Below are 107,983 nucleotides of genomic sequence, written 5' to 3'. Positions count from 1 at the left end.
GGATGACACCAACATGTCATTTTACACTCGGTGCGTTCATTTATATGCTGATTTCATTTTAAATCATGTTTTTAGGCTGTTGAATAAAATCAAAATGTTGTATTAAAAAAAAAAAACAACTTGTGCTCTTGTTTGTTTGCCTCAATGTCATCTGTGTGTCCAAAAGCATTAAAGTGGAAAAATTCTAATGAAAGGAATATAAGCCTTCAACAAAATGATAAACTAAATCATTACAATATGGTAAAAGACACATAAGAAACCCATATTTAGTAAATACTAAAGGTAGCCTATATAATACATGTTATTTGCAAATGTATAGAACTGCATTAAAAACAAACAGTAAAGGAGTAAATTATACCAAATATGTTGATTAAATTGATAAATTGTAGGATACTTGAATAAAAAAAAACATGCAGGTATAAAAAATATTTTAGACTGCAAAATATTTTTTACATTTTTGTGTATTGGTATGGTTGTTTGATTTCAGATTTTCCTAATCTTTGTCATTCTAAAATCTGCAATTCATGAAGAATCCAACGAGGTACGTCTTGGTGCTGTTCTTTTTTGTGGATTTGTTTGGTTTTTCTCTGTGGAAAACACAGAGAAATGACTGTTGTATTTGGTGCTATATAAATAAAGTTGAATTGAATTGAATTGTAAATTTCCACCCATCTATGGCCAGTTGAAGACTTGTTATGTTACCTCATGATTCTTCGTCCAGGAGAAAGATTGAGATCTTTCACCCAGTTGCAGTTGGGGGGGTTATAAGGTCACTGTCTGGTCCACCAGTAGAAACACTGGAGAAGCTGCTTTATTACCCAACTGCACCACCAGATGGCGATGTGCTCCTGTGCAAAAGCTGGAGGACGTTTTCTCTCCCGTCTCTTGCCTGCAGGACACAGTCGGACTCTTTCTAGAAACTTCTGCCCACGAAGCTTCGGGGTCTTCAGATGGCGCTGTGGTGATGGTGGCCTGTTTTCCTCCAGCGTTATTACAAACTTACCAGCATGACGAAATGCGTCACATCCTGCTTCAGATCATGACTGTGCTGCTGCTGAGGGAGCTTTTCCAGGTTTTCCACCACTCTCTCTCTCGCTCTCTCTCGGTCTCTCAATCTGCAAACACAGTCAACAGAGGGTCCCAGGAGGGCTGCGGTGCACCGGGCCTGGAAAAAGCCCCTATTGACGGTGGAGTTTCACAGGGAGCCCAGTCAGCCTTATTCTGAGCCCCGTTTCTCTCCCGTCAAACCCAGGATGACCCCGACATATCCTTATATCTTAAATACAGAACACCTCATTCCTTATTTCAGTCTATTTGGGTAGGTACGGAATGTTTGGACCCACAAAGCCTCTTCGATTGACCGTGTCGATAATGCAAGCCTTAGGCCCCGTTTGCACGGCATTGTCTCTGCACTTTGCATTCAGAAAAGTTTCCGCGGCAATGTTTGGAAAACACACACGCAGAGAACAATGCGCGATAAACATTAAGAATGGCGAGTATTCGGACGTTGGTATGGACTGACGACCAAGCTGGACTGTTAATCCGGGTGACTCAATTATAAAACTACCAAGTCCCAGGATCATACGGACTGGGAGTCACGACGCCCTGGAAGCCGCCATTGTTATTGATCAATTCGCCATTACTATTCACTATGGATGCTTGCGCGAATGTGCAACAGCAGCGTTTCAGAGAAGTTGCGTTTTCTCCCGTTTCCAAAGAGACGTAATCAGTTTGGCCATTTTGAATGTAACAAAGCCAACAATGTTACGTTTTTGGTTTTTGAATTGCTCAAATATCCCAATACACTTATGGCAGGTTAATTCATTTAGTGGCATTATTATGTCTAAAATGGGCAAAATGATGACATTATTGGCAGGAATTATTCATTGGCCATTGTCGGTTGTTACAGGTTCTGTTCTTTATACTGGTTTACTGGTTTACTGGTTAAGGTCTTCACACTCTTTCTGTTTGAGGTAAAACATTACTTAGCATTATAATTGCTTTAGAACAGGGGTGTCAAACACATTTTAGTTCAGGGGCCACATACAGCCGAAATTTCATCTTGAGTGGACCAGACTGGTGAAATAGTGCCGCCAGTACCTTTCAATTTAAACGTTAAAATTTTTCTTTGTTGTGGCGCAGGGTATATGTGAGGAAAAGGTCTATATTTTTACAAAAAAAACAAACAATGACCACACGAAATGACTCCAATCTCAACATTGAGCTCATTTTAATGAAACAGGGAAATGTCCAAAAAGCCTCTGCGGACCTGTTTTGGCCCGCGGGCCTTATGTTTTTGTTTTTCTGTTGTTGCATATTTTACACACAATCAAGATCAAGTTTCTTATTTTCAGACGGCAGTAGATTTATTTTGACCTCATGACTGGCAAAAGGAGGTTTAAATCCGTTGTGGATGATCTGCTCTTTGTGTTTTCACAAACTATTAAGGAAAGCCAGCGTTATTTCTCAACACAGATCCCTTTCAGCTGAATGTGGACTGGATGTTGGTGAACCTAAGATAATCTGCTGTGCTGATTTACAGGAACTGGAGGTCATTCGTGAGTCATGGGGATGTTTATAAGAGGAGTGTGTGTGTGTGTGTGTGTGTGTGGGGGGGGGGGGGGGGGGGGGGGGGTAAATACAGCAGATTGTTATGCAAAGCAGAATTTTTTTTTTTCCAGAACAAGGATAGAGGAAGTCAAATCCTCTCTGTGCAGAGCTTGTGTGTTGCTGTGTGTGTTTGGCTGGTTATAGTGGCTCTGGAGCTAATCCCAAGACTCCCGCTCTCGCCCGACTCTCATCCACTTACCTAACGCCCACTGGGCTCGCACCTTAACTCGGCCTAATACCGCCGGAGACGTGTGAGTCACCTGTGAACCTGGTCACCCCATGGCCTGATGGACCACGTGACGCCTCCCAGTCGGAGCAGAGCCAATGGAAGGTGTCATAACACCAGGCAGGTTTTCCAGGGATTAGCCATGGCGGGAAGCATGGAGGGCTTACCGAGGGAGGCCTACCTGGCACAGGCACGGGGGTCTGGTGGGTCAGTGGACCGGTGAACCTTCAGTATGCAAAGACAATGAAACAAGTGGACCGAGGTCCACCGCGTTTTGAGGAAGAGCTAATTCAACAAAGTAGCGAAGCTTGCAGCTTTGGGTTCCACGACACGCTCAGGTACAGGAACACAGGCACATCGACGGCTGCACGTCCAGGATGATTCCCACCGAGACAACAGACCTCATTAACCGCGCTTCGTGTCTCAGACGCTGGATTGATTAAGACACGCTGAAGCATGATTTGATTTGATGGTGAAAATTGGGAGCAAGAGAAAGAGAGAGCACTGCCACCTGTAGGAACAGATCCTAAAACACGGAGCAGCATCGTCTGCGTAGGCGTATACATGCGTCGCATGATCGCAGGTTCACTTGGAATCCCGCAGCTCTGACCCCACTTTGAATGCGAGTGATCCTGGGTCCCTCCCGCATCCCAGAAGACGGAGAATGTGTCGCTGTAAAATGAAGACCTGTGTTGAAATGCACATGCGCTTGTCAGATACTCGAGTCCTTCTATTCCAGGAAGCCTCTCATTTCTTTGTGGTTTGAAGTACATCGCAGCGAGAGCAGGAACGTGCTGGAGAGAAGCAATCCATCACATTAAACACGGTGTGTGCTTCCCTTTTCGAATACGTTAAGCTTTGATTGAACGATCGCACAGACGAAAGCAGGCATTTTTTGGGGTGTTTTTAATTTTTTTGGTTGTTTTTTTTTTTAGAGCAAATGGAAATGTACTTTGCGCGACACGGTGCTGCAGGGATTAGAACTGATGCATGTTCCCCATGTGATCGTCAGTTTAAGCGGTCATCTTTGCCACTTTCTACCAAATAAAATTCATCTGGAGCCACGAGATACATTTGACTTATAAAATGAAGATGTCACAGCTCATAAAAATAAATATATAGCATAGCCAAATAAGACCTTTCAGAAAATAAGGGATTTGAGAGTGCACACGAAAGTAAAATAAGATCAATTCCTTATTGTCACATCAATTTCCGAAAGCTTCGTGGAGCCACTACAGAAGAGCTGAGAAGCCACATGTGGGTCCAGAGCTTCTCTATATATATATATTTTAATATTTTACTATTAAAGCAGAATTGATTGAACTAAAATAAATGACAAACAAGTGATGCCAATTAAATAGTTTTATGTCAGAACAGGTGGACACACGGCACTGATCTGAAGAATTCATTCAGATATGTATAGTTCATTATTATTCAATTTTTCTTCTTTAATTTACCACCCAGTGGGTGCGTAACCTTATCACTGGGTGCTCAAGCACCGGAGCACCCAGGGGATCGGCGCCTATGTGTCCGAACAAACTGAAGTATTGAACAATTAAATCTGTGCATTTTAACAGACTATGGAAAATACAAGTCCAACATACAGTATATATATATATATATATATTTTAAGTTTGGACAACTGAAATGACTATGAAATATGAATCTATGACATGTTGACAGAAACAAGCTGGTTTTATCGCAGTACGATCGTTTCAATGATCTGTAAATAAACTCGATATGAAGAGCTGGAGCTGGAACCGCGACAACCCACAACTCAAACCTTCATTTATGTCTACTTTTTCTTTTTTTCTTTTTTCTCCTGAGCTTGTACATTGTCTGTGCGGCTGCGCCCTTTTATCATCAAACTGAAGAGCTTTGAAATTTTGTTGCGTAAGTAAAGTTTACTACTGCGGCATAGAGAAGTAATCCCCGAGCTCACTCTGTCAGTCACTGCAGTAAATTTCTTCAAAACAAACCATTAAAAAAAAAAAAAAAAGACTCTTGACGGGAAGACAGAGAAACACTCTCTTGATATAGAATAATCACGTCTGGCCTCCATGCTGCTCCTTCCAGACCACATGACACCGACATCATGTCTTCAGATTATGTCCTATCATGTTGCACCGCTTCTCTCTCCTTCTGAGGTTGGTGATGAAGTCAGACTGTCACTGCATTGAAGCTCCTGAGTGTCAAGCTCTCCATCGGAAAATTGGCTGTTTTGTAATTCATGATACTCAAGACGGCTGAATTTGTTCTACATGACAAATACTACTTACTTATTCCTCTTCGTTCCTGATGGAGCATACGCCTTCCACTAGCACTTGCTATCTGACCCTAGTTTGTGCAGTGATAATGAGTTTTACCCGCGGCTTGTGTTGCTTTTATCACCAACTCCTATTTCCAGGGGGACTTTCCCTTTGTTTCCTTTCCCTCCTGGGAAACGGGGACGTTGTCATTCCCAACTGGCAGCTTTTGGCTTTGTCAGTCTCCTCAATTAAACACTGAGGGGGCAGAAATTATGAAAAGCTGACCAAATAAACGCCACACTGAAAACACTGAACCGGTGGGAAAACCCCGCTCTGTTTCCAAAACTCACAAGCTTTTCTGGGTGATGGCTCCCATGTGAACAGACAGATTCACAAAACTGTGAAGAGCAGGTCAGCACATCCTTGTAGGCTGACGCTCACGTTTCTATTATAATTCATTGCTTCACTTTTTTTTAGTTGTCAATAGCTTGATCAGGTCACATGTGTAAATAGTAATATCTATTATATTAGGGGTTTTGCTGCTTCAGCGGTCTTCGTTATGATCAGGCACTTTTTGAAAAGTTCAATTTTGCTGAACTGAAGTCCTCCTCTCAGGTTACAGCGGCCTTCTCTTGTGCATAACTTGTGGCTACATCCACATTTCAAGGTGTTGGGTTAATAATTCATGTCATATAAGTGGTTGTGAGCCCATTTGGCGGTCTGCGATCACTCCAAGAATCTCCTCCTATGTGCTGATCATCGTTTGTGTTTTCCAAACAGTATTTATACGCACGTTCACTCTCACCTACACAAAAATGTGCAACGGCGCCGTTTGCACCTCCATCTTGAAGCGTCGCTACAGTCACATCGGCTAGGCTTGACCGTTTCACCTTCACTTCTGGGGAAAAGCTGCTGTATTTCTAACTTTGTAGGACAGTCTGACAGTGTGCGACCACAGATACAGCCGCCTCTCCATATAATCACATTCTTTCCCTGCCACAACACAATAATAGATGGTTGCAACCAAAACACATTTGTCCAAACAGAGCGGAGGCTCTTCATCGCGTCTACGTTGGATTAGAGCAGTAACATGGCGGATTAGATTTCATAAGGCAAGGAGATCTCCCCCATTTACTCTCGATGACAAATAAAGTGGCCCGATGATAGAATGTGGGGGTTGATACAAGCCAGACTGCAAATATGCTGAAAAAAAAAAAAAAGAATAAAAATGAGGGAAAGTAGAAGTTTGCATGGATGCATTGATGGCATGGTACTTAGTCGACGTCTGGAAACTACAAAAAAAAGTATGGTGCTGAGCCCTGGTTGAGGTAAACATGATCTAACTCTTGACCACTGCATGCCCTCTCCGTCTATAATTATGTCTCCAGTGCAGTTCCTCCCAATTATGTAAAAGTCTGAAAGTCCCACAGACTGTATGACAACGGTTACGGTGCAAATCGGGGTCACCAAAAAGGTTGAGGCGTCCATGTCTTTATTTAGTTGTTGCTTATCAAGAAGCAGTCTTATTCATAGTGGGAGGCGGGCTTTCTGCTGATTTGTCTGTTATTCCCAAATCAATTATTCAATTTGCATGATAATTGAAATATGCTTTGGTAAATTCACCAATTCTATTTCTATTGAAGCCTGCCAGTTTGTCCACGTGGTCTCAGACGCTCATAAGTAAACAACGATTTTTGGGTTCCCATGCTCCTTAGCGGCTCCTGAACCCCCCTGCGTCTCTGTTCAACTCCGGACCACCCTCATCTCTCCTGATCACTCACAGCCAGCTCCACGTGCCTTTGCCTGTGTGCAGGAGGATCGAGCTGTGATCTGTGTTTATCCTTCTTGTGCCGCCGGCCTTCCAATCTGGGGTTTACATGGTGACACAAGCGTCGGTCGGGTTTATTACAGACCCGTTCGGTCAGAGTAAACTCGCAAAGAGAGCAAATCTGGTGGTGTCTGCCGCCGTTGTGTCACAATCCGGGTAATGAGAGAGTCCAGGTGGACGGTCACGAAACTGCTTTGAAAACACGAGACGGACTCTGTGAGCAGGAGAGGAAGGAGTGAAGATGGAGGGGAGTCTGTGCCACACAAGTTGCCCCCCTGGGGGGCTTGAGTGTTGGCTGGCTTGGCAGGAAGGAGGAGACAGCACAGAAGGGGATGTGTGTGTGTGTGTGTGTGTGTGTGTGTGTGTGTGTGTGTCAGGGTGGAGGAGGGGGCTGCTGGTGCCACGTTTACATCACAGAACTGTACTTCCTTTCACCTCGGAGCAAAGCGGAGCTGGCGCTGCACCTCCTTTCCATACTTTGGAGGTTGTGATCGGTCTCCGCCCCGGCCGACTCCCACCGAGCGACACGACGAACAGCAGCGTGTCGTCTTCTCTTATCTCTGCTTTCTGTCTCCACTGCAGTTACATGTCTTTCTTGGCAAAAACTCGGCATCCGATGTGTTGCTGTGGGAATCAAACCCTCTTGTTTTGAGCGACAAAGTTCACTTCTTCCATTTGTTTTCAGACTGCTAGACTTCTCATGGATGTCGACTCCAGTTGGTTTCCCACCGTTTGCTAATCCAATAGTGGGTTGAAACCTCTTGTTGCCTTTCTTTTTTGGAAATGAGCCATTCCACTTGTCATGGTATTTCCGCACCAATATTTGTCCTCAGCCTCTGATTTTTTTCGGGCTAAATCTATAAAGACGCTCGCTGTTTTCGACCCCTGTGCATTTTTAAAAACAAATTTTAACCCCTGTTTTTATTCCTTGGCTTTTAACCCAGCTTATGACCTCCTGTTTTATTTGTTGAGATTTTCTTGTATTTTCTTGTTTCTGTTTAATCCTCTTGCACATGATCGCAGATAATAGAAACATTAACAATACTAAGTACAGACACTCATATAGACAGACAAAGTTGTATCGCTAAACATTCGATCCCCACTAGATTTCAACTGAGTTTGTGAGACTGACAGCAACTTCCGACCTGCTGACCTCAGGAAGAAGTACGTGCTTTCAGCAGGTCAGAGGTCAAACTGTAGCATCATGTTGTAATTATGGTTCCCTGGAAACACGCCAACCCCCTTCTTCCTGTTTAATGGCAGTTACACTAGTAATGTAAAACACCCATACCAGCACGGAACCACATTTAACTGCACACACGCTGACAAGTTGGACTACAGCCTTTTAATTGTTGCCCTCGTTGTTTATTTGCTCTCGTGTAATCACACGGAAAATGAATTTCTGTGGCGATTGGATGCATATGTTAACCAGAAATTAGCCTCAGAAGCTGAGTGGATTCGGCCTCAGCCGTCCCTCGACAGGCTGCTTTCATGTGCCTAACATCCAAGTCCTGTCCGCAGATTATTCCCCTCACCAACTCAGATTGAGCTGGATGTTTATGTGGACTAACCCGAGAAGCAAACGAGATGAAAGGTCGACGGAACGGGTAAAGAGCTGCTGGGTCAGCTCGCAGTGATGTCAGTCAGCAGCAGATTTCAGAAGAAAGAAGCCTCCATCGCACTCAGTTTTTTCTTTTTTGTGTGTGTGTGTGTGTATGTGTTTTTTTCCCCCAAAATCTGGGGTTGAGGTGTTTTGGTTCAGAGTTGATAGCCAAGTGGAATTTTCTCCAGCCTGTTTTTAATATGCGATGTTGTAACCTGATGTCAAAAATCATACCGACATTGTGAAATCGCAAAGACGGACCTTTGATTACAGTGACTTGCCGACGTTTCTCAAAAACAAGGCACTCTGACCCTTTTGTGACTTTTCTTTTCACTCTTAAGCATTTTGACCAGCTAACTCGTGTTTATCAGCTGAAAACAATCCTGATGACACTCCTGAGAGGATATGATCTCTTCTTTCTTTCTTTCTTTCTTTCTTTCTTTCTTTCTTTCTTTCTTTCTTTCTTTCTTTCTTTCTTTCTTTCTTTCTTTCATTCTCTTTTTTTTTTTTTTTTAGCAGAGACAATGCTGAAACCAGCAGATGGCAGTAATGCAACTTTATGGATGGTTTATCTGAGACGCCAAATACCAGCGCGGGAAAAGCGCAAAGTAAAGTTAATCCAGTGAAAAGGATGAGAGTGAATATAAGAGGTTTCAAAGTATTCCATCCTCTTAATTGCTTGCTTTAATGTATTTCCTTTATTTCTTTGTAAAGTACTGTGGATTTCCCTGCGTCTGAGTGGTGCTCTATAAAGGAATACGTTTGCCTTCCCTGACATCTTTCTTCTATGGCTAATTTGGATACGTGCACAAGACTGGCTGGCTCCGCTTGGCAAAAACATACACCGAATAAATGTTTTGAATTCAGAATACTGGACAAGGTGAGCTTAAAAACATTTCAGTGACCATTAGAGAAGATGGTTTTTTATTGTTGTTGGTGAGGGGTTACGGCCTCATTTTAGTGCCAAAAACCCAAGCGCATAAAAACTGTAATCGCACACAGTTAGACCACTTTCTGCAGGCGAGGTGCCTTTCTACCCGTGACTGCTCCTGCTGCAGTGGGAACTGTTCAGGCCGTTCAGGCTGCTGTTGCTCCTCAGTCCGCTGTACCTGTTCCTGCTGCGGAGGCTGAAGCTGCCGCACTGGGGCCTGAGCCTGGCTGCCGCCCTGCTGCAATTTGAAGTAGAAAATGTGAGGATAATGAGGGTACAGCCGTTAAAACGAGCGACACAGAAAACCAGAAAGAGGGTCACAGAGATGTAAGCAGGCACACACACAAACAAATGAACAAGCCCACAATGCATGATTAGGCTGGAAGAAGGAGTCTAATGAGGTGACAGTCACATAAAGAGGATAGCAATGGAGGAGAAGACAGGGGGAAACAGGCAGACAACAGAGGATCAATGTGAAAGGAAATGAAGGAGGAATGGAAAGGCTCAGGACTGGTAGATGAATAAAGAAAAGAACACAAGATGGGGAAAAGAAAAAAAAACAGAAAGAGAGGAAAGACACTGAACGTCCACAGAACCACACGGGGAGGAAGAAGGCAGCCATCTTGTTCAGAATCCAGGAAAGATTCTAATTAACACAGCAGATTTTGGCTTCAATTTCTTCCAAAAAAACACGGTACTTCACTTTATTGACACAATTTCAGTATTAGTATTCTTGGAGTAAAGTCTCAGGCCACAGTTCCATACTTATTGTCAGGAGTGCACCAAATAAATTCAATTTATTTTGATCAGCCAAATCAGAGGATCTCAGTGGATTCTGGAGAAGGAGTCGAGGTATACAGACAGTACATATACAACTAACTGATAGTACTATATTATATAGTACTACTATATATGAAATACCCCATTATTTATTTAAGGGGGTATTACTGTACTTACGGCATTCATAATTCTGGTCTGGATTCTGCATAGACCTAATATTGGATTTATAAGTTGTATTTCCAGGTAATTATTCAAATCTAATAATTCAAATCCTAAGAATCGAAGGCACTTACCTGTGGGCCATAGTACTGAGGACCCTGTTGGATGTAGTATTGAGGCACCTGTGGGATATGGTACTGGGCAGGCTGTGTGTAAGGGAAAGACATAGTTGGGTTATGAGTTGTGCAGAAAGTGGCGGTGGGAGTCTAAATCAGGCTGACTTTAGGTTGTGTGTCTGTCCGAATCGCGGGCCTCGCAGTCTTTATTTGACTTCTCCAAAAAAACTGAAAGGAAAAAGGAAAAAAGGAAAGGACAGAAGACACATGAAAAGATTAGAAAATACAAAAAATTCACGCGAAATTTAGCAAACTGCTTTTTTCCCCTGCAGTTCTCTGCCAAGAATCAAAGAAATAATCCAGCAAATGACTTTTGCGTGTCTTCGGGAATCGACATGAGCCCCCTGTAGCAGTCAAACGTGGGCTCAGTAGCGGTGACTGCGGTCGTCGGAAACCACCGCCGTGCTTACGGGACGGCTTTCTATCTTTCCAGTCCGCTGTTTTGCACTCGCACCGGTTACTGTGGATACCGGGGGCATCAAAACACAGGCACAATGACAAATAGCAACATCTGCAGTTGTGTGTGTGCGCGTCTGCTCTGTGTGTGTGTGTGTGTGTGTGTGTGTGTGTGTGTGTGTGTGTGTGTGTGTGTGTGTGTGTGTGTGTGTGTGTGTGTGTGTGTGTGTGTGTGTGTGTGTGTGTGTGTGTGTGTGTGTGTGTGTGTGTGTGTGTGTGTGTTGGGTCAGTGAGGTTCAGTCTGGGCGGTAATGTGAGACCGAGATGAAACACTCAACCATCAGCACATTCCTATGGGCCTCGGTTTTCTTGTGCCTGGAAGGAGAGACTTGGAGTCAGAGAGTGAGAGAAAGAAAAAGGATTATCACACATATGCAGTGAAAAACAAACGATCTGTAAACACGAAGCCTCCGGGGCCAAAATCATAATCGTCATGGCAGTAACTCCTCGGCCCCATTCCGGAACAATATGAAAGATATGGAGTTTCGATTGATCTGGCAGGAGAAGTGAGGATAACTCTTCAGCTGATTGGCTAATCTGGTGTATCGAGTTACATTTTCAGTGACTCCGAGCACTGCTGTCATGCAGACGGACAACCACACAATGAAGGTTTTTCGTTTTAACTTGAAATCATGTAAACACAGCCTCACATTCTGGATTTCAAGTTACTCTACCAGTATCCACACGGGAACGTTTCCCTACTAAGAAAGGAGAGGTCTGTCTTCTTTATCATAGGTACATTTCAACTGTTAGAGACGTCATTAAAAAAAAAAAAAAATTCTACAAATGACATAGTGTGATTTTTAAATAATTAATGTGCTTTATATTGGATGAAAAAAGTATTTTATACAATAGAAAAACAGAACTTTAGAGATCTGATGTTTCCTGCAGCTCTTGTCCAGGTTCATTCGCATTGCAGCAGGGATTGTGGCCTGTTCCTCCATATAGACCTTCTCCAGCTCCAGGACCTTGAAATGTTTCTGACAGAATTGCTCCTTAGTGGCCCTGGTTGTTTCGGCTCATTATCATGTTGAAAAACACAACCACGACCCATTTTCATTGTTCTTGTTGAGGTGAGGAGGTCATTGCCCAAAATCTTGCTGTACATGACTCCATCCATCCTCCCCTCGATAATGTGCAGTCGTCCTGTCGTTTTTGCAGAAAGGCACCCCAAAGTATGATGTTTCCACCCCGTTTGCTGGTTCGAATTGTTGATACCCTACAAGGTGAGATCTTACATGGACCCCAGAAAGAGGGAGATTGACAGTCTTGAGTTTCTTCCATTTTCCAATAATTTCACCTACAGTTGTTGCCTTCAAGTTGCAGTTAATACACTTAATGAGTGGAGGCGGACATCTTAAAGGGGTCATATTATGGAAAATATTCCAACATTAAGACGCATCCACCATACCTGGAATGACGCACCAGAAGTGGAGAATGTCTGTCATCTCTCTCCCTGGCTTGTTTCAATTTTTAAAAATTGGTTTCGCCAATGAGCGAATCAGAAATCAAGTGTCATCAGGGGTTTAGCCGATCACAATCAAGGCAGGCCCTCCGTTTGACTGTCCCATAATTAGGCAGCTCTTCTCTAGCGCATGACATCACGAGAGGAAGTACTTCCTCCTCTTCCCAAGATGGGCACGTGTGGGCGGAGCTAATCCAGCTCACACAGACACAGCAGATTCTGAATGCAGCTCATATGATTCAATATTTAAATGACTGAAAATCAAATAAAAGCTGGATTTGCGTCAATAAACTTTGAATACAACATTTCTGGACCAATTTTCGACCCACGTGGACATGTTGAAAAGCTGTCGGATATGACCCTCTAAAGAAAAAAACAACAAATCTGTGAGAGCCAGAAGTCTTGCTGGTTACCAGCGAAAGTGATTAAATATCTATTTCATGCAATTAAATGTCAATTGATTGCTTAGAAATCATTCAATATGTCCTTCCTTTCTGTCTCCCTCGGATCTCTTTTTCTGTCACGTCTTGTAACTCCAGCTGCCTCATTTTCTCCATTCTTTTCTCCATTTTTCTGATTCAGCCCACCCCGTCCAGCAGCCCACATCCTTCTCAGCTCTGCATGCGGAGGGGGAAAAACGCCGACTCCACAGTAATTATCCAGCTGGAACTGCTCATGAAGGCTATTCTGGCTGTATTAAATTCATTACCGACCAAAGAAAGACTTTAAAAACTCCCCTGAGCACGGTGTGTGTGTGTGTGTGTGTGTGTGTGTGTGTGTGTGTGTGTGTGTGTGTGTGTGTGTGTGTGTGTGTGTGTGTGTGTGTGTGTGTGTGTGTGTGTGTGTGTGTGTGTGTGTGTGTGTGTGTGTGTGTGTGTGTGTGTGCGTGTGTGTGCGTGTGTGTGCGTGTGTGTGTGTTTTTTCATCCACACTGAGATATAATGTGACCTCCATGATCGTCGATACAGAAAAGCCTCGTTTGGGGTTAGCTCGCTGCTAAAGCTGAATTATTTCCCCATGCGTGGAAGCAGAGAAAAGTATGAGCGGAAACGTAGAGGTAATCTTTGTTTTTTTAAAAAGAAGAAGCCTCGGGAGAATTAAGAGATGTGGAAAATCCTGAGGTGTGTTTATGTCTGCAATAACAAGCTTTCGGAATGGAAGTCATTAGCCGCATGGTAACGGTTCCTCTGGTGAAGTCACATGCTGAAGATCTCTTGGTTAAACAACTCAGCAAGTCACTTTTCAGTTTTTCATTTGTAAAAAGGAAAATTGAAAACTCTGTATCATTTTCCTTCTATTTCACGTGGTTCATGTTGGTGTATTGCATTACGTGACAAAATGTGGTTGTTTTGTTTCGCACTCCTCATCCTTACGAGCAGCTGTCTTTGAGTCACCATTGTGGAAAATAGATCGCAATAGCCTGCCTCTTTTTAAACAAACAAATCCTTAGTCAATTGTTCATTTGAAATCAAATGAGTTTTTTAGTCTTCCGAGGACCTGATATAATATTGAAATGCTACAAGTAACTGTCTTTTAGATTATTTATGTAACTCACTATTAAGGTTTTTTCTTTTTGTTTTTTGGTGCTACTGAGAACAGCAGCTGTTTAAGTACATGTCCTGATTAACCTGAAAATAGAAGATAAACACAATTCTGACCAAGCACTCGTGAAATAGCATATATATTTTTCATATGATGTGTTTTTCTGTCATATTCTAAAATTGTCCCTTTGTTTTAGTCAGACTACATCATTAAAAAAATATCTGTTGCTATGTAAATATTGTTTTCTGGCAAGACGTCCTGTCACCAAATAGAATGAATTCTCACGCAGTTTGTCATTTCAGGCTCCTTTGCTTCACGTCATCATGTCTGATTGCAGCTCCCTGCCTTGACGTGTTTCACCTGAGTGTGTGATTGTCTTCACCTGGTCACTGCACTATATATTGTGCTTCAGTTGCGCCTTGTTGGTGGTTTGTCTGCATGGTGGATGTCCCAGTCGCTCCGGCATCCTCCATGTTCCTTTGTGTGTCTTAAGTCCTAGATTTTTGATTTTTAGATCTCTCCACCTGTTTCTTTGCTTTTAGTTCAATTCTTCTTCCCCGACTCATCGATCCATCACACGATCCCCAGTTAGATAGTTAATTAGAAATTTAAGTTTATGATTTCTTTCAGTATTACGTGAAGCACAACATCCTTTGGGTCAAAACGGACCGTAGGAAAGCCAATTTGGTTTTAAGCCCCCGTTTTATTATCATAACTTGTATAGTTTGTTTTGTTGCTTGGTTCAGACATGTTCAGGATATTCTGAACACAGAACATGACCATGCAACTGTTTGTAGAATTCAAGTTGTTGGAACCTGGCCTTGGCCCTGCTGGTTCCTCCTGGTCCTTCGATCCTGAACTTGGTTGTCTAAAAAAGTCTCAAGACGGCAAGATAAGTTTTACCATTTTTTTGAGTAAATGTAGCCAAATGCAATGAGCAGCGCTGAACACCAAGTGAACTCACGCAGGAGCACACCCAAAGTGTCCCGAACTTCCCGGGACTCAGTTTTCTTCTGGGCTTGGGCCTCGCCCCGACATTGGGTTGGTCTTTTTGCAATTGGTCAATTTTGGATTTTGACGTCTGTTTTCAAGCGAAATCAGACGTCGCATGTTTGATGAAACTGTGTGTGTGTGTGTGTGTGTTGTTTCGCCCGGAGAAAGCTAGTGAGGCAAACTAATGAGTCTAAAAGTCTTTAGTCATTCTTATCTCAAGGACACCGTGACTCCCTAGCAAGAGCTTCCTGCAGGTGTTTCACGTAACTGAAACGGATGTCTCGACGACTGCCTGTTTCAGGCGTTTGCAGTATCATTGCAGTTCAGTTAAGCATAATACTTGCCATCCCTTCAAAGAACACTTTCCTTTTTATTTAGATTTTTCATATCGCATGGCTTATGTTTGCATTCAGCTTTAAAAAAGAAAAACAAAAATCGTCCAGTTTTTTCTTCAATCACTATTATTACAAATGATTACTCTTATGTTGGAAAGTTGGGAAGCCCCCCCCCCCAAAGATGCCTTTTGCCTCTAAAAGCCCCAGCTTGTCTTTTAGGCCCCGTTCATGCAACAATTTTTCAAGTGAAAACGAATAGTTTTTTCGTTTCCATTACAGAAAGGTTTTGAATTCACATGGCAAAGTTTTGAAAACGATGTAGTTTTCATGTTAAGTCATGTTAGGGACTGAGTGGTCAACCCAACACAAGCTGTGGTAATCCTGGACGTAGTGTGGAGGTTTGGGAACATTTTGATTTTTACAGTTAATTTATTGGTAGTTTAACATAACTGAGCACCAGAAATGAGTAAATACTGTATATTGTACAGAATAGTACTTTGTCAATTAAATAGACATTTCCACAAGACAAAGCAAAAATCACGCAAACACAATGTTCTAAGAAGCTTAGGAGTCAACCTTTATTGATACTGTTGAAAAAAAGTCATGTCAATTAACAATAGAAAATCATATACGTCTTTCATATTTGCTTCAGTACTGCCGTTTATACATGTTAAGAAGAAAAAAAAAACGCTGAATAACATAAAATGTCTTTTCCCATTTGTTTGATCAACCACTTGCATCCATGCTGAGGAAGTTACCTTCTTAGCTCTGATCTATGGTGCTTCTCTTGAGTAACATATATAATGTCTTTGAATAATGTCAAGAACTCAACTAGTAAGTTGTAGGAAATCTGCAGTTTGTTGGTGAGCCTGTTGTTTATGAAATCCAATGCATGGCTCTGGCAATGTGTAAACAGTGAACCGTCCAAAGGAAAATCTTGTTGGTGTCATATTAAAGGTAACACACAACATAGACATGTACCACCAGTTGGGAAGAATCATCACAAAGGCACAACATGTTTATATTATTATGAGAGAAACAAAAACCCAGGCAGAAAATCTTCATCAATCCCATCAAAGACAACAAAATAAGAATCCTGCAGGGGTATAGGACGCTGGCCTTGATCAGAAACTGTGAGGGCGACGGGAACTATAACAAAATGTGATAATTGAGATTACTATCCAAATTTCATGAATTAGGGCTGCTTGACTGCTCTAAAATAATTTAGCACACGTTTTAAACATTGTCCCTCAAAATAAACTGAGTATTAAGAGCTGTGTGAAGGAAACAATTACAATCATCAACAACTATATAAAATGTTAAGTGCTGCTGGAGTACAAGGCACCATGTAGTACTCTGGAGTTTAGCATTTAGCATGCCAGCACGGTGTATTCAGCCACATTATATCCCATTAACCTCCTGCGGCATTCAAACTTGCCTTTAAGATTATGACAAAACTTATTTTGTGCAATCTCTATCGTGATAAGTTACACTATCGTCTCAAATTCGGTGGGATAAGAGCTTAAATGATGTCGAGCTAGCCTGAGTGTCGCTAGCTAGTACCGGTAGCTGGTACTTTATGGAGGCTGGAGTTTTAACTATTTAGCAGATCATTTTTTTGTTCGCGTCCTTGATCCAAACATGTGTTTCATGAAATTTAAAGCTGTTTGGCTACAAGGAATCCGCTGGAGGTTTTCAGTGGGTGAAAATGATTGCATGTAATAAGACAACGGTACAGGACATAACTGAATGACGTACATTGAAGTGAAATGAATTTAAAAAAAAAATAAAAGAAGACAATTTCAAAAGGCACTAGATCTAAAAGGAATACCAGCAGTTTCAGCCTCTTCTCTATATCTTGAGAATATATTTTTGCTAATTTTTTGGGTGGGAAATGTCTAGCATTTTCCACTTTTTTTTTTTTTTTTGTCAATGTTAATGTCCACATTTTCTCAATAATAACACACAGCGTAAAATATTCCTGATTGTCTTTTTAAAGAATCTCGCAATGTAGCTGAAGTGCCTGGAAACACTAGTAAGCCTGACAAAACTTTGAGCTGGCGAGCTGTTGTGTTGTTAAATTCTGCACACAGTGTCCATCTTGGCAGTTGGACACCTTGTCGATATTCAAGTACTCTCCTCTGTTTCACTCTGGGAGTAAAATAAATTAGATGCTCTTTGAACTGCCCTGCAGTTGCAATGTGACCGGTAATGACATAACTGAAGACTTAAAATATACGTAATAGCATCAAAGTACAGTATCAGTATTGTGTATTTATAAAAAAAAAAAAGAAAAGTGAGGAGAGACCTGAACCTGATTTCTGGTTGCTCAATTTCATAAGTTCTGACGTCCAAATGCGAAAAAAAACAACTAAACAAAAACAAGTACATACTGTTTCCCAGCAGTCTATGTGCGCAGATATCAGGTATAAAAAAAAACAACAACTAAAAAAACAAACAAACAAACAAACATATTGCTGTAGTCTAAATTCAGCTACTTGAAAAGGTGGTTAAGGAAAAAACCCAAAGCCTCAATGATATCAACGTACATTTAAAAACACATCTCGAACAAACACATTTCCCATAAAACATCTGTACACTTCTCTGTTTTTGAATGATACAAAAACTGGCACCACAAATCACAAAACTGTTATTTCTCTTTTACGTTGTTGGAATTTTGTTGCACATCTTCAAAGGTTAGACTGTTTAGTGTCAACCAAACTGGTTCATCTTCCATGTGACCAATCAACACGGCTTTGACATCCAGTTTGTAAAATACAAGCAACGGAGAGACCAACCAATGCCTCCTACCGAACGTTCCGATTTTCCCGTCCTACTTGCTTCTCTCCCTAATTCTCACTAACCATGGCCTTACTCAGTAGTTGATGAAGACAACAATGTCATTTCATCCATTGCAGTTCTTTTCTGTGCACTTCCTGTTACTACGTGCTTTGCTGTCCAGCAACAATTCCTCACAAACGTCGAGAAAAATATTTTCCCCAAATCGCCTCGTTCAGGCTGTAAGAGACAGAGTGTCAAGTCAAACCGCAATCGGAGTCCTCACAGCGTTGGCTCATGAGCAACCGCTTACCCCGCCGAAAAGAACTAATCCCGATATTTTCACCCTTTTGTTTGGCACAAAATTGACATTGATAAAATTTGAGTGGCTTTCTAATGCTTTCTCTCTGCATCCCCAGTAATAACAAAGGACCAGCTTACAGTTTCAGTCAACACTCTGTCACATGGAGAACACAGAACGACTTTGATTAAACATAATGCTCATCTTTGGCTTATAGCAGGAGTACCTTTAGCAGTGAGGAGACCGCGGCCTTCCAACGGGTCAACATGGCGGCAATATCAATGTGATATCAAAGCGGGTGCAGTGAGAGGGTGGGGCTTTCTTTTTCTTTTTCTTTTTTTTTTTTCTCTCTCGCTCTTGTCTGTGGGTGTTCAGGGGCGAAGGGTGGGTGGAGGACGTGATGGCGGCGGACAGGGAAGCCCCGGGGGCGTGCGGGCGGGCGGGGGCCCCGGGAGGACCTGGCCAGACGGGGGGGATCTGGCAGGAGGGCTGCTGGAGGTTGGAGACGGCGATGGGGTACGAGTGGCGGGGCAGTAGTCCGGTGGAGGAGGCGATGGCGTGTGGATGGGGGTACGAGGCGGAGCCTTGGCTGCTGCTGACTCTTCTTTCACTCGGGTGAAGTTGATGCATCGACCCTGATAAAACAGGAAGAGACATGAGACAAATTCAGCAGGAATGTCATGTATGACGCGACCTCCGTCCAATCGGCTCCACTGTACATCTGTGCTCAGAAGATCACCGAGAACATGTCACGGTACCAAATCATTATATCTGTGCGTGGTCAGCTGGTGTTCCAGATTACCCTGCCTCTACGTCCTCAAAGTTTCCCTGGTCGCTGAGACCATGTGGAGGAAAAGGAAAAAATGGGGTTAGGGTCTGAGTGTGTGAGAGCCGAGCTGGAACAATTTAACGGGTCGTGCTGTAAAATAAATGGATTTATTCCGGCTGAAATTTCAGCTTGTTAAATTTCACACTGACCACAAGTTCACAGAGGTTCCCGTTTCCACGGGTCCCCCAACCCGCCGCATAGCTCAATGTGATCGGCCGCCTGAGAGCAGTGAAGTAATGCAAATCGGCTAATAAGCAGTGTCGGTGATTTGAGCCACAGGTTTTACATAGTGGAAAGTGATGCTATGCACGAAGCTGTGAGGAATCGAAGGCCTTCAGCACAAAGTCTTGTCATGTAACTTTCACATCTTGAAAAATAGCGTTGATTCAGTTAGAATGAGTGAAAGCAAAAAAAAAAAAAAAATTGCAAAAGAAGAGAAAAAAGATCGAAAGGAGACGACAACTGTTGCTGAGCTTTTGCTTTCTGTGTTGTGTCATTCAACATCTTCTCCAACACCCATGCTGAGCTTTGGCTCGCCTCTGCTCAGGTCAGACTAAATATGCCTGTGGAATGAGAAATTAGGTGGCAGGAAAGTAATGTAAATAGACAAACTGACCCATACAGACTGAGCAGCGTCACACTGAGGCAACATTTGGCAGGAAATCAACAAAAACAAGATTCCAGTAACAACCACCAGTTTCTGGTCTGTTGCCACTTATCCAGTCTGACATTCCTTGACGACGGTCAAAAATGGAAAATCGCAAAATTCGTCAGAACACTTTTCCTGCCTGGAAGTATGTTGAACCAGCGATGCTCCTCGAAAATCGGCTTCTTCTTTCTTTTCTTTCTTTTTTTTTTTTTTTTTTTTAACTTTCTCGGCTCTTAAAGATTACCCACTAACTCATATGTCAGAATAAATACAAAACAAACCCTTCCATTCACTCTCAATGAGTTTTTCCTTCTTATTATTCAAAACATTTTCACTTTTGGTTTCTTTAATAGTAACACTGCAGACTGAAAGGGAAACCGAAGTGGGCGGGATTCACCCGAATGTTTCGTATGCAAAAAATTGAAATTGTATCTGTACGGTAAAGCTATGCTTGTGGTCATTGCTGCAGTAAAACCTCATTAAGGCTTCTCTTTGCTCTTATCCTCTCTGGCAAGGGCCCCGTGCACACGACATGCAGAACTATAACTTCATAATGAATGAAGAAAAGTGAGCGTCCACAAGGATGAATTTCCAATTTATGGTGCGCTGAAGCTGTATATGATAGGTTTCAGTTAGCAGTGAGATAGCTTAGCATTAGTTAAAACAAGAAGTGAACTAGCTTTTACTGTTACAAAGAGCCACAATGCTAATCTGAACCTCGGAGAGTTTTCTCAAAAATTGCGAAATGCTGACTTGTGTGTGGATTGTGATTTCTTTATTCTTTTTCCCCTTTTCTTCACGTACGTCCTTCTGTTAGCAGCCACCTGTGGGTTGAACTTCTGGACATTTTCCCAGATCAAGAACAGCCACTCCTGCTTGTTCGTTCTCCCTGACCTCCTCCACTGTCTACAGTCTTACCGAGGTCATAAAACTGTCTCAGCCATGTGCTAAATTTGTTTGAGGGAGAGGGAGAGGGAGAGGGAGAGGGAGAGAGATGGTGGGACGGCTGGTGGAGACGGGCCTGGCAGTCTTCTGCCATGAGCTATTACCTCGTGTTCTTCAGCCGGCTAACTGCCTCCCTGGAGAGCTTCGGTGTTTATGTGAATGAGAGAGACGGAGGCAGGACGGGCGAGCTGCGCCTCGCGCTGTGCGCGCTGACGTCAGCGTGATGGATGTGGTTGGGTGACGCACCATCTCATAACGGCTCAGTCCTTACTCAGTTTAAGACAACTGGGGTCTAAACTCTGCATGAGCACTCACAGGCGAGTTTATAGCTTGTTTTTGTGTGTTTCTCTGTGTGTGTCATCGGTAATCTGTAAAATCTCAAAATCAAGTCTCGAGTCTTGATTGAGCCAAATCTCTTCAAAATCACGAGTTGTGACTCATAACTAAATCACCCACATCCACACTTTTGCCTTTTGTAGAGAAATTGGCAAAGAAAAAAAAAACAAAAAACAGGCAGTAAACAAACATGCCTGAATGTTAGAGGGCAGCTGGCCTGTTCCGACAGACGGCGTTGCAACAGTTTATGACTTGGACAGAGACTGAAGCCGAACTTTATTAGTTGAAAGGTTTTCTTCAAAAGTATTACAGTTGGCAAAACCTGAAAGCACTCTGGACCGGGTACACCCTTACCCCGTGAGTGCACCGCAGGGCTTTCCTCAGGGGTGACATTGCGCTGTTGCAATCGATGTTGAGAAAATCTACACCGAACCAATTTGGAAAGTCAGATTTTCGTTCACCAGCGCTGGAGTGCGAGACTTTGCTCTAAAAGCTGCGTTTAGGCTGGAAAGGTGGATCCACTGCCAGGATTTTTAACTTTGTATAGTTTTTCAGGTTCGCCCCTAAATACAAAATGAGGTCCTTCCCTCAGGTTTCCACTTGATTTGTTTTATTTTCGATTAACAGATACCTGGAAATGGGATGGCTTTCTGGCCTGCGACATTTCTGCAGCTTTGTTTCAAACCGCAAATGACTCAAGGAGGCGACATCATTTAACTGAGACAGCCTTTTTTTTTTAGAGAGAGAGCGAGAGAGAGGGAATAAGCATTGCGTCATGTGGAGCTTACGCAGGCAGCCATTATGAAAAGCTTTTTTGTGGGAAAGAGAAATTAGTTGGTGGAGGAGATCAAATCTCCCAATTTCATTAAAAAAAAGAAAAGAAATCTTCATGTCAGTTTCACTTTGGTTAAGATGTAATCGAAAGTTAAGGGCAGCTTTGTCTCGTGTCTGAAAGGAAAGCTGAAGGATACATCTGGCAACAAACTCTCTCTCTGTACCTGCATATGATGCCAAGAAAACCCTCTTATATGTGGAATTCCTGTTAAAAAAAACAAAAAACGTAGGAAAGTTCCTGCTAATAAGGCGGGATTTTACATAGTGTTTGGAACGAGTCCTGATCAGCAGGAGTCAGAACTTAGAGAAACGGATGAAAGGGAAGAGGAAGATGGCCAAGAATACAGAATTATGGTTTAAAATGCCACTAAAATGCTTGCCAACCCGTTTATATTTGTTGTACATTATGTATGTTTGACTTACAAAGTGCCAATCAGGACAGGGTACACTGCAGCACAGATTGAAGCATTCAGACTGTCTGTGTGCAACGTGTTGGATAGATTTAAAACATCCCCCGAGAGCTTTTTGTACTCGATGACCTTCCATCGTCTTCACCCTAAACTCTCATCTTTCCCTTTGATAGAAAGAGTCCAGTCGGTATAAAACGAAACCATGTGGCTGATCTGAAGAAACGAGAACTTTTCATCACGTCGGACACGCGAACGCATCAAATACACCCCCGTTGTGCTACGAGGACGTGAGCTGTGGTTCTGCCTTCTTGTACCATTTGGAAGCATCTAATGTGAAGCAGGTGTCTGAACCAGGCTGGGTCAACAGGCTGGAAAGGCTCATTTATGCTCTACTTATGCACTAAAGCAGATACGTGGGCTTCACACGCAGAGAACGCGTCTGCCTTTCTCCTTAGAATGTGTTAGGTTGGGTCATTGGCAACCGATCCACCAGAGGGCGCTGTGTTAAGTCGACGTGCTGGACGGGAAGAAGAAGAGGATATTTTGCAGAAGTCAATGGAAACTGCAGAGGTTTTCGACCTCTGGCTCTCCGGCCCGTCTGTAGCGGCTCCCTGAAGGTTTCACAATATGTAGTGTAAATAAACGGTTTTCTTTTCATTTGTTTGCACCCCACACTGATTTTCAAAAATTGGCCCAATCAACCAGCCGAATAAGGTAAAACTCCTGAAACAGCCAGGATAGTCACAATTGCTGAAAACGAATAAAATAGCTCAAAAAATAAAAAATAATTCAGGAAAAATGGTCACATAAAAATGACCAAAATTTCAAGTATTGCCTTTTTCCAGCAAAATAAAAAAAAAGGGGGGAAAAAGAAAAAATTAAGAAAAGAAGAAAAAATAACTAGTACAGTTAAAACTGCTCAAATCATTAGGAAACACAATGACTATAACTAGCTGAAGCAGCTAAAGTAGATGAAATGCAAAAAATTGAAATTGTACGAAAAAACAATGGCTACAAAAGTTAGACATTTAATAGCGTATATGCAAAATGCAGCATGACTTTATGAATGCAACCTGCAAAGGTTTGCTGCTTCCAGACACATTTTAATGGGAGGAAACTAAATGAGCTACAACATTTATTGAACAAAATTGAGAAGGTGTGTACTCTATGAGACAGAACGGCCATTTGTCCCACCTGAACCCAAAGGTTTAAGGTAACAATAAATAATTTATCTTATAATTCAGGTCATTTCATGAAGATCCAGCCTTTGAATCTCATGAATCTCAAGAAACACGACATGAGAACTGAAGGAAAAAAAAAAAAAAAAGAAGAAGCAGTGGAAAGTGAAGCAGTTGTAGGTCAAACCGAGTATAAAACACTGCAGGAGAACTGGAAGTGGAGAGGGCGGGTGCGGGAGAAAGTATTTGATGAAATCAAACACTGCTGAGAGAGACTTACATGATCCCCAGGCTGGGGTCTCATCAGGGAAACCTGGTCGTACCCACGGCGAAACAGAGCCCAGATAGCATCCAGCTTCCCCTGGACAGGACAGAGAGGGAGAGGTTCAACAGCTGGCCACGTCTGGAACACCACGTTTTTCTGTCCTGCAGTCCATGATTTAATAAATGTCGATTCTCATTTTTCTATATCAGCCAACATCGGGCCTTTCTGTGGTTCTCAATCCGAGCCAAGAGTCTGCAGGTTTTAATACCTGATAAGCACTGCAGCAGCTGATTCTCTTGATTAGTTCCTTCCTCTCTGGTTGAGTCACTGATTCGTCATGAAGACCGACGCCTACAGTCTAGTCATTTTCACTGGAAACATAAAGATGTGAACTTTTCCCTCGACCATCTCGGCTGCAGCTTTCATATGAATTCAGTTTGTTCTTTCGTAATAATACAGTTTGTGATTAAGAGAGACCTGTTTCGTACATAGCTTACATAAGAGCCTCACGTTTAACAGGTCAAAAAGAAGCGGAAGATTTTATCTTAGTTTATCCTAGTTATCCTAATATTTGAAGAGAAAACGCAACGTTTTAGCTTTTTTGTTTTTAGCTACATTTTGTCGGCCGCCATTGTTGATATATTGTTGATACTCGCACGTGTGCAGAAGAACTATTTACTACGGCTGTGGTGTGCATGTGGCAGTAGCAGCGTTTCAGAAAAGTGGTTTTCCCCACGTTTACCCGGAGACAGAGTCGGAGCATTTTTGAAAAGTTCCACCTTTGGAGCAATTTTCAAAACGTTGCTTTTTCAGTGTTGTGTCAATAGACCCCCAAATGCAATGAGAGTTTCCTGTTTTCACTTAAACACTCGGCCTTCGATGAGCTTGATATTTCATAGTATACTGTAGTTTGTCTCATCCTATCTTCCGATAGCTTAGCTTAGCTCATCTTTGCTGGTATTATTTCTACTATCTCCATTCTATTTTTAATGTTTCAGAATAGATGTATAATCTAACATATGTAGTCATTGAAAAACGTTAAAGCTCTCGTTCTTGATAGCAGCAACCTTAAGAAAGGATAGTACAAGCGTTAAAAGGTCTTAGTATCAGTTTTTTTTTTGTTTTTTTTGCCACATAACGCCACAATAATTTAAATCCTAGTTGAGTCACATATGGAGAATTGTTCAAGTGCAGAAAAATGCGTAAAATTCAGGCCCCCACACCCACTTCTACCAGTCGATGTATTTACAGTATTTACCACAGTCATTCACTTTTTCTTCCACCGACTGTGATGTATGAGCAGTGTAATATTTCCTCAAAGTAGCCGTGTGTACAGGTAACAGTACCGCCACTGTATTAAAGGCCGGCACAGGAGCGGCATTGTTGCTCATGATGGAAGCAAAAGCCGTACAGGCACCAGGTCTGACAACGTCTCGCTGTCCGCAGCAAGATCAATGGCCGAGATCTGTGTTTGGACAACTAATTCCAGATAAACATGGGCAGAAAAGGCTTTATTTCTCACTGCTTATGTGAAACTCCTATGTTCAGGATTATGTTTCAGAAAGAGAGTAGAAACTTCTGCTACATGTGCTTATACATCAAGTCAGGCAGCAAACTCTAATGAAGGGTCTTTTTTTAATCTCAATGAAAATATTTTAGGAATCTGTTCGGAAAATGACACGTGGTTATGGTAATTATCATAGTGTTTTTTAACATTACAGTGTTTCATTGTGTGCTGGTTCTGAGTGGAAACTACGGCTGAGTTTACCCGGATGGGCGTGTACCACTTCCGGTTCTGAGGCGGCTTCTTGCTGTGAGGTTTCTTGGGTTTGGGCTCGAACGGTTCGTACTCCTGCTCAGGCATTTTCACCACCGCGTTCTTGGGCTTCTCCAGCTTGGCCCCCTCCTCGGTCGAGCCCTTTCCTCCCCAGCGCACCTGCGGACAGGCGCGACACGAGAATTACCAACAAGGACTGTAATCTCAGGGTTTAATCCAGATTTAGAGCTGGCGTTACGCATGAGCCATCTTGTCACCTCCATCCGCTTGATTCCTCCGATTCCTCGTCCTCCGTAATATGAGGCGTCCACTGTGGGCCACTTCTTCTTGGGCAGGCCGTCTTCGTCATCTGATTCCTGAAATATGAATAATTTACAGATGATTATATGATCTGCATGTAAGTTACAATTTATCATAATCTGGGCTTGAACTATAGAGGATGAAGGTGTTTGATTAGTGAGGCACACTAATAATACTGTTGGAGAGAAACAAACAAAAAAAAACCCTATCCATTTCATACACCTACCTTCATTGAAATGGAATATCGGATGTGTGTTTCAGACCACAATACGAGGGGTTTGTACTAATTGTGTTAACACAATTGTGTTGATTTACACAGTCTGAAATGTAACCGTTCCACATTTACAAAAAAAAATCTTCATTGACACGGACCCGCATACACACCTGGTTCAGAGCTACTATGAGCATGCTGAACCTGTAGGGGGCAGTGTAACGAGAGGCATGATTTGTGCCTGATTGCTGTTTGCTGCCCAGATGTGTTTCACCCCTGCTTGATTGTAAGAGTGTCTTCACGCTGGTGGCTGCGGTGTATGTTGGGGGTCTTTTGTGGGTTCGAGTCGTTGGTTCGTCTGTGTTGCTGTGTGAGGAGTTCTCTAGTGTCTCGCGGCCCATTTACACGTAGCAAAAACTGTGACAATTTCAATGTGTTTTTTGTTTTTTTCCAAATCAATCTCATATGTAAGAAGTCACACATGTAATTGAGAGTTGAAATTATCACGTGAAGTGTGTGGATGTTTGTGTGTGCTTTTGCTCTGACTCACGGGCTCTGGAGGAGGTGGAGGAGGCGGCTCTTTGATCACCTTCGGACAAAAAAAAAAAAAAAATGAAAAGAGATGATTTTGGACCATTGCTCACTATTTTTTTTAGACAAAGCCGTTCTGAAAATGTTGGTAACTGTTAATAAAAGTGCCTCATAATGGCCACTTCCAGATGAAACTATTCGGTTTTTCTTACCACGGTGCAGCAGAGAGGCCAGAACCACCACATCAAGAGCAGAGCCAGCAGGAGGAACAACACCAGCAGGGTGATGAGGAGGATGGTGCCATCAAACTGTGCGGGAGATACACGAGATGTCAGAGCTTTACTACGACAAAAACTAGGAAAACTAGGAAAAAGGAATTTTAAATTCTATCAGGAGCTGAAGTTGTTACCAAAATCAGTAATTTCACTTTCACCTGCTGTAACAAAGGCGATGATATAGAAAATTACTTCAGGCACTCTGATATCTCCAAATTATTATCATTAAGTATACTCAAAGTTTTCCTATACGGCAGGTTGAGGGACCAGTGACTGCCGTTGTTAAATGAACAAGTCCAACTGCAGTGGTCACACTACTGCTGACAGTGCAATCACAGCTGTATTGATGGTGTGATGGCTCGGAAGATCTTGTCCCCCTGTGACAGGGAATATTGTAAATCGTGCAATCTGTGAATAAATCCGTATGGTAGCATTGCTTGTGAGGCGGGCCAAACATGGTTCCCATTACAGACCACAGCTGAGGAGCACATGTGGTTAAGGCTTTCCTCTGTCTGTGTTGTGGCAAGGATGAAGATGAGAGGGGAGGAGGTTAATTTGAACTCTGCAGTGGGGTCCCATCACTGGGGGAAAAAAAATTACTTCTCAGAAATCAGCAAGTTCAACAGACTTCCTACAGTGACGACTTCATTAAGTAACAAGTCATCATTACAGTGCAGAATACTGTCTGCTACCAGCCTGATACGTGCATAATTTGTGTGCCAGCTACAAAACTAGAACCTTAAAATGGGCAGAGTTTGTAGAAGGAGGGCAGGGGGTTGGAGGGTTTGTGGGTTTTCCTGTTTATTGCGCTGAGCCTGCCCTTCTCCAGTTGGCGCCCCGTTGTGCCTTGCTAATCCTGATGTGACTTCAGGCTATAAGATCGGGCTTAGTGGCGAGTGGCCTCCAATTGCAATGGTATGTCTAATTGGGGCCTGTATATTGCGAACCACAACAAAGCTGTTTGAATTCACAGTATCCTCCTGATGCGATGTCAAAAGGACGGAGGGGGGGAACGGCATCAAAGAGCATCTTTCTCGTTGGTTCGGAGGGGAATTTGCTCCATATGTTTCAACATACACCTTTTACTTAGTAAAACTGCTCCACATGATCTTGGATTTTTGCTTTTCAGGGCCTGTGGCTCTGCCCCTGATTCACATTGACCGACTGTCAATGTGACTGTGTAATGGTCCATCAGTCCAGGATGTTACAGGAAGCGTCTCTTTCATGTTCTCAGGCTAACAGATGTACGTAAGCAACGTCTTGGTCATGAACCTGCTTCTCTGACCTTTTGTGTTGAGCTTTATGTGAGCTTCACGGGGGCCTTTTTCGGGTGGAGTCACTGCTGCTACCAACCCCTGGAGTCTGACTTTCCGCCCCAAAAAAGGGGGAAAATAACAAAATTGAGAAGAGGGAGATGAACGCGATAAAGAGGAATGGCGACTCACTGCAGAGAGCGAAACAGTAGACCTTTAGGAGAAGAGAAACTTTGATGTGGAGGACTGAAGCCATATGTCATGCAAGAACAAATGGAAAGCTTCTCTTTACTATATATAAACAGATTCCTACCTCCACATTCTGTTCTGCAGTCGTCATGAGGTTATTTAATTTCCTGTTCCTCTACCCTCCAATTTATTCCCACAGTTCCCTGCTGTCCAAATGACCTGCCTGTCAATTTTGTTACCATTACTCCCAGTGTAATGACATGGACAATCACCTCCATGTCCTTTTGAAATTCATCTTTCTTGAACCTCATCAGTTCCGACAGAGTCGGTTAGTCCCTCCTTCAACCATCTACCACTCCGCTCCATCACCACCAGACTCCAGGGGGACGTTCTCACTTTGCTATTCATCCGGGTCATCTTCACATGATCTTTCCTTATATGACAAACACTTCTAGAAATCTGGAATACCACATTGTTTAACTGAAGTCGGTACTTGTGCACATTGAGATATGAGTCTTTCACTTACACACTCTGTGGTGGTGATGTGAACGTTGCTACTGATGAAGGACAAGCCGTCGTTCATGCTCACTTGGAGGTAAATCACCCTGGAGTAAAACGACACAAAGGGCAAAGAAAAGAACAAGTGAGTGTCTCGTCGTCCGGGTGCAACAACATATCTGGATCAGTTTATTTAGTCTGAAGCGTTTCCTCCCCCGGCCCAGTTTGTTTGAGCAGCATGATCTCATTTGAACTTGAGTTCACACCGAGTCACCGTCACCAAACTCCCGGCAAACTGCGAGGTGGCTTGTTAGTAGTGAAAATGTAATTTGAACCAGCCACAAAACTCAAAGGAAAAAGAGCTGAAGGCTTTTCAAGTCGAGACCAAAATGGTGTCATGCGCCGGTTATTGCCATTAATGTCTAAACTTCAAAAAGTGGAATTAGGGTACTTTTTTTTTTTTTTACTTTGTAGCTTTTAAAATCTCCAACCTGGCATGAAGCGACGTTTTTTTTTAAAGTTTGTCTAATTAACAAGCGGCTTGCCAAGTTTTGTTTAAAAGGCATTTCCTTTGTTACCAGGCAATCCAGACTGAAATGAACCAACTACAAATGTTTTCCTCAATGGTTAAAAACAGTGGAAAGAACAGTAATCTGCAGGTGTGACGATGGCATCCGACAGTGGAAGGCACGGAGGTCAGCGTAGGACGGATGGGCCTGAAGACATGGAAGTGGAAACAACTGGGTTTGCCAGTTCAGGTTGTTTTCTTTATGCTTTCGGACAGGTTGTGTATTTTTCCAAGAAATAAAACCGTACTAATTGCACGCAAGGGAATAACAACAATCTCCACTCCTTGTGCTTTTTGAAAACTGCTGCCTGGAGGAGAATAGGTAAGTTTATCTCGTCTGAGTGGTTAAAAACAAGTCTTGGAATTTGACGTGACCTTCAGTGACCCACTGTGAAGCCTGTCGCACTTCAGTTCTTAACCCTGCGGATGAAAGGCTTGTTCGGAGGTTAACGAGGTCTGGCAGATGGAAAGCAGTGCGTCTGACCGATAAACCTGTCTTTTACTGACTCCCAGATCTGTCTGGGCCCAGAGAGATAGAGCTGGGTTAGTGGGTGACGCTCATGATCGATGGCATACACACTGTCCCAATGGCAAACATCTGGCCCACGAAATGGAATGAAAACGTAAGAGAGACTTGGAGCACGTCTTCGCTGGGACTGTGTGTATCTGCATGCAGAATTTCCACAAACTATTTTAGATTTCAGCGACGCGCAGGACTTTGCATCTTGAATCACAATTCTCAATTATTCCATTGGCGGAATTTATGACTTTAACCAGCAAATTGCATCATATATTGTGAATTTTTCTTCTTTCTAATTGCTCAAATCGTTTTCTGTCCAGACTCCAAGCCCTAAAAACAACTCTGTAATCTTCCACTGAAACTAGAAACACGTTTAAATGGTCTGCAATAGCATATATGCATATATGTTCTTTTTTATGGCATCTCAGGTGATCGCAGATTGCAGGTAGCAGCAAAAATACCAGCAAAGAGTAATTTCCTGATTTATTTTACTTTCCTCCAGAATCTTTGATAATAATAAATCCGTCTTACCAAAGACAATTGTGTTAATAAGCACCCCAACATATCTAAATAAAAAATAATGGTGGGTGCTTGTCTATTAGCGACTCTGAAAAAGAAAGTTAAAGTACTGCGTTGACGTTAGTTTGCCTTTGTTCATTGTCACATAATTGTGATATAATTTCTCTGTTCGCAATATTTGATTTGTTGTGACCCGCTCTACTCTGCCTCTGATTGGCTCGCCAGCCCTCATACCGCTTGACGGTAACCAATCATATCAGTGAATGATGCGAGTACTAGCCAATTACAGGCAGAGAATAGCGTGTCGTGGCTTCATCATCGTAGGGAAAAAAAAAAAAAAAGGAAATCTGACTTGTTGATACTGCGGTGGTATCAACAGTGGTGCATCATGGGGGATTTGGACGTAGGCATACGCATTGACTGAATGACTGAAAAATAAGTGGGCATCCGCCATATACCCATGTATACCCTGGACTACTTGTTACAAACATCAGGATTAATTAGCGCTTCAAGTCATGGTGGGTTTCCATTGGTTCCTGCTGAGTTAGACACTGCGGGTCGAGTTAGATTCAAAAATATGGTGTAATAGTTAACATTTAAAGCAATTTTTAAATGTCAAACAATCAAAAAAGGTCACCGAAAATGTGCTGTTGTGCGTCACTCAGAACGCCTACTGATGTTTCTGCTGAAGACTTTATTACTCCACTCAACTGTTCGACTTGTTCTTAAAACAGATGGCCATTCTGGGTTTTTTAACAAAAGCAGAAAGCGTACTTTTTCGGAATGCAATTGGAGCATCAAGGGAGGATTTGAGACAAGAGAATGAAGGAAAAAAGATTTGTATGAACAACTGATGGAATTCTATGACGAGAAGGCGCGCTCCAGTGACTCGTACGCTGTCTGAGAAAAGACGACCTGTGAAGGTTGGTGGTCATGATATATAAGACGTCTAAAGATAAGGAAAAGACATGTTACAAAAGCAGTAGAAATTGCACACGGGTGAGAAAAAAGCGGACAAAAATAGACTAGTGTGAATTTGAGGGTGTGAAAGATATTAAAAGTCGTTGAGGTAATGTAGGGCACTGTGGCAGACAGCTGTTAGGCCAGGAAATAACACAGACAGGCAGACAGTACACACACACACACACACACACACACACACACACACACACACACACACACACACACACACACACACACACACACACTCACAAAACAACGGTCGAGTCACAGAAATGGTCTTGAAAAGCCTCAAAACTCTGAAATTAGCAAGCACAGCTAAAGCCCAGTGAGCTGCGTCCTTCATTAGCCCGAGTTGCAGTGGAGTGTAAAACCTCCGCCGGAGGGTTCTGCCCCCTGCCGAGAATCAGGCCGCGTACAAACACACATGGCCACACGCTTGAAAGGCCCAGAGCGCTGCTACATGGCTTTGATCAGCCACGACTGGTCGACGAGACATGCAACAAACTGTGAGGGAAGAAAGAAGGAGTTAAAGAGTGAGAAAGACAAAGAAAAGACACATATGGGGAGAAAGGAAAAAAAAAAAAATCCCCATATCTGCCGGGGGAAACTCTGCCACGGTGGCACTTATATAAGGAGAATAAGGAGAAGATTAACGCAGGATTGTTGAGTCAGGACGTTAAAAGTTTGGGAATAACAAGACGGAAAGAACTGAAAATGGACACACAGCCATACCGTTCACCATCGATTAAAGTCAAGCCGTCAATCAAGGCTGTCGTGAATATTTGCTCTCTGCAGTTCAAATCAAATTATCTTACTATTCCACACCACTGCCAGTACAGATTTTGCCTGCAAATGTGATTTACATGCGATATGGGAGAGTGAAACGGAGGCATTTGTGTAAAAAAAAAAAAAAAAGCGATAAAGGTGGAGACGGCGTGCGAGCGCTTTCTCTGAGCTTCTCCTCGTCTTTATCTCCCTGCGCGTTTAAAGTCTCCGCCGCTGTTCCCCCAACTTTGCATTTTGTGCGACCGGGCATAACTTTTAAGAACTTACAGACACAAACTTTGTTGAGGTACATTACACCTCAAATGTTGTCCCCTTTGTGACAAAGAATGCTATTCGCCTTATAGGCTAATCACTTTACCAACTTCAACGGTTCTCAGAACTACCAAACATTCAGTCTTTTCAGAATTTTTAACCCTTAAAATGCTTGGCGTCTTTTTTTCTCCCTAAAATGAATAAAAGAGGGTTGAGGATTTCATGGTGATAAAGGTCAAGTTTAGCTGCTACTTAGCTTGAAGCTAACTAGCAGCTACAGTCAAACACAACAAAAATGAAATGAGTAATGGATAAAAATACCCTTGAGCTTGAACAGATTAACATGAGGCAATCAAAGTATTCTCAATCAAAGTCATTGTGAGTGACATTGCTGCCGTTGCCGGAATTCTCCCTTGTTGTAATGTTCACTTTTAAGTAGTATTGTAAAGTAATTTTATGAACTACAAATAGTAATACTGAACAACTCTGGACCCTTGTGAACAGTTAGCATTGCATCCTGTCTGAGGTGAAGTCTTCGGCCTCGTTGACATGAAGATGCTGGTTTTTGTGTTTCCGATTAATAAAAAGTTTTGTGTTTACAAGGCGACATGTTGAAAACGATGTTTGTTCATAGGGAAACGGCAGAAAAGCTGAAAACAATGTAGTTAGCCTCAATAATCCTGATCCAAAGTAATTGGCAGCCTGTGATGTGTTGTGACAAAACGATTTTTATTTGGTAAACAGCAGTTTGTGGACGACAGTTTTTCAGTTCTGCGTCAGGTCCAGCATGAAGGCTCTCACGGAGACGTACTTGTTGCCATGGCAACCTATTAAAGGAATGGGCAATGGCCACCGGTTGCTAGGACACTGAAACGAGTTGACCCAGGCGAGGTTGTTTGTATCAGGGTGAAAAATTAAGAGTTAGATTGTTAATCTCAATGAACAAATCCCCTTTTCAAAGCGAGTTTTGTGAGTTTCTAGTTTCTTTGTTACTCTGAACAGAACGGTAAAACCAATAGCAGATTCTTCACTGAGTTCATGACAGAAGTAGGACAGGAGGAGGGTTTAACGCTGCATTCGCTGGCAAAACCACGGAGCCTCTTATATTTTGCTAAGCTATACTGGGATCTAGAAAGCAGGAATGCAACCTGGGATAAGGATCATAAAGACGGTTAATGTGTGGCAGGATTCTGGAACGCACCCATGTGTTTCCTCGACACAACGAATGGGATATACGACGCAGGAGACTTTTCCCTTTGAAAGAGAATCAAATCATGAAGACAGAGACACTTACTTTCCGACTTCATCGATAAGAGGAGCTGGACAAAGCAAGAATGTGTTCTCTACACCGGCCGGCTTTTCATCTAGAAGGAAATAAAACATTTTTATGTGTGCGTTCCTCTGAAATACAGTCATCAGCTTCAGGCAGGTATTACAGTAAACAAGTCAGCACATCTCTCATGTCCATTATTTGTTTGCAGTATGAGGCGAAAATGAAGCCTTCCCTTTAGGAATCACTGCTGTAAAGTATAACAAAGTATATAATACAATAAAATAATAATAAAAGTAGTTGTTTCCTTTGCAACCATTTATAAAAGAAGTGACCATATTTGGTGTTTTCAGCATTTCTTCGTGATTCTTCCAAACCAGTGTTGTAAACATGCTTGTAATAAGTCACATGAGTGACACATAATATATTTTATGGCGACATTTAAAGACGTTTGTATGTAGAAATGAAGAAATCTGGTTAGATTTGGGTAAATTTCAACAGACTTTATTATATTTAATGTTATATAAAGGAGTTTAATTAAACTTTAAAATTGAAAAGGAGGATATTTATAGTATTTTTTTTATGAGTGCCACACCCCACTTTGCCTATTTGCGATAAAATATTATTGATAATGTGAATTTGTCACATAGCCACACAGTTATTTGTATTACTAGTACCAAAACCATAAAAAAATACAACAACAGGAAATCGACAAATATACAAGCAAATATTCATCTTGGTGCTGCACAGGTGGAGAGACTCGCTCACATTGATCATCCATTGCTATTCTGGCGAGCGGCTCACTTACTGACTGTCACGGTGTCGTTGATTTTGAAGCTGCACAGCACCTGGTCGATGTTCCTTGCGTGGAGAAAGCCGTTCCCTCTCACCACCACTTGAAAAGACTCTGGTTGTAACAACACACACGCAGACATTTTTTACTTCTGAGGTGCTCAGCTGGCCGCTTCTGCCAAGCAAAACCACATCTGATACTCTATTACTTTATTGTACATGAGCCTCATTTTCCTGTTTAACATGGCACAGTTACATCTCGCTCCCAACATGGCTACTGGATTATACTTGTGGGATCATTTTAGATTATTTGTCTGTGTTGTAATAATACAATTTGAACTTCGCCATCAAGGTAAAACTGCACCGGCGATAGCTTCTTAATGATACACAGTGCAGTGGGATTAATTGCACAACATGGTATGAAAACTTAATGAGTTAAACACATGTAATAAAATACAGCAAAAGTTTTCTATTTTTATTCGAAATAAATTTATTCGAGCTTTATATACTGTAAATATATCAGTTCAACCAGCTTTAGCTTCTTTTTCTTTGGTTTCCTCTTCCCTAAAAATGCTTTGATTGATCTTTTTCTGCTAAAACACACCAAATGAGTGCTTGTAATTTGACACCTGCATCATGCACACATGCACAGTAACCTGAATGCTGAGTGCTCGCCTCACAGACCTGTGACTGACCTTATATGTAGCTCTGATTCAATGGCGGTTACATGAACAGTAGGAAAACAAAAGGTAGATCCCCTCAAACAATTTTGAATGTAATTAAAGGAAAATGTGACGATGACGAACTTGTGGGACGGAAGAGAAGAGCACAGTCAAATAATTTCCCTGTTGGAGGGAGAAAATAATTCACTGCTTTGCGAAGGAACAGAAGCAGATGTGGAAACTAGTCCCGAGTCCTCCTGCTTTGTGGAAATCAGTCCCTGCTTTTATCTCTTGCTTCTCGTCTTTTAATTTACACCCTTGAACAACATATCAAATAATAAAAAAAAGACTTGCGTTCTTTAATTAATACCTGGACTCTTAAAATTATATTTTCTATTCTTTAAAAAAAAAAAACACAGTGATTTATAACACCAGATCTGGACTTTGAAAGAAAACTGGTTTTTAGGTTTTGCACTAAAATTGGACTATTTATTATAGAATTAACCACAATTGTCTTTTAAATCGATCTGGGTTTTTTTAAATGCAGACTTAGATTCTTTTTAAACTTGTTTGTCATTTACATAAAACCACAACATCATCAGCATATGCTATCATATTATATGCTTGCTATTCCTTAGATTAAAGTCCTATATTGTTCAGGATATGTATTTAATGTGAAACCTATTTCATCACAATTAGGTGACAGATAAATATGTTAAAAGCATCACAGAATAGTGACACAGACAAAGAGTGGGTGATTTCTATCATTATTTTGCCAACCTCTTATTGACCTGGATACACACATATGGTTGTTTCATGGTTTCTAAAATTTGTGTGTGTTTGTAGCTTCCCACCTCCTGCACACACACTGGAGGGCTCGGCCGCCAAAATTTCTATGCAGGATTTCTTGATGATCTGGATGAGAGACGAGAGCATTCAGATGGGATGTAAGAGTTCAGTAAAAGTGTTCTGGATCTCTCTTCACTAATGATGAAAGAATACAATATCACAAAATATACCTATTATTGGCAAACAGTATTCTTTATCTTAATTCCAAATGTGAGTGTATTTTCAGTCATCCAGCATCAATGCAAATTGTGATTTTTTAACATCGTTATTGCTAATTAAACTCAACCAATGACAGACAGCAAAACCCGTAAGTGATAAATATACTCTATGTTTGCTACTGCATCAAGTCACAACCAAACACTTGCAAAGTTTCGAGCAATATAAAATATGTGCATTATGACACCTAAACAGTGTTTGTGATTTACGGCTGTTGGCCGTGCACACGGAGGAGTTTACTTACCGAATCAATGACGCCCCGGAGGGCGTGGAAGCCGCCCAGCACAGGAAACACGTGGTCGATGGTGTCTGCGATGGTGGCCAGCTGTGGCGGGAGAGAGAGACAGATTTACACAGAGGTGTGCAAAGAGGGGAAACAGCAGAAGAACTGATCCGCAAAGTAATCTGGAGTTACACATTAAAAAACACGCAATGTGATTTGACAAAGTTAAATGAGTGAATGTTTTTTTTTCCCACATAGGTTTTGGGTTGGCAAAGTGTCGGTGAAACCACAGCTGCATTGAGAGCATTCAGTTGTGTACATTAAGGAAATGGGAGGATAAACCGCCCCAATGCTGCTCAGGTTTTGGGCCCTACCTGTGTTTCATTGAAGTCTTTAACACCAACACAGTACACAATTGCCCCAAGAGATCTGGCTTCCTCTGCCTGTTGGAAAACAAGAGCATATAGCTAAGTTGCAGAAAAATGTCCGTTACGTTACGACTTTGGGGAAATCTATGTTTTTTGGTTGTTTTTTTTTAACCTGTTGCTGTGCGTTGATGAGCTGGTGCTCCTGCAGCTCCCCATCTGTCAGTGCAATAATGACGCTGGCCGTGCCTGGAAAACACACACAGACGGGCTGTAGCTTTAACATGTAACTGAGCTGGAAGAAAAGGGTCATGGATTATTTCAGGCTTACCAAAATTCTCTTTGCGTATCTGCTCATTCGCCTTTAAAGAGAAAGACAGTTTCAGATTTTAGGAAAATTTGAGGTGGTTTTTTTAAGGAATTTATTGGGAGAATCCACTGAACAAATCAGATTTTTTTTTTGATGTTTGCGGCCACAATTAAGTCTTCGTAAATGCTTGAAAGTCATACTCGTCCAGTTTCAATACAGGCAAATTCCACATATTTAAAGCGGAACAAGGAATGACAGTGCTTACACTCTGCAGCCCGAGGTGCATGAACGTGTCTCCACCGGGAATCTCTCTGTTCAGAGCGTTCAGACCCTTTCGGATGTTCACTCTGCACAGAGAAACACAGCAAAGACTTTAGGTCACTTTCTCCACAACAAAATTACTAACTACACCATAGACTCAGCTTTCACTGAGCAGACAAAATAATAGTAATTACCAAAGGTTCACAACCATTTCTGGCCTGTAATTTACAAATGTAGTGTTATTTTCGGTCTGATTAGATTACTTTTACATTTTATCTCGACAATAACTTCCTCTACCTGCAGCAAGGCGGAAACACGGCTGTATTAAATGGAACATTTGTCACTCAAGCTTTTAACTCCATGCACGTTTGAGTTTACTTTGTTTTTCATGTGTGTGACCCCTCCATGCCCAGGATATTAGTCACCAAAAACCACAACATCATCAGCGCGTGCATTATACCTTATGCTTGCTGTTATTGATAGCAAAGTTTGATTTCGTTGGGTAGATTGTTTTAATATGACTCGTGATAATAGGATGCACCTTTGAGCCAGATAAATACTGCAAAAGCGAGAAATGAACATGGCAAGTGTTCCTGTGAACGAGTCAGTTGCGTTTTTTGTAACGTCACGACATCACGATTTCCCAAAGTGACGCAGTCGATGTAGAAACAGCCCATAGTAATGCAGCAGTGATGACTAGATAGTGATTATTGCTGGTGAAACAGCGGAATGCTGGCCTTTTGCTGCTTCTGCCCCACTGACATCAAACTAAGGTCCTCTGGTTTCACACGTTCATTGTCTTTGGGGCAGCGGTGGCCACGAGGTTAGAAAAGTGGACTTGGCATCGGAAAACCACGGATGGGTCACCACTGTCTGTCCCTGAGCAAGACCTTTGACCCCCACCGGCTCCCCAAGAGAAGCCTGGAAATGTACTATAATAAAATATAAAATCAAAACGGACTATTTAAAGGCTTATAGACGATTCCAATAATCAGCACATGACAAAGTTCTTCACGTAATTCACCTGTTTTCGGTCAGTTTCATGATGGTGGATGATGTGGAGGAAAATGTAATGAAGGACATCCTCAGCATGGGACTGAAACAGAGGAATAAACAATTATTCAGTGCATTGTACTGGAAACATTTCTGAATGTGAAATTATTTACAAAGATTGTAATTAATACTTAGTGACAACAGCAAAACAAACACCAAAAACTGGGTGTAATTCATTCTTTACTTCTTAAAATTTACAGCATTCAAGAAAAGACTGATATGACTTCACTTCTTTTCAGGTCCCTCCAACAGTCTAAATTGATGATATGAATATGCTCTTGTATTTTCAGCCAAAAACACTGATGTACCAAGGCGACACCATACATGGATGTGGGCCAGTAAATTTCTTTCACGTAATTCAGTGAGTATCACCGGTCTGTCAGAACCATATGGCTGACCTACCTCCACTTCCTAGTTGGCTCAGCAGACCTCCAATCAAAAAACATATGTGAAAAATACAAAGTATGGCTTTTTTCATAACACGACTCGTCAGATAACGTGCAGTAAAGCCATCAACATCATTCGTGTCAACAAACTGCTGAGCTCCGTGGTGCTGTTGTATCCAGTGGAAACTGGGTCAAAGAAGAGATTTGTGAGAACAAATCCTAAAGCACAAAGACATTATCGTCATCTACTTGTTTTCTTTGTTTATCGCAAGTCGAATTGTAATCTCAACACATTTTGGCATGGTACAACAAATACCGTGCAGCAATAGGAAAAGTGCTTGTCATACTTTGAATGATCAGAGAATTTTGTTCTCTACTGCATGTGTCTGCCTATGAAGACTCACATATGGTTTCTAATTCTTGGAAAGAGTTTTTCCCATGAGGTCTTCCAAGGACTGAAAGCACACACAAATCTCTCAGTTCTTCCAGACTATGCATCTACCTAGATAACCATTAATCCGTGGAGCTTTCTGTTGCTTGAAATGATATGAAACAGACATTGGCCAGGCACATGAAGACCCTTCAGCCTGTTCTCACAGACGTCCGCGAGCTGCTGCAGACTGACATACTGAATGACTTAAGCATATGGGCCATTGTAGCTAAAAGAACACATTTTATTTAGACTTCAGCAGGGCGACGAGTGCGTTTCTCTTCAGGGTTCTCTGTGTCTCGCGGCTCCAGGAAGTTGAATACGAGGTGACGACTTTGCTTGGGGAGCTGCAAGTCTCGTTTCTTGACGTTTTTTCCCCCCCTATCTAACTACATACGTTCGTTAAGCATTGGCAAACTTTCTCTTACCTTTTGAATTTCTCGGCTAAATTCTCCACAAAGTAGTAGATTTCACTCCAGTGATCCTTCACACTTCCCGATCTGGGGAAACAAGAAAAACAACAGAGGGAGAAACGAATGAAAACATGAGATGTTTTCTTTGAAAGTCCAGCACATAAAAAGCTGGAGGAAATGAGACAGTTCAGCCCTGTAGCGTTCGTAAAATATACTTCAGGCACATCTGTGAGTTGCGGATGATTTGCTCGGCAAGAACTCGAACAAAGTCCCAGGGCTTAAACTATTTGTCAGATGGGCGCGAGCGGCCATATGTTGGAGCATTCAACTTAAAAAGGTACAGTTTGGCGAGCCAAAAAAACGGCAGGGGGTCAAAGCATCAGCAGCACGACGCGGAGAACAAGCTGTGTGTGTGTGCTTGGGAAAACTCAGCTGTTTAATTTGATACATCAACTTTACTGTCTGTCACTAGTCAGGGTTTTTAATGCTTCACATAAAAACATGTGTGCCTTCAAACGATCTGAACGTCACCAACTCTGTACTTCCATGTGTCCAATATGTTGGAATAACTGTTCAGAAATTGATCCACCCGAAGGATTTGCTCTAAATCAACGTTTTTGCCAACAATTAAGAAAGAGTGAGGAAATTCATAGATGGTAAAACATTGGCCAACAGTGATATTGGTATGGAAAATGAGGCACAATTGGAGATGACGGAGTTCGTTGAGTGACACTCGCCAAACACTTTCGTCATCCGATTTGTTAATTGGTGCTAGTCTCAACACTGCCCCTCCATGGTTACCAGTGGCACTGTTCTGTAGTTCCACATCTGTATGCTTCTAGATACAGAGAAATACAGAAATAAATGAAGGTGACAGAAGGCTTTGTGCATATCTGTAAACATATCGGGCATAAATAAGCCTTTAGTTGCCACCACAAACCTTTTGCAAGCCGTTATTAACAACAACTAGCGATCTGTTTTGCTACAGTTAAAGCAGGTTACTATTGGTATTTTGTCTAGTACCTTGTGATCATTAGCAGTCAGATGAAAGAACCAGGCAGCAGACGATGGGGTGTTATTTAGTTCTCTCCTGCATCCTGAATGAGCCTCCGGAGGACAAGGCAACAGGCTCTTTTCTCTGCAGGGGTGCGCTTCTATAAAACTGGACCGTTGTAAAACAACTCCCTGCAGCGATACCCTTCATTTCCTCTGGCCAGACTGAGTGCTTCTATTCATGGACACTTTATGTTTGAGAGGCTTCAGTGGACAGAGAGATCCGTTGGCTAATGAAAAGGCCAGAGATTTGAGATTGAGGGGAAATGAGCTAATTGATTGTGGTGAAGCTGGAAGTCTGCTTCGAGGATGAAGCTTACTCGGGACAATGTGTGAGGCTGACTCGGGGTTATTCTAGTTGCTGACGGACTGACGTAGCAGCATTGTGTTGATGGGGCGTTTTTTTCTACTACACAGGACCTGCCATACAAGGTCAACGGAAAATTTTAATCTGCAAGGATTATCTTGGACTAAAACAGCTCTCATGTAGTATAAAATTATACTTTCCACTTCCTATTGATCTTTTTTTCCCTGTCTGGTTGACTTTTGTATATTTAAGAAACTGCACAGAGTCTAATGACATTTGCCTTTCGTTTATGAGGTTTATGCCCCATTGTGTTATTGTGTTGTTGCTTGGAAGTGGAAGGGTAATTACTTGGCCGGGCTCAGGGGAACACACAGACAGGGAACACCAGGGAGTTTCCCATCATTCAAGGCTATTTATCCAGCCAAAACCATTAAATACACATTTTTTAAACTCATGTTTTGTATCCTTGTAGACTCCACTTTTCTGCTTTAAAAAGACATTAAGACAGATTTTTACTGCTAGTGTAACGCGTCCAAGAGGATGATATAGCCGTTTGTCACTCGATTGCTTTTGCACATGTTGAAACTCTCAAAAGTCGTAATGCTCTTTCCAACCGTAGCAAAGGTGATCTAAATTAACAGCAACTTGTGAATAGGGTTGCACATAGCTGGAGAAACTGTTACAGCTGGGTATCTCTGATTACAGTACTGGTACTACAGTACTACAGCAATACAGTCTTTTGAATGATTGAAGTAGATTTATATCAATGAAGGAATGAAAACACAAGTATGGAAATGCACGAACAGTTCTTGAGTCTCTGCTTTGAGTTTAACTAAGCAAAATACAGTTTCACCTCGGCTTCTCTAGTCCAAAATACAAGCGTGTTGCTCGGAACATCAATGCAGATCGTTTTTGCGGAGAATGTTTTTTTTTCAGGAGATGGTCATGCCGAAACAGATGAGGGCAAGCAGAGGTTCAAGAGACATATAGGTCCCATTTACACAGCAGCAAGCAGAGGTCCAAGAGACATATATGTCCCATTTACACAGCAGCAAGCAGAGGTCCAAGAGACATATATGTCCCATTTACACAGCAGCAAACAGAGGTCCAAGAGACATATAGGTCCCATTTACACAGCAGCAAGCAGAGGTCCAAGAGACATATAGGTCCCATTTACACAGCAGCAAGCAGAGGTCCAAGAGACATATAGGTCCCATTTACACAGCAGCGCCTGAAGTGAAAACGCATCGTTTTTGTTTCAGAAATTTCAAAACGTTTTGAAATGAATGACCGTTTACATGAAAACGGCAGAAACGCTGAAACTGTTGTGGCGAGCATGCCAGGCCACTAGTTGTGTTGTTGTTTGTGTTTTTTTTTTGGGTAATTAAACTACACACAGGCACAGAGAACAACACGCTATAGACATTAACAATGGCAAGTAGACGGACATTCTTAATGGACAGACGACGCAGTTGGATTGTTATTCTGGCGACTCTCAACTATAAAACTCCCAAGTACCTCGAGATTATGGACTGGGACTCATGACACTCTGTCACGCGTTGTTGTTGTACGATCTACTCATGCATTCGCTGAAGAACGATTGACTACAGCCATGGGGTGCACGCGCAAAAGCAGCGTTTCAGAAAAGTTGAGTTTTCACAGACCTGGAGCATTTTCAAAAAGTTCTATCTTGAGAAGTGTTGTCAAAAAGGTGCCTTTTCAGTGGCTCTGAGCACCGTTGTCATGTAAACTGGGGCATACGCTGTGTTTTCCCTTTAGCTAATTTCCAAAAATCAATAAATGGTGCGGGCAGAAAATAAATAAATACTCAAATAATAAATATTCAAATACATCGATTTAACAAACTTCAATTAGAGACATGGAGTTGCTTTTAAAAAAATAAAAAATAAATTAACTGCTGATATTGAGGGTGCAATTATGGTCTTGTTCACAAGGGTTAACCTCACATGTTCCTGTTCTGGAATGACAATGGATAAAACACTGTAGGACTTTTAACTCCAAACAAGGGCAGGCGTTTTAAAACTGATTTTTGGTCATAAACGTTGCTGATCCCTGACCTGGAACATCTGATATTGTTCTAAGTATATCACCCCGAATTGGTGAAGATTTAACAACCTATAAGTCAATGGTGCCAGTCAAGAGAAAGGCTGTTTAAGAAATCGTCCAGTACATTTATTGGATTTGGGTGAGTTGAAAATTCATAATTTTGGATGAAAAAAACCCAAAACATGTTGTTTGTAATGAAAAGAAGTGATACAAAACTGGAGCAGAGATCTCTGAGCAAGAAAACCAGTTTCTAAGACCTGCTCATGTCGGAATATCAGGACATAAAATGTTACATAAGTCTGGAAACGTCTGGAAAGTTCGACACACTGGTCAACCTAAGAAGCGAAGCGTTTCCTGGCAGTTCACATGACCTGTTCTCCCACATTAAACGCTGACATTCCTCCGGTGCTGACTGAGCAAAGACGGAGGACAAGACCTTACAAGCTAAACAAAATCCTCCCAAAATAAGGGAGAGAGAGAAAAAAAAAAAAAAAAAAAAAAAAAACAGGTTGAGGTAGAGGGGCTAAATGTTTAGGTCGACCAAATGTGATGCGCCAACAGAAAGGATCAGAAAAGGACTGCACACACACACACACACACACACACACACACACACACACACACACACACACACACACACACACACACACACACACACACACACACACACACACACACACACACACACACACACACACACACACACACACACAGACCTGAGGGAGGGGCAGCATCAGATTCTCCTGCAGATTGTTCCATTACAGCAACAAAGAGAGAGAGGATAAAGTCCGGCGAAGCCCTGCGGAGGTGTGGGGGTCATTTCTGACTATTTATTTAACAGGGGGGGTGAATCTGAGAGCGGCCTCCTTTTGGTTCCTCGCTGCTTATCTTTCTGAATTTCTCAACCACAGTGGTGCTTGTTTGCTTTGGACCGGTGGGATTGTCTGTGGTGGACGTGGCCGTGGGACCGAACCCGAGCTTGCAGTTTCACTCACCTGTCTAAACAGTGTCGGCGAGAGGAAGTGGGACATTCTGCTCTGTGATTCCTGATGAAACCGTTTTCATGCGGTGCATTATCCCCCCCCCCCACACAATCCCTTGATCTAATTTAGATGATCCGAGCCGAGCCCTGAGGTTCGGTGGACGGAGCCAGCGAGGTGAGGCGGGGTCGCAGGTGGTCGAACACACGCAATGCACACATTGTAAGACACTGACTGACTGAACCGCGGCGGTTTATTCATCCGTGCACTGTCTACAAATCCAAAATGTCCGAATATGAAAAAAAAGTGCGACTAATTGCAACTAACGTGGGAAGTTCACAAAAAACAGAATTTAACTTGAATTGATTGACAGCTTTAATGATGTCATACCTGGTGGTTACCTGGATGTCGGATGAAAACCACGTGTTTGTTTGGAGTTAGAGAAAAATAGGAATAAAATAGAAAAGGAAGGAGAGAGACACGAGTCTTATCGATGGAAAATTCACTAAATTCAAGTGTGTGAGTGACACAATGCGAAAAACCTGCTGTCTCGTGTTTACCAGAAAAACACGCCAACGATTTACTGAAAACCTCAGCTTCAAGGCCTCGTCTGTGACTCTTCTGAGACTTCCTGAGACAAGAAATCAGCAACTGGTTAAAACAATGTTTGGTTATTGAATGCATGTGTTCATCCACACTTCTGTTGAACATCTCGTTTTTCATCAAAACACAAAATACATAACAGTGTGATGCTACAATTCTTGGCTGCCCTCTACTGTGGTGCCATAAATAAGGGCGAGGAATTGACTTTTCCTGTTACTGTCGTGTCGAGAGCAGAAGGCCTCTGTTTTTAACTTTATGCTCCATTTCACTGTATGACAAGCGCTCTCTAAATAAAATTTGATCGCTTGACAATAAATCAACATCTGGTTAGTAACAGGATAAAACACTGAAGTCATTGAACGTTGAACGACTTGTACAGTGGGAATTAACAGGAACTTTCTCAGGTGCACTACGAAATGTTCAGTGTTGGCATGTAAAAGTAAAGAACTTTTTTTTTTTTGTATGCTCATCTATATTTCAGCGTCACTGTGATCTCTGTGTGCCAGACTTTTCTCTGTGTTTGGATTTGTGGATGTTTGGCATGGCTTTATTGGCTGCTTTCCTCGTCTCCCCTTTCCCCAGTGCTTCTAAAAAAAATAATAAAAAAAAACTATCTCCTGGGACTTAAACAACTAATGAGTCCTTCCCCAATCAGTGATCCTTGACAACTCTTCACATTATGCATGCTTCCTGTTGGGAATACTATCAGGAAACACTTCATTAACCTCCATTGCCACACAGATGTGCATGCATGGGTTTTCTCTATGTTCGGAGTTACTGACATTTTGATGCTGTGTCACTGTGTTAGCCCTGGAATGAGCTGCTGACAGTGTGAACTCTATTTTGATCCAAGTAGAAATGGCTCCTGCTCCTCTGACCCTAATATAAAGTGGCTGGATAAGAATAATAGATGGATGCGACGTTCCCTCTCGCTCATTTTGTTTAGTTTAGTCATGGGGCGAGAACATAATGAAATATTGGCTCATTAGCTGATTTCAGGTAAAGGTATCTCTCTTGATGACACTGTTAAGATTAATATAGTTAAGCTTCACATTCACAATAACTCAACTAATCATTTGATTAGAGACTTCACCACTAAAAGCACCCCTTTAGACACATGCACAACATAACTAATGATACAGTCTTGTTTTCCACAGACCATTCATCCTGAAACCCCGTTGTACAAAATTACATGTAATCAGATACGTATTTTCTAAGGTGCGTTTGTCATTTAGAGCAGCTCGCCTCTGTTTTCTAAATAAGTGAGATAATATGAATTATTAGCTCTCAGCAATGCTAAAGAGGCCATGTGAGGAGAGGAAATGAATTCTTTGGATGTACACCATGGGCCCGAGAATGAAAACATCTTCAATCATTTTTAATAATATCATTTTCTGCTGACTGGCTTCCACTGTGATATTGGGGTCTCGGGGGGGGGGGAAAGAGCCAATGTGAGCTGGTGTGTGTTTACAAAAGCTTAAAGATGAGGAAAACGAAATTCAGTGCTACAAAGACAGAACAAGAAATAAACAAAGTAGATAAGCTATAACAACAGCTAAGAAGAAGAAAAAAACAGCTGGAGAAGCTAAAAGACTAAACCACAATGTGTCAACACTGCTGGGGAAAGTACGCGACGATGCAGTCCGACTAATATAATAAAGATCATAACAACATGTTTCCATGTTTTAAGTCTTTACTGCCGAGAATGTCTACCGCAAATTTGCACATAACATCGTCAAATATGTTTTACTGGCTTGTTCTGTGCCGTATGAAAGCCCAATTGTGTATTAAATCCCATTTCAATTTGTTGGCCCGTGTCATTGATGTGAAGTAGGTGAACGTTGATTTAAAAACAAAACAAAAAAAAAACTGCATTGCTTCCACCCAAAACGATCAGCTGCAAGGCTGTAATTTACGTAGCTGTGGTCAATTCTAGATGGACTTCAGTTACACAGGCCACTCTTTCCACTGCTTCAGCAGCCTCAATGCGCTTTTTGCGTCGTAACATTCGCCACGGACATCGTTTTCAAAAGGTTGCCGTGCAAACGCGAGACTTTTCTGAAATGAAAATGTAAAATTGCCACGTTTTCACTGGAAAGGTTGCGTAGACGGGGCCTGGAAAACGACCCATCCCGCCAATGTATAGCTGGTGCTGTTAGCAAAATGCTAACGTTCGCCTGCTAACAACTTCACAATGACAGTATCAACATCTTGTTATTTTTTTAAGGTTGTATTTCTTGAGGTTAGTTTGTAAATGTATGAATCCAGACTTCTCAATCCGGGGGGGGGGGGGGGGGGGGGGGGTTGGTTATTTAGTCAAATGCTGGAGTTCAACATCTTTGTGACACATTTATAACATCGGCTTTTAAGACGCATGTAAATAAATCGGGTAAATCTTAATCTTCAGTTCACCTACATTTTTTTTCTCACAAATAAAAAGGCACTTTTTCTTTAAGAAGATTTCTTCCGCGATCTTTAGCTACTGATTATCAGTGGTATTTCCTTACCCCAGTTGCTTTCTTACTCACAACGAGCAATGGGTTTTTATCAGATATTTGTCCTTCTGTGGGATATTTCCTTCAGAAATCTAACAAAGACATAGGACAAAATACCAAGAGATGTTTGGTCTTAAATGAATTCAGTCCTTCATAAAGTGATGATACTATTCCTAAATTTCTTTCGTTATGCACTTTACATAACATTTGATTCACATCATTTAACCCTCTGGAAGAATTTTTCTCGATTCCCCGGAGACGCCGCATATTTTGAGAATCACCGCGTATTAATCTTATATAGAAATCTAATGTAATGTGAGATGTTTACCATACAAGCTGGGGCCCTTTACAAAATAATCACCTTAGAATTATTACTTTCAGAAAACATTGTGTTACAAAAAAGCCGCTTTAAAGCTGCTCTTGTAAATATTTTGAGTTCTCAATGAGTCACATGAATGAACCTGAACAATCTCGCCAATCCCCAAATAATTAACCTCCAGCTCAGCAAGTTTGCATCGGCTTTACTGAGTGTTTTATTTCAGCTCATTGGATTTACGTCCTGCGGCTTTAATGATCTGATTGTTCCATTACTTTTATAAGCATTGTTTTACATGAATGGCATGATAGCGTTACACCAATACCGACAGATACACGCAAAGAGTTCATGTTGGATTTGCAAAGAAAACCCAAATGCCGGGCGAGTATTAACTATTCCCAATGGTCTTGTAGGGCTAATATAGTTGAGGCGTGTTGGTTTAATATGATACCTTTGCAAATTATTCTCAGTGTTTTCGTTCTTTCGGCTCCTGTTAACAACCAAACGGGCTCTGCTCTCCCAGGGGGCAACGGGCTGACGCCATGTGGGAAAAAGCTGCTTCGGTCTGAAAGCTTAGCGGCTCAGCGTTGTTCTCACGGTTCAAAGTGTCAAAAAAAAACAAAAAAAACTTGAAGAAGTAGAAGAAATCCAGAAAGTCTGCCATTCCAGCTGCTGGGCCTACCCACACCACCCCAGCCTGCAGCCAATGACGGAGCTCCAATTTAACTGACATGGCACAAGGCGTTGTTTGTTTAAAACCACTAACCTACTTTTACAGCCATCGCAGAAGTCAAAGTCTTCACGATCGCTGAGCTAATGCGAAGTGCTAAACCGAGAGGCATGTCGACGCTGGAGAGGCACGTGGAAACGGCGGCTGCAGACATGATCTCTTCCTTTGCATTTCTTATCATCTGAACACCATCGCAAAGCACTTCTCTGAGTAATTGAGTCTTTTAAAGTCTACTTTTTGGCTTTTTTGTTGCTGTTCTTGAAAGATTTCCGTAAAAAGTGAGGCCAGAGGACAGAGCAGGCGAGCCGGGTGTCATTCCACAGCTAGGACGTATTCAGACATATCCGAGGTATTTACTGACTGCAGCTGCACTATTTTGGGGGATTTTCCGCTGACTTGCCGGGATTCAGGAAACCTGACCCAAGCTCGTGACAACACCAACATCAGAAACATCGCGCAAGACCCAACACGGGACAGAAATACATTTGATCTGATCTGATTGTATCTAGAATCAATAATGAAGGATTAGCTCGAAAAATCTAATAATCACCATTACTACATATTCAATGGTGAAAAAAATGTTTTGCCAGTATAACTGACTGCTTTACCTTTCACTTATATCTTTTAATGATTATGATTTCTTTCCTCAAATACCTCAATATCCCATCTGAAGCTCTCTGACGCCCCCCAGGTAAGGCCTGATTCACACTTTGAGAACCAATGAGTTAGAAAAAGTGTATTTCTACTTCTTAAAGCATTGATGCCCAACCGCCCAAACACCTGCTCTGACAAACCAATGGATCATTCTAAAAGTCTGGAGGTCTTAAAAAGCGTCTAAGGCCCAATTTACAGGACAATGGAGCACAGCGCCGCTGAATATGCAACTTTTTGAAAATGCTCTGGCTCCGTCTCCATGGATTCTTTCTCATAAATAGACAATGAAACGTACGCCCTGCAGTGTATGCTGTTACAAATGTCATGCAATCATTTTCACCAGGAACAACATGATGGGATACAGTGAGTGAAGGTAATGAAACACTTTAATCATCCATTTAAATGTGATAAAACCAAGCAAAATCCACCAAATCTTTTTACTTATAAAGAAAATTTTTTTTTTCTTATAATACATATAAAACTTTATTTTATTAGTTTAGGAGGTCATTGGTATCATTGGATGGTTTGTATAGGGAGTGTTTATCACCAGAGATGCACCGGTACAAGTACAAGTACAAGCGCTAGGCTTGAAGCTATTTGCTGATACTGAGTACCAATACGAGTACGAAACTCTTTAACATGTAGAATTTTGTGAATCCACTGAGCCATAAACTAATGCGCACATCAGGAGCTGGTCCAAATGTCGCTGGTGACTAAGTTGCTGGTGTTATGCAAACTAGCGTTTGCCTCCAATCGACATTTCAGCAGAACAATATTTACAGTCTGCCTTACATTTGTCATTCTCATTAATATTAAAGAATCTCCAAACCGCTGACGTCGCTCGTCCTCGCGCGTCTACTTGCTGCTGACGTTGCTGAATGGCGACCTGTTTGCGCGACCATTTGGTTTTGATTGAAATCTTTACACGGCGGTGTTAAAATAGAATAGAAACCCCGCTATAAATGTCACTCTTTCGGGCCTTCAAGGAAATGATGCAACTTGACGGGATGCTGAGTCGTCTCATGACATCACCTGCTCACATTTTTATTGGTTCCAGGAATCTGTGCTCATGAAGGTTGGCACGCTTACAGTACACTGAAAATAAGATCATCAAACTCATTTTTGGTGTGACTTATAGTCTGGAAAATACAGTAAAGAGAAGGTCACCCCACAGCCTAAAATGTACCATCTATCTGGCGGGTTTTGGCCTGAAGGTCACATGTTTGACACCCCTGGTTTAAATAAGGAATAGCATCCACAACATGCTTTTAAAAAGCAAGATGCAACATGTAACTTTCCCAAGAAGAAATGCATAAGAGACATGCATAAGAGCTTTCTATTGCTGACCTGGACCAGTGAGAGAAATGAGGCTCTTCTAACAGTTTTGAAGTGTTTTATCAAGTCCATTCATCCACCATTGATGCTGCTTGATCCACCGTAGGGCCGTATGGGGCTGGAGGCGAGTCTAACTACGGCTGAAGACAGATTACACTCTGGCAGGCTGCCAGTCCATCAAAGGACCTTTTTCAGAACTGTTGTTTTATTTTGACCTTCTTGAAGCGTCTTGTCTCGATGAGATCTATGAGACAATGGATTGTGCTTCCTCACTATATCCTACTGTTGTTTGATTGCTTTTCTTCTTCTTTCCTCTTCTTTTTAATATAAACGTATCATCAAGCATTTCGTATTTATTGCTAGAACCTCCACGAGCAACAATTATCATTCCTGCCAGAATTGCCCAAATCACACCTTCGAATCTACATCAGATTCAGGATTTATACGCCCATGTGTCTAAGTAAACTGTGAAACAGCCACGTTTTTATTAAAAATGTTTTGTTTAGCTTTTACTCGCCAAGGGAATTGTTCAGGGTTTTTTTTCCAATTAACGCCCTTCTTTTAATAAGTTTCACTTGGATACCTTCTGTCTTGTGAGCAGTGTCATCTTGCCTAGCAGACGTATTTGTCATTCTTTCCACTTCAGTAACTGAATGTTTCTAACTGCCTGAGCTTTATATCATCCGTGTTAAACCTCTTTGGTTGCTGCAGCTCCAAAAATCTCTGCATGTGTTTGATTGAAACTTTGCCGGCCTGTGACTGTGTGCTGCCTACTCTCCCCGCCGGGTCTTGTAACAGTCCTACTTTCCTACAAGATATTGGACATGTTTCATCATGGCTCCCAGTGGTTGGAATTAATACGTCTTTCTGAAGCCCACATTTTCCAGCCCCCTGTCCCAGATGCCCCGAACGCAAGCTGGCAAGCAAACCATCACGAGCCACCTTCTTTACGGTTCACACTTCATGTGTTTGCACAAGCACCGCAGTCTCAAGCCGTGACATGACATCATCTGCCCCGAGTCTGTAATAAAGACTTTTGAGCCAGGGCAGCGGTATCTTCAGTCATCACAAAGCCGTGATCTTTTTTTTCCCACCTACAGAACGCAGTTCTCGTTTGAGAACGAAGTGAACATCCCGTACTGGTCAGGTCATCGGCCAGCTCGGGCGGCACATGGTGTCAATGGCGGACAACGTGGTAAAACCAAGGAGGAGCTCGGGGTGTTTGTGGAGGTTCCCCGGGCAAGAGGCACCATGCAGGTCTCTAACCCATCCAGGGATTTTGGGTTCCCTGATGGATATGTTTCACATCATGTTTCACGACAACAGTCTTAAGTTCTGTCGTTGATACTGATGATATGGACCGACTCGAGGATTCCTCCTTCTAGCCACAGTGACAACAAGGAAAAACTCCCCAACCATTAATCAGTTTAAGGCCCCGGTTGACATGACAAAGTTTCAAGCGAAAACACAATGTTTTTGGGTTTCCGGTTCAGAAGAGTTTTGCTTTTACACAACAACATTTTAAAAACGACGTGAGTTGACATGGAAATGGCAGAAACGCTTGAAAAACGATGTAGTTAGCATGCCAGGCCACAAGTTGGCACTGTTGCTTGTTTGTGTGAAGATGACCAAGGTGGATTGTAATTCCGGCGACTCTCAACTGTGAAACTAACAAGTCCCAGGACAATGTGGACCAGGAGTCATGACACTGGAGGCCGCCATTATTGTTATTGTCTATGAATTTGTGCATGTGCAGAGGAAGTATTTTCTATGACCACTCTGCGCATGACTAGTACCAGCTCCTGAAGATGACAACAAAATCTAGTATTAATGGTTGTTTCATCTGCTGTTATCCGTTCTTTTGCCTGCCGACTTCGTGGAAATTGCGCCCTCTGACCATTAAAAGTGCGTGAGTTGAATAAATCAAGCCTCACTGTGATCCTCCCACAAGCCTGTGTCCTGTAAAGGCAGCTCAGGCCTGAGGGACAGCGGGGGGTGGGGAGGGTATAAGACGAACGAGACAAGTCCCTAATGAGCTTCCTCTTGTGTGTTTGAAGTCCACCAATGGTGTGTTGTTATTTACCCCGACAGTGGGCAGAGACGCACGCCAGAGAGCTAACAATAGCAACAAACAAACAACGGAGCTGCTTCTTGACATTCACATCTGGGAGGCAGCGCCTTCTTTTTTTTGCCAATTGATCCTGAATATTTTAGTACCACAGAAACTGCTAAAGGTTTCAGGATGGTTGGTGGGCAGAGTCCAATCACGGGATTGATTCCCGCTGAGGGCCTTCACTGTGAAAATACACTCAGGTTAAATCCTTTGGCAGGAGGCGCTGCAGATTCCCCCGATTTCACGCCAAAGCTGCACGAAACCCACCATCTGACAACCTCTGAAAGAAACACACCAAAACAGCCCTTTAAAGGTGCTGCGTGCAACATTTTTCTCCTGCAAATGAGGACCACATTTTCTATAAATGTTGCTGCTTCCTGTCCTCGCTTGTTTTCCCTCCCTCTCGCTGGCGCTGCTCCATCAGAGCCACAGAGGAAGAGAAACAGAGCGTTCTTATTGTTTTTTTTTGTTGTTGTTTTTTTTTAAGCACGTTTCCTTATAAAATTGCCAGTGGATGATGAGGCTTTGCTCGTTTACAGTATTTAAAGGCATAATAATAAAAAATAGAAAAAATGTAAAAATGAAGAGGCCTGTTTGGGAGCATGGCTGCCTCAGTCTTCAGAAATCATTCTGGAGAGTTTTATTCATTCGGACAATTTTTTTCCTTCGTAATCTGAACATAATTTAAGCTCTGTCGGTGCACATGGCACATCGTATTGCAAATCAATCTCCCCTATACCAAATTTGGGATTTAGAATTGAATATTTCCCAAAAAACTTATATAAAACTTTGTCCTCCTCTGAAAAAAAGCTTTTTTTTTTGGTTAACTTTTGATTGACTTCAGAAACATCACGATTTGAATAATTATCAGGATTTTAACCCTTTAAGTGGCCGTTTCAGTACATGAGACACAATTATCAGCTATTCATTCTCTTTTAAATGTTGATTATCACTTAAAATATGGAATTTTCTTATTAAATGTTTGATAAATCTGATGCCTGTTTGGAACAATTTAGCTACAAATAACATGAACTTTTCTTATTCATTTTTAAATATTAGTGCTGCAGTCATACTAAGTGAGCGATTGACTCTTGTAAATATAATAATAACACACCTAACAAATAAATGACAATAAAAACAGATTAATAAACAAAACCTTAACATTACACAATGAATGGTTATATTCGTGACTGTGATCAAAAAAAGTGTGATTTTGATGGAATTAATTGGACATTTTTCATCATTAAATGATTTTAAAGGGATGTTGCTATTAAATGTGATGCTACACAAAAATGATCATTTATTATCATCATTGAAGATTTAAGTGATTAAAAAAAACGTCAAGCAATCAATCCAGTATACAAAAGGTTAAACTGTTTAATTGATTGGAAATGTTGTGGTTTTTTGCAGGTCTGAAGTTGTTTAGGAGATTAATGCATAATTAATCTGTACAAATATGAACCTGTAAGGGTCACCTTGTCCTTAGTGAGTGAAAAATGTACTAAATCAAAGTGATTCCTGCGGTTTACAATGTGTAGTGAACAAAGGAAATTCGTTTTTAAAGACAAGTTGAGGTCATGGCTTAAGTTTAACCAGCAAGTAGCTTCTTAGTCGTTCCAGCATGACATTTCAATCTGATTAAACTTTATTTCTTACTGCTCGTTGCTGTACATCACATGGATACTAAATGTGCATAAATGAAGTCTGCACCAGCCAGTCCAGAAGTTTTTCCCCCTGACATTTTATTTCCTCCTCTGCCGCTCCAGTCCAGCTAAGATGTCACATAACCGCAACATTTTTCCAATGTGGGTGTGCAAAGAAATGAAAGAGTTCAATAAGCAGCAAGAAGGGGGGGGGGGGCTTCCTTAAAGCAGAAAGAAAAGAAAAGGCCTGAAAAGAGTTTCAGGTTGACTCATATAAATAACCAAAGATAAGAGTTGAGGGGGTTTAAAGAACTGAATGCACAGATGTGGGTCGCTCTTGCTTTTTGCTGACTCAGCACACTGTTCTCCAGGAGACTGCCTCCTCTCCACTGCACATGCGGCCTCATAACCGGAAGGTTTTCTGCAGCTTTCGAAGAATAATTCAGAAATGATTCGTTTTCTTTGTGTTTGCATCCGGAGGAAACATCATCAAGGCAGCACCTATGGCAGTGGTCACGGTGAGGGCCACAGAAAGTGTCATCTTTACTCATAGAAGGACACATTTCAGTGGACAATGCAACAATGAATGAGAAGTGGAGCTCATTAATATCTAAAAACATCACAGAATGGCTGTGAGTTCATGTAAATTGATTAATTGCACAATTCTAACTTTTAAAACGGCCTTAGTTTGACGTTATTCATCATTCATAACTTCTGAAAATCCCACTTGGAGGCTTCTAGTATCTTGTCTGCTCAATGCCCTCGTTGACCGATTGATGGAACCGGTTGTCACGGGTTCGAATCCCGGTCGGACCAAAACTAGTATTATTATCATTCGATTTTCTAATAATAAAAAAAAAGACAGCACGTTGTATCGTGAAACAAATCAGTAAAAACCTTCTAAATGACCGTTTACTTCTCAGTGTGTAGGGACTTTACATTAATTCATTAATTAATTAATTAATTGGTTGCGCATTTAACAAAAGAAAAAAGAAGAAAAAATCAATCTGTTTTTACTTACTTGTCAAGCACAAAATATAGGTCAAAAGCGCCCTGACAGGAGCTCTCCTCCTCCTCCTCCTCCTGCAGCTCTGGTTCGGATCTTGCGGATGGAGAAAAAAGCAAAAATAATCCCAACAAAACCAGAACAAGACGCGCATTTGTCAAAAAGATGGCCATAGCTTCTCCTCTGATTGAAAGAAGTGGCCCAAAAAAAAAAAAAAAAAAAAGTAATTCCTTTGTGGATCAAACTTTTTAAAACGTGGGGTTTTACATCCCAAAGAGTGGAGTACAATGAGAGAGATGCAACAAAGAGAGGGGATGGGGAGGATTAGAAATCAACTTTTAGTTGTGATCGGTCCACAAAGCAGCACTCAAACTTTTCAGCTCTGCAAAGAAATGGTGGAGGGGGGGAAAAAATCCAGACAGGATGCGATGATTGGACATAAGTGGTTTGTTAAAAATAATAATTTGTATTTGTATTAAAGTTGCTGGTTTCAATGTTTCAAAAGCCGAGAGGAGAGTCCATGCAGAGCGGAGATGGAGCTGCAGGATCTGGAGCAGATGGGGGACAAACTTGGCTGAAATGGACAAGGTTTCAGATTTCATCCTGAGGAGGAGAGACCGGGAAAATGGGTCAAGATCCCCCCCCCCCCCCCCCCTTTTTTTTTTGCGCCTCCCTCACGTGGCAGACTGTCGCATTTCACTGGGAAGGATGGAGCCGACACCGCCCGCACAGCGCAGTCCTCCGGGCTGTGCCGGCGGCTTTATCCATCGAACGCTTTGTTCTGGGTATAGATTATTTGCTTTTCATTTTTTTTCCTGCGATCAGACCCACAATAACTACGTTTTCAGAGGGTAACATAAACACACACAAGCACATGGAGTTGATTTTTACGTTTTCTTATTTTGTGTATTATCTACTTTTTTTTTTTTTAATTATTTTATTTTTAATCTTACCTTTCATTTTATCATTCTAACTCAGGGAGTACCACCACATTTTTGTTGTATTGTTGTCTGCAACTGTACAATGACAATAAATCGTTAATAAACCGATATGATGTCAATACGATGTAGATTTAATACCAATATGATGCTGATATGATGTCTGTACAATACTGATACCATGCAAATTGGATGCTGAAACGATACCAATATGATACCAATACAATACCGGTATGATATTGATATGATGTCAATGGTGCCGATATAGTGCTGATATTATGTCAACATGAAAGTAATATTTTGCCCCAAAATTTATCCAAACATCAAAATTAACAAAAGTGAAGTAAAAGGCTTACATATTTACATTTAAAATTAATACAACTACTTTAGTAAACGTCACCCATATGCTTTCTTTTTAGAACAAATTATGATAAACTCAAAGGGTATGTGAATTTTTAAAACAAACACGCTGATTATTTATTGATTGATCATTTAGCAATTAGACTTCGATACTGCTGATTTCCTTTTCAATCAGAAACCAAGTTAAACCATAGCTGCTCTTGCGGATACCGAGGTGATACTGATATCGTCTCTGGAAGCCAAATGAGTGAAGATGGATGGTGTAGAAGGTGTAGATGTCCTGCAGTGGTGGTTCAGCACTTCCAGTTCAGTGTTCTGCAACTCTGAAAACCCTCTGCAGACACTTTTTGACCTGAGCAGAGCTGCTGCCAAACCAGGAAACAACATTCGGTGTCAGGACACTTTGTACAGTACCAGTGTAGAAAGTACCCACTATTCCTGGGGAAACCCAGAACATTCATCTGAGGCGGTTGCCTCACCATTTTGGACTGTTTCCAGCCCATGAAATGTCAGCTGGACCTTTGAACACCCAGATATTTGAGATCATGCATGTGCATGGAGGTAATACAGCAGTGGGCCGAGCACGTAGCCCTGTGGTGTGCCTGACTTCCAAGTGATGAAACTGGACATGGAGCCACCAGCCCTCTCAACTTGCGAACCTCCTCAGTCGATCTAAAGATTCACCTCATATGCATGGTCTTTGACTGTAAGAGCGCAAAGTGTTTGTGCCTGATTTGAATCTAAATGGACGATTTGGCTTCTTTTCCTTTGTCGGGCAAAAATTGGTGCACAAGTGATTGGCGGCACCGACTGAGCAATAACCAGCTTTCACTCCTACACAATCCAGACAAGTAAATAGTTTGCTGCAAAGCCTGCAGCAGCTTCACATCTCAACATCCTCCGAGGACGCCGGGGATGTCACTGCAAATACGTTGTCATGTGGAAAAACAGTGTCGGAAGGTTGTGCGATCATGTTTTCGTCTTTTTCTAAAGGTGGTACCTGCCAAAAAGAAATATCAAGTTCCGTGAAGTAAGTGAGCCTGCCTTCAGCTCTGAAAAACTATGAGAACTGAAACCACAAAGAATCGAGACGAACGGGTTCCTGGAACGCTTCACGTGATTGACTTTTAAACACTGTATAATCTACACAATGTTTCTGTCACTGACAAGCCCAGGTTTTGAAAAGGTTCATGAAACCCACCCAAGCAGCTGCTTATTATTTTTAGATTTGTTTAATTGGTTGTTTTGGAGTGAAGGTTGTTAGTCTGTCACGGGCCAAAGCCAGAAACTCACGTTCACACTATTTAGGTTTTTGGACGAAACCAGAGAACAAGCGGGGGAATCCCCTGACCCGGACACGGACTGGGGATATTTTCACTGTGAGGTGACACCCACCCACTTTGCTGCCCTACTAGTTTTAGTATACTACACCTTCTGCTCTCCAGCTAAGTGAACAAAGTTTTAAAAAAAAAACCAAAAAAACCTGCCCACCAGATAAATGCACGCACCAAAATTACTTTATTTTTTCAATATGATTAACTGTTGTTTCTAACTGATTCAAAGAGGATCACTGTTTCAGGATATGTGACAAAACATGAAGACATCAGCAATGCAACAGTCAGAATTAGCAATCGAAGAGCACATGTCTACTTTGTTTTTAATTTTTCAGATGGAGCAAATTAGGAAACACTTTTTCACGTGAAAAACATTGTGTAAAAGGGGTCAAAATGTCTTTTTCTTTTTTTTTTTTTGCAACATAGCAAACTGAACCTTTTTGCGTTGTGGTTTTTTTCGAAGCCGTTGGGCTGTCATGATCCACTCTGTATTAAATTGAGCTGCATGTGGCCCTTCGACACCCCGTTTCAGATGTGCCAGATGGTTTGCATTGTCACATGACAAACTGGATCCATCTGAAAACACAACAGACTGCACTTCCATGTCCGGCCTATCAAGGGCCTTTGTGATGATGCAATCAGAAATTACAAACATGAAGACACACACTCGGCTGTGTATTTCACATGTCATCTTTATTGAGTCTCTCCACTGCTACACATGACACAAGCCAAGTAGGTTTTCATTCACACAGTGAGGACGTCACATTCAATGATCAACAACTTTAATCACTTTAGATGGTCCCAATTTTGGATATCAAGCGAAAAAAGCAAACGTATGTGTGCGTGCTCCATCAGTTTGTGCACTTGACTTCTTTGAATATGTGATATTTGGAGGTTATCTTATGGTTTTGCGATTTCTTTTTGACACGAAGAGTTGCGTGGGCTTTTCAGCACCATTCATACTCAAAAACCTCAGCGTCACAAATCTACAGAAAAGTAAACCCCGCAGAATGTTTGCTCTACCTTACATTGAGACAAAGAAGGCTTAGGTATTAGCAGAATGACAAATACTTCACGCTTTGTTCTTAATCTACGTCGTTCAGTTCTCAGATAACTCTACATTCTTGAAACCATTTGGCTGCCAAAGTAAAAGTGGGTGTCTCCCGTCCTGGCTTCGCTCAGGACCTGGCTCACTTCTGGCCTGCAAAATGCTTGTTGAGGATCCCCTTGGCGGTCTCCAGAGCGGCGGCGGCTGCGGTGGGAATGTGCGGTGCGATGCCAGCGCCCTCCCAGGCCGGCCCCGCGGTGGTGTCGGAGTGGACGGTGGGGATGCTCAGGAAGACGTCGGTCTCGCCGACGCGGAAGGTCTCGGGTGGGTGGGAGGACCCGGCGGTGGTCTCTCCGACAATCATGGCGCGGCCCAGCTTCTTCATGATGTAAACGAACTCCTCCGCGGCGCCGGCGGTGGCTCTGCTGGTCAGGATGATCAGGCTTTTCTTGGAGCCGTACCTTGTGCCTGAAAGAGTGAAACAGATGGAGGTGGAATTAAGTTGAAGCTGAAGTTGAGAATCAACCTGTAAATTGTTGAAATGTACTGAAACATTGAGAATGAACAAATGAAGCTTTCTTTACCTTAAAAGGACTACCCAGATTAACATTGTTTAAACAGCAAAAAAAATGCAGTTTATTTTGATAGTTAAATATTTCAAATGGCAAAAAAACCTAAAAATACTATGTTTGGCTAAACAGCTTAAACCAATAGAAAAGGCAAAACAGCTACAACAGCTGCAATGGCCGAATAGCTGCAATGGCTAAAGCAGCTAAGTCAGCTAAAAATGACTTAAAATAAAGTAACACTGCTAAAAAAATTGTGAAACATCATATATGAAATAATAAGATCCAGTTTTGTATGTATACAAAACTATATAAACAATGACTTTAGAAAATGGATGGATGGATGGATGGATGGATGGGTGGATGGATGGATGGATGGATGGATGGATGGGTGGATGGTTGGATGGTTGGATGGTTGGATGGTTGGATGGACATGGTTTTCTCTTTGCCTTTTGCCTAGTAGGGGCTATATAGGGAATGCTACGTGATGCTTTGATTGTTTTCTTTGTAGTTACCAGTGAGCTCAGACAGGCTCAGAAGCTCTGTGGTGGTACCAGACGGTCTGTCGTACAGCTTGTCCAGAACAATCTGCTTGTCCCCATCAAAGAAGTAAGAGCAGAATCCAGAGATGGCTGTTGTTGGGCCACCAAGGTTGTTCCTGAAAATCCATGAAACAATCACAGAAATGCAGTGTTGCTGTTAGCCAATAATCTGTTGAGTCAAGGTCCATTCTGAAAACTGTAATCAGTTGGTTAAGCTGTTAATTATCAACATTTCTAAGTGGTCCATATTCTAAAGTGATACACAAACTACCAGGATGAATTCTGAACCTATGCCTATTAAATCCTTTCTATATAGAGCTAGACTGATGGGCTTTAGCAGCTTTGGTAGATGATTTGTCACTCAAAAATAGGCGGAGAGTTTTGAAAAGAAGCTCGGACTTGCACTGTAAACAGGATTACATACCTGAGGTCGACGATCATAGCATCGGTGTTGACAACTTTGTTCCAGACGTGCTCGACAATAATCTGGGCGATGGCCTTGACCTCCTCGAAGTCTCCGAACATGTCAAAACGCAGGTAGCCAATGTTGTTTTCAAATACGTCGGTGTGGAATGAGACTTTAATTAGCTCGATGTACATCTCTGGAGAATAATCCTGCAGAGGAGACCATTTTGGCACATTTGATACAAGTACAATGAGAAATGTTTGCTCTTTTCCTTGACACTTTAATCGGTCAAAAGCCTTGAAGAATTAGCTCCGACAATCTCTTCTACAAAGACCTTACCATTGGTGGGAGAGCTGGGGTGTTGCTCGTGGTCTTGAGGCTCTTGTCCCCAGAAAGGGTCATCAAGTCGGAGGACAGTTTGGCCTCCAGGTTGTCCTTGGAGACCACCATGCTGTACTCGCCGTTAGCCAGGAGCCCTTTCAATTTCGTAGCAACATCTGCGGCGATATTCTCAAAAGCGTAGTTGTTGGCAATCAGGGTTGCTGACCCCTCGATAATGGCTGGGACTTGAGCCCGGAGGCTGACGATCTTGATCGCGGTTGCAAGGGCATCCTCCGCATTGACCTCCACATCTGGAGTGACGCCTGCGACCTCCCAGGTGGAGCCGGTGACGGGGTTGATGGACTTTGCGACCGGCACAGTAACGTAGAAGTCGGTGTCGCCAACTTTGATTTTGTCAACTTTCACTGAGCCGCCGGCGGTCTTCTCACCTACGATGGTGGCCCGCTTCAGGTTCCTGAGACAGTAGGCGACATCTTCGGCAATACCCTTGGTGTTTTTGCTGGTGAGGATGATGAGAGGCTTGGTTGTGCCGTATCTTTCCCCCAGCAGTGTGGCCATGGAGAACAGTTTGGTGGTAGTGTTTGAGGGACGGTCATAGACGCTGTCGATGTGAATTAGAGGCTCGGCTTGTGTGAAGTACGACACGATGTAGGGGATCCCCGAGATGTCCCCGCTGCCGGTGTGGCGCAAGTCAAAGATCAGCGCTGAGGTCGGCAGGATTTTATTCCAGACGAGGTCTAAGAGCAAAGAACCAATCTTGTCGGCAACCTCCTCACCGAGAATGTGGTCGATCCTGAGGTAGCCGATGTTTCCTTCCAGGATGTCGAGCTTGATGGAGGTCTGGAGCACAGCGATGAGCTGCTCGGGGGGCAGCGGTGGCATCTGTGGGGGAACCACGGGAACGTAATCTGGCTCATAGGTGACCCTCAGACGTGGGTCACTGACGGTGGTCTGGACTCCCGCGCTGAGGACGTTGGCCAAGGATTCGGCGTCTGGGATCTTGAGAACTTCCGTGTTGCTACTGGCCGCAGCGATCGCCTCCTTCATCCCCACCAGCTTCTCTGGAGAGCAGTAATTGTCCATAATAACTTTTGCCATATCTACAATGAGGGTAGGGGGGAATGAGGCTTGGATCAAGGTAACATTTCCCAAAACAAGAAGAGACGCCACTAAAAAGACAAACTTTGCCATGTTTGCCCCCAAACAAATCAAACAGAATCGAGCTGCTGGAAAGTGGAGGTTGTAGCGCTGAACCTCCGTCTCTGGAGACGTGCGTTGTCAAATGGCACTGTTTTGACTGCAGGGTCTCTGTTAGCACACACATAAGAGGATTTGCCCCACAATAAACCTCTAATCGTATTAGTGCCTCTGTAATGCAATAACAAGCCAGCCAAATAGGTGTAGTAACAAGAGGGTGTTGCTAAAGATATTGGTCTTAATTTAATACAAAGTATTCTGCACACCTATTTAAAGATGTCCCTCTCAAATGTTTTGTAACAAATAAAGGATGGAGAAACTATTCAGGCAATCAGAGTAGGTTGATCATTCACTAGGACCTTTTTTTATCTGTGTGTAAATAGAAGCAACCGTTGTGTTCAGGATATTTTTTTACTTATTGTTTACAAATTAGTGTAACCATTTCATGATAATTCTTGCATTTAGAATGACTTAAACTGAAGAGCAGTATTCAGCTGATCTGTGCAATGAATAAGCAGATCCAGTGGAGGTTTGTTGGGTTCTTGGCTCCCTCTGCTGGTTAAGTTGTTAAGACGTTTTAACACGCTTACAGCAGGAGCAACTGAAGTATAAAGCAAACAATGGCTTCTAAAATACACAGAGATTAGTGTCCATCAAATATCGACACCCTAAAACAGGACTAATGAATGAATGAATGCCTCATAGCTGCTACCGGTGTCCTCCATGACGTCTATTACAGTAAATGCAAATATTTGATTAAATTCAACAGATGAAACAAAATCTACATTAATGTAGAATCACAGTGATAAAGAACCATGTAAAAAAATAAATACTGAAGAAAATGTATTTTGTTTATTTTTTATTGGCTTTGACAGTGTCGGCATAACTGTGGTATAAAAGTAATATCATAGTGATGCTGTAGTCCTGATATTTCAACAGTTTTTATTTTCCATCTTGTGTAATATTGCTTAATTTGTTTAACGAAAGTGAAATATTTTTTTGAAAAAAAGGCAAACTGAATATGCATTTAGAGTATGGTGTTAATAAGGGGTCTGTGACCTTCATGTTCAGAAGAGCCATTTATTCCCACGTTCCACTAAATGAATTCCTTCTGAAGTTGGAAAATCTGTGGAAAGTTGAAAATGAGGTAGCACAGCTCGTAAAGTCATAAAAGTGATTTTTTTTTCATAGGTTTGAATTAATGAAGTTACATTAATCTAATTCAAAACTGTAGACTTTCAGAAATTTTTTTGCAGTTTTGAATTTTGTAGCTACTTTTAGAAGTTGAACACATTGATTTTTGGCCAGTTGAGCTCTTTTGCCATTTTTGATTGATGTCAGCGGATTTGGGCCCTGTTTTTGGGTGTTTGTTTACATGACAACAGTCGTCGGAGCCACAGGAAACGCAACTTTTTCAAAACTGCTTCCGATTTTTTGAATTGTTTTGAAAACGAGGTAAAAACGACGTCATTTTGAAAATGTTGCCGCGTAAATTTGTACCTTTTCCGAAACGAAAACACAAAAATGATGCGTTTTCACTTGAAGCATTGGCGTGTAAATGTGGTCTTAGACATTTTTTCTTCCTGCCTTTTTGAGCCATCTGTAGCCATTTTACTTTTTTGATATTTTTGGAGATAGGATTGCTTACAAGAATTAGTCTTGTGTGCAAAAAAGAAGAAAAAAAAATGCATATAAATAATCTTGTGAAAGCATCAGGGAACCACTACTGAGGGACTAAAGAGCCATATGACGCTCCAAAAGGATGGGTTGCAGATCACTGCTTTAAACCAAACAAGTGCTTACACATTCAAACAAGTAACAGAATAACAATATCACAATATAATTGAAATACAACCTTCTTTACAATAAACTGGTGCAATAGAAAATTGGGATATCAACTTTAAATAAAGGATTAATACACAAAACCTGACAGAATATTCATCGATTGCACATAAACACTCTGACACATAAGTCTAGTCTAAACACGAAGCAAAGCAAACATTCAGTAAAAACCAAAAGGAAATAAAAAAGCCAGTTCACTTTCCCCGCTGTCTCTTCTGAAGCCTCCTTGCTATGATTCTTTTGGCCACAGAAAGTGCGTTGTTCGCCGGAGCAGCCACATGAGGCTCAACCCCTGAAAAGCTCCACGCTTTCCCAGTGACGGCGCTATAAACCACCTGGTTCGGGATGGAGGCGAACAGGACGCTCCTGCCAATCTGATACGTCCCACTTGATATAGACCCTCCAATCGTTGGCTCCCCGACGACCGTGGCCCTATTAAGGTCCTTCATGGCGCGAGCGAACACTTCGGCGGCTGAACCGGTCATGTGACTGGTGAGGATGAAGACGTCCTTGGAGGAGCCGTATCTTTGACCCGAGACCTTAGGCATCGTCACGACTTCAGTCATGGTAGCAGCTGTGCGGTCGAAAACGGTGTAAAGATGTTGCAAAGGATTAGCATCAAAGAAGTAGCTGCTCAAGAAGGGAATGGCTGTTGAATATCCCCCCGTGTTATATCTCATATCTATTATGAGAGCGTCTGTGTTCACTAACTTGCTCCATACTACTTTTATGAGTTGAGGCCCGATGGCTTTCACTACTTCTAAATCTGCCATCATGTCGCACCTTAGATAGCCGACGTTACCCGACAAAACCTCAAATTTGAACAAAGCATCGATTATGTATCCGACTTCCTCTGTGGTGGGGATTTGAGGAATTTCACCAAGGGACTCGGGCTCAGCGCTGCAGTGGAAGACGTGGAGACGGTCGTCGCCGGAGCTCTCCTGGATATGTGTCGTCAGTTGTGAAGCAAGAGATTCAAAGTCAACCACCGACCGATACAAGCCCTCCGCCCATTTATCCAACAGCACTTTGCTAACCTGGACTGCAACTTCATGGATCGCGTAGTGCTCTTCCAGCTGTTCCCCTGCCCCCTTTATCAAGGACCCGAGGCCTTTGTGAAACTCTGCGATCTCATGAACACGCTCCTCCGCTTCCTCTGCCAGCACAATAGCATCAGGGACAACCCCGCCTCCCAGCCAGAACTCCCCGCTGTTGTCTATGAAGTTTATGAAAGGGACCGTCGCGGCTATATGTGTCCCTTCGATTCCAAATGTCTTGGAGTGCATCAGGTTTCCTGACGTGATTTCCCCAACGACGGTGCCACGATGCAAGGACTGCATCAAGTAAGCAAACTCCTCACCAGCGCTGGCCGTGTCGTAGCTGGTCAGAACGTAAATCCCACGGGTCGAGCGGTACGTTGGGCCTGTAACGTTGGGCAGCGAATCGTGCTCCGTCGTTACGTTCTGCATTCGATCGTAAACTGTAAAAAAGTGACGCTTGGAGGAATTTTCATGCAGATAAGACAGTATTAGAGGAAGAGAGCTCGAGGATCCACCGGTGTTGTAGCGTAAGTCGATGATGAGACTCTCAGTATCTTTGAGAGGTTCCCATACTTCTTCCACCATGAACTCTTCTAGCTTAGCCCCGTGAGATGACGTGACGAACGTGTCAACCCTGAGATAACCAATATTGCCCTTGAGAATTTCTACTTTGAATATACTATCAAAGTAATTTCGTAATAATTCGGGCTCATCTGGAGCTTCATGGACCTCGGAATCCTCCTCTGCACTGGCAACATTGTCTGGCAGGTATTTGATGATGAGCCGAGGGTCTTCTGAGGCACTTTGGAGATTCTGGTTGAGTCTGGCTGCTAGGTCCTCCTCGGAAATGACGGAAAATAAGTCTGTGGATTCCAAATTTTGAATGAGAGCCGGTACTCTATCAGTGAAGGCATATAACCTCCAGATCAGGTCAGATAAACTTTCTAACACTTTTGGAATGTCTTTTTTCACCACCAGGAGGGATTTGGCCTTTGCCACGGCTTCTTTGGCCAGAACGTTGACCGTAGGGGAAACTCCACTCACCTCCCAGCTCTGGCCTGTGATCGGACTCACAGACCTCGCCACTGGAACTGTTATATAGAAGTCTGACTCACCAATTCTGATCTTTTGGAGTTTTACTGACCCACCAGCGGACCGCTCTCCAACCGTGATGGCTCGCTTCAGGTTTTTTAGTATGTAGGCCACCGCCTCTGCAGCCCCCACTGTGCGCTTACTGGTCAAAATGATCACATCTTTTTTCTTCCCATAGCTCGCTCCCATTGGCGAGGGTATCGTCCACAGCTCCCTTGTTGTATTTGCAGGCCTGTCATACACAGTGTCAATATGAATGAGGGACTCCGGGTCGGAAAAGTAGGAGATTATAGAGGGAACCCCGGAGAGCTCTCCAGCTGTGCTGTACCTCAGGTCCAAGATGAGCGAGGACGTGCACGCAATCTTGTCCCAGATATTTTCTCGTAGCAGAGACCCGAGTTTTGCCGCCGTCTCCTCATCGATGATCCGATCAATCCGCAAGTAGCCAACGTTGTTCTCAAGGATTTCCATCTTGATGGAGTTCCTCACCAGACGAACCAGCTGTTCTTTGGGTAGAGATGGCAGCGCCGGGGGCGTCACCCGGACAAAGTGAGGCTCGTATGAGACGGTCAGTCGAGGATCGTTCAGTGCTCCCTGAACTCCAACCGTGAGCACTGCTGCCAGGGTCTTCCGGTCTGAAATCTGCTGGATTTCTCCACTGCTGATGGCTTGTTGAATTGCTTCTTGCATCCCAACCAGGTTCTCAGGGAAGCAGTAGTTCTCCAAAAGGATCCTGGCCATCTCTATAACCAGAGCTGGCTGGAATGGTGAACTGAGAGAGAGAATACAGAGGAGAAGCATGCACAGCCGTGGTACAGTGTGACACACCATCACTCCCGTCTTCATCAACAACGATATGAGGACCAACCCTAACTTGGTTCATTTGTCTGCATCAAGAAATTGTTTTTTTGTTTTTTTTGTTCATGTGGGAACATGTAATTTTCAGCATTGTTTTGGACAGCTCCAGCAACATAAGAGGCTTTTGTCTCCAGTAAACCCTTTAATCGCATTACGCGTCGTGCTTCAGCCAGCAGACTATAGCAGAGACTAAACATTTTTTTTAATGGAACATTGCTCTGCATCTGAAAATGGTTTATGACCCAGATTATTGTCAGCCACAATAAAAGGTTGTCTTCTTTGGGTTGGATTCATAGTTTTTTCAGAACTCACTATTGCATTGTCATATTTTATTTTAGAAATATGTGAAGTGTTGATGGCCAGGTGAGAAATCGATAGACTGGAGTCAAAGCCTGATCAACTTTCACCCCCTCCTTCCCTCTTACTCTCTGTTTGAAAGCTTATGGTGCTGTATTTTAGTGCTGGTGATAGCTTTAAGGGTCATGTCTGGGTCGCTCTAGTGGTGACATGATTACACAGTTTGTGGACATGTGGCAAATCCTTCTTAAAACACATGCAGGATGAGAATTGGGTTTGAACAAAAAAAAAGCTTTTATTAAAGTAAAGGCACAAACGCTTGATTGGAGAGCTATTAAAAAAAAAAAGCTCTTTAATGAGCAGTTTGGGATTGCACATGCAATACATTCAATTCAATGGATTGAGTGATCATTTATTTCCCCTGTTTTACATGTGACCTGGTCAATCACGCTTAATTAAATAACACTACTGTTGACTTTAATTCACTCACTGGCTAATCGCAGCGCCTGAACCTTTAATACCATTTAATTCCTTACATAATACTGTCTGAGCTCAGCCACTTTCCCGGATGCAGTTTAAGGCCATTCACACATCGACACCTTGAATTTTACCGTTATTCTTTGATAGTATGTATGTGTCAAAATGGAGCAGAGTTACCCAAAACTCTGAAAACATACTTGAACTGTTAAACAATTTGGATGTCTCCATTACAATGGACAAACTTTAATATGGGATATCAAATAATAAAGTTACAATTTATTAAAAAAAAATTTGTTTCACAATGTTGCGTATTGAATATTTCTTAATTAATCAACTAAACAGAGTAACAGAATTGGAAATGGTCTTATGACCACAGTAACAGACAATTTCCTGGCAAACAATAAAGCCAATTATTTCCTTTGGAATGGGACTGCAGTCCGCGATAATAGTGCTATTTTGAGACCAGAGCAGTTTGGGATTGCACACGCAACACATTCAAGTGTTTGGACAAACTCACCCCCACTCTGGTTTTGGGTCTGGAGGTCCGGCTCTGATAAGGTCGTCACATTCTACAAATATTTATACTTTATGGGGGAAAGGGAAGTGAAACAAATTGATAGGAATCATCGATCAGAATAATCTATTTGTAACGTATTTGATAAGATGTTCACACTTTTCTTTCACTGCGTTGAGATAGACACTTGGACGAATCAAATTTGATTCACTCAGTAATTTTGAAGGCAATTTGAGTCCATTTGTTTCGTGATTACAGCCCCAGCAGTGAAGACAATTGCCAAACATGAGTTTTAAGTGATGGATGAACATATGATAAATTCTGATAAGAATCTTCCTGCATGAAATTAGTCTTTGCTGGGTGGCCATAATTCCCCTAATTCAGAGTCATAATAAAATTAAAGCAAGGAAACGGCACAGTTATATATAACTATTCTAAGCCCCCCAAAAAACAACAACTTTCTATCAAAACAGGCTCCAAAAATAATTGTGTTTTATCCAGTCAATCAATTCAATCACAGCAAACCAACCATCTAATCAAACAAGAACCCAACTAGTCAGTCAATCAACAGCCTATATTTTACCAAGCAACCAACCAGTGAAATGGTCTTATGTCACTCAATCAGTTAACCTCTCAAAATCACCTAAACACAAAGTTAAATTAGTCAGTTGTTCATTCACTGGGTTTCATTGGATCAGTCAGTCAGTCAGTCAGTCAGTCAGTAGCTCTAAAATCATAAACCATGACTTAAACTCACATATATAACACTTTTAAAACAGGCATATTGTTTTTTATTCATGTATATCGATGGGCCTCAGAAACAAAATGTAGACATCATGAGACATAATATGACACAATGAAAACATGCTGTATTATATTATACACTTATCAGATTGTATTTTTTTAATGATCAACATCTGGGTGACGGTTTTTAATTCAACCAAAATGTATTAAGGCAACAAACACATGACAACCTATCTACTGGAGGTGTATTCATAACGATGCCGTTCTGTATAGCAGCATTGTGTAGAGACTTCGGGTACGGTCGATGCACTATCTGTGATTGCATGCATGTGCAACCTATTCAGTAAGGCAGCAATTTACAGAGTACTTTTCTCAATTCATCAATATAAACAAATTACACTCACAGTAGAAATATACAGATTTACATGCACATAATATCAGCAGATGTCCTGGCGGACAAAATGGTCATTTGCTGTGTTTTACGTTTTTTTTTATACCAACAGATTCTCCTACATTTTTGCCCAAACATTGTTGTCCATGTGGATATAGTAGCAGAAATTACGGATATTTATAAGATTACTTGTCATTCATTCACCTTAAAGCTAAAACACGCAAACAGAAACAACTGGCAGGACAAACTTTTATATATACACATAAGATTTAAATACAATATAAATATACAGGATATATAGATCTGTCTTTTCCAGTGTGAGATATGATGGTGTTTTCATGTGAAATGTGAAAAGTTACAGTTTGAAATATTTAGGACTCTGATGGTTGAATATTTCTTCTCAACTCCACCGGTTGTTTTTTTAAAAAAATAAATCCATGTTACTGGTGCACTTGATGGACAAACAGAGGGATATTATGTACATGAATCCTAGACTAAAATGAATGAAATGCTTGATAAGCACCATCCAAGCCACCTTTGCTATCACAAGTCTCTCACTACCTGCAGCCACACTCGGCCACCTTCATCTCCTCGTACAGGTATCTTATAGTGAGGCGCCCGTTCTCCTGGTACATGACTGTAATGGGGTCCAGTTTGATGGGGACGCAGCATGCCATGTTGGCCTTCCTGGGGTCCCTGATGTTCATGAGGGTCTGGATGAGGGCGTGCTTTGACGGCGTGGATTCGTCCGTCAGCGGGTGGTAACACAAGCCCCGGCACTCAAAGGCGTCGTATTCTGGAGGAGCCACAATCCAGCTGTCCCAGCCGATGTCTTTAAAGCTGACCTTGAGAGATGTTCTCCTGCAGTACTCCCGCTCCGCCTTTCTTTTCTTCCTTCGTGCGCGCTGGAGCGCTGCGGAACCATTCGGGAGGCGGTTTTCGCCGCGCAGGTTGACCGCGGCGTGCAGGAAGGTTTCCTCTTCGTGAAGGATCATCTCTTTTAGTTCCTTCTGGGACTCCCACCTCCTGCTCCCGAGGTCGTCTGAGAAGACTATCAAAGCTGCCGAAGCGTTATCGCCAATGGACAGACTCAAACTCAAACATCCGTTACTTCCTGTCCTGCAGTTCTTCTGATCCACCGTTACGTCAAAAGCCGTTGCTCCCCGTCTCGACTTTATGGCTGTGGTCACGTCGAATGTGGCCCACCTGCTCTGCGGACCCGCCACCTCTTGGCCAACCAGCAGCTGCATCGGCGGTGCCAAACCGGTGTCGTTGACTTCGTACACTCTGACAGTGGCCTGGAAATTGGTGGAAGTGACCTTCGGCCTGGAATCTGGAAGCAGAAGGAGCTGCAGCTCGGCAGTGGTGATCTTCTCGTGAGCGGGGACGCTGATGTTGAACTCCAGCCTGTGTTTAGACACCGCGCCGTCTGTCACAGAGAGGATATCTTGTGACAAGATGAGACACAGTTTGATTATTTAAAACTGAAAGAGCGTGCCACATTTCAACAATCATATCAAAGGGTGTGCATGAAATTGGTCACAGCAGTCAGGAGAAGACAAGTTAGATGTATTTGTGTTCCTGTTTCCAAATGATGAAAATAGTCCTTTGTAACCATTAAACACTGATGTTAAATGTAATTTGGTTGATTAAATGATGATGATTGAAAAGACATCATTCGCTGTCTGATTCTAGAAAGTTAAGATCACTTTGGATCTCAGAAATAAAATAAGCGAAGTGGACTTTGCTGCCCTTTTTAATCAGATTAGATGGGTTAGGGATTAGGCTATAGGTTACAATCACAAGAGAAGAAATCTCAGCTATAATGATAAGAAGCAACTACATAAACAAGATGAACTCCCAAGTTGTTACAGCTAGGCCAACCCCAGAAAAGAGTATTTCCCAGTGTTCTCCTAATACCCAGTTCAAGCCTCCTGTACCTTGTGCGGTGAAGCTCCGTATGACATCAGACTGAGGGGCTGCCAAGCTGTTCGAGGCGTACTTGTTGTACAGCTCCATCATGAACTGAGGGGGGGAGATCTTGCCGTGCTCCTTGGGAATGTCCGACAGGTTGAGCTGCCTCAGAAAACCCTCCTTCATGGTTCCCAGGAGGTTCTCCATCCTCGAGTCGGCGTCTTCCTCCTCCGCCAGGTCCAGTGACAGCCGAGAGTAGAACTCCTCTGGATCCTCGCTGGTGAGCGTCCTGCAGGTGCAGTAGTGGGTAGAAAGCACCAGACTGGAACACAGCTGGAGCAGGACAGCTCTGGAGATCTGCATTTCGGAATCAAGGTCTTCCTTAAACCGCTTTACCTTCTTGCTGGTGCGAAAACAGACTTTGCGGTGGCAAAGTTTGAAAATGGTGGTCCTAAGTGCGAGGCTCACAGTGCTGATGTCCGCTCCCATGCTCCCAGAGTAAACACGGGGACTTGTGTCAACCAAAATAGTAGCGCGGCCAACCTTATCACGGCCGTTGAAGCCGTCTTTAAAGCTCTGTTATCGAGAGAGGGCTGGCCGCTAATGAAGACACTGTAAACACTTTGCAATAATGATGAGTGAGGCGCTGGAAAATGTGAGGTCACTGACAGGCAGACTTCTCTATATAGGCTTTTTTCCCAGCTCGAGGGGGTGAAATCCTGGCCTCATAACGAAACCAGCCAAGAAAAGTGAACTAGACACGCCGACGCAGGAGCCAGATTTACTACAGGAATCCCCTTGGGTAACCTCTGCACTGCAGCTGGGTGTCAAATTTATATAAGCAGCTAAATGACAGAATGCAGGACTTTTATTTCTTCGTCGATGTTTGAAAGAGAAAAAAAACGGATAGTTTTAGCTTAATATTAAGCTTATAACACAAAAAATTATTCTTGTTCGTGTTTCAAAAATACATCAAATCCTCATGAACTAAGTTTCTAGTTGAAATCTCTAGATTTGACGTTATTATAGCGGGCATGATAACTTTGAGAGGAACTTCCTCTTGATGTGCCTGCATAAGGTTTAGATCGGTAACTTCAAATGACTGAGATGTGAACGAGTGTGTGAGCTTGGGTGTGCGCAGCCAGACTCCGCCGGAGTCGGGCTTGAATAAAGCGGGTATGGAAGCTGGATGGATGACAGGATAGGAAGTAGGAAGCTCCACACTTCTCCCTGTGGGGTTGGGGGGGGGGGGGGGGTGGGATCTGACACTAAATGTCACTGTGTGTGAGGCCGTTGGCCCAAATCTGCCAACCCCCCCCATTCACTCAGTACTCGTTTCACACTGGGTTTCATGAAAATTCCTTTCGTTACGTTCATGCTTCTCATTTCCTCTCCAGGAGTCCAGAGTGATTAAAAAACAAAAAAAAGGGACAACAAAATGTACTGGCATGGATACAGCAGACAATGTAGGCATTAGGGACGTAAATAAACTCACAAAACTTGTTCTGAAGCTGGTTACCTGATGATCTGGATGTGAGTAAAAAGTCTACAGACGATAACACCAGATATGTCACTTAGAAAGGAAGTAATGGACTGTGTCCTTAAACCATTCACTTATATATGCAAAAAATCATTTCAAGCTGGTATTTTTCCAGATATGATGGAAATGGCTAAGGTGGACCCAATCTAAAAAAAAATGGCGACAAATTAACAAGTTATTAAATGAAAATAAAACTAAATTTAAGGTGTTTGGTGGGGTGAGGACACAATGTGACATTCAATTAATCCAAAATGGAGAAAGAATTGAAAGAGTGTATGAGAATAAATTCCTAGGGGTAATCCTAGATCATAAATTCAGTTGGAAGCCACATTTAGAATAAATAAAAAATTAATTATCTAAAACTATTGGTATTATTTAGAAAACAAGCCACTTTCTGAACAAGAAATGTTTGCATATATTGTATTTCTCACTTCTTATCCCAAACAAGACATATTGTGTTGAGGTTTGGGGAAATACATATAGAACAGGAATTATTAGAATAATAAATAAAGCTTCCTATCTGCTAAACACTAATAAACTATTCATAGAATCTTGCACCTTAAAATTTGTAGATTTTGCATACTTAGAAATACTATTTCGAGTGAAGAATAAAAGTCTTCATACAGGTATTCAATTTTTTATTTTTTTTAATTAAGAGAAAATAATGATAATTTAAGAGGATTGTGTGTATTTGAAAGAGGTGGCGTGAGAACCAACGTTAAATATAGATGTGTTTCCTTTCTGGGAGTCATTTTATGAAAAGGACTTAGTGACGACTTAAAATTGTGTAAATCTCTGTTGTTCTTCAAAAAAACATTGGAGGGTAAAAAAAAAAATATGAATGGTTACAATGAAAAATGGCTTCTGTTATATGTTGTTTAGTTTTTTCTTTTTTGTATTACTTCTGTTATGTTTTGGGTTTTTTTCAGTTTTGTTTTTTTTCTTCTTTTGTATCACTGGTGTCCTGGGTGACTTAAGGGTTTTTTTAAGGGATAGGCAACAAGTAGCCTTGGCTTCAGCCTATACCCATTTCGGCTACAGATATTATAAAATAAGAAAACAAAAAAAAGTGTGCGTGAACTTTCAAGCACTTTAAAATGAATGCACAAAATTCAACGTTTGCACTGAAAATGTAACATAAATAATAAACCATTCATTCATTCATTCATTCATTCAATAACATTGGTGTTCATATCAAAACATAAAAGAAAAAAACTTTTAATTCTTGTTTTTATTATCAAAAATCCAAATAACATTTTAACATTCACACTAAATTAGCTTTTAATCTTAAAAAAAAAAAAAAAAAAAAAGCATTAGATATTTTTGCTCCTTGGGTAAAGAGGCATTACATTTCAATGAGGGTTGTAAAAGATAGAACAAATTACTTGCCAATTGCTTTGAAATAATCACAATCAATCTCAGAATATGTGACTCAGAATTAAAGAAATGATATTTATTCATAAACCTCTCACAACAACCTGCGGGCTTCTGCTGATACGCGCATGCAACATTTGACCATTAAGTTATGCATCATCTTTTTATCTTTTTTAAAGATAAACTTGGAGAAAAAAAAGAAAAAAGAAAAACATCAGGCTGGCCTGATAAGTATGTAACACTAAGACTTTTATCACTTATTAATGCAGGTTTTACTAATACGTTAACAGAAATCTACTATCGAAACATCCAGCATTTTAACAACTTTCAGGTAAACAATACTATTAGTAAATAATTTATTTTATCCACCATAGTTAGCAGATGCTGCTAATTGTGTTGACTAATCTCTTCGGAAGCCTGTTTAAATAGTTTTTTTTTTACTGCTGTTGCCACTAAAACTATGATAATCTAGCAAAGGGTGAGGTCCCCGTTTGCACGACAACGTTTTCAAGTGAAAACAGAAAACCTTTGTTGCCGTTCACGCGACAATGAAGCACTGAAAAAAAAAAACCCGCTTCGATTCCACACGTGCGTGGCTTCATTATAAAAACAACCAACGGCACCACCTTGTGACCTGGTGCACTAACCACATTGTTTTCAGCGTTTCTGCCGTTTTGTGTAAATGGACATCGTTTCTGAACTTTTCTGAAATGAAACTCCAAAACCAACGTGTTTTCACTGGGAGAATTGTCGTGTAAGCGGAGCCGAAGAGAAAACAAAGTTGGATAGACAACAACTGGATTAAAGACAACAAACTGCCCAAAGGAGCACAGCTTAATGAAGATTCTCTGTTTAAAACTAACAATACTAATAAGTGTAGCTTTCCATGACGAATACATCTGTTTAAATATAAAAGAGCTGTATTTTGAGGGGGGAAAATATATAAATAATGTGTCCAAAATCTGATATTTAATAATAAAAAAAAATGATGATTTTTATACAGAAACAAAGTCAGACATTAGCTTAGCTTTAAATAAACTATAAAATACTATGTATTATGACGTAACATCATTTAGGGTAAATATATGGAACACAGTACATTATGCTCAGCTCATACTGTTATTATTCTTATCAAAGTTATTTCAACAAGTCTCACTGACTCTATGTACAAATTGAATGTATTTCCACCCCAAGCAAACATAATCTCTACGACCTGTAAAAGCACACATCAGTATTACGATTGAAATATAATTGAGCTGACACATCCGTATTACTAATCAGCTGTACTAATATGAGGTGTATCTGCAGTGAACTGTACATAAAACAACCTGTACACATCCTTTTGGATCGACATTGTTCTTGTAACAAAGAGGATTACTGAAGTCTAAAAAGTCCCTTCAACTCTTATAAAATGCCCAGCAGGTGGCAGCAATGCACTGTTTAGTTTACTTTCCTTTTACCCTGTGACAGCACTGACCTGCAAAATGAGGCTTCTGATGCTTAAACACTCAAAATACTCATTATGTACAAGGTATAAACAAAAAATTGGAATATAGTCGACGATATGAGGTTTCATGCAGGATCAAGTGTCACTTCACTTCCGAAAAAAAAGTACCACTTACTTTGCATTAGTAATGACACCGCGAGGGCTGGTTAGTTGGCAAAGAGTCTCTTTCGGTACGTCAGTCCATTCGAAGCTCTAAAGTCAAAAGGTGAGCAAGTGAAAAATGTTCCACGTAAGAAGCCCTTCCTGAGGAGTCTGAGTCGTTTCCAACACGGGGTTCAGTCTGAGTCCACGCTGACTCCCAAAGAAACGAGCCCTTCGCAAAAACGACTTTCTAAATCGTGACAACTGGAAAACAAGGACAGGAAAAGGTTGTTAGGGATGAATGGAAACGTGCTCTATCTGCAGGATGTCGAGCTAGTCAACACGGAGCTACAAACATGGCTTTCTTTAGGCCCGCGTCCCCGAGAACGTTTAAAAGGGATGGGGGGGTGGGGGTGGGGGGGGGCAATAAAGACTGAAGAAAGTGTCCAATCAAGTCCGACTCTCTGCGTCCTCCTCCGTTCATCTCGCCTCAGCCTTTCTCTCATCTGACACGCGCTTTACGCCGAGTCCACGTTTCAAACCAGTCCTCAGCCGAAGCCCTCGGCCGAGCGCGCCTCTGCTCCTACCGACAGGAACACGTGTCCACGGACATGGCGGGGTAAACTTTCAGCACCGTGTTCCTGTTGGGGTCCAGGAAGAGAACGCAGAGCGGGCTCATCTTGTCGGGGACGCAGCACGGCTCGGGCACGCCGGGAACGATCCCCACGGCTCTGACGATGCTCTGGATGGTGGCGTGGTTGGAGGGACGAGCCACCTGAGGGAAGACGCCCAAAAGAAGAGCAGCGGTCAGAAAATGTGGGATTTGCACACAGAACTTCTATGAATTGTTGATTTGCTCCATGTGGAGGCAATTTTACTGACGCAACTTACTGACACTCATTTATATCAGAACTGCGACTGAAGCGCGAAAGAAAATGAGGCGACTAACTATGAAACACTACAGAGTCCTCATTGCGTGCTCCATTGTCCGTGGTTAGATCGACGAAACAAAGAGCTTCGGTCCATGAGATCGTTTCTTATGTCAACAGCTGGGTAACTACTGCAATGTGACACTTTAAAGTAATGTGGCTGACTCATGTGAGCCCAGAAAACTTCTTCCCTCATCAAATACTTCTGCTGAAGCAACAGAAGCGACCCAGTCATGATGATCTCTGTATATTTGGCACCATGATCACAACGATCCGGTGGCTGGTCACCGGTAGAGATAAGAGATCAGAAACAGAACAAACCTACAGTTTCTGTCTAAAAACTTTGAGATCCTCTTGACTCAAGTACATTTTCCGAATGCCAATCCTATTTCCTATCCTGGTTTCCTATTTGAAATACTCAGTGAATTTCTCTTATTCTAGTAAAGTTCGACCCAACACTTCCTCACAGCATGTGAGTTAACCCTTCCTGTGGCTCACCTTAGGAATGGGGAACCCGCAGGTGCCGGCGCAGTAGTACGCGTCAAACGATTTTGGCGCCAACACCCACTCGCTCCAGCCGATGTCAGCAAAGTCAACCTTGAGGTAGCGCCTGGAGCAAACTCTGGGCTCGCTCCACTGTCTCCTCCGGGCCTTCTTCATTGTCCTCTCATCAAAAGTCAGCACTTGGGGTTTGCCCAGGCCCTCGCTGCCGGCCTGACCCTGCTTCCTTCCTGGTTTGACTGCAGCTTTGGCCTTTGCAGGGAAATACGTGTTCTGCCACAGTTCGTGGTTCTTCAAGGTGTTGAACTGGACCTCTGGGATATCGTTGTTTTGGATCTGGAGGTGAAGTTCCCTCCGGATTCTTGAGGCTGAGGTTGCCGCGTCCTCCCCCACAGGAAATGGGCCGTACCTCTGAAGTGACACGGCCACGCTGTTGGGCTCGTCGATGGCTTGATCGTCGGCATACACCAGGATGTACGGCAGGCTGGCCGGGGAGAGTCGCTCCTGGCCGTGTGGGCTCCTCTGCTGCGCCCCCATGTCAAACTCCACCGTGACCACGAGCTCCCCGACGTCCCTGGCATGTTTCACCAGTGCAGTTACATCCTTCGCCTGCCAGGAGCCTTTCCTAAGAGGCGCCAGAGTTATGTTTCCCAGCGGGGACGATCCGAGGAAGAGGATCTGGGAGGAGGGAGGGTGGGGATGCAGGTGGCGGGGTTTACGGAAACGCCATGGCCCGTGGTGCTGGCGGGGCCGCTTGTGGAGAAAGTGGAAGGACGCGGAGAGGATGAGCTCGGCGGTCTGCATGGAGGAAAGGTTGAACTGAAACACTTCTTTGCCTTGAGACACTCCTGGGGAACATGAAGAAGAGTGAAAACTGAGACGGAAATCCTTCTTTTCAAAGCTTTTTTAACACATTTTAAAAGGGATTGATTGATAGAGCTGCACTCTCTAGTTCCGCCGAGCAGATATTTAGTTGAAGCCCTCAGGGAGTGCGACTCTTTTTGAAATGAACAATAAAGACAGCTGAAGTGATCATGTTGCTCTCCCTACTCTTTTATCTTGTTTTTTCCCCCCGTTCCTCTTTTATCATCTCACTCAGGGACTTTTGACTCAGATGAGTAACAACATCTGATATATCATCTGCAATAAGTTTCTCCACACATCTGACTGACATAAGCAGCAGCAGCAGTATGGAAAATGTTAAGTGTTGCACGGTTAAATGCACAACCCAAAAAAACAACAACAACCCATCCCAGATAGCTATACTCTTGAAGTTCAAGCTCGTCTCCCGGACTTCCACCACAGCCTGAAAGACAAACATCAGGTCGGTCCAGTAGGTCTGTGGCAGGCATATGGAAGTGCTTATGGCAGAGGGAGCTCCTCTGAGGCTTTCTGCAGTGCAGCCGGTGTCTGGGTGTGATAATAGGCTCTTGTCTAACACCTCGGCTGTTACTGCTACCGGGGAACTAACAGTTTGAGGCTTGAAGCCGCTCAGTTCATTAAATCACAACACTGGTGGAGCACAGAGGTGAAGACATCTACCCCAAAGTAGGAGAGCAAAGCGGGGGCTGCTGTGTGGAGGGAAAAAGCACCTGCACTCTGGATGTTTAGGATGATGAAATAATTATTCTTTATCACTCAAAACCTCAGGTTCAATCTGAACCTTCTGGTTTCAATCTGTATTTCTCGGTCGCAATATAAAAAAAACCAATAGGATTTAAAGAAATCCTAAGTTTCTAATCATTGTAGTTTTTATATTGCTTCCGAAACATAATTTATTTTTCTTTGGCGTGGTGATCGTGATACGAGATGCAACCCTGTAATGGTTCATCGGTTGTGTAAACTTTTCCACATGAAATGAAATTTATAAAAGTCGAAATGACTTCAGCAGTCAAAACCCAAAGTGCCAAATACTTTTGTTAGTCAGTAGAAAAGATCAATCGACAGATAAACTCACTCGGGAAGGCTTTAAAACTTCTCACGGTGTTCCCTTCCCTCCGGCTCTGCGGCTGTTTGCTGTACCTCTCGTACACTTTGAACATGCTGATGGAGACCATGTCCCGGGTGGTGCCGTCGTGCGTAAAGACGCGCGGCTCGGCGGCCGTTGGCGGGACCCCGCGAGCCTGACGCGCGGCTCCGTCGGGACTCTCGGACAGGAGGTGGGCGCAACAGGACTCCAGGATCACCAATACAGGCAGTATGTGTAAAAGCATGGCTATGAATGATCAGGGAAATGGATCCACTGAAGAAAAACAACAAAAAGAACAAAGAAAAAAAACAAAACAACCGAGGCTTTTAATTAATAGCCAGAACCAAAGAAAATCCAGAGTATAAACCAGTATCCAGGTAATCCGTGTCAGACCCGCGCTCAGCTCCACGGTTCACAGTCCACAGCTGTTTCTTACAATGGGAGGAGATCCGCGGAAGACGCGCGCGTGACGCGCCGCTGCTGGATGACAGATGGTGACGCCTCGGCGCGCGCAGCCAACGAGGGGCCGTGCGCGCAGGCCAAGAGGTGAACTGCTCCTGAGGATCGACCGCCAAGGAAGTACACACGTCAATAACTTTTTATTGAAGGTACATTTACTGTAAATATAATCTAAAGAGGCTCTACATATAAAAGGTAAATGGACTTCACTTTATGCAGTGCCGGAGTCATGCGCCATCACAGAGTCGATCAGGCCAGAAACACAAAGCGGATTCCAAAATAAATAATACAAATGTACTCAGTGAGATCAGTTTATCTGCCCGGTTGAAACCTTTGTGCCATTGTCAGATTAGTAGATTGAAAAAAACAATTATTTGTTTGATTGAAGCAGGTCCTAGACACTACATTGGATTACATTGGATTAGATAAATTATCCATCTCTGTAAGGGGAATCCACAGTTTCATTTATGTCCCAAACAGACATAATGAAAAAAAGGTAAAAATGTAGAAAAAAATGACTAGAATTTGGAAAATACCCATAAAATGTCAACAAAACAACGAAAATAACACAGAAACTTTAAGTGAAGTTCATCCACATTAAGCATAAACATCAAAACACACAGTGGTTTAAGATATAAAGAAATATTAGGTTTACGATCCCAAATTTATAAGTTATATATGTGCAATAAAACACATTTTTCATTGACTGGCAAAAAGAGGTTTAAAAGAAATATAACAAAATAAGGAAATAAGTATTTTTATAATGTTTAAACAGTGCAAGGTCATCCTTCATATTTGAACCTCTTTTTTTCTCTATGCCATGTATTTGATTCCCCTGATTAATCACCACTAGAGTGATACGTTATCGCTGTTACAAAAATGTTGTTGTTTCTTTATAAATGTGAAGATATTCCTGAAAATGTTGACAAGATTTCATTTTTGCAGGACTTTTTCTATTCTTATTATTTTCTGGCATTTTGAAACCCTCCAAAACTAAGAAATACAGTGAGAAAATGACCTCCAGACCAATTGATAACGAAAATGATTGTCATTCCAGTAGTATTTTGAAATGAGAGGACCTTCAGGTAAAAGGGTGTGAGCGGACTAAAGAACGTTTTTTTGACGAACAACTCTAATTTGATCAGAACATTTTTTTTTTTCTTTTTCTGAATGATCTCCTCAAGAGTTTCCATTGTATTTTTTTACGCTTGTCTCAAATTGTTGCGATAAAACCAACATATTTCTGATCTCTGATCCCTCATCAGATTGGGATGACTCGGAGGCTTGTTAGCAACTCTTACAAGTGCTTTTACTGGCTGTAAACGGCTTCTCGTTTGTCAAGCAGTTTAGACTCAGACAGAAGAGGTTAAACAAGCTGTAGTTGCTACCTGACGGTGAACTCCCTGGTCCTTCCTGTCTTTAAAGGTCAGCCGTGTTGTGACTGCCTGCTTTCAGAAACAAACAGGGATTCCTCTGGTATGACTTCACACAGCAGAGAAAACTCAGGTTAGGCTTTTAACATGTTGGTGCAAGGAAGTTTAAATGCCTCTGTCGTGGAAATGCCTCTTAAGGAAGACACAATGAGGAAGTGTTGATTATATGTTGGTTTTGGCTCTGTCCCAGCCCCTTAAAGTCTTGGTATTAACTACCACAGTGGTGGCTAAATAATGTGGTCATGTTCAAAATCTGTAAACATAAACAAAAAAATAATTGTGGTCTATTATAATGTTCGTAAACTCTTTTGACATGCCTGAACATTTGTGTTGGGGTTTTCCAAACAGGATCTTTGTTTTCCCTACATCTGTGATTATTTCGGTCAAGCCACATTTGAAATAAATCTGTTTCTTTAGTGATCATATACTGCTGAAGATTCTTCCCAGAGCAAAAGACAATGGCATCATCGACAAATGAGACAGATTTGAAAGATTTGGATCTATTGTACAGATCATTGTTGAATAATATAAAACGTTTGGGCCCTAATACTGATCCCTGTGGCACCCCCACAAATAATGTCCTTATAATTTGATTTATGTTAACCTATTGTAACCTCTTATCCACCTAAAATCCCCCTTTATTCCATAGTTTTCTAAGATATTCCACATAACCGACGAGCACTGACTGACGGGTGTGTATTCAATCCTGCCTCAAGGTGAAACCCCGTCATTTATTTACTTGACAGCTTCATTCAGACAAACCTAAGCAGCTCACAGCAGAAAGAGAAGAACAGAGTACCTGTGACTTACTGTGTCTGATGGGGCACAATGGCCTCCCTGTGACCAGGCTGTTGCCACCATAGGTCAGAAAGCCATTAAAATACCTCCTGCTGGTCTTGAGGGGGGGGGGTTCACAAGGCGCTCTTTGACACCACTGTGTACTACATCAGAGATAAATGACTCTACAGGGACCGAGATCCCCCCTTCAGTAAAATGCTGATGTGTTCAAAAAGCTCCAGATAGCGTCGATCTCCTCTCCAAGAGTAATCAAGGCTTGTTGTCACTCAGCGTGCGGTTGTCTAATTGGTTTTAATGGGTTTTAGAAGAACTAATATTGCTTTTTCTTTTGGTGGTTTCAAAGTGAAATAAAGCATCAGAAGATCCACTCCAGTGATATGACTCGTTTTGTCCTCACCAGAGGAAAACCATCAATCAATTGATCAAACGCTTGAAACACCCCAACAAGTACCGTCTTGTTGCCACGTGAATAAAGACTCTTCTTTTTCAGACGCTAATGAGAAAGTACCCTGGGGTGGATTACCAATCAGTCCCCTCGGGATTCCGGGCCATGAAAGTAGCTTGATGTTGTTATAGTACCACAGAACTTCTGAGGACAGAGGTCAGCGCTGATGAATGGGGGCACAGAGGGCAGCGCTCTGATATTGGAGACCACAGTTCACATCTTATCTGCTACCGTCAGCTGGACTCTGGTGTCTTTGGAAAATGATCGTCAGCATTCAACCTCATGCTTTTTGATGTCTGAAATGAACCAGAACTCAGGTCAGAGCACGACAATAGTCATCAGGTAATTCTGAAAGATAAAGGTCAAGTGGCTTTATTAGCTTTTCGGGGATGAAGATGGCAGATATCTCATTTATAACAAGACTTCAGTCTGCAACATACCAATGTGAAAATAACAGATGAGCTGTGTTACTGATAACTCACAATCGCCGACCAAAGCATTCAATCATCAACCAGCGCAGTTTAGTTCTGGTCGGTTTTAACATTTGGCACCGCTGCTGTCACCTGTTTTAGTGACGGGCTTGTTTCAGTTGAACAAAACATTTATTGTCACTGCGATTCCCAAGAAATGGTAAATGGACCTTACTTGTGTTCTGCATGTTAGTGGTGATAAAGGACACCTTTGCACATATCCAGTTCTCCATGGGAGATAGAACCAGCAACCTTTGGGTGTGATGAGGAGAGTCATCGGAAATTTCAGAAGCCTTAGATTTGACCAATTATACTACAAAACATGATACTATTGGTTATCGATTTATTATTTATTAAATAATACATCCCAGATATTCAATATATTGATATGAAACTTAATAAAGTCTGATATTTGTTAATGCTGTTATGTAAATATGCATCCAGTTGTGAGACTCAGTATAACTGCATTGTGATTAAAAAAAAAAAAAAAAAGAAAGCTAAATATTAACTAAATATTTGAGATTTGAGATTTGCTCCGTGTCCTGATGTGTTTCACCTGATGCGTCTGAGTGTGTGCTTGTCTTCACCTGGTGGCTCTGGTATATATTGGGCTTCTTTTGTGTGTCTTGTTTGATGGTTCACCTGTGTTTCAGTGTGGGTTGTCTTCCTGTTATCTCTGCGTTCCTTGTGCTCCAGGCTTTCTTTGGTTTGGGGATTTTTTTGGGGGATTTGACGGCTGTAGATTTGTTGCTACAGCCGTCTGCTGCTTGTTGCGCCTCCTCTTTTCCCAGTGTCTGGCCTAATTATTTTTAACCATTGCAGTGAAACGCTGTTATCCAAGAACATTAAAGAATAACCCTAGAACAGTTTTTTAATCACAGAGTAATTATCTCTCTGTATTTAGTGATTATCAAAAGCCCTATTGTATAAAGATTTTATAGAGGAACTAACAGTAATCTTCACGGTACTGTACAAGAATCTGAAATCTGAATATTTTGTAAATTAGTTTGCACAGTGGTATTTAAGGTGTGACCACAATTGATCAGTTGACTTGTGGTGTCATGTAAAACCACCCAAAGAGATGAAACTACACTTTAAAATCAAACATTTTCAACCCTCACCTTTTTCTAACCTCTTGTATACAAAGTCTTGTGAGTCAAATACAAAGCGATGCTTGTCCTTCCTCTTCCCTTTGCTGGATGCTGATTGATAATTAGTGAATCCTTCTCTAATTTGCTCCGAAGACCGTTTTAACACCGGTGTTCTGACGTTTTACCACAATCAAACAGCTTGGCGTCTGCTCCTCGCCTCCCCAACGAGTCAGATCGGCCCCGGCTCTGTGATTACCCGGCACTTCAAAGGTAATTTTAAACCCTCGCGAGTATCTGTCACACCCATGGCAAACGTTGCAGGACCCTTTGTTTAACAGCTTGCCCACCGCAGGAAAAGTAAAGAAAATGTCATGGCGGCCGTGGAGAGGGACACGGCTCATAATTTAGTGGATTGAAAACTGTTACATCCAATGAGCGTAAATCCTCGGCGATCATAAAGTCACCTCATTATTGTGGATTTGCTGCCAGAGATCAAAGGACCGTGTCCAGGCTCCGTGTCCCACACACGTCAGCCTGGTTACCAGTAAAGCCGCTGAACAAAATATGGAGTGTATGGACCAAGAGGGCGAACACTGAGAAACAGGCATTATTAGGTGCTTAGGCACAGATATTACATGGCCTCAGGCTTCATATTCCACATGGAGTTGTTTTTTTTTTTGTTTTTTTTATGAATAGAATGGTAAGAGAAAGGTCTGAGATGTACTTTCCCTGACAAGAAGGAATACTTTGACATTTCAGGAAATGTGGTGGTTCCAGCACGTCATACAGAAACGCCACAATAAGTCCACTCACAACCAAACATCATGCGTTTGCCACCTTTTAGATCAGTAGATCCCAACCTATTTTCCTCTGAGAAAGAGTGAAGACCACCTCTGCGATGTCTGATCTGCCAAAATATCACAGTGAAGCCAAATGCTGGCTGAAACACAGCCATACCCACTAAAATACAAAAGCAGGAGGCTTCAAAATTAAAGCACAGGGCAGTTTCTCAGAACGGCTCTGGACTGTAGAAAGCCTTAATTTGGTTTTCTTTAACATGTGCAAACAGCAAAGCATCAGACCTCCCCTGTGATGTTTGTCGCCCCCACGAACGGTTGTCGAACCCCAGGTTGACAATGGTACAAGAACTTCTTCGTCAACAGTAACAAACATTTATTTATTTTCTTATCATTTGGAGACGTCAAAGTTAGGCTTGGACTATGTTGTAGCTCTGATTAGATCTGGCTTGGGAAACGATCGCAGTTTTTGTTAAAGCAACTTTGTTTTCTCTGGAGTGCAACTTTGATAACTTACCTTCAAATAAATGATGACTTTTGTCTCCACATACAACCCAAAAAAACCAAAAGAATATTGTCTTTGGCTGAAACCAAACCCAAAGATCAAAAAACTCTGTCCCTTTGCATTCTACAGCCCTGATCTACTAAAAGGTTGCTCATCTACTCGGGGCGGCTGTGGAATGGTTGTTTCTCAATCAGATAGTTGGAGGCTTGGTTCCCCATCTCCCCGGTCCACAAAGCGTGATTGAGCAAGATATTGATCTGTGAGCGGCGGCGGCTCAGAGGCTGGAGAATTTTGGGAACCTGATGTTTGCTGGTTCGATTCCTACAGCCAAAGGGTCATCGCTTTGGGCCCCTGAACAAGACCTTTGACCTCCACCCTTGAACCCTGGATTGCCCAAAGTTGCTGCATCCTAGAAATATGATGTGTAAATCCATTAAAGTGTGATGAGTTAGTTAATTAGAATAGGAAATTGCTCCCAGTGATTGAATTGAGTGCAAACTGTTGAGTGAATTTGCCTTCATTTATTGAGTATGTTTCCTCCATCATACAAAATCCCTAAAGGAGTTTGTGCTAATAGATTACTGTACAAAACACAATAATTGATTTACAGTGCTTTTAAATGGTTTTGCATTTGTAATGGAGCTTGTAAAAACTGCAGAGTGATAGTTTTACCAGACCAGCATCCAATATTCAGATCCTCTGTAACACATTGAGACTCATTTTAACTTTTCAGTCGTATGACGTCATGGATGACGGGCGAGATTGAAGTTGTAGCCCTCCCCAAAATATGGTCTCATTCACAGAATATTCGCCTGGGGTGCTCATCAGGACAGGAGGAAGCCAGACGAGCCCACTATGTTTCTTTTGGCCCGAGACCCCATCCTTCACCCTCCAGCCCCCCCTCTGTTTTTTTTTTTTTTCCCCCCCCCCTTCTTTTGACTTGTTTTCATACTGCTGGCTGCAGCTGAATGACCATTCATGCTCACCGATGGTGGATATGGATGTTTGTGTTTGAGCGTCTGAGGGGCATGACATCTCCCCGCCCACCCAGCCGGCCCCCCAGTCCGGTCTGGATCCCGTGCCATACCTCCCTCATAGAGAGCTGCAGTCATGCCACTTCGGCTCACATCAACATCACTCAAGCCACAGTGACAGGTTGACACACACACACACACACACACACACACACACACACACACACACACACACACACACACACACACACACACACACACACACACACACACACACACACACACACACACACACACACACACTCTCTCTCTCTCTCCCCGGGAGATATCCGCTTGTCTCACGCATTAGCTGCTGCGTTGCCAGCTGAAAGAGGAATGTCTGCCGGAGTCGGAGTGGAAACTGGCACATTACAAATTTATGACTGCAAATCACTGCAATTTGCCAGACTTTATGGTTAAAGAAAACAACAAGTGACACATGAGGAGAAGTAGACGCTGCTTAATTCCTCGGTGAAGTATCCGGGCAGCTCGTCTGAATGTTTTTCCCTGAACGGCGGATTGACTTTCAATTAAGGTTGTGGGATCGAACCAGGTGTATTTGGGCAAGACACTGAAAACCAAGTTGCTGCCAGTGGTGTGTGAATGTGATGAATCATGTAAGGCACATCAACACATCGTCAAATGCACTACATAAGTCAGATGACCAATTACCTCAGTGTACCGCTGAGCTGTGTGTGATTGGCATAGCCTGTCCTGATCCCAAGATGGAAAAAGCAGTAAAACGGTTCAAAAACAAACAGTAAAACATGAGTTTAATAATTAACTTTCATGCTGCTGTACTTGATCTAATTAGCAAATACCTCATTTTCTGTATGTATGCATGTTTTTCTGTAGTAGTAATCTTCACTCTATGGCTGGAGAAAATCGCCCACAGAACAATCTCCATTCCTAGAGAATATAACTGAAAAATATCACCAAAAAGAAAAATCTACAAAGCAGAATTTAAACAAAAAAATTATAGAATATGATATACAGAATAAGAAAGAGGTCAGAGTATGTGAGAAACTGTGTGAGAAACTGGTGGCAAGCAGAGAGAAAGTTACCGTACTGAAGAAAACAATGAAGGCAAATCGTTTGTTAAAAGCAGAAGACGAGCTGAAGAACAAATTCATAGACGTTTCTAGAGAAAAAAGGAGCTTGACCAGGATTCTAAGTTATATCTGGACATGGAAAAAGCTATCGTTTGGAAAATTCTGTCCTGAAGTTCAAGCCATTGAAATAGTATTTCTTTATGTTTGATGGTACATTGGCTCATTTATTCTTTGAAGTGTACAAGACAAGTTAAAGTACAACCTGGACCTGAATCATTACACGTACAATCAACTCACTACCTGAAGAAATGTTGGACGTTGGGAGAGTAAAACTCGTAATTATGAGGCAAAAACAAATAAGCCAGTTATCAAATCTGATGCTATCAGTGGCTACGTAACTTGTTCCCACGTGGATTTAAGTTGTTTACAGAACTTTTACCACAAAAGAGATCCAACACAGCCAGTGAGCTTCCCAGAAAGCCATTGCGGTTCTCCAAATTGTGGTTGCATCTTTTCCGGACTCCTAGTGGCTTACGCACCACAATATAAGTCAGCTCGACCTCGCGCCACGGGTTCTGCCGGAGCCACACATGAGGACCTGCTCATTTATCATTCCTCTGCAGACAATAGGGGCCGATGAATAACCGAGGTAATGAGCTGCTCTCGGGTGTGCGAGGGCTTCCCTCCCGAGATCCAACTAGCATTTGCAGAGTCCAAAACCACAAGAACCCCAACAAACCCCCACACGGCACCACCCCCATGTGGCTCCACGCAGACAAGGCCAGCAATCAGCGTGATGGATTTCAGCCCTGACACACTTTTCCTCAAGCGGCCCAATTAGGAAAATACTTGTGCGGGTTGTTCTTTTTCGTTCTCGAGCTCAGTCCTCATTGTGTCTCGCTGGCTCACCCAGTGGTTGATGTTCTGCGCTTGAGGCTCAAACTTCTATTGACTCTAAAGAGGGAATTTACTTCCATTATGGTTAGGACTAAGCACTCGGGGAAATCCCTTTGCACTAAGAGAAAGTGAGAATCCAGATCGGAGGGCACTGAACTCGAAGGCCAAAGACAGAGTTTGCTGTCTTTCCAGGCTGCAGACTTCCAATAAGTCTGAGGGACTCAGTCAATCCTTGCTAATCACAAGAAAATATGTCTTGCAGACGGCTGAACGCTTACAAAGTGCCTAAACCTGGTGTGAGTCAGTGACTGTGTGACGGATGAGACTGAATGTTTCCCCGGAGAAGAGCGTTCGTTAGTAAATGATGATCGCTCTCCTCCAGCGTTGTCAGTGCTGCGAGTTGTTTTGGCGATTCTTCCGTTCGAGGCCCCCGTCTGAGAACAATCACCCACGACGTGTTTGTCAGTTATTTGAAAAATTGACAACGATCTCAAATTGCACCTATTATTCACATCCCCCGGCTTCTGGGCCAGCTGCGTTCTGAAAGCCGGCCGTGACTGCACGTCTTCTTTCGCCGGTGGTTTGGAGGCGCCGGCCGATTTCACACTCGCTCGGCTTCACCTTGTTAACAGCCTCCATACCGCGATGTCGTTTTGTCAGAGGCGCAGGAAGAATGAGGCTAAATGAGGTAAGAACATGTGTGTGGGTCATTATCTGCCTCTGTGTGGATGTCATGAAGGAACTAAACATTTTTGAAAGACAGCGTTGTTGGGACGTCACCTTTAAATAAAAGAATGATTCTTTGGCTTGGTGAAAAGAAACATATACCAAACATAACCTGGCCTTTGGCTTGAGGTGGTAAATGTGTTTTCAAACTCAACTCTAACCATGAACTAAGAATGAAGAATAAGATTTGGGAGAAAAAAACATAACATGTTTAACATAAACTGAAAAATTCAAACATAACTGGACTCGATTGCTTTTACTGCTCAAGATTATAGTTCACCTGTGATTTGTGAAGCATATCAAAAACATAAACAACAGAAAAAGTAATGACGGAAGCGCTAAAACGGCTACAGAGGCTAACGCAGCTGAAGAAAAAATAAAACAGGTCGAACATAGCCAAGCTAGGTAAAGACGACTTGCTCATGTGCCGAAAAAAACTGATTGCGACTATATTGTGCGTTACAAAAAAAGGTTGTATTTTCCCTGTTTACACCGAGTTCGAAAATGTTGCACTCCCAATGCCGTTGTCATGGAAACTAACAGCAAAGGTGTGATGAAGTTTTGCCAGTTTGACTTGAAAATGTCGTGTACACAGTGCTTAACTTAGGTGACAGCAGATCTTGCTGGGCTGTGTTATTATCTTCAACCAGTTGTGGAAAAAAAACATCTAAAAATCTCAACGTAGCCTAATCATGGCGCGCTAACGCCGCTCGCAGCAGCAGCTAAATCATCATAATGAACATTTGCTGTACTCACTTGTCATTTCAAACATTCAACAATGGTGAAACTTTACCAAACTTCAACCAAATAACTCAGGGGGTCTTTGCTTTCGTTCCGTGTTCAACCGCAGTTTAATGCAGCGTTCAGTAGGGACGTGTCATTGTTTGCTATCGCTGTCTGACGGTGTAGAAGTTTCACTCGGCGCTGGGGATCCATTAGCGCCGACACGTTTTCATAGAGAGTAAATGCAGAGTTCCCAGACCAAAACAAAACTGGTGTTTGCTTTGGCTCTGCGTTGCAGAAGTGCCCTGTCTTTGCAGAAAGGACCCCCTGTTGTTTATGCCTGCGATGAGCGGAGGAAGACGGAGCGCCGCGCGCTGTCCTCGGTGCCATACATCACTTCAAGAGCAGCCCTACAGGAAGGGGCCATTTTCCCATCATCCCTCAGTCGGCGAGGCCGTTACTCTCTCGCATTAATGGACCAAATGGATCGACGACTGGCACAGAGCGCTCTCCAGCCCCCCCCCCCCCCCCCCAACCCACCCCTTCACTTTATTACTCTATCTTTGTATGCTTTCCTTTCTTTCCCCTTCCTATTCCCAGCCTGACTCTCTGCCGCCGCGTTTCGTGGCGTTCGCGCCGCGGCCATCTATAAATCACTTGTCATATCGCCATGACACACCGGGGCCCCCGCCGAGGCGGCCCGCCGTGTGATTTAGCCCCGGAGTTGATTTTCGTGCGGCGCGATACTTTGTATGTCAGTGCCTCTGTCAGTCGCACACAATCCGGACACAGCGAGCTCTCCAGCCGGCCGAGGAAACTTTTTCACTCCCTTTTCATGCGAGAGAATGGAATTAAGTCAGCGCATTACAGACTTGAGTTTTTCTGGCCAGGCACATTGTTTTCCTTGGCCACCGCACTTAAAGTCTGTTGAAACAGGCCCTTTTTTTCATGTCTATAAATGGGCTCTTTTCATGAATCCATGAGGGAATGCTTGCTTTTTGAAGGGGGTTTAAGAGGATACTGCACCATACACAGTCAGGGGCCCGAGATTTGTGCTGCGCATTCACACACTCCATCATATTGAGGCTAATGCGGCATGGCGGGCTCGCTGTATATGTATTGTCATGGTATTTATCAAAATGGCTCACCAAAGTGCTGGAGACAGGAACAACTGGAGTGGTGAGGAGAGGGGTTAGTGAATCGCTTCCTGTCTCTGAGAGCTGATGAGTGAGAGAGAGAAGGAGGCGGCTGGCACTCCGCTGCTGCAGATAGCAGGAAAATGAATGGAGAAAACACACACACGCGTCCGGCACTTCCAAACTTTCAAGCCTCATAGTTTCACTCAAGTGTTTCTTTAAAGGTCAAACTCTTGTCAGGTTTTAGGGTATTGTTTAATACAGTTGATTGGAAATTCTACTCTTCTTCTGGTCTTTATTTCCTGCAACCTTCACCTTTAACCGCTAGGCCACCACTTCCCTTTAACGTCACGTAACTGACAGATGTGACACACCGATTTGGTGATATTTTATTACGTCATGTTTCAATCTAGTTCGTCTCATTCGTGCTTAGTTCATGTTCATTGTTGCAGTTGTCTTTTCGCGTGATCCTCAAGGTGTCTCGATGTTGTCGCTCCCTGATTGTCTCTGCCTGTGTCTTATCGAGCGCCTGCTCCCTTTGTGTAAAGCCAGTTGCTCTCAACCTGATATGCAGTCTTCAGCTTGTCACAGGTATCCTGTTCCAACCGGTTCTCAGAGCAAAGATAGAGTGGGATGAAGCTGTGACCAACATAATCAACGGACTGCGCCTCGAACCTGTTTGTATAATCGCGCCATCGTAGGATAGAACAAGTTTATTATTCTTACCTTGAGATACTCCATCATATGAGAAAGCACAATACGTTTCAATTTCATATGTTTGACTAATTATCTTGTCCATTTTTTACTTATTTTGTTAAAAAGAAGACATCCCTTTTTAAAAATACATTCATTTACAATTATTAACTGAGGGCTCAACCTAAAATCGACAATCAATGTCTGCAAACTGAATGCGACAGTCAATTGTAAACAAATCAATGTACCATTCTCAAATAAAAAAGTGATCCTATAAGCTGACAAAAAACCCTGATGTTGAACAGTTTGTGTGTCCTCTTTAATGGTGGAAATGTTGCATGTTACTTTTCGGAGCTGGGTATTCCAGTGTAGGCTGCCGCCGGTCCCCCGAGAAAAACTAACTTAATACCTTTAATGGTCAGATTCCTGCTGCGATTCCTCAAACTGAAGACGTCCGCTCTCATGGAACCGAAACCCTTCATGCAAACATTGACTATATTGAGGTTATTTAACCCTGAAGTGACCACCTTTTTCAATGTGTTCATCCTCTAAAAGAAAAAAACAAAACAAAGTCAGAGGCGATATTGATTTTCTCTGCCTTCATGTATTTGTACAGTTTTATTGTCTTGCTTGGATAAATACCTTGTAAAGGCTCACAGCAGTTTACGTCTGAGCACCAGGATCATATTTTCAAAGCTGCTGCCTTTGTTAAAAGGATCATCCAGTACCCGTTTTATGATGTGTAGCAGTAGCACCTCCATTGCAGCAAGTTCAGTAGTGTTTGGAGAGTTTATGAGGGCCTGTGATGAAATCAGTGCCTCTGCTCTTTAAAACAAAAGAACAGTTTTCTCTTTCTCATGCAGAAGGATGTGTTTTAACTCTGTCCAAACTTCAAACTGAAATTCATTATGGTTCTTTTGATTGCAGATTGATTGATTACAGATCCCTTTTCAGCTCCTAACCTCAGGTTTTCTCAACCCCAATGTGTTTTTCGTGCCTTCTTTCTCTCTCCTTGAGCAATGTTCTCACTTGTAGTGCAATACGGCAATCTGAACCAGCATGTCATATAAACGAGAAAAGTTGGTAGATATACCTGATTTCTTCTTGTTTGTTTGACTAAACCAGCCGCCTTGTTGCACCCGTGACTTGTTTCCCTCTCCTTGAGTGAGTGTAAGGTGATGTGCCGACTTGTACTGCAAAGCACCGATCTGGACCAAAGCTGGGAAAGAAAGGAGACATGTTCGCAGCCGTGTTTGGCTTGTCCTCGCTGACGTATTTAACATCATTTATAAAACTCCTGCTAAACACTTTCTATGACATAAACATCAACAAAGTATATCGGACATCACAGCTACTTGCTTTATTAAATGCAAAACAATGCATGTTGGATAACTGTTTGCCAGCGATTCATAGAAAGATTTATATTGACAGTGAAAATGGTACTTTTCTTACATTTTAGGTGTCTGTTTACATGAGAACGCTGTTCTGAGTCACTGAAGTTTGAAACTTTTGTAAACGCTCCGCCGCCGTGTTAACAGGACAGTTCTATAATAGTTCTCCACATGCATAAGTAGATAAACAATATTAATGAAGGAATCCAGGTGCTGCTTGGACTGTTTATTCTTTAGAATCCCTGCCCCCCCCTTTAAACGATAACATTTTCAAGTGAAAACGGAAAAGTTCTGTTGCATTTTGGGGGTCCATTTACACAGGAGCATTCGTCACTGAAAACGCAACTTTTTGAAAATGGCTCCCAAGGTGGAACTTTAAAAAAAAAAAAAAAAAGCTCTGTCGCAACTTTTCTGAAATGTTGCGACTGCACATGTGCACCACTGCCGTAGTAAATGGTTCTTATGCACATGTGCTAGTAGATGGACAGAAGCAACAATGGCGGCCTCCAGCGTGTCATGACTCCGAGTCCAGATTCTCCCGGGACTTGCTTGTTTTATAAATGAGTTTTCAAAATGTTGTCGTGGAAACCATTAACGTTTTTTGAAACGAAAATGCAAAAGTGATGTGTTTTCACCTGAAACGTCATGTAAATGGAGCCTTAAACAGTGTGATTGTTTAGGCTATATTACATAAACACAGCGCCCTCTAGAGGCCCTACAGGTGTGAGCGTTCCATCTATAGGCAAAACTTTTCTTGAGCGAAAATGTATAAACCATGATGTTTTCAGTCTATCATTGTCGCATTGTCTTTAAAAAGGGAGCAGAACCTTGGAACAGTAAGAAAGTGAACATTTTCAGACACGTCTAAGCATCAGAGGGATTTTCTTTTTCCTGTTCCTTTAGAGTTTTGTATCCATTTTTGTTCAGATTGTTTATTTGCTGTATCAGTACAGATAGCTGCAAACAATCCAAGACCACTCGGAGTAAAGTGCAGGGCACCAATCTATCCCAGGACTAAGACAGGTGTGTGTTTTACAGGTATTGTGCTGGAAAGCAGGTGTACTTGAAGAAAAACACTTCTGGTACAAGGAGAACAAGCAATCTCTCTAAAGACACTGTCTTGATCTTGCAAACCACTGCCATAATGTATCGCTCGTATACTTTCCCACTTTGTGTTAATAGAATGTGCTTCCTGATTAAATCAGACATCAAACCTCCTAACATTTCACTTTGGTTCTGGTGGTTTTCCCCTTTGCGACTGTAAATCCTCCCGTCATCCTGATGAAGGCGGACAGGATCGGCCTCAGAGGCATTACCGCCGTACCGTCCGGTTGAACTCAGCGAAAGTGGAGGACTGGAGCACTGCAGAGTGGAATGAACTCTAATTTCTGCTCTTGCAGATGAAATGATATGTGAATACAACACACGCACACAGATACACACACTCTTGTCTTTAGTGTTGACATGAACTCATTACCGATTCAGTTCCCCCCCCCCCCCCATGATCACGATCTTCCACCGTGCAGCGCTGCTACACGCACATGCAGCGTGATGGGACCGTAAAACTCCTGCGTTTATCAAACCACCGCGAACTTTCTGTCTGTCTGCTTCATCCTCCCCCCCCAACCCCCAACCAACCCCCGTCACTCTCGTTCTTTGCTTTCACGCTTCCTGTCAGTCGGCCCTTTTTTCCTGAGTGTCAGGTGTGTGCTCAGGAGTGAGCTCAGTCCGCCGCTTTCTGCCAAATGCCGCTAATAAAGACATTTGATATTGCTACTTCACGTTACCGCGGTAGAGCCAAGAAGGACTTGGCCTAATGTGTCGTTTCGTAATTAACGTGAGCGCGGGCCCTGTCGCACGCCGAAGGCTCGGAGACGGAGGAAATTGCATCAGAGGAATTAATGGCCGAAGTGTGTAGCTTGTGCAGCGCTGGAGTGAAAGAGTGAATTGCAACGGAATGAATTAGAGACACAAATTCCCCAGGTAACACTAGAGGAAAGAAAAAAACTCCAAAACGAAGTCCTATGGTAAATGAATTGCCTGCCAGTGAGAAGCCATCCGATGTGATGAAAACCATTTAGAAAAGGGCTCCAACAGTAAACTGCTTAGAAACCGCAATGGCCCATTTCAAGAGGAACGGAAACGTGACTCTGATTTGAAGGGAAACAAAACAGTAGGTCCTTTTTATTGAGTTTTATATCATGAGTGGTTTTGACCAGCTGTGGCTGGGTTGGTATAGTGGTCATCTTCACAGCGGAAGGTTGCAGGTTCGATGCCTCATCTCCGTCTGTCCACGTGTTTGAGCATCCTTGAGCAAGACACTGAACCCTACACCGTTCCCAATGGATGGACGAAGCCGCCTCCAATCGAGGTGCGTGTGAATGTGTGTGTCAATGTTTGAATGTGATTAACAGTTAGGGACCACTGAGGCATTGGGAAAGCGCTATATAAGTGAAATCTAGTCACCATTTAACACGGTCACCTCACAGTTTAAGAGTCAAGGTCTTTCTACGACGCTCCGTCTCCATGGAAAAAGGCGCTAACGCAACTTTTTGGAAAGGCTGCTACCATGTACGCATGCGTGAGCAGACGGATAATAACAAAAATGGCTGGCTCACTAACATCCTGTCTGAAGCTTGTTGAATTGCATACTCAATTACATTGTGTTTTCTGTGGGTAATGAACTAACAAGAAAACTAATCAAAAGTTAATTTTGTTTGCTTGAATTCTGAGCCCCTATAAGCAAAATGCGCAATGTGACACCATGAAAGTGGAGGAAGTTATTGAGCATATCACATTACAGCAAACAAATGTGAAAAAAAAAGAAAAATATGGGGTACGATCTGCTATAAACTCTTAGTTGTGGGGAATTTAAATTTTTTTAAATGTCCTGTAAAGTCCACAATTAAAACCGCAGCACGTCTACCGAAGACTGAGCTGGTTTTTAACCTACTTTTCAATAAAATAAAAATGCAGCTGCGAAGAATGCAAACGGTTTCACACGTTGTAAATCACATCCCGCATTGTATATTAAACCATCCGCATCAATTCTGTGCAGCATTCTGGTTCATACTGTCGACAATTCCTAATCTTGATGCCCTTGATTGATATCACACATTATCTTAATGTCCGTTGGACACAATCCTCACTGCATCCTGTCAGATCAGCTTCCTTCAGTAGATCAGAACCATGAGTAGAAGTGTCAGTCGTAGAGATTTTAGAATTTAAAGAATGTATACATAACACCCCATAGTACCCCATAAAACGTCTACAGAGTTTGGTGATAAAAATGTTTAATTAACTTCAACACCCACTCGAGGTCACACAGACACATTCCGGGTGATTCTATCTGCGTTTTAATGTGTCTCAGTTGCCCCCTCGTTGCCTTGTGTTTCCATTTAAGAACATTAATGTCTTACCAGGTACTTAGATTAGCAATACAAAGTTGGATTTTAAGATTTAAACACCAGGGACAAAAGTTCAGTTTCCTGTCCACAAAACGCCCCGATTTTTCAAGACATGTGAAATAAATGCGGCGTCAGACACGCCGGCCATCATCGCCGTCTCCCTCTGCCCCATTAAGTGTGCAGCTTATCCTTATTTATGAGGACAGGTCGAGCAGGGGGCTTAGGAAAACATCGGGGATGACAGATTATGAATATCAGATATCGACGCTGAAGCGACGCTCTGCAGGCAAAACCAACATCCGCCTGGAAACGACCCAGACACAAGTCTTCATCACACTCCCAAAGCCCGACATCTGAAGGAACTTGAGAGTGTGTGTGTGTGTGTGTGTGTGTGTGTGTGTGTGTGTGTGTGTGTGTGTGTGTGTGTGTGTGTGTGTGTGTGTGTGTGTGTGTGTGTGTGCGTGTGTGCGTGCGAGATCTTTAGTAATTGGGTGTGCATGAAGATGAAGGGGGAACAAAAAGCAGAAACAATAAAAGTTAAACCAACAAATGGGGGGGGCGGGGGGGGGGGGGGGGGTAGTTAAAATTATAATCAACGTGCGACAGAAACTTTGTCTACAAAAGCAGATGCATCTTTCCTTCCTCTCATCAGTCACAGAGCTTCATGAGCGGTAGAGGGCCGAAGTCTCAAGAGTGGGCCGTCAATCGTCCATCCGCCCCTCCGCCCCTCCGCCCCTCCGCTCTGTTTTATCATGATAGTTTTATGCGTGGAAAAATAACAGGACGCCCAGCCGAGTGACTCGATGCTTGAAAGAAAAAAAAAGAAAAAAAAAAAAAAAAGCGAGACAAAAGGCTTCTGTTGTTTCTGAATCAACGTTAATTTCCAACTTGGCGGAGGAAGTTTGTGGTTGAGAAAATGAAATGGACTACTTTGTATGTGTTTGCCTCCAGAATTTTGGATTCCACCTCTGCCCCTTCCTCACACCGAAACCTCCCAAAACCTGAGATGACCACAGTCGTGGAAACGCATCACACCAGAATAAAAAGGAGCTCATTCAAGCCCCAAACTCATATATCTCAGTGACGGCGTACAGTGAAGGTTGGATTTGTACAGCGACAGTACATTAAACTTCACGGCTCTCGGAGGGTTTCGCAGCAGCAACAAAAACAAAGTAGAAGATGATGAAAGTACGACATGATATGTGTAAAATAAGTTATTATATCCCCCCCTCATGGTACTTTCACCTTCGAAAAGGTCAGCGAGCAGTTAGATACGCTGCTCCATAAACTGTAAAAGATGACATTTAAAGGATATACAAAAAAAAAAAATCACATATTATTACCAGGCAGTCAGAAATGATGCCATTAAACTAAACGCTAATAAAAACTCTGAGTCACTCGTATCCTCGGGCGCAGTTAGCCCAGTGTTGTCGAGATGGACGAGTCTGTCATCTAATGGGGTGCTGCAGCAGTGACCTTTTATGATGGAGAAAGTTGGTTGTATTCACAAAAAACTGGGAGTTTTACATCAGTTCTGGAGTTTTGCAGGAAAAAAAAACAAAAAATGCTACATGACAAACACAAGTTTTAGAATCTGAGACAATAAAAAAAATATGCGCAAAGAAATTTGTCAATGAATCAAGTCAACTGGAATCACTTCGACTACTATTTGAAATGTCTGTGATTGTCTTTGTTTCTCGATTTCGTACTACGCATTCTGTCTTTATTGTTGTGAAACCTTGGGAAGTTACTCAGATTTTCATAACCACAGACCATATTTCAAGCTCTTAAAACCTTTCTAACTTCAAGGCGAGCTGAGTCAAACTCGCTGGCTTTACAGGCCGGTGTTTGGATCAGCCAGCTCGGTGAATCAGTCGCCTAACTAAGACCAGGGCCGACGAATAGAAGGCCTTTTTATTAACGGACTCCACACCGTGCCAGTGGACGCAGCCGTACCCCGAGCTAACTAATTCAGGCCAACGTGACCTGAATATGAAACGCAAACAAGTTTAACTCCACGCGAAGCCGCTATCCAAACATGACGCGTACGAACAAAGTGGCCAGAGACGGACGGCGAGCTAGAGACACAATAACGGCCCGTAAGAGTGAGAGAAAATAGCATGAAAGAAAGCAAATATTTTGCCTCATGTCCCGCTCTACGTTCAGCAGGAGGAAAAGCATTCCTGCATATTCTCCCGGCTTCCAGAAATGAGAAAATTCCATCCATCGCCGACGATAAAGACGATGTTATTGCAAGACTACCAGGGTAGGGTTACGCGATGTTTGTCTCCCTGGAAAGGAGCCCATTGGCGAGGCGGCGGGGTTAGCCGCCGAGATCAGAAACAGGTGAAAGACTCTCTGATGGTGCCGGAGCTTATGCTGTGCAAGGTGGGGAGAAGCTGGACGCCAACTTCAATTCTGGTCCATGAAGTCCAATATGACAATTTTCTTGTCAAAAGCACATGTGTCCGGTTAGCGTGGGCTTTCATTCCGAAAAAGGTTGCATTTAGATCGGCGTTTAGACGCTGAAACGCACCGCGGCGATCCAGAAGAACTCAACGTTCAGACTGCGAGCAGATGTTAAGTGACCGAGCTCTACCTGAGCGCCATCGATCTCCATTTGCAGGATTTGTGTGTTGCATGAAAAGCCAAGTCTGGACTTGATTGGGCGGCGAGCCGGAGAGACGGTCAATTTGTCATGATTTGGGCGACAACTTGTCTGACTGACACGCTCCCTGGCCGACCTTTCCAGCGTTGCTTTGAACCGATAACAGAACTGTGCTGGTGCGACAGCGCGCAAGAAAGGAACGAGACGAGGAGAAATGACAACGAGGTGGGAACGGGAGACGTTGAAGAGAAAAGCAGGGGCCCTGCGCTAAATGGGACAATTCCAACTATTTTCAGACTCTCGCATGCCGACATCCAGACGTCTCTGCGTCAGTTGACTTGCTGTGTCACTCCATAGCAGGTTATTTGTCACGTAAGAATGTGAGATAACACTGGAGTCGTTTTTTTTTTTTAAATCTTTCACTCGAAACAATAATTCTACCGCTTTGTTAAAGTTTTCATTCAGTTTTAAACTATTTAAGACTTTCACTGATAATTAGTCTCCAGTTTTATCAGATCTGGATGAAGCTGTCTGGCTCTTTTATCTCCAACTCGTGTGAAATAATGACTGAAGCTTTGGGAATGCCAGTTTTTGGTTTTCATTATGAACAATGTGTGGGTGTAATCTTCCAAAGCACAGAAAGTTGCCATGGAACAGATCTTCTGTTTTGTCCATTTATTGTTTTGTTTTGTCTAAGGCTGTCTCTTGTTTCAGCTTTCATTGACTCCCCCTCTTTGCGTCTGATTGCTGCTCCCTGCCCTGATGTGTTTCACCTGAACCTGAGAGTGTGATTGTCTTCACCTGGTGGCTCTGGTATATATTGGGTGTCTTCTTTGAGTTCTGCTTGTTAGTTTGTCTCTGCACTCGCGTTCCCTGTGTTGTGCACTGTCGGCATTTTTGAGTCCTCCCTTCACTCGTTTGAAGAATTGGACCTCATTCAATGTTTTCAAGCGAAAACAAAAGACTTGTGTGGTGTCTTGGGTGTCCGTTTACCTGAAAACGGTGCTCGGCGCCACTGAAAACGCAACTTTTTTGAAAACAGCTCTCAAGGCAGAACGACACAACTTTTTGAAAATGTTTCAACTCCATGGAAATGGGAGGAACATGGAACTTATCTGCAATGCTGCTTCTGCGCATGCACATTCAGGCCAGAGTAAACAGTTCTTCTGCACATGTACGAGCAGACAGTCAATAACAACAATGGCGGCCTCCGGAGTGTCGTGACTCCCAGTCCAGATTTTCCTGGGACTTGGTAGTTCTATAGTTGATTCCCCCGTAACAGCAATCCAACTTCCTTTTAGATCTATGCTTGTTAATGTTTAGAATTGCTAATGTGTATAGCATATTTTTCTTTGTATGCAATATCACACGAGGTGTTAAATGTAATTGGTCACCAGCAAAACGCATGCAAACTTAAAGCGCGCATGTAATTTCACATGCTTTATGAAAGATCTTCCACTTTGGGGTTGTGGCTGCTGACATGGTACTGTGAATGTATTCTGCCCTGACAAAGCTGTAGACACTATCAAACACATACCGTGACTCCAGATGAGTGTCTCGCAGTTATAGCCTTGTTTCCTTGTTTATGATAGGTGTAGAATAATTTCCCGTTCCTTGTATGATGATTGTATATCGCCTCAGATTCCGTGGAAAGCGGCATCATGCAGTCAAATTGCTCTCTTCATAAAAAAAACTTCATGAAATCGGAAGGGATGAACATATACGAGTGATAGAATCACACAGATTCCTTGGAAACTTTAGACTTTCTGTAGTTGTGTTAAATCAGAAAAAGACAGAACAGGCTGACTCTGAAGAAAAGTCAGTTCATGCCCCCCCCCCCCCCCCCCCCCCCCCCCCCCCCACTATATTGGTAATTAAACTTCATACATGTGACTTTCACTTTATGCCCATTCTTTGTGTGCAGCTGCACTTTATTGTCTGTGATAAAATGAACACATGACTGCGTCCCACACTGCAATGTTTCAGCACCATCATCATCGAAAACCAGAGCAGAGTGAAGCCACAAGACGAACGAATAAAATCCAATCTGAAGTTGATTTTGAGTTGTTCTGTTTCAGAGGTTTTTCAGATTTATTTATTTTTTTTCTTCTTTTTTTTTGTACAAGAAATTGGCATAGCCGGGCAAATAACCTTGTGCAGGGGAGCTGGCCAGGTACGCAGGCATTGTGAGAGTGGAATAATTAGGTGGAATAAAATGTTTTTCTGGCTGAATGCATAGTGGAAGATTAGCTCCCCGGAGAGAGGATTTAAAAAAAAAAAAAAATCCAACCTTTGTAACGCTGTTGGCTTGAGGACGCCTGCCGAAATGAAATCGAATAAACGAAACAGAAAAGATAAACAGGCATCTCGTGCGCCAACAGTCGTGAGACTTTCCCACCTCTTCCAGTGGCTCCACAGGTCTTTAATGCCTGGAAGGAAGAGTTCAGCTCTGAACGGGTGCAGCCAGAATGAAGCAAATGATACGAAGGTGAAATAAGCAAAAAGCAGCTGCTCTGAAGGTAAATATGATTTTTACTGTTTTTTTAAGGTTCACTGGAGTTGACATTTGGGGCGTTTTATTAGGGGCTATTATAGTGGTGAAATGACCTGTATGTGTGTGTGTAATGAGATTTAACCCTTTACAGGGCACTCATTGAAATATTTTGTCAAATTAGTGTGTTGAAGACACATTTAAAGTCATTCTAAAAAAATCAATACATTTCATTCATATCAATACATACACGTAATTTTAATATGAGTAAACATATTTTGCATGTACGTATATTAAGATAAGACAATCCTTTATCCGTCCCATAATGAGGACGTTTGCATTGTTGCACCAAATTTACTGCAAACAATAGTAGCAAAACTACGAGAGATCAGTTTTTTAATCTGTGACTTGTAAATTAGGATTTGTGCGTCTGTGATTAAGAATTTGTGAATGTATCGGCATTGTGCTGTACTAAAAAAAAATCTCAAAGCGCTCAATGTATTATACAGGCAGGAAGGACTTTTTGAAGACCTTGTCCAGTCCCTTCCTCTCCACAGTGAAGATGACTGATGAAGTCAGATGAGGAAAAAGTCGACTACATAAGGTTGTCGTGTGAACAGAGCCTCACCGTAATTCATTACATTGCTGTTGCTGCTGCAAATCTTGCTTTTACTCCCACGCAGCTTGAGTTGGAACTTGTTTTGAGCAGGTTGGGCTGCAATGAAATTATAGTGGTCTGGTGTTTACAACATTAGGTTGATAATTAGAAAATATTCCAGACAAAACATCCACAAAACATTAACAACAATGTGCAGATTTCAACAGGCTGTAGTGTTTTCTTACTCTTCTGAAGGTCAAACAAGCAAAAGAAAACAAGAAAGAAAGCATACTTTATTGATCCCTGTGGGGAAATTCTATATCTGCATTCAACCCATCCTATTCAGGAGTGTGGGGTCAAGGGTCTTACTAAGAGACCCACAGTTCCTGTGAGCAGCGGGATTGGAACCTCTAAATGTCCAGTCTCAGTCCACTTCTCTAACCTCGAGTTATTACGAGGAGTGGTTGGGATCAAGGGTCTTGCACACAGACCCTCAATGGTGACCTGTAAGCTGTGAGATTCAAGCCTGCAAACCTCGGACCCCAAGTCCACTTCTCCAGCCCCTCGGTCACCACTGCTCACTGAGGTGTGGTGTAAAAAATGCAGTAGTGAAGTGTTTGTGTTCTTCATGCTTCATAATGTCAGTTTGTAATGACGTTTAGATTTTGGCTCATTCTTATTGATTTTGTTGTGCTTTATGCTTTGGGCTGGAAACTGTCGGTCAAATCTGGCAACCCTTCCCCCAGGTTTGCCAACATTTTGCCTTTTGTACTCTGTCTCTGTCTGAATCATCGCAGCCACTAGAAGTCTCTGTTCTTGCTGGACAGGTGAACATCTGAAAGTTGTCTGGAACAAGCTACTTTAACAAGATTACATTTTACATACAAAAATTATAAAAGGTTCTTTTTTTTTGGCAAGAAGTTGTTCAAGGATGCAAAATGCTCCATTCAGAGACCTTTAAAATTGATTACAGCTCGGCCAGCTACGTAAATAGCTGCGAGGCATGAGAAATTGTTTCGCTTTTCGGAAAAACAGAACGGACGACGTGCTGAAAAGACGAGGGAACGGCAGGATGCGGACGCACACTGATCAGTGCGTCAACTTTTTGAACAGTAGCTCTTTGTTAGCATCCTGTAACATTCTCCCTGTGCGATCACTGCAGGCCTCACAGAAAAACCCCTCACACAACAAAAACACAGGCTAAAAGGAACTTACACATCGGGGGTAGTTGCCCTCCTAAGAATGTTTAATAAGCAGGAAAAAGAGGCCAATCAAAATCCACACACACACACACACACACACACACACACACACACACACACACACACACACACACACACACACGAACTTAATGAGGGGTGTCTCAGACATGGTGCTTCAACTGGTGCCAGCAGTGGTGGGAGAGGGGAAGGTGTATGTGTGTGTGTGTGTGTGTGTGTGTGTGTGTGTGTGTGTGTGTGTGTGTGTACAGTGTGGTTGGGGGTGTCTGAAGGTGTGAATCAAACACTTAACTAAGTGGCTCCACTTCTTCCCTGAGAATCACGCAAACTCTATGAGGTGCATATTTCTCCACGTATGTGGGAATTCCTCACCTCAAACTACAGTTCACTAATCGCACACTCAACCTACACTTTTCTCCCCCAACTGAGAGGTAACACGTACATTTATTGCATTACTACTTCATAAACATGTCAAACAGAGTTCCGTAGCCATGGCTGCGAGACTTTATATTGCAAATCTGCTGATACCATGCTGGCGTTTTGTTAGCGTCACATACGAGCATGCTTATTTGAATTGCCGTAGATATCTATCACAAGTAAAGGCACTGACTTCCAACTGGAGCAAGAAGGCCTACCCCCTACCCCTTACCCCCTACCCTAACCTCGAGATGCAGATTTGTGGACGAGTTGTCCGTGCACCGAGCAGAGAGCTGCCACCTCCTTTGTAGTGTTCTGCAAAGGATTCTTCCTGTTAGAGAGGTTGTCCTTTCCACCGTTGCTTATACTTTCTCATGTGGATTTGTTGGGTTTCTCTCCGTAAAAAGCATCCAGAAATGACTGTGTTGTATTTTCCCCTGAATAAAGTTGATTTGAATAGAAGTAAAGGCTTGTGGCGCCCTTTGGTGGCTGGAGTAATTATGAAACAGACATTATCGGAAAACAGGAAATGAGATATAAAGAGGAAGCAATGTATGTTTGGTAGTAAAAACTGGACATATTCTAAGACCTGCCTGGATTAGTCCACTGTGAGACCACACATAAATGTACCTAATGTGAGTGACTATAGTAAAAAAAAAAAAGAGAATAATTCTACATAAAGTAACTCATCCGTGTAATTTCACACTCATTTGGTTCTGTGGACAGTAACTGGCTTCTTATTTTGAAATTATTAATGCAGTCAGATGCAACCAACCAACCAACCAACCAACCAACCAACCAACCAACTGCTTGAGCGGCATCAATAATCCTACAATTGACTCATGTCATCCAACAGCATCATGAAAAGAAGACAAACGACATGCGATATTAAAGCTGTTGTATCCTTGTTAGATTCTCCCCTGAAGCCACACTAATCCCCGTGCACTCCACCGACACTAACTGCTTTTAAATGCTGCTATTATAATCTGTTCTCTCCGAAATTGCAGCAGTTGCTTTATTTGCTGCTGAAACATCTGTTGTTGTGACAAGTTGAAAAATCATTTTAGAAACAAGCCGTACAGTCGAGGTTATTCCAGCTCATTTTCATTAATTTGCCAGTGCGCAATGTTGCAACACCCTCGCTTAGCCTGGTTGACATGAGCGCTGTAGTTAATATCAAATCACCTAAGTACCAACGTCAGCACATAATTATACTTTCAATTGGGTCTAAGTGCAGCAAACTTAGATTGAAGGTTGTCAGCATCAAGAAGCCTGTACTCTGCAATTTCCACGGTGGTTAACTTTTATGGGAATGATTATAAAACTCAAGAAAGATCCCATTATTTGATGTAGGAGAAAAGTAGTGAGAAGTGTACATGTGTTTGAAAGATACCTCGTTTAAGTCAGCTGCAAACGGCTGGTGCACAGTGAGTCTTGTCAGTTTTGAGATGAGCTCCATCTGTCTTGAAGCGTCCACTCCAAGAGTATTTGTGTCTCCCTCGGGCCTGAGCTGTCTCCGCAGCACTCAGGATCTGTTTGTTGTTCCTTCAGCTCGCACAGCCAATTAAGGTTAATGTGATAGACAAGAGTTAAGCACATAAAAGCGTCTGAGGCTCCCTGGCAAAATACTTCAGACGAGAGGTACTCCAAATGAGTGTGTGGGTACGTCCACGAGTGTGTAAGACGGGTCGTACGGGACCTGGAGCAAACCTCGGGGGTTGTAAATTGTCAACGTCTCGAAAGAAGAAAATCCCTTTGAAATAAAAACATATCAGCCAGTATTTGTGGAATGCACGGTTGAACCTATCTGATACACTCAGACATGTTTATTCACCTCCACCTCTTTACTTTTTTTTTTTTTTTTTTATGTCTTAGTTTGTTCCCACAAAGCAGTCAGGGGCAATAAAGTGTGGAAGGCGAGCCAGCTAAATATAATGGCTCTATTACTTTTGGTGTTGTTGAAAACAAGCTTTACTGCTTTTGGCTTTATTGCAAAAATGCACTCTACCCTCTCTCTGCAAACTTGTTTTTGTGTTTACAGATAAAAATCCTGTTAAAGGAAAAAAGTGTAAATCCAGAGAGAAAAGCTAAATGGCAAGTTAAATCTGAAGGTATGTTAACATTAGTTTCATTGAGCTACCAGTCATTAATCTCAATTAATTAGTCGCAAGCCATAAAGTCGCTGTTTATTTACCTTTATCTTGAGAGTCCCGGCTTTTCGACACAGAACAAAAGATAAACAATCAACTACAAACAAAAGCAAAACTACAACAATGTGACACAGAAACATGATAAATCACAAACCAACCACTGTCCCTTTAAATAAGATTCCTATCCCACAGACACAACAAAAAAGGTTAAGAAAAAACAACAACACAAAACCTCAAAACAACTAAAAATGAACACAAATATAATGCAGAAAAAATAACTGACAGACGTGTGAAACAACTACAAAGAAATACAAAACAAATACAAACACATGCTCAAGAACTATGTAGACATCCTAAATAACTACAAAAAAAAATAAAAAATACAAAGAAATGTTAAATAACAACAAAGGAATACTAAACAACTACAAAAGAATACCAAATAACTATAAAGAGATCCAAAAGGGCCACAACTACCTGTGAAACTATAAAGACATGCATAAACAACAACACAATCATCTTTACAAGAAGGCAAAAGCAGGCAGCTTAGGTAGAAATCACCACTGATATGGTCGAAGCACAAAAGCTATGAAGAACCAAAAAATGACTGCAAAGAGGCTCAAGGTTTAACTAAACTAAACTAACTGAACTAAAACATATCTCCAAACACAAAAACTACTGAGAAACATCACGGAAAACTACAAAAGACAAAAATACAATGAAGCACAAAAAAATGACCACGAAGAAACGACAACATATTAAGAAAACGAAATACGAATTCTAGAGTTAAATTTGGCTCCTTTAGCATTAAATTTGGCTCCAGATGAATTCTTTGGAGGAAAGTGGTAGAAATGATTGTTTTGTTCGTAAAGAGCGCCGACCCTGGACCTAGAGGACCCACACTTCACTTCCCATTGCATGGTCCACATGTCGCTGAGCCTGAAGCTTTACAACCAGATCACACAGAGTCTAAAGTGTTTCAGTGTGGATGGATCGACTTCCGTATTACCAAAGCTACCTTGAGCTTTGATTTTCCAAAGAAAGCATTTGTCTTTACAGCTGCTGAGACCGTGTTCACCAGCTAACCAAACCGTGGCCTTCAGGTTTACATGACAGCTTGTGTAATCTCCTTCGCCTGATCTCATCTCCAGTGTTCTTCACACATGCGAGACCCACCGCGCGTCCAGGGCAACGGTGGTCCACTGTATGATGATCCGCAGCACCGTGTGGTAAAAAGTGAATCCTGCCCAGAGGATTCAGGACCAAGTCAAGGTCTCACCTATTAAAAGGAAACAGATCACCACCTCAAAGAAAGGGCAAAATCCCCACTAATAGCTGCAAAGGCCCAACGCAGACCTACACACTCACTCACTCACTCACATACAGGAAAGACAGTGATGAATTGTACTGGGAAAATCCCCGAAGCACAGATCCTTCAAAGGCAAAAAAAAAAAAACAGAGAAAAAAAAAAAAAGAAACCTGCAAAGCTCTTCAAGGCAGATCCTCACAGCACTCAGCGAGTGTTTGCTTTCCTCCAGTGAGGAGAATTAGGCCCGAATAAAAGCACTGGAAAGTCATTCAGACACTTTATTAAGATCTCAAGTCATAAAGCCACTGGAAAGCCATCGGATCCACGGCCATTTGGGCGCCGTCTCCTATGGACGGCACTCAAGAAAGCCTGATGCATAGCGTACATCTGGGATAGCGCTTTAGCGCCGGGTCTCCTATACTGGGGTCCAGTTGAGAAAACACTTGCGGAGGTGAGTTGCAACTAGCATTTCTCCTGCGAGCCAGAGCCGTTTCGGTCCAACCAAACGCCACGGCAGCTGAAGCCTGCAAGCGTTTCCACAGCACCGCTCCGAACACATGGGAACGGCGGACACACTGCAGTCACGCCAGAAAGGTTTTTGCCCCGTCCAAAAGTTACCAGATATGGTCATAAAGCGTCAATGTACTGTATCATGCACTGGTCCAGACACACACCACAAAAAGTCAGCTCATAAAGACCATACAGGTAAGGTCAGAGCAGAAATGGAAAAAAAATTGAGTTTTACAATGTATAACTGACATATAGTACTTTTACTGGACTTAAATACAGGTGTTGTTGCATGTGCAGCCAAACCGGTATGAATGAGCTGGTTTATTTTCTGTTTACAGTGACCAACGTTACGGGCGGGAGTGTATGTAATGTCTGACGATATTTCAATCAAACCAAAAACTACGACAACTTGGTCTGTTTGTTTGATGATTTTTCAGGTTTCTTAACAAAGCCACAAAGTGCGGCACGCAAACAAAAAGATTTAAATACAACTCATGATGAGAACCGGCAGAATGAAAGTGGATTCAAATTGAAAGACGTCCCACAAACACACTCATAAACATCAAGTTTGCATTCATTTCTATATCTGCCGATCTTTTGTAAAGCATTCCTTAAATCTGCTTGTTTCCTCTGAATACTTTCAGTTATACCTCCTGTAGCTTGTGGTACTTTAGGATCATTTCGGCAGGCTGACTTTAACACAACCTACATTCATTCGTACACACACACACACACACACACACACACACACACACACACACACACACACACACACACTTTTATAAGCTA

At 42.4% G+C, this 107,983-nt stretch overlaps 5 protein-coding genes across 5 annotated transcripts; all 5 read right to left on the bottom strand.

The window, feature by feature from the left end:
• Positions 1-17,281: 17,281 nt before the first annotated feature.
• On the bottom strand, positions 17,282-55,633 carry antxr1c (ANTXR cell adhesion molecule 1c). The gene is made up of 18 exons (XM_080483007.1): positions 55,068-55,633; positions 39,766-39,837; positions 38,493-38,564; positions 37,473-37,554; positions 37,229-37,259; positions 37,073-37,146; positions 36,907-36,975; positions 36,554-36,634; positions 36,099-36,159; positions 34,599-34,697; positions 33,815-33,884; positions 28,941-29,019; positions 26,910-27,005; positions 26,717-26,755; positions 25,913-26,011; positions 25,647-25,814; positions 23,894-23,974; positions 17,282-19,067 (listed from the first exon to the last, which is right to left on the bottom strand). The coding sequence occupies exons 1-18, from the start codon at positions 55,223-55,225 to the stop codon at positions 18,804-18,806; spliced, it is 1,695 nt and encodes a 564-aa protein (XP_080339133.1). The 5' UTR covers positions 55,226-55,633; the 3' UTR covers positions 17,282-18,803.
• A 2,217-nt stretch (positions 55,634-57,850) lies between these two features.
• On the bottom strand, positions 57,851-63,025 carry rbp3 (retinol binding protein 3). The gene is made up of 4 exons (XM_080459577.1): positions 60,586-63,025; positions 60,265-60,455; positions 59,814-59,956; positions 57,851-59,200 (listed from the first exon to the last, which is right to left on the bottom strand). Exons 1-4 carry the CDS (start codon positions 61,777-61,779, stop codon positions 58,875-58,877), a joined length of 1,854 nt encoding a protein of 617 aa, XP_080315703.1. The 5' UTR covers positions 61,780-63,025; the 3' UTR covers positions 57,851-58,874.
• Positions 62,656-66,644, bottom strand: irbpl (interphotoreceptor retinoid-binding protein like). The gene has a single exon (XM_080459564.1). It carries the CDS (start codon positions 66,603-66,605, stop codon positions 63,822-63,824), a length of 2,784 nt encoding a protein of 927 aa, XP_080315690.1. The 5' UTR covers positions 66,606-66,644; the 3' UTR covers positions 62,656-63,821.
• A 2,956-nt stretch (positions 66,645-69,600) lies between these two features.
• Positions 69,601-71,320, bottom strand: gdf2 (growth differentiation factor 2; the record flags this gene model as incomplete). The annotated part of the gene is made up of 2 exons (XM_080482729.1): positions 69,601-70,490; positions 70,984-71,320. 2 exons carry the CDS (start codon positions 71,318-71,320, stop codon positions 69,601-69,603), a joined length of 1,227 nt encoding a protein of 408 aa, XP_080338855.1.
• A 2,542-nt stretch (positions 71,321-73,862) lies between these two features.
• gdf10b (growth differentiation factor 10b) lies at positions 73,863-79,102 on the bottom strand (the record flags this gene model as incomplete). The annotated part of the gene is made up of 3 exons (XM_080481825.1): positions 73,863-76,234; positions 76,887-77,737; positions 78,847-79,102. 3 exons carry the CDS (start codon positions 79,100-79,102, stop codon positions 76,043-76,045), a joined length of 1,299 nt encoding a protein of 432 aa, XP_080337951.1. The 3' UTR covers positions 73,863-76,042.
• Positions 79,103-107,983: the final 28,881 nt, after the last annotated feature.

The sequence above is a fragment of the Lipophrys pholis genome (assembly GCF_963383615.2).
Source record: "Lipophrys pholis genome assembly, chromosome: 1".
Lineage (NCBI taxonomy): Eukaryota > Metazoa > Chordata > Actinopteri > Blenniiformes > Blenniidae > Lipophrys > Lipophrys pholis.
Note: the sequence above shows the minus strand (reverse complement) of the source record. Positions and strands in the feature narration are given on the sequence as shown.

Coding starts and splice junctions, on each gene's coding strand:
- irbpl (XM_080459564.1), bottom strand. CDS start 66,605: ATGAAGACGGGAGTGATGGTGTGTCACACTGTACCACGGCTGTGCATG.
- rbp3 (XM_080459577.1), bottom strand. CDS start 61,779: ATGGCAAAGTTTGTCTTTTTAGTGGCGTCTCTTCTTGTTTTGGGAAAT. Junction 60,456..60,585: donor CCCCAGCTCTCCCACCAATG/GTAAGGTCTTTG, acceptor TCTCCTCTGCAG/GATTATTCTCCAGAGATGTA. Junction 59,957..60,264: donor GCTATGATCGTCGACCTCAG/GTATGTAATCCT, acceptor ATGGATTTTCAG/GAACAACCTTGGTGGCCCAA.
- antxr1c (XM_080483007.1), bottom strand. CDS start 55,225: ATGGCCATCTTTTTGACAAATGCGCGTCTTGTTCTGGTTTTGTTGGGA. Junction 33,885..34,598: donor CAACGACACCGTGACAGTCA/GTAAGTGAGCCG, acceptor ATTTCCTTCTAG/ATGAAAAGCCGGCCGGTGTA. Junction 27,006..28,940: donor ACATCACCACCACAGAGTGT/GTAAGTGAAAGA, acceptor TCTCCCGCACAG/TTTGATGGCACCATCCTCCT.